This window comes from Marmota flaviventris, chromosome 6 (assembly GCF_047511675.1).
Source record: "Marmota flaviventris isolate mMarFla1 chromosome 6, mMarFla1.hap1, whole genome shotgun sequence".
Classification (NCBI taxonomy): domain Eukaryota; kingdom Metazoa; phylum Chordata; class Mammalia; order Rodentia; family Sciuridae; genus Marmota; species Marmota flaviventris.
In genome coordinates this window covers 151,217,108-151,361,286 of record NC_092503.1, presented here as the reverse complement: position 1 = coordinate 151,361,286, position 144,179 = coordinate 151,217,108, and the positions used below count along the sequence as shown (strand labels likewise).

The 144,179-nt window shown below is 43.2% G+C and overlaps 1 protein-coding gene, 1 long non-coding RNA gene and 1 pseudogene across 3 annotated transcripts; 1 reads left to right on the top strand and 2 right to left on the bottom strand.

Moving 5' to 3' along the window:
- Window positions 1-17,138: 17,138 nt before the first annotated feature.
- Window positions 17,139-18,239, bottom strand: LOC114084653 (F-actin-capping protein subunit alpha-1-like; annotated as a pseudogene).
- Window positions 18,240-52,597: 34,358 nt separating this feature from the next.
- On the bottom strand, window positions 52,598-136,099 carry Rnf144b (ring finger protein 144B). 2 transcript variants are annotated; one of them, XM_071613718.1, is made up of 8 exons: window positions 135,824-136,098; window positions 124,958-125,158; window positions 94,552-94,656; window positions 83,036-83,096; window positions 62,534-62,738; window positions 60,744-60,888; window positions 57,459-57,548; window positions 52,598-56,300 (listed from the first exon to the last, which is right to left on the bottom strand). In XM_071613718.1, the coding sequence occupies exons 2-8, from the start codon at window positions 125,120-125,122 to the stop codon at window positions 56,160-56,162; spliced, it is 912 nt and encodes a 303-aa protein (XP_071469819.1). In that variant the 5' UTR covers window positions 125,123-125,158; window positions 135,824-136,098; the 3' UTR covers window positions 52,598-56,159. The 2 variants fall into 2 exon arrangements, with proteins under 2 accessions (XP_071469819.1, XP_071469820.1); XM_071613719.1 differs by lacking the exon at window positions 94,552-94,656 and having other exon boundaries at window positions 135,824-136,099.
- A 9-nt stretch (window positions 136,100-136,108) lies between these two features.
- Window positions 136,109-140,604, top strand: LOC139706078 (uncharacterized). Its single transcript, XR_011707794.1, has 3 exons — window positions 136,109-137,247; window positions 137,783-137,878; window positions 139,175-140,604. It is a non-coding gene; the product is annotated as an uncharacterized lncRNA (long non-coding RNA).
- The last annotated feature ends 3,575 nt before the right edge of the window (window positions 140,605-144,179 follow it).

Here is a 144,179-nt window from a genome sequence, read left to right as displayed (position 1 = left end):
ATTTCAAAGTTGGGTGCAGAATTGTGCTTTCCCGTGTCTGTCACTAATGACTTGCAGCTGTTGCTAATCTGTGCCTCTGATTTCCTTTGATTACTATGTGTATTGATGCCTGTGGTAAATAGGCATCTGCCAGGTGCCAGCACAATCAGGGGAAAAATATAAAAAGTTCCCTGTTTCAAATTCAATGTGACATTGTGCAAGTTGAGAGGCAGCCATTTAACTATTCAGAGGAAACAGCTTCCTGGGGCACCTCCGGCCTCCTGGCCAGGGACATCCCTCCCGTTCCCCCTTCGTCCTCCTCCCCAGGGATACGTTCTTAAGATTGTTTTCAGCCACGAGAAAAGCATTTCCAAACCGTGTGACATCCATGGAGAGAAGGATCAAAGATGGGCCGTTATGACCCAAGTTTCCAGAGAGCAGGAGTTTCACCTCTTGGCCGATTTAAGTGCGATAGGACCTCACCTGTCCCACCAAGTTCCCCAAAAAATTTTCCACCATGACCATCTCTGTTTTTCTCTCTGGGGAACACAGCTTATTCAAGAGGGGTCCTGGGCAGTATCACCTTCTCCTTCAGGAGAAACAGAAGATTAGCTGGAAGGAAACAGAAAGAGAGGCTTTACCCGGAAAGATGCAGAAGAGATCAACCAAACCCCGGACCTTCCCAGGAGCACCTTTCTTGAGGGGCAGGTGGTGGGAGGCATCTTGGGAAAGCTGTGGGCACGGGAGAGTTTGACCCTCTCTTCCTCTCATGCAGCAATCTTGGAGCTCAAATGGAAGAAGAGAGCTCTGGAGACGCAGGTGGGGCTCCCAGGACAGGTCCCTCCACCCTCTGTACTATGCAAGGGGACTGAGCCCCTCGGCAGGTACCGCTCTTCTCTTTCGGTTACAGGAATCACTCTGCTTTCACCAGCACCTTTTCCACCTGTGCAGCACGAAGGCACCGACACTTCACTTCTGCCACACTTTGTTGGGTTTATCCTGTTTTTGTTTTAAAAAGAGAATCTTCAGATGTGGATGTCCACTTTGTATCTCACCATTTCTAATAAATAGAGCGAGAGGCAGATCTGCTGTGGTATTAGCAGCTGGCTTGCAAACCTGAGCGCATCAAGGCAGGGACCAAAGAATAAAAGCTGGTTAAAAGAGACCTAGAAAGTTGGAGTCAAGTGCCTGAGATCTCAGGATATGTCGACATTCAGTGGATCGCTTGAACATTATAAAACTCTGAGATGAAAATGAGGGTCTGCTGGATTTTATAGTCCCCCTTGGGCAATCTTAAAACCTGTACTATAGCTGCAACGCTGATCAACAAGGAGAGCTCAGGAATATTTAGCCATTTTGCATCGAACCAGAACAAAGTGACCACTGTAGACATTTAGCCTCTGTAGCTTCTAACATCAATCAGTAAGACAGTATGCCCCAACAGCAGATAAAAGCAGTTAGAACAAACATAAAAGAACTGCATATCTAAGACAGAAGAAAAAATTATAAGACTTTAGTAAGTGCTCCTTAGCTCAGTGATTAAGAGAAACAGACCCATCATAGGAGTCATCTGGGTATTGATTGTAGGATTCAGAAGGAAAACCTGAGTCAACCAAAATGCAAAATTAAGAATAAAGAGATATAGCAAAACCGTGAGTCAACATCCTTGGAAAGAGAGAGCACAAGTTGAGTATTCCTTATCTGAAATGCTAGGGACTAGAAATGTTTGGATTTTGGAAGATTTACATATACATGATGAGATAGCTTCAGGATGGGAATGAAGTCTAAGCACATGATTCATTTGTGTTTCATCTACCCTTTAGACACATAGCCTGAAGTTTGTTTCATACCATATTCTGAGCGCACCTGCATTTCCACTTTGACCTGTCACACAAGGTCAGGGGTGCAATTTCCCACCGTGGCACTGTATCAGCACCCACAGAATCAAATAGTCCAAAACTCTTTTGCTACACTGTGTTATTATTTTAAAATGATGGTAAAATTAATTCCTAGGCCCCAAATAGAAGCAAGTTAGCATCTAAAATGATCCTGATAGATGGAAGAGGGAGGGAGATTTACCAGGATGCAGATCTTTCTACCCACGGGACCAGTTTAAGGTACAGATGGCAAAGAGATTGGACTCCACTTCTTCCCTTTTAATCACAGACTCCCAGATTATGCAAAGGAATCATTCTACTCATTGATATCAGAAAAGAGGTAGAATGAAAGGAGGCATACAGTAGATAATTATCCAGAAAAGAGGAAAAGGCTAGCGAGGGCCACATCTATTCGTGTCCATCCCCACAGCCACCTCCCATCACCTCCACAACGAGATCTCAGGAGCAACCTCAGGACAACACACTCTGGGGGCCTCACAGACAAACTCCGGGCAGAGAAATCTTAGTTTCCCAGGACCTGGATGTAACCCCCTGTCATAAGCAGTAATCTTCGTGGCCAGCTTGAAATCGCTGTCAACACTTCTGCCCACAGTGTATTCCAGAAAGGCTTGTCCAAGTAGACTCCCTGCTGGAACCCTGTCCAGAGCCTGGATCTGGCTCCGGCATTGAGGCCGAGTTAGAATCCTGCTCTGGTGACGAGAGCAAATTGTGGAGAAATGAAGGAGGCAGAGGTCTTCTGTCCAGCAAGTCCCCAGGCCCACCCTCCATAAAACTCCAGCCCAGTGACTTAGAGGAATCCAATAAACCGCAAAAGAACCCAATTAAATGTGCCCTGGGAGTTGTCACCCCAGGCATGACTTTGGCCATGAGAGGGTAAGAACCTGTCCAACGCTCAGTGTTACACTTGAACCTTTGCTTCAGACCATGGACCTCGTTCCCAAAGTGTGACCAGGGGAGTGACCACTGTGAGCTGCTCTGCAGCATATAAAATAAAATAATTTAAACACACAAAGAACTTTGAAAAAATGCTAAATATCACAGGGCCCCTTGAAAACACATGCATGAATCTGAGGCCCTGCAGTTCAATAAGGTGTAACATCATTTAATCTAGAATTTTCTAAACTTCTTTGGCAATAAACTCCTTTACCCATGCAGCTAATATTAGTACTCCAGAAAGTTTTTGGACACATTATTTTAATATTAGAATTCATTTTTCTATTTAAAAATAGGACATTTCATCACTTGGAAATTGGCAGATGTAGGGTATACTTCAATGACAGATTATCATCTATATAATTTATTTGGTCCATAAACTCGTCATAATATTCAATTAATAAACCTTGGCAAAAATCAAGATGCAACAAAAATTACTGTTCTATTGAAACCCTGTGGTATGATAAGATAATCAGTGGTCTGTATGTCCTAATTGCTTGTTTTGTGTTTTGTAAAATATTGTGTTAATGAAAATGAGCAATGTTATGATTTTTAACAAAGAATGTGAACTCAGGAAAACTCTGTGTTTCATAATAACATTCATCCTCTCTGCTCCAACTCCAAAATCTCTATACAGTAGTTAGTCAAATGAATTTCAAGAATAATTTCTAAGCTGGGCACAGTGGCATAGGCCTATAATCCCAGGAGGCTGAGGCAGGAGGATCATGAGTTCAAAGCCAGCCTCAGTAAGGTGCTAAGCAACTCAGTGAGACCCTGTCTCTAAATAAAATTCAAAATAGGGCTGGGGGTGTGGCCCAGTGGTTGAATGTCCCTGAGTTCAATCCCCAGTACAAAATAATAATAATAATAATAATAATAATAATAATTTCCATACGAAAGCATCCAATACAGTCTGAGGTCCTGCACACTGAAGTTTGATAAATTCGGCAGAGGAGACAAAGACCACTCCACTAACCAGGACTCATGCTCTGCCCAGTCTAAGGAATCAGAGGGGGCTGGCACTTCCTTAGAGCGGGACTATCAGAAAAGGCTTCCCGAGGAGGTCGGCACTTGAGCAGACCACTGACCAGTGCACTGATCATCAATAGCAGAAAAGAGGGAAGGAACAGTGTCGCAGGTCTAGAGGGAAACGTTGGGAAGGGAAAGAGACCAGTTGCCTTCAGATTATTCAGGGTCTTGAATACCAAGCAGGACATTTGAAATGTAAAAATAAATTCAGTCAACAATGAAGGGCCAGCGAAGACTTGGGAAGAGAAGCATCCCTTAAAGATCTACACCTGGGTGCAGGGCGTGCCACCGGTAAGGAGCATTGGTTCCCAGAATGGGGTCCCCAGGCTGCCGCAGTACCGAGGAACATGTTAGAAAAGCACATTCCCAGTCGGCCCCACCTCAGACCTGCTGAATCAGAAGCTCTGGAAGTGAGCCCAGAAATCTGCATTTTAACTTGCGTCCGGGGAATTCTGCCACATGCTCAGGTTGGGGAATGAGATACATGGTCATTTTAATCATCCTGATGACCTGCAATGAAAAGTTAATCTGGGTGAAATGATCATAGCAAGAAGGTTAGGGATAGAATAGATGGGAATAAAAGCTGCTCATTTTAACAAGAGATCAGCGATCTGAAGGATAAAGATTATCTAAGGGATGCAGATTATCCCATCTCTTTAAATTCTGTCCCCAAATTTTCCAGAGAGCTGACCGTTTCCCCATCCCATCCCCCTTTTTTCCATTTTATAAGAAATAAAGTGAAAGTACAACTGAATGACTTCTGATAACTAGATCAGGGAAGGAGGACCTGAGAGGGTGGAGGAATAGGAAGGATGTCAAGTACCTCCCCAGGGTTACCCTCAGAGGTAGGCCATTTAAAGATGACTTTGGCAAAGAGATGGGTAAGCAAAGCAGGAGGACACACACAGTTGGAGAAACAGATCCATGCGTTAGTTTTTACTTATTTATGCCGCTATCTAAGGGAGATTTTTTAAATCTTCAAAAAATCTGCAATGTACAGTAAGGAAAGACAGTAAACTTTTAAAGAAATAAAGAAAGAAAACAACAAGACCAGAGAAAAATAAGGGTCGATAGATAAGATGAAGCTATGGGTGAGCCGCAGAGGGCCCCAGGTTTAGCTTGAAGCTTTCTCATAATCACAACCCCCAAAAGTCAGAGTCCCCGAGCAGAGCCGATGGGTGAGTCAGGAAAAGCCCATTTCTCCTCCTCACTGAAACCCGGGAGAAGCTGCCACTCTGGACTATCAAAGAGATTCGTGAAGTAGGAAACCATGTTCTCAACATTGCGCTTTGGGATAAATAATTTGGCTTGATAACGTCACAGCCAGCTGTGCTTGCCCTTCGAACAAGGCAATGAATATTCCTGCAGGAAGTTGGGAGTGTGAATCTGAAGCTCAGAAAGTCAAGACTGAGACTGTAAATGAACTTGGAATTTTCTCACATGAAAGAGACGCCCTGGGTGTCGATGAGAACATAAAAGAAAGAGAACTGAAAAGGTCCCCTTGCTGTAAAGGCTCACGCTGAACTGCCTAAATAAATACGTCATGTTGTCACCAAGTTTGTGTATTAATAGGTCTCAAAGATGAATTAGCATTTAATTGAAAAGATAAAAATGTTTCTCTCTTGGGAAAAAAAGTAAATTCATTAAATTTTACCTTCAAACAGATGAATGATTAGCCTTCTAAAAGATCCAACCCTAATTGGGAGTTCATAACCAACTTGAATCTAATGTATGAAATATGATATGTCAATAGCTTTATAATGTTTTGAACAACCAATAAAAAAAAATAAAAAATAAAAGATCCAACCCTGAATGTGAACACTGATTTTTATTGACTAGAAATTGCCCCTAGTAAAATTAATTTATAAAGTTTCACTTATCACTAGATTTTCAGAATGCTTCTTTTGCATTAGGTGTGGCAAACATATTTTAAGAACCATAATCCCAAAAATGCATCAGAAAACATTTTCTCATATATATATATATATATATATATATATATATATATATATATATATTACCAACAAACTCTGGATAGATTAGCTATTCTGTTATGTCGTGAAACAGTTGAACTTTCTGATACAGCTATGTCAAAAAAGCAAATAAATTCCAAAGATCAACGCATAAGTAAGAATTGTTTTGGTTGCAATTATCAGAAACTGACTGAGTTTTTTAATTATACACACACACACACACACACACACATTCACTCACGTGTACACACACACACAATTCGCCCTCTGTATCCCTGCGTTTTTGCATCCATAAATTCAACCAACCATGAATCAAACATAGTCAGGAAAAAATTGGGTCTGTACTGAACAGGTATAGACTTTTTCCTTTGTCATTATTCCCTGAACAATGTAGTGTCCCAGTTACTCACATAGCATTTACATTGTACCAGGTATTATAAGTCATCTAGAGACGAGTTCAAGTGTACAGTTGGTGTCCCATTACATATAATGAGCATCTGCACATTTGGGTGTCTGCGGGGAGGAGGGCTGGAACCAGTATCAAGGGACAACTCCATGTACCTACACTTATCTATGATTGAAATGAAATGTTAAGTAACTTGCAGATGAAAGAAAATATTGAGGGGTCAGGCCACGAGATGGGACAGCAGGATCTGTGGAACAGACTGCTGGGGGCTGTGGCCTCAGGATGAGCCAGCCTCCAGGTCCTCTCTCCTGTGTCAGAGGAATCACACTCCTGGCCTGGCTCAGGGAGCACCACCTCACAAGTCCATCTCTTGGCTAGAGAGGAGCGGGGACCCTCGTGAAGGGCCCCTCCTGGGTTATATGCAGCCTTCTTTAAAGAGACTTCAGAGTCCTGCTGTGGGAAAGATATTGGGCAGGAAGAACACAGCGGGGAATGTCGGCCACACGTGAGGAGCCAGCATTTCTCCTAGAGCAAAACCAATCGTGGACTTCAGCCACTGACTTGTCACATAATCTCCACCAGAAATCGGAGCCTGTTCACATTCACTCCCTTACGTACCTGGAGAGGCTCGGAACTTGCTCTAGGTTATCATCCATTTAGTAGGTCTCCTCCTGGGATCAGGAGGACTTTATTGTTTAATCAATCAGAATAGAATAGGAACATTTTGTCTCGTTCTTACATTTCATAAAAATTAAAACAAAAATAGAAGGGACGGAGAGTATTGCTGCCCTTGCAGCAATGTTGTATTAAAATATTAATGCAACCTTCGACAATGTTTAATGGAAAATTAAGTCCAAATGGCAGGAAGTCCCGTCTCAGTGCCTTCTGTCCTTTTAGACCAACCACTGTTTTGAATTCTGAGTATTATAATTTAGAAAGGGTACTGCAAATTAAGAGAAGCCTCAGCAAATATGACAGGATAGCAAGGAGCCCGTCAGAATATCAATGATGGAAAATGGGAACATTCACACTTACAAAAGAGGACTTGGGAAGTCAGTGACAGCAGTCTTAAAGGGTACCGTGCTGAGCCACAAAGAAAACTGAACCTGCTCACCAAACACTTGGAATCCAGTTCCCTCTTTTTTCCTATTGAGTTGTGTGATCACAAGCAAGTTGCCTGCTTCTCTGGGTCTCAGGCCTTCACGGTATGAAAGGAGGTACTGAGGACCACAGCAGGGAGCGTCAATCAGACCAAGGTTCAAATGCCACCTTCACTACATAGTGGTTTCACGGTTTGGATCTGAGCCTCCGTGAAGCAGAGGTAGGTAAAGATGAAATCTCCCTCAGAACTTACCGTGAGAATCAAATTTGAATAATGTAAACAAGACATCTGGTAGGGTGCCGACACACAGCTGATAACAAAAAATCCAGAGGGGCAGGAGCTGTGGCTCAGCGGTAGAGCGTTCATCTTGCATGTGTGGGGGGCCCTGGGTTTGATCCTCAGCACCACATAAATAAAATAAAGGTATTGTGTCCACCTACAACTAAAATAAAATATTTTTTAAAATGTAGCGTCTACAATGACCAACAAATGTAAGTATAATTAGTCAATATCATAATTCCAGGAAATATTGGAGTGCCATTATGAGAAAGAGATACAGTTTCTGGTAGAGCTACAGGACCAGTGGGTAAAAGCTGCACGTAAGCAGATTTTTTTTCAATCACTGAAGAAAGAACTTGCTAATAATGAGAACTAGCAAGAGAAAAAAGCTACCTAGTGAAGGAGCCAGGCTCCCAACTGGAAATGTTCAACAAGGACAAGATGACTATCAGGAGAGGATACTACAGCACAACTTCTGTATTTTGAATGAGGAACAAGTAAGGTCCCTTCCTAATCTTGAGTGTCTGTGGCTTTCGGCTGAGTGCAATCATAGTTTGTAATACTAATGTACCACTGCCCTCTAGTGTATAACCTGAAAAAATAAAATCCCTGAATCAAAAACAGAAACGAAAGGAAGGAAATTGCACGAGAAGCTTGCAAAATTCATTTTACTGGCCAAAAGTTCTAGCACCCAATCATCCTTCAATAGAACTTTTTCATTTTCAAGTGAGGAAACTGAGGAACAGAAAGAGAAAGGATTATCCCAAAGCCGCACAGCTACAGAGCTCAGAGTGGGGCTAGAATCTCAGATCTTGGACCACTAGCTCTCAGGTCAGTGTTCCTCCAGGACACAGACCCGGGTCACCCCTGGGTGTCCTCGCTCCCCTGAGCCCAGAGTGTGTGGATCTGGCCAGGAGCAAACTGCAAAAGTTTCTCTGAGTACCAGGAGCGTCCTCAATCACAAGTTCAAACCCTTACAACCATTTTGCTGAAAAAAACCACAATGGTTAATGAGGCCTTGTTGACAAGAACAGGCCGTTATCAGCTAATGACCACTTGGGCCACAGCAGGGAGGCCAGCCTACAATTAGGTCTGCAGCATGTACAAACAGAAAGGGACTCTCCTTATAATTAATTCTGATCCTTTAGTCCAATTGTTCATTAGGAAAAAAAATAAAATAAAACAAACCACTGATCCCACCCACGAAGGCCTAAAACCTGTACCCTGGTCTGAGATGCTGGGCTCTGGGGCTCTTTCCCTGGTCAAAGCGTCTGTCTCTGAAAGAGCGCTTCAGCATTTTCCTTACAATGTTCTGCATGGAGGGAAATTGTTTTCTCATCTTAGAGATTTTTTTTTAATCATGACACATAAGATGGTGTATTAAAAATAAACTAAATTTTAGCAAAGTCTCTTTAAGTATTAAAACATAGCTAGGTATTCAATACAAGAATGCATGTAAGCATGAGCTTTTCCAACCAGAAGGGGGCAGCATGCTCACTTGCAAGGCAGGGTGATGAGGTTGTGGGTTCTGGAACCAGGCGACCAGCCAGGACAGCGTGGCTAGCTGATGCCCTTGAGGCTGCAGACAAGAATCTGAACTCTTTACCGAAGGTGATTGTGATTAGATAAAAGGTCCTAGCAGATACAAAAAAAAAGAAGTGAGCCGAGAAATCCAAGGCTCCTCCTTCACCCTCCCTGGAGTAGCAGGTCTTCCTCCTCTTGCTTGCAGAAGACGTCTTACAGGAAGGACCTGCCTAGGAAAAGCCTTGGGTTGCTGAGGAAAGACACAGGCACAGGATGAGCAGGTCAGGCAGTAAGAAGAGGCAGGGGGGGGCAGGGCTCTCAGGTTCCTGTCCACGCGCCACCTGATCTGCGCCCCTATTGCTGCTTGCTCAGCCCATAGCTCTACCCTGTGCGGGAAGTCACCTCACCAGCAGGCCTGCTTCCACATGTCGTGGATTCCCGTCGGGTTACCCATCCTCGTGCACCTTTCAGTCTGTTTCTCTGCTGGTCTCTCTTCTCCGTCTGTTTCAAAGCCGTCTTAGGTTTTCTCTGCACTTAATGTTCAACTGCAGGCCCTTAAATTGTCCTGTCCTCCTTTCTGGGTAGTAGAAAGGGAAAGCGTCGTGAAGAATACATAACTGAAAAGGAAAAACTTACAATTTAGTTGTAAAAAAAAGCTTACAATTTAGTTGTGGAGAAAAGACTCCAACTTCACTCAAACAACGTGATCAGTAGAGGCTGATACAGATACAGATCTGTTCAGATAGAGATCTGACGAAGTCCTAGATGGCCTTGGGGGCCCTGAGTTTCTGCAGCTTGGAGGATGTTTCCCCAGGTCACATTGTCAGGGTCCAGAGTTTGTCCCCCTGAACTTGCACAGGAGCTTAGTCCCCAAAGTCTTATGGCATTAAGAGGGTGGGAACTTAATCTGACTGAAAGTGAGACCTTTGGGAAGTGATTAGATTAGATTAGATCATGAGTGTGGTGCCCTCATGATTGAATCCTTTTGTCTATAAGAAGGAGAGAAATAACAAAGAGAGATACAGATGATACAGCCAAGGGTAGCCCTCACCCTTGCTGTTTGGACTCCCAGCATCCAAATCGGCTTTAAATCCATAAACTTCTTTTCTTTATAAAGTAGCCTGCTTGAGGTGTTTCATTATAGTAAGAAAAAGTTGACTAATACAACTGACTTTACCAGACCAGAATATTGCACCTAGTAATTACCTAATAGAATATTTGTGATTTGACTTAAGATGAAATGTTAACTAAGTCTTGAAAAATCATTATCCTAAGGTCTTCAGTTCTCCCACCCACTTGACAATGAGCCTTATTCTAAAACAAGGATGCATCTTTTAATCAACAATATCTGAGCATATGCCGTACATTATCTGGCAGAGCTTTGTCTTTCTTATTGATATAATAAAAGAATAGTATAGCTTACCACTGATGACTTCTTTGAGTTATACAACACAGTATTTATTGCACATTTAGAATATTCTAGGCTGCTATTCTAGGTAAAGAAGATATGTGAAGTTTCCCTCTTGTGGAACTTGCATTGTGCAGAGGAAAATGGATGGTAAACAAAATTAGCAGATATGTGACACACAAAAGCAAGGTGCTGTAGTAGAGATAGAATGAGATCCCAGTCTAACATACAGGAAATAAGAAGTATTTGGAAGATTTTTTTTAAAAATCTTACATAAGGAGAAATTAAAATTTGGAAGAAATTTTCCTCCACTATACTACGGGCTCCTTGAAAACACTTTTTAAAAGGGCCACATATGCAACTTTATAGCAAAAGCTAAAAATACAGAATGGATTAGATGATTGAGTCTAAGGGTCAACAAACTAGTGCTGTACAGAGCCAGACAGTCAGGGTGTCAGCTTTGCACATCGAAATAGGGTCTGACACAAATACTCACCTCAGCCATAGTAGCACAAAAGCAGCACCGACCCTGCAGAGACAAGGAGCAGGACCGTGTTCCAATAAAACTTTATTTATAAAGACAGGTTGCCAACCCCTGAACTGGACAGTTGGTCCTCAAGGCACTGAGAGCTCCTGCCACTCTGGAATTCCTGGACTCTCGGATCTGAAGCTGGAGACCCGTCTATCTATAACCACAAACATCATCCATGGGATCCACAAAATTTTAGGAAGGCTAAAAACAAATGAGCCAGATAGAGGGAGCAGCAGCGTGTCTGGTGTAGTCAGTGGAAATTGACCCATTTACTAGCACTTGCTCAGTGACCCAGAAATTCACTCCATCCCAAGCTGGCATGGGATTTTCCAGATAGACCTGGGGAATCTTTCACTACAGTGAGAAGCCTTTTCACAGCCACAGGTTGGACGTGGGCAGGTGATTGGTGAGGCTTGGTCCACTGAGGTCCATTACACAGCTGGGTGCAGTGTGTGTCTGCACCTGCTCAAGCCTTCGTATGTACGTATCCCATATTAATTATAAACCCCATAAAAGCAAGTTAAAAACAAATTAGGCCCTGCCATCCCATGCCTGTCCCAGCCCTCCCTTGGTGGCTCCTCATTTCTAAGAGGTCATCTACAGAGGATTTGGGGCAGGGTTGCTTCCTAATTAGGGAGGGGCTCATTATGCTCCATTGATTAGTGCTGCTACCACCAAAAGCAGTCGTTAGTACAGAGTATTAGTGAATAATTAATAAGGGTTGATTTGTCAGGTTCCCTCACTCACAAGGCAGAGCAGACAACCGCCACCTTCCACAAGGACCCCAGAGTGTGACAAGGACAGTGACAGGTAAAGTCAAGTCAAGGCGGTGACCCTCATCTTTCTGAGTGGGTTGAAAGACAGCAGTCTATGGCCAACCAGTACACCTTCTGAGCACCACGCTTTCCAAGGATGTCTGGCTTGTCGCCTCAGAACCATGGGAAGGAGAGAGCCAGCAGCATGGCTCCTCACTGTGGGAGCTTGTCTCCAAAGCACAGAAACACTGACCCTGCGGGTGGGATGCCTACCACACCACAGGACACGGGGCTCACCGCCTGCCTACCTGGAGATCCCCGTCCACATTTTCCAGTGTTGTTTTGTGAGTCGTCATTGCTTCCAACACAGTGCAACAGCCATTTGGCCTTCCACCACCTTTTGCTTCGCTTGGTCTTCATCCCTGTCAATCACAGCTTGATTGATCAGAATCTGCATGTCATGCATCACTAGCCTCCCGCTAGTGAGATCTCAGCATGTTCAAGAGGCATAACCAAACTAATCCCCAAATCCAATCCATGATCATCTGTCTCCTAGGATGCTCCTATCTCCACACCTGTGAGCCCTGTCGGAATAGAACCCACACCAACAGCTTGTACTGGAGAGAACGCAATATAAAGCATAATTAATTAGAAATAAGACTAAGAAGGCATAGTCTGTAGAATATTTTAGTACTGAGCAGAATACAAGGACCGAATCTGCAAGGGGACCTTCTCCCCAAGGCTGAGATCTAGCCCTTGGAGGAGAAGGGAGGGTGCTGGGTGCTGGGTGAAGTGGAAGGCCACTGGTACACGCTGGGGCCAGAGCTGGCCCACAGGCAGTAGTAGCCCAAGGCCAGCCAGCAAGGAGGTAGGGGTCAGGGCTGGTCAGCAGAAGATCCCCCTGGGGTGCCAACAAGCCAAGTGTGGAGAGCAGGAACCAGCCCAATGGCATAGAAGTTCCCCAGTTTGCCCCAAACCAGAGCCTTTCCATAGCTGGTCAGCCAGAGGCAGAGACAGGCACATAGAAAACCACCAGCCAGGGGCTCAGCAAAGCTTGCTGGAGGTCAGTGCCATTTCTAACACCACTGGCAGCCGCTCTGCAAAAATCAAAAGGGAAAAAATATTCATCCATTAAGAGGAATGAGATTCTATGTTTCGAAGCATCCTGGAGGACATTAGATGAGGTGAAATCAGCCAGGCACAGAAAGACAACGGGCAGATGTTCTTACTCACATGTGGAAATCCAAAAGTGGATCTCCAAGAAATGGAGAATAGAATAGTGGTTACCAGAGCAGGTGACTATGGCTGACCACCAATAATTGAATATTTATAATTAACTAGTATTAAGAACATTCTCAACACAAAGAAACACTGTGTGGAGTGACAGGCACGCAAGTGTCCTGCTCTAGTCGTTGCACGTTGTGTTCATGACCTTAAATGTCACACTGTGCCCCATAAATATGTGAAATCGCTGTGAGTCCATTCAAAGAAAAGTAGATTTTAAAACATTCAAACATTTGAAGGGAGAAATCACAGCAGACAGAGCATAAAGAGAAGCCCCTTCCTCCTCCAGATGCATCCTATGTCCTCTCCTGAAAAACTCAGTGTTGTGCCAGCGAGGTGAGGAGAGACCTTGCAGGGTCTGGCTCCAACGTCCCAAAGCAGGAAACAAGGGTGGTGTGGTGCAGAGTCACTGAACCAATACCTTGCACTGGAGCACTCTTCTGTTAGTAACTACATAAATGTCTATGATCCACCTTTAATGTTTTAAACTCTGTGATCCTGGGATTGGATGGCTTGCAGCATGTGTGGCTCCCCCTTTACCTGGGCAGCCCCAGAAAACAACGTCATCCCTGCGAACCACGGACCCGCCACGTTGTCCAGGCACTGAGCTTACCTCCAGGCAGCGGAGAAGTCCAGGCTACACAGACCGACGGGACCTCCCGTCCTCTGAACAGAAGTTTAAAAATCACCTGTTGCTCTGGACTTTCAGTTACTAGGGCTTCAATGTGAAATTTTTTTTCTCTTTCCTTCTTCATCTTCTTCCACCCCTTAATAACATGCACGTTATTTGCTTTTCTTCACCTTGGGTTTTTTAAATAATTTATAATGTCCAGCGTTGCCCAGGAGGTGGGGAAGCAGGTACTCCACTACATTTTAGGAGCTGATGTATGTTGGAGAACGATTTGAAAATATGTTGAAATTATAGCGATGGGGGCCCTTCAACCAGCATTGCTACTCCTAGGAATTTGGCCTTCAAAAGCACCTTTATAGTAGACAGGTTTATTCGTGAGAAGGTATAGATAACATAAATTCCCTTTGGTACCAGGATAATTAGAGAAATCACGGCCTATTCACACACTGGAAAACTATTCAGCCCTGGAGCACAGTGACCTACATAGATGGGCTCATATCAAAGGGTGTTCAAGACCTAAAGCTAAGTAAAAAGGCAGGTTGCAAAATAGTGTTATTCCTCATAATATGAATAAGGACAATAATCACAGTAATCACAGCAACAACAATACAATACAATATGTTCAAGGAAAAGAAAAGATCCAGAAAAATATCACAAATGGCTGAACGTGGTCACCTTGGGGAATGGGAGTATGAAGGATTACTACTTTTATATTATTTATTAAATAAGTTCATATGTATAATTCTAAACAGATTAACATATGTTCCGAACTACATAAGATTAAGTAAAACAAAAATAAAATATCGTAATATAACATACGCAGTATCATATTAATACTACACTCACACCAAAAACAAACGGGGAGGGTTTGTTGTCTCTCATCTTTCTTTGCCTCTTTTGAATGACCATTTTGAATCTCACTAGAAATCCTGAAATACCTTTTCAGCTTTCCAACAGAATGACCTTGAAAGCATTAAGCTTTGCACACCTACACCTCACCTATGAAAGGTGGCACTCTGAGGAACTGTGAGAGGTGATCGGTTTATGGTCCTGAGCTATTGGCCACTCTTCTGCTTCAGAGTCCTTTGGGAAATGTGGCAAAAGCACCCCCCCTTGTTCTCACTCAAATCGTCTTTCACAAAAGGTACATTCCAGCATCCCAGCTCTGTGCGCCTATGGGCCACCCAGAAGCTGACATCTGATCCAGAGCTGGAGGGGGCCGGCCACGCCCTGTTTTCTTTTGCATCTGCTGGAAAAGATTGCCCGGAACAGCCCAAGTCCACTGAAGGAATCCTGCACTTCCAGATGGCATGGTTGACCTACACTGTGGAATGTAGAGTGGCCTTGATTTTAAGAATGCTGTTGACATTGTTCACTGCTGTTCAGTCTGCTGGAGGCAAAAGAGCAATTTATCTCAATACCAGAAGAAGTTTTATTTCTAAACAGTTGAGGTTTTTGTTCTTCTTATTTCACTTTACCCTGACACCATTTCTGTAGGTGAAGACATTTCTATATTGAGCGTGTTAGCTCTTCTCACTGTGACCACAATATCTGACAAGGGCAAGTTAGGGGAGGTGAAGTTCATTTGGGCTCACAGTTCTAGAAGCTCAGTCCATGGTGGGCGAATCCATTGTTCAGGCCCCAGTTGAGGAAAGACATCATGGCGGAAGGGGGTGGTGGAGGAGCACTCTCTACTCACTGCATCCGGGAAGCTGCAGGTGCCCACTTCCAGGCCAAGCCCCCAGTGACCCACCTCCTCCAGCCACGCCCCACCTCCTGTGGTTGACTCAGTCCATTCACACTAGGACAGACGGTGAGGTTACAGCTCTCACAATCCAATCACTTGCCCTCAGGAACATCCCAGCCTTAACGCAGGGGCACAGGGGGTCACCTTGAATCCATACCGTAACACTGAGTTAAGAAAACTCAGAGCCACTTTCATAAATCGGAGGTGCCTCCCATGATTTCAAAGAACCAGAGGTGCACATTGCGTCCTCCCACCTGTGCCTTGCTGTCCTGTTCTTTTCCGTCAGCTTGCATTCCTGGTGACCTTAGGAGCTAGAAGAGGCAGGACAGTTGGCCCAGACCCACACCTGGGAGCACATCTCCGAGTAGACCATACCTGAAGTTCTCAGGCACAGTGGGTATTGTGTCTCTGCAGAAGCAGCTCTGTCACCTCCACCTGGCACTACTCCTGGTCCATGTGCTAGGAAGACTGTCAGGGAGCTGGGGTTGCCTTTTGTAGGAGCACAATGTTTTGTTTTGTTTGTTTTTGCTGTTATTTTGGGGGATCCTGGGGATAGAACCCACTGAGCTACTTCCCCATTCTCTTTTATTTTGAGATGATGGGGCCTCACTAAGTTGCTGAGGCTGGCTTTGAACTCGCCATTCTCCTGCCTCAGCCTCCCAAATCTCTGGGATTGTGAGCATGCGCCATAGCAGCTGGCTCAATTCTTTTTTTTTTTTTTTTAACAATAATATGGCTATTTCATCTATGCAGGTAGAGAAGGTGTGGCACCCACTCCAAAGCCAAGGGAAGACCCTGAGCTACGAGAAAGATCCTTGGAGCAGAGGACTCACAGGGGAGTGGTGAGTGCCAGGGAGGAGGAGAGGAAGGCGTCTGAGAACCAACGTGCCCCCCAGGAGACCCCCAAGAATCCAGGCAGAGGCATGGTGCAGGTGGAGAGGAGAGCTTAGGAAGTGTGAAGCTCAAAAGGAACAGGAGTGAGCCTTGGGGCATCCACTTATGACCCTGTTGGTAGCCAAAGCTGAAGATTCACGGAACTAGGCTGAGACCGGCTTCAGCCAGGAGAGAAAGGGCCGGGCGCAGCAGGTTGCAAAGCTTAAAAACACTTCACATTGAATTCCTACCCGACCGTGGAGACTCAGCTCTAACCCAGTCTTTATTTCTTTACTTATAAGGGATCTGTTAGATTTTTGTGAGACGCCTTCTAATAACAAGGAATATAAATCAAAAGTATTTCTTTTAAACTTCTTAACATGACTCTGTGCTAAATTGGGGTAGGGAGGGGTGGGGAGCGGTGCCTCTGTGAGATCGTGATCTGGTGGTTCACAGCAATGCTGCGGCGACCTGCCTGCCTTTCAAATGCCATTTTTCCCTTGCCCAGATTTTCCTGAGCACCTGTGGCCAGTGCACGTGGCAAGCTTCAAGGCATGACTCAAATCAGATTCCAGAAAGTGTGATGCTCTGAGGTTATTGATACCCTTTGACCCAGAAATTTTCTTTCTAGAAATGAATTGGTTGTTGGTAGATCAGTCAAAAGCACTGAAGTACCAGAAGTGCTTTGGAGCACAGGGTAAAAGTACGGAGCATATTATCTGTCTAAATCAGTAACAGGACTTCATGGCTAGGAAAATTTTCTAAAGAGTAAAATGACTCCAGAATAGATGGATCTCTCTTCAACACTAAGTATAGCAGAATTAACAAAAAGGAGAAAAAAAAAAAGATTTGCAAGTAGATATAGTGATAACAGAAAAATATAAGGCAAAGAACACAAAAAGATGAAGTCAATGCTATAGGTTCAACAGTATTTCATGAGGCTAAAAAAAATCTGTTAACTTTGAAAGCCCTAGCAAAATATCACTCTTGTTTATCAATCACTTATTTATCATTTGACCACATGTTGAATCCTTTTCTTTCTACATACTGAAGAATCCTACAGTCAGCCTTTAAACATTCTGCATTTCTTTGCCAATCTTGTAGCTGAGTATCTTGTTCCAGTCGATTTTGGTGCGGGTAACTGGAAGCTGCCTGCGGAAGGCCTTAAATATGGTGTCTGACATTGTTTAGTCGTTTTCACTAATTGCAGTCTGATATTCATTTTCTGCACTCTCTATGATTTTAATAAACTCCTTGGCAGTTTGGACTAAATCTTGTACATCTTTAAGACTAACCAACTGAACATTGCCATCTTCATAATAGTGAACCTGAATCTCGAGCATTCCAACCACCTGGGCGGTAGGTGATGTAATAGTGAACTTCCACTCTGATCTCCAACGACCATTCCAGAAGTTTTTAGGCTGAAACTGGAGGCTTTCAATACATGCAATAATAGTCTGTTGCCCATCTATAGTTTTAGCATAAACAGTACAGATGCCGTTGGAATAATGATCTTTCACATAGGCTCTTAAAGCACTGTCACAGGATTCTCTCCAAGACTTCAAACCTCCTCTGGTTGAGGGTCACTTGCTTCTTTCTGTAAGTGATCAAACTTAGAGGAAATTTTGTTTCTTGGATCTAAAAATCGGCTATTACCCAGGTCACCATGCTCTGTAATTAAGACCTGATCTTCATATCCTTCTATCTTCCGTGTTACACTGGGCAACTGCATGTGCTGCTCCTTCCCTGAGGAGATTGTCATTGTTAAGTAGTAGCCGGATATCATTGAATACTTCATTAAACTCCCCTGGGGGTGCATGAGTGATGAATTTAGCAGCTATGCATAGCTTCTCCTCACCCGACACCCGATCCTCGAAGTGGGCCATCTTGGGCTGCTCTGAATCTGCTTCTTTTATCTTTCACACGTTCAACACATATTTAATGAGCACCCAGTAGGCACCGTACTCTGACTCAGGAAGTGAGTACGAAATGAAGGCGAGAGAAATTCTTCCTCTTGCGGAGCGTGCAGGCTGGTGCAGGCAGGGAGAGGGTGGCGTGCGCACAGGCGCGTGTGTGCTACAAGGAGATCCACACCCAAGTCGGCCAACAGATGATAAAGAAAAAGGCTGTAAATGGATAAAAATTTACAGGTAGACATAAAGAGATTTTGAAAAATAGAGATCTAGAGATGAGAGATGATAGAGGAGAAGAATTGGGAATAAGTGCAATGACAGGGCAGGGGAGCGAAGAGGTGGTTTTGGGAGAGCTGGGAGAGGGGGGTGGAAATTTACATCAGTTGGCAAGGAATGCTTGGCTCACGCAGCGACCCTCCTTGGAGACCTCAGTGTTTATTTCACATGAGGCCTCATACCAGGAGCGGGTGCAATGCGGGCCCTGAGAAACGCCCCATGCCTTCCTTGACTGCTCTTGGAGTGCACTGGCACAGTAATTTCATCCTGCCAGACTTTGCACAACACACAACAGCAGGAGTTTCTCTGGGAGCCAACTCCGAGCCTGGGATCCTCTGCAGGAAACAGCTTTCCTGAGCAGCGCTGTCGGGGCAGCAGCATCAGGCGGAGGGGCTTGCTGACTTCGGGGTGACTGAGGCTCTGGAGCCAGGACGGCCCTACAGGGGCCAGCAGGACAGATCCTCGAACTCTTGCATCGAGTCACTGGATGCTGGTTGTCCCCAAACCTGGAGTGGCTGCTCGCTTCCCAGGGGAGTGACGACAGGGAAGAGCTAGGATGTGTACCTGACCGCCAACGCTGCCGGCTACTGCGGACAAGAGTGCCTGGACAGAGGGAGCGGCCACCACATTGCCTTTGTCTCAAGTCAGAGCTGCCTGGTTTTTGGTGCAAAGCCGTCTCCACTCATTGTCAATCACACTGTGAGCGAGTTACCTAATGTCCCCGTGCCTGGTCTCCTTGAATGTGAAGTTAGACAATAGTGCTATTTCCTATGGTGGTCCTGGATATTAGATGAATTGGCATATGTAAAAATGCACGTAGCTTATCATGGTGGGCATCCAACAAATTATAGGTAGGATATGAATTTTATTTTTGCTCTCAGAACACCACGTATACATTTTACTGTTTCTACCTAACCAAAGAGTTGGGATTATTCACCAAAGGTGTCCTTGTGCACACGCTGCCCACCCACCCTTTCTCCCAGTGTGTGTGGCTTAGATGATGCAGCCCCACTCTTCCTGCTCCAGGCTGGGCATGTGACTCAGGCCTGGCCAATCAGAGCAGCATATTCCACCGCAGATCTTGGAATAACCATCTGAACTGGACTGAGTCAATGAAACCTTTACTTGGGGCTTCTGCTGGACTATCATAAAAGTATGTTCTTTCCCCCCTGAAAATCCTACAATTCTAAGGATCACATAAAGATTCTGAAGTGCCAAGGAATCCTCTTTTCTAAAATTTGTAGAGAACACACCTAAAAATAAATCCAACCCCAAAGAAACAGAGCCACTATAGGAGGCAGATTCTGAAGGACTGTGATTGAGTTCCTGCTGTGCCTGAAACCCACCTCCTAGGTTTGACGGTAACATGAATCAAGAAATTCCTTGTTTGAGCTGAATTTGGACTGGGTTTTCTCTATGGCAACAGTTGCAGGGACCAGCACAGCCCAGCCAGCCAACACTTCACTCTGACCTCTGGGGAAGTGAGGGTAGCCCTGGAGAATCGGAGACTGTGATCCTGATATAAAGAGAGTGGCCAGATAACAGCCAACCACAACCACAGCCCAGCACAGCCCATCAGGGATAACCACTAACATGACGTGATGAGAGGGCACTTCACCTCTGAGGTCTTCCTCCCCCAAACCCATAACCACAGGCTAACCAGGAGAAAAATATCCAATTTCAGAAGAGGGGAAGTCCACAGAATACCTACTCATACTCTCCAAAAGCGTCAAGGTCATCAAAAACCAGGAGAGTCTAAGCAGTCACAGCTGACAAGAGTCTAAGGAGACATGGTGACGAAGTGGATAAGTATACAGTTGGTCATGCATCGCTTGAGGACAGAGTCACATTCTGAGAAATGCGTCACTGGGAGAGTCTGGGCCGATGCAAACATCACAGAGTGTCCTTCACAACAGGGGCTATGAGGTCACTGGGAGCTAGGATCTTGTAGGGCTACAGTCAATTGCTTACCAAAGCGTGGTTATGCTGCACACGATCGTATTAAGAAAAGCTAAGAAAACTGGAATTTTAAAAAGAGGTTTTGTTTTGGTTTCATTTGTTCTTTTTTTTAAGGGCGAGAAGGTGGAGACTTCCACCTTCCCTTCCTGTGAGTCTTTGCTCTGAGAGTTGGGGGCCTAATGACCAAGGCATAACTCCCTCCACTCTAGAAATGTGAGCTAGTTTGCATCTCTTTGGATTCCATCCCTCAGGACAAAGCCTCTTCCATTCACTCCAGCACTCAGGGCCCTTGGTTAGGTACTGAGGCTCGGTGCTGTCCACTACCCCTTACACTCAAGCAGTTTGCAAACTGAGGAGGAGTGGACAAGAAGGTGGGACCCTCCTCGTGGTCATGACTTTCAGAGGCTTCGCCTTCCGAGCAGTTATCCTCAGGGCTAAGTCATGCTTGGCCGGGAGGATCCTATGCTTCAGTAAGCTCAGCCATCACAGGGCAGAGCAGGAGGTGGAAATGAAGGTAGCCCTGGAGAATCAAAGACTGTTATCCTGGTATAAAGAGAGTGGCCAGAGAACAGCCAACTGCAACCAGAGGCTCTGAAACATCCAAGCCCAAAGTCCCTAGATTTTTTTTTAAATCCTTAGATTTTTTTTAGAATTTTAGTTTTCAATTACTACGAGCTCCAGCGGAATCCAAAACTACACCCCATAATTAAGTGTATTAGTATTGTCAAAGCCAACAATAATATTCACCCTAAGTGGGATAAACAACGAGTTAGAACAGTCTCGTGAACTCCAGTTCAGTTTCACCACAAATGAGTTTTGGTGCCAGATTTACAATAAAGTTAATGGTTTTCAGAGTTTCTGTGATATTGGAATTTGGGATCAGAGAGTCTACATCTGGTTATTATCCTTTCAGCTTCGACCCCAAAAGAAAATCAGTAGAGGTTGAGCATCTCCAGTCTGGAAATCCAAAGTCCAAAATGCTCCCAAATCTGAGACTTTTGAAGACTGGCACAGGCCACAGTGAAAAACTCCATACCTGACCTCTCTGGCAGTCAAAACCCTGCACTAAAATATTGCACTAAAAATATCGTGTAAAGTTACCTTTGAGCTACGTGTAGAAGGAATATGCGAAGCACACATGAATCTCAACGTGTATTTGCAAATATTCCAAAATTGGAAAAAAAAAATTGAAACCTGAAACATTTCAGAGAAGGGATACTGAGCCTGTGGAATCTCCTCCTCCATCCCCAGCCTCCCAGAGCTGTGTTTGCCTCCCTTCTTAAGCGTGAAGATCACCCCTTAGTGTTCCCTTCAAACTTCCCTCAGCCACATCATAATGTGGGGGAAGCCAGGGCTTGGCCTGGGTTGGCTGCTGTCCACTACCCCTGTAGTTCCCTGACCTCACCCCTGTGTCACTCAATGGTTCTCAGCCTTGAGCTCACATCAGTCACCTGGCTGATGAACCCCACCCCAGAAGTTCTGATTCAGGAGTCTGGCTGGGGCAGGGACTGAAATCTGCATTTCTAGCAAGTTCTCAAGTGCTGCCCACCTACTGTTGCCAGGACCACACTCTCAGGGCCCACTGCATGACATCTCACACTGAAATGAAATCAATAAACACTCAAATGCATTTTTAATCTCTATGAAGATTATCTCCCAATGACCCTGTGTGTATTTGATGACTCACAGCTGCCTGCTGCTTCCACACAGAGATGGAAAGCCAGTTGGGTATGTGCCCTGCCGTGAAAGGCTCAGTTGCCATGGAATTTTATGGGATGCCACCCTGGGATGCCCAGGTTAGGGCCCTCACTGGTATAAGAATCAAAACAACAACAACTTTAAAGGAAATTAGGAAGGAAGACTGAATTTTGATTTTAAATAAAATTCCTGAATTGATATTCCTTTCCCAACCCACTGTAATATGTTTGAAGGTGGGTAGCAAAAAACCTTTGCAAATGATTTTTAAGTCATTAAACATGCAAAGTGCTAATCTCCTTTTAAAATGCATGTCAGTCAAGTCAGTCAACACAGAAACCCCCGTGGATGCAGTTGACTTTTTTTTTTTTTTTTTTTTTTAGAGAGAGAGAGAGAGACAGAGAGAATTTTTTTAATATTTATTTTTTAGTTTTCGGCGGACACAACATCTTTGTTGGTATATGGTGCTGAGGATCGAACCCCGGCCGCACACATGCCAGGCGAGCGCGCTACCGCTTGAGCCACATCCCCAGCCCCATGAGTTGATTTCTTCATTTTGCTACTTTCTTACCAAGCATCTACTTACAGCCCAGGATATCTTCTCTGCACACATGAACATATTTATTCCCAATTCTATTACTTCCATCTTCATCTTCAGATCTCACCTGTGAAGCCCAGGAAAATCTCTCCTTACTCCTGCTTGTTTCCATTTTGGCAGGAGAACTGGCCAGTTCTCTGGTAAACACAAGCTAGTATAGATCCACTCATAGGAAAGCTACATGTTTTTAGATTGAATTAGAGTCAGGAATTAATGCAATTAACTTAAATTGTAGTCCTTCAAGATTTACAGAAGTCTCTTCTTTATGTTGCATTTCCTAAAACATCTTAGTGATAACTAAAAATAGATTTTTATTGGATGTTTTATAATTTTGAATATTCTATCAGTGTTCTTATTTACTTCCATTACACAGTTTGTTATTTTATCTACATGGTGGATTTAACTGATTTTGGAGGGTTGATCTGTAAACCTAGTCATGATTTATAATTTTGTAAACAAAGAACATGTATTTTTGCATCAGTAAAGACTTAACAATCTTTTTATAATTTTGTAAACAAAGAACACGTATTTTTGCATCAGTAAAGACTTAACAATCTTTTGGTTTCTTTGTGTTGTGTTTGTTTGCTTTTGTTTACTTGTTTGGTTCTGGGGCTTGATTTTGATTTTGGGAGGTGCTAACTAAGCACATGTTATGCCCTTGAGGTATACCACCCACCCCAGCCAATCCATTTCTAAGGCAGGACTAAATGTGCTTCTGAAATCCTCAAACATATGGCATGTATTTAACAAGAGAAATCCTAAATAAACATGTCCTAGCTAACTTACAGATTATCAATTGAACTGTGTAGTAATTAATTTACTTTGCAAAAAGTTTCTTTGCTTTTCAAAAGAATCAACTATAGTTTCCTTTAAGCAGTCACATGGAAAAGCATTTTTCTACTCACACAGATGTTGCTAAAAGTAAGCATAAAAATAAAATAGGAATAAAAGGGGAAACATCATTACTCTCATTTGGAGCTGCAGACTCTGCCTCACTGGACTGCAGCCCATGTCCCAGCAGGAAGGCCCACAAGGCATGCCCTCCTGTGTGGCTGCGTCATGGAACCCAGCAGAGGGTACCCTCTCCATAGTCAACACAGCGGCCAGGTGAAACCCAGCGTTGGGGAGGTTGGGGAGGCCTGAAGGGATGCCAAGAGCAAGAATAATCTATCCAAGGACAAACTACTGTTTCCAAATATCCCTTGCACAGCTCATGCTTAGAGGCAAGAGAGGGATCTCAGGAATCTGCCCAGTGGAAGTTGTCCTAAAATCAGGACCCCTTCCTCCAGTTCCTCAACTCGCCTTCCTGTCTCTGGTCCCCATTCTGGAAGTTAAGGAGGAGGCCCACAAAAAGGTTTCCTAACCTTCTCCAGTTTATGCCACGAAGGAGCTCATCTCTCCATATTGCAGAACAAAACCCAGCCCTTGCCTCTAGGAAAGGACCAGGTTGGTATTTGGCCCTAGAGGATGTATGTCCCTGGACCCAGGCTGCCTGCATCTGTGGAAATAAGAGAAGAACCCCACCACTGACCGGCCACCAGAGAAGACTGCTGGGCAGGGCCGGTCTCCTGTTCCTCCGCCAGGTGCCACCGTGCCTGAAACTGTGTTGGGCGGAAAGGACATTTATTGGCCCTACTGTGTGGTAGGTGTTGTCTAGATGAATGGCATTAGCCAAGCTGTCCCTGTGCTCTAGTGGCCTGGGGTCAGCGGAGGGGTCCTTCCTTTGGGGGCTTTATGGCCCTCCGCACCCGCAGCTACTTAGGGGCATAATCAGTAACTCCGCGCTCTGGGTTTGTACGCCAGCTCTTGCCTCCCAGTCCTAAAGGATCTGTGGGAGAAGGTGGTTTGCAAAGAAAATCCTCAGCCCCCCACCGAATAAGTACAACCACCCGCAGACCCCGGTTAGTGAAAAACGGCTCCACGCTAAAACCTCGCTTGGCACAAGCGTCGCCCCCAGCGCAGCGTCACCTGCCGGCACTCGGATGAGACGCTAGGTGGCGCCCGTCTGCCGCACGGGGCGAGGGCGGGCGCTGTGCGGCTCCGGGGCGCCCTTCCCCTGGTGCCTCAGCTCACGCTCGCTGCCTCCAGGATGCCCTCGTGGGTGACGTCTTCCTCCAGACCGCAGAAGTCAAGATAAACGATATTCCGACAGGCGACGCCGCCGTCGTCGGGCTCAGCAGTCTGATCTTGGGGCTCCAGAAGCTTCCTGCCCTCCCGCGCCCTCCGGTGGGTTCTCCGCACCTGCTCGCCCTCCCCTGGCTCCTGAAACGGATGGGGGAGGCTTCTGTGACTTAGTGACAGGGGACTTTTGTGACTTGTGACAGGTGACTTAGTCATTGCCGGGAGCACAGGTTTCCCGGGGCAGCGGGAGGTGCTCTGTCCGGGAATGCGGGTGCTGGGCCACCAAGGGAACCGAAGCCCGTCCCGTGTCACATCCCAGAGCTGCGCCTCCCAGGTCCCCAGTGGCTGCGCCTCCCAGGTCCCCGGTTAACAAACCACCCCTGGCCCCATCCCGGGCAGACGCCCAGGGCTCTCTTGCCTGTCCTCCCAGCAAAAGCCCAGCGACACCGAGACCTGGGCCAGGCGGGGGTCCCTGCAGCCCCTCTTCCTCTACACCCTGGTTTCACCTCCCGTGCCATCACTCCTCCCAGGCTCTGCATCTGGTTCAGGAAGCAACAGGAGTGAGAGACACTGAAGTTGCCATCCCTGCGGAAGCGTCTGTATTTGTAAACGGTGGGGAAAGAACAGTGTTCGGTCCAAAGGACAGTATCGGTCAGGTTTGAGTCGCCATGGGAGGGAGGTTTTGAAGTGGCCATCTCCTAGCCAGAAAAGTCACCCCTTAGGCCTTAACATGAGGCCTCATGCACGTGACCCCACTCTGTGAAATGGATCCACTTTGCTCTTTGCTCCCCTTCTCACCCCTCAGCAAACACACTTCTACATTTCCTTAGTGGTGCAGTTGGTCCCCTCCCAAGACACCTACAGGCTCAACAGGATCCAAGCTAACTACCGTGCAAGGACCAGAACCTACTAGCACTTTAGTTCCCTCCTGCTTCTTTAGAAGTAATTGACAGTGTTTCGATTCAGCAGGTAGAAGCAGGGCCACGGTGTGCAGCCGATGGCCTGTGGTCCTGTTTCCCAGCAGTCTAAGGGCTGTTCCCTGCTGACACTAAGTGCCATCTGAAAGCTGTGGGAGAAAAACAGCATGGTACCACCAGGGAGACACCACCGTACCCCACCCCACCCACCCCCAACCCTGTGCAGGCCACAGACTGCCCGGGAGACCTCAGGAGGGTCATCTCTACAGCCAGCATTGGGACCTTGCTAGTGGGAGTCAGAAGACAAAGTTCAACCCCAGCCCCCCAATACTGCTCTCTCTTGGTGTCCTTAAATGCTTATCACAAATTGCCCCCCGAGCTGAAAGAGTCTCTGAATAACCTTTCCATATCCCAGGTTCGACCTTGGATCTGGAACACCTTGGAAAACCTTGAGATCGGGGAGGAAAGGAGGGCTCCAAGAAGCAGATCAGAGCCTAGAACCATGTTCTTGATTCCAGATTCCCCACTCCTCCTTGAAGCTCTGTGGCAAGGTGTGTTCTAGGTTGTGCGAGAAGAGCTACCACACACTCCTAGGTTTTGACAGAAATTCTCTATTGTGACTTAACAGTGCATCTGCCAACACTGATTTGTCCCATAGACTGCTCTTATAGGACAGAGTCACCAGGAGATTTTAAAGGGCAGCCTTGGGCCTAGAGGGCTTGGGAGGACACAGCCTCACTCAGGGTACCACAGGGTACCAGGACATTACATACAGCTGTGTGTGCGAGTCCCATTTATATAATCTGAAGTCTCCAAGCCTAACAGAGGTCACCTTCTGCTGCTACCTACCACTAGTGTGTGCACCATCTCCCAGTACCTAGGGCATGCCGGAGGCCTGTCCCCCTGGTCGGTCCCACTTCGGGTTTCTCAGTCGTCCTTCCTGAGTGCTTCCTGCAGGTGCTCTTTCTCCATCCTGCGCTCACCTCTTCTTTTCAACACCCAAAGTGACATAATCACCACTGCTTCATGGAGGAACTCAGGCCTAGTAGAAGAGACCTGCAGCTCCGGAGTCAAAACTTACCATTGAGTTTCAGGCATCATTGTTCTTGAAGTTTCTCAGTCCCGATCCAGAATATCCCCACTGGCTCCCTTCTTTTCCTTGTCCTCAACAATTTTTATGTGGTGGTATCCAATTAGACTTTTCTCCCCATGCCCCTGCCCCCCACCCTTTTTTTTCAGTGCTTGCACATGCTGGGCACACGTTCTACCCCTGAGCTACATCCCTGACCCCCACCAGACTTTCTACTGTGCTTCTTTCTCATAGACCCAGGGTCCTCACCACCTTTCCGCCAAGCTACAACCCAAGAAAGCATACTTCCCTCTGTGTACTGTGCAAAGCAAGCTGTCACTGCCGGATCCATCTTCTCCCTTAGATCATTCCAGGAGGTATGACCTTTGTACCAAAATGGCCTATTCAGTGTTTTCCTGAACCAAAAAAAATTCTATTACCCTTAATGTCTAACAGAAGATTCGAGGTCACTACCTTTCTTTGACTTGTCACAGACTAAGTTTATGACTGTGATCTCCCCCCAACCTGCGTGAGTGTGTGTGTGTGTGTGTGTGTGTGTGTGTGTGCACACACGCACCTGTTATTAGAGGCAGGAAATCAGCAGCTGTGATGTGGAAGAGTGGTTTGCACACTAAGCAAACAGAGCCTTGGGAAGGGAGAGGCAGCTCTAGATGAGAGGAAGCAGCCTGAGCGTATTAGCGATTCCCAAGTGGCAGCCGAGAAAGGGCTGATTTGTGCACCACAAGTGCCATGGTTGAGCACTGTGGCCTCAGAGTGTGCCAAGGCCAGATTCTTTTAAGGAATCCTAAGGTTTTCCTTTGAACAATCAACAATATTCTCCAGGAGCCCTCTGTGACCTCCCCTGATGAGAGGTCCTGGGACCGAGGGATCCATGCTCCGCATCAGGTCTGCAGGACCAGAGGCAGCACTGAGCGCTAGCAACACACCTGCCTTCAAGATAGGAGATAAAAGAACTATTTGGGCAGGATGACTTCATAATACCCTCACCCCCAAATTGCCAAGTCTCTCTAAGCAGTTTCTGGTAGCAGAAGCAAAGCTGCCTCCTGCTAGTGATCTTCAGGGCGTTAACTAGCAAAGCCAGTGAGTGACTCGGGCTCTATCAGCATCCAGCGCCCTGCTTGGCAGATGACACAACAATCAGAATAATTTTAGGAACAGAGATGATCTAGAATTTTGGAGCCAAAAAAGAATCCAAGACATCTAATTCATCACCTTATGACCCTGATAAGGAAACAGGGACCCAAAGGGTAGACATCATCCCCTGTCATTCGCTCTTGACTTGGTGGCACAGTTGAGGGTACATGGTCTCCCGACGTCCTGTCGAAGGAGCTTCTGTGAATGCAAATCCACTTCTCTCTTTCTCCCTCTTGGCAACCCTCCTCTCCCACCATGCATCACAATGCTAAGGACAGCCTCTCTTTACACACTTGCTCATGGAAGCTGTTTAAAGAAGGGCAATGTTGCAGGCTGACCCCAGCGTGAGTTCATGGCATAATGCAGAGTCTGAACAAAACACAGGCTGGGTTTTGTTGACTTAAGAGATTTTTATCCCAGCACATTTTCTAAGCTTTATTTATCACCTCTAGATCTGCTCCCAGCTCTTCTAAAGATGTGAAATCTATGCCAACCCAGCCTACTAAACCATGAGGTTATCAAACTCTCAGCATTTTGCTAAAATGCCAGACAATTCTCAAAGGAAGCCTGTCTCAACCACAAAAAAAAAAAAAAAAAAAAAAAAAAAAAAAGATTTTTCAAGCTTAGGCATGGTAAACAGAACCACAAATTGTATAAGCGTCAGGAAACCCTGATATAGGCTCAGGTTTTCTTTGCTGACTGGTGAAAGATACTACCCACTGGGTCTTGCTTTCCTCACCCAAAATCAAAAAGGTTGAACTAGCTGCTCCAAAGGTCCTTCCATCCACCAGCGTCTGTGATCCTGTGTGATCACATCGATATCCTCCGGGATACCCAGGTGGTGAGATTGGTTCATCCAGAAGGGATAGACAGGCTGTCATGGGCCTCCTTGGCAAATGACTCGAAGAAAATATTGTTAAGGAAAAATTGATGTTGAAGAAATGGGGTTACCCAGCTGAGATTTTCCCAGTTACCTGCCTTACTTGGAGGAAGAACCTCAGAGCTCAGTGGCCAATGGGCTATTCTTGAAGTCACAGGGTTCTGTCTCGATAGCCCAAGCTCCTCTGTGCCAGCACCACACCAAGGGCCTCTCCTGAGTCTGACTCAGAGGTCACTCACCCTGTCCAAACCCCACATTGTTTCCCTTGAAATATTATCTGCAAACGTTGAACTGCAGCCCAGCCCTGCTTATCTTAAATGAACGTACCAAGCCTCAGTCCTCCTGATCCAGAGGCAGAAACACAAGCCAAACTACTCCCTGCTACTTTATGTCTTCCTGAGCAAGGAAGAAGAGGCAGAGGTGAAGGTCAAGTAGGAGGAAGATGACATGGTGTGCTGGTCAGCTTCCGCTACTGTAACAAACACCTGACAGAATCAACTTGGAAAGAGAAGAGGTTCGACTCACAGTTTTGGAGGTCTTAGGCTATTATTGGTTGGCCCCATGGCTTTTGGGCCTGTGTCAGGAGAGCACACGCTTCTCACATACACGTCTCCGGGAGGCTTGAGTCCCCTGCACATGAATTGGGGCATGGCACTAGGGCAGCCTTCTGATCTAAAAGTCAGAGCCTCCATTTCAGATATGACAAAGGTGTCGAGAGAGAAGTGTGGCCCTGAAGGCTGAACCATGGGAGAGGATCTGAGATGCCTTCTCCCTGCACAGGGCTCCAGGGCACTGAGGGAGTGGAGGTCCCCTGTGCTTCATACTGTCCCCTTGCATCATTTACCTTGAGCATACCGAGTGTTCGTCTCCCCCCAAGTCCCTGAGTTGAAGCCTGAGGCCCCACTGTGGCGCTCTTTGGGAGCAGGGTCCTGTGGAAAGTTTAGATGGGATCATGAGCATGAGGTCCCCGTGATGGGGCTCGTGCCCTCGTTCGGAGAGGAAGAGAGACCAGAGCTCTCTCCTAGAGGCCAGGTGAACACAGAGCGAGGCAACAGCGTCCTGTTAGCCCAGAGAAGAGGCTCAGAATGAAGCCTGCTCAGCTGAGGCCTTGCTCTTGGACTTCCCCACCTCCACAACTGGGAGAAATAAATCCCTGTTGTTTCAGCCATCTTGTTATGGCAGACCAAGTGGGAAAAGACGCAGAGATGCAGACGTCAGGGGCCTTGAGTGGAGTTCCTTACCAAGTCAAGAGGCAGGTGCTGAAGTGCCCAGGATGTCCTGAGCCCCCAAGTTCAATCAGCACCACAAAGAAGTTCAAATAAATCTCAAGGGCCCCAAGTTACTGAGTTTTTCGGACAAACAGTCCCCTGCTGCTTCCTCATGCCTCTCTCTGATTTTCAACATGGACATTTCTCGATGGTCCATGAGGTGGGTCTGGGTTTCTCTGACCAGCCTAATCCTTTGGCTTTTCTCTCATGACCGACAGTCATCACTTAGCACCAGACTACCTGCCATTGTAGAATGGTCACTTGTTTTTCACTTCTCTTCTCCCTGAAGATCAAGTATAAGCACACAAGGTGCAGAGAACCTATCTCATGTGTTCCAGCCTCCACAAAAGCCTGGCAAATACTTGTATCTAACAGGGAATCAATAAATATATGATTCATTGATCAAATAAGGAGCACCAATTTTTGTGGCCAGGTGAAGAGCAGCAGTTGGTTACAGTCCCCATTCTGGTCTGGGAGAGGCCGCCATCTTTCCCAGCCAGAACAGGGCGTTTGCTCAGCTGCATGTCCGATGGCAATCAGTACTCATGTCTGTCCAGCGCTCCAGAGCACACAAACTGGCTTCAAAAAGACTGTTCTGCAGGGTTCATCCCACAAGTCTGGGGAGCATGATCTTTAGATAATGAAGTGGAACCATAACCCATCTCATCCAACAACCATGTGGATGGCAACAGAGACCACCAACCCTAGCAGAAGTTTCAGTGGACAAAGTAAAAGAATGCTGCTTTCAAAGCTCTGTTTACTCGAGGGAGGAATCATAAAGAAAACCTCTACGCCTGATCTGGACCAAGGGCAAATTTTTACAAAGCAGATATGATCAGCTTCCTCAAATTCAAGTCTATAACCACCTCCCCATTAGAGCCAGGCTGGGGCCCTCCGTCAGTGGGAAGGTGCAGACTATGCCTGGGGTATAACCCTACACACAGCAGAGTGTCAGGCTCTTGGTGAATCATCTAGTGTGAACCCAATGGCCCTTATGGGAAAAAAAGGTCATTAAAAGGTACTATTGGGTCCTTAGCCAGTGGGGTATACACAAAGGGAGAGAAGTTGTCCAAAGCTACAAATAAATCCCCCAATTTATTGCACCCCAAGCATGCTTCCACTGGGCAGATCACCTCAACTTGCAAGGTTGGGGCCAGCACTCTTTTCATTGAACCAATAAAAAATGATGTCAATAGAAGTTTAGGGTACTTACCACTTAATACCTGTTAAGAATTGCTTCCTAAAAACTTTTGAAATTTTATGTATAAATCTGTGCCAGGTCTTCCTATAAAATGTATTTCTTACTACTTTTGGGGTCACAAAAATTTTAAAAAGTTTTGTCCCAGCAGCAGCAAGGGGGCTGGGGTCAGGGTAGTACTGTTCGTACCTTCCCCCTTCCTGGTATCAGCACAATGAAGAACAGCAGTGTTTGTTTACTGATGGGGTGGCACCGGCCCAGGAGCAGCTGAGCAGGTGGAGCGAACCCTGCGTTCTGGTCTGTGAATCATAGCTACCTCATGGCTAAGTCAGTGAGCCTGGGGCGAGTTACTTAACCTCTCAGAGTTTCGATCCCCTCATCATTAGATAGGAATACCACCTATTTCATTCAGGATATCTGCAAGATTACTAAGATATTGCCTAAAAGGTACCTAGTGTGGTACCCAGTGAATAAAGTGATTCCATAAATACAACTTCCTGCCACATCCACCCTCCCTACCCCCTGCCACGCCTTCTCTAAGCTCTGGAAGATCATCTCTGCCTTTCGCTACAGCTTTTTGGAGGAGTTTTGTTGATCCTATCAATGCAAAGCACCAACCAAGTCAATTCTAAAAGCACAGACTCAAAATGAGCTGAGTGTATAACTTACTCAAATTGACAGAAATGCAGGTCTTAAAATATCTGAAATAAAAGCCCATGATGACTTTTCTTCATCATGGCTTACACATAACTGCAGATGCAGAAAAATGCTTTGATAGGTGAACGGTCTCAACCTTTGGCATCTCTGAAAAGCATCAGTTTTGTATTTTAAGCAATATAAACAATGTCTGTACCAGACTGCACATTCCTGCGATCAGGGGGTTTCCACAGTGCCCAGGAAGGACTCAATAAATATTAACCAAGGAGAGACAGAGCAAGAAAAAAATCCAATCTTCTCCTCTGATGGCTGAGTCATTTAACTGCATTTCCTTCCAGGCCCGTCTATTCCCTCGGTCACCACCTTCTGTGGCTCTTCCTCCCCTCGCTGTCCACCCCTGGTCAGAACACTTCCTCTTGTCTTTCTGTCTTGTTCCTACCTTTCCTGGAGCACTTGCAGAGTCTGACCTGTGTAAGGACTACTTTGAAAGAAGCCTGTCCTGCCCTACTGACCCTGGGCACTGGAGAGCCTGGACTGTGTCTTTGGGATCACCTACCCCTGCACCTCCATCCCTACCACACCGCAGGGCCCATGGTGAACAGACAGCAGAGGGGACTGGATTGGGTGGTGACAAATTCTTAACCACTTCCTTTGCTCCTTTTTACCTAAAGCCCAGTGCACGGGTCTCTTTCTTTGCCATAATATCAGGAAAGGGCATTTTGATGGACAGGAAAGAAGCAGATTGATCCAGACCCATGTGAAAACTGTCTTCTCTGCCATTAACTGTTCCAGACCTCTCTGGGCCACACCCATCCGCCTGCCTGAGGCTGCGCTGCCTGTCCAACTGTGTCTGGGGACTGGCTTTACCTGAAAAGTAACTCGCCCTGGCTGAGGCCGTCTGAAGCTTCCTGGATCTCGAAGGAGAACTACAGGATGCTGCATTTCAACTTCGGATCCTTTTTACCACCATCTCTAAGCATTTCGAAACTAAAGAACCTATCTACTGTCCAATACCCAAACCTAGAAATAAGTTCTGTACAACAGCGCAGGGACTGGAGTTCACCATAAACTGTTATAGGCATTGTAAATAGCGACAAGAGAGGAGCTCAAGACATCCACCTCCAAAAACAAAACTGGTGATGAGGAGATGGAGATGCCGATTGTCCTGATCTAATCAGCGCATATTGTTGGCATGTATTGAATGTATACAGCGAGCCCCATAAATGTACAATTATTTTGTGTCAATCGAAAATAGTTACAAATGTTTAAGGAAATGGAAAGTTAACCATTCTTATTTGATCATTACATACTGTGGACATGTATTGGATTATCACATGGTGTCCCATAAATATGCAGAATTAAAAAATAACCTATATGCCCTTATTTTTTAAATCGTCTGTTCAGTTCACCTCCCACCCACTCAGGTCTTTGAAGGCCCATTGAGCTGAGACCCTGCAGAGGGGGACCATGTCCACCCTTCCCTGGTCACCCTCAGGCTGAACCAGCAGCTACGACTGTTCCCTACTTAATACAGGATGGGAAGCAGTGCCAGGAGCCCTTTGGCAATATTCCTGACATATGTTCCCACGGCTAGAACAATGGAGAAGCGCCTTCCAGTTCTCTTTACCACCCCCCTACCACCCCCCCACCCTGGCGGGTTTGGCAAATCCTCTTTGTGGGACCTAGCTGAGACACAGAGGGACATGGTGCCCTGTGCCCTCAGGGCCAAGATGCCTAAGGCATTGGCATATTATGACACCCCCGCTTCCCCGCCAGGATTCTTGCAAAAGCAAAAGACAGGCATCTTCTCCCCTCCAGGGCTGTTTCAGAATATCTCCCATTAGCCAGAGAAGCAAAAGGAAATTAGACGGAGAAGACAGTGTCCCTCCAATATGGTTTCCACCCAGTGGATTGGAAAAGGCTGGGTAGCCCAGGGGCTCTGTGGGTCCAGCTGAATTCCATCAGGCCAGGGTTCACCCGTCTCCTCAGAGGCAATGGGACCCAGGGTGTAAACTAGTTACAGACCTTTGCATAGACTCCACCCTGACTTGAGCAACTGGGACACTGTCTGGGGACTGTCACTTCTATTTGTCTTTTCCTCATCCACGCATCTTGAAAAGTGCAGAAGATTCAGCAGCAGACTCCATGTATATGGCTCAAAAGCAAACTCAGGGGTCTGTCTGTGTGTCCATCAGGCTGAGGGACGAACGTGCTGCTGAAGCCCTCAGTCCTCCTGGCTGCCTGGCTTCTCGCCAGGTCCGGGTTTACTCCACTCAACAGCTCCTCTACTCCTTCCCCTCTCCTCCCCTCCCACCGCTCTCAGGTCTTTACTATTGGATCAGGTTCATTACCTCCCCCAATCTCCTCCCCCTAAAGCATTCGGCAAAATTTTTCTGATATTTACTTCTGATATCATCACCTCCTTGATCAAAATTTTCCCGCCATACATCATTCCTCCCAGAGCTCACAGCTGACTCCCTTGAGTGACCTCAGGACTTGGTCCTTCTCTACCTGAGTGCCCAACCCCTCCCAAGCGGAAATGCCAGGCCCTGGCACACCTCCAAGGCGCTGCTCTCCCTAGACTGAGCCTACCCTCTTGCTTGTTCTGGGTTTTCAGAACTACCAAATCTTCATTTGACTTGCTAACTTCATCCTGCTTCCTCATCTCCACGGAGAGAGGTTGAGAAAGACTCAGTCCAATTTCTGTGCATGTGTGGCACTGGAGACAGAATCCAGGGCTCACACATGCTCAGCAGGTGCGGGACCATGGACCTAACTCCCCAACCCTCGCCATTCTCATCTCTGCTCGGTTCTCCCATCAGTCAATGTCAGCCTCAGTTTGAAGAAGAGTTCATTTTCCGTACTCCACCATCCCCAAGCCAGAAAACCTTCAAGGTCCTCCAGCAAGGTATTCAAGTGGCAGAGAGAACAAGAGTAACTGGGTCCTCTGTCACTTTAAGTGAAGCCTACTCTACAGCTAGACTTTTCCTTTTTCTCATCAGTTAACAAATTTCCTGTATTGTTTGAATTGGTTTTCTGATGCAACAGAGAACCTTATCTGCTTTTTTTTTTTTTTGATACTAGAGATTGAACCCAAGGTCTCCCATATGCTAGGCAAGTGCTCCACCACGCCCCTTTTTTGCTTTATTTTAAGATAGTGTCTTACTAAATTGCTGATGCTGGCCTTGAACTTGCAATCCTCCTCCTTGAGTCTCCCACCAGGAGCATGTGCACTGTATCCAGCCAGAGAACCTTATCTGGCACAAGATATATTGATATCATTGTCTTTGAAAGAAGCAGCTTCCCCTAGAATAAGTGATAAAGTCATTTAAACCAAGGAAGCTCAGTAAACACAGCATGGAATAGAATCAGTAAGTTTGAATTCTACGTAGAAATCTGCCTGTGACTTCTTGGGGCCCAAGTTTTTCACTTTCTTCTATGTATAAATTGAGTCTATTCCAACTTGATTCTTCATTTATAACATAGTTTGTTGTTGTTGTTTTGTAATATTCTGGAAGTGCTTTGCTATTACTGTAGATATGCATTCAGTCATTTAAAAACATACTGAAGGGGGTGGGGTTGTAGCTCAGTAACAGAGCACTTGTCTCCAATGTGTAAGGCACTGGGTTCGATCCTTAGTACCACATAAAGATTAATAAATAAAACGAAGGTATTGTGCCCATCTACAGCTAAAACAACAACAACAAAATTTTTTTAAACATACTGAACACCTACTATGTGCTTGGCTATAGGTGTCATACACATGGAAAAACACAGCACATCTCTAGGCTAGGGTATGTCAAGCTGCACACTCACAGGCCAAATCAAATCTGGCCCTCAATAAAATAAAGTTTTATTGGAACTAAAACCACACCCATTCATTTACACATTGCCTGTGTCTGCTTTCATAGGACACAGCAAAGCAGAGTAGGTTCCACAGAGACCATGTGGCCCAAAAAGGCCTAAAATATTCATTATTTAACATTTAAGAAAAGGTGTGCCAACCTCTGCTCTAAGCCATGCACACTACAGCTGAAAGTTCTGGTAAGAATAAACCTCCCTTCTCTGAAGGGTGGGGCTCCAGCGGGCTCCACCAACTTTGGTGTAAAGCCATCCAAATATCAAAGTACATCCTTCGAAAATAGGCACGGGTAGAAAGAACAAAATCAAATGTAAATTCAAATAAATGCATTGTGAATTTCTAGAATTCATTGGTACCACAAGTGGGTACCAATGAATCATTGTCCCCAAGAATCATTGTCCAGATCCTCTTTGAAAGATGGGCAAACCCCACCCCCCACCCCCACTGGTGTCAATGACAATCCAAGGGCAGACACTGTGCCTGGAACAAAGAGGTGAGGTTTGTTTCTCTTCTTTTCTCAATCCCTTCCCCCATGCAGGTTACTTCCCAGAGCACAGCTCGATTTCAAGAAACCAGAGCCCAGGGGTAAGATTTTAAAACAAGCCCATTTCTGAATATTAATGCAAAGATTGACTTCTAGAAATGAGGTCCCCTGTCGTTTTCCTCTGGTGACTCTCAGGTAAGCTTCTAGTGTGAATAGATTGCGATGTATTCAGGTCCGTTCCCATTGTGCACTCAAGGTTTCCCTGACTCCCTTGATGGCACCGGAGGAATTAACACTATAGTCACTAACATTATTGTTCAGTGCCCTACAAACAGCACAGACTATTGGAGCCCACAGAGCCTGCTAGCATTCACACACTTACAGTGAGCACGCTACAGAAGCAGTAAAAACATCTAACACAGTTGTGTAACCAAAAGCTCGGTCCCTGTCCCCAATGCCAATCAATGCCAATTTAATAATGAGGACACGGTTTTTGAGAAAATGGAAAAAGAAGGTTTATTGAAACACAGGGGACTGTGATTGTGACTCTCCCCATTTGGAGGGTCAGGGGGCGGGGTTTAAAGGAAGTCTTCCAGGTTTACCTTGCAGGTGTGCTCTGGTAGGGGGCCCCAGGGCACCCTGGTGGTGTGTTAGGATTCACTTGTTAATTTGGGAGGTATTCACTTCCAGATCCTCAGCAGGCATCTCCTTCCTATGGCGGGTGTGTTCCAGAGCAATTAACTAGGGGAAGAAAAAAATAACACTGTCTCCCTAATCTTGTTAGGGAGGGTGAGGGGGATAAATGAGAAAAAAACAGTTTTTTTTTTCTTTAAATAAGCCTTAGAGCAATGGGGGCTATATTCAGAAGGTGAGGGACCCCTGTTCCAGTGGCAGGTACAGAACTGTTTTCCATAAATGGGGCTTTCTGTTCTTTTCTTTCTTCCTTCTCTACCCAAGCACAAGTCCCAGCTGGAACCAGAGAATCCAACCTCCTAACACTCAGAGTCTCTCCTATGTGAAAAAGAAAACAAAAATTGAGATGAGAAGAGATATGATTGTGTTGGGGAATTTCTCCTCTCATTTACCTCAAAGCCCCAGCCCAGGATGAAAGAGGAGAGTAGGTTTCCATTTCTAAATGAATGGAATGCAAGAGGCCTCGGTCAGTAGTAGCCACTACTGAAAACTTGGCCACTGGGACTTTTTCTGAGTCTCTCTGACACATTTGGATCTAACTGGCACGCCGCTTTAGAGAAGCCAAAAAACACACTGTCATACATGGCACAGATCAAAGCAGAGGCAAACTGGTAGCAGCCGCGGGCTTTGATTGCCATAATTGGGCAGGCAGGTCTGGGAAGATTTTCAGAGGCAGGTAAATGCTTACCAAACGTGTTCAGAGAAAACCTCTAGAAGACTCTGATTTACCTGGTTTGGATCCAAAACATGAACAAACAAGAAAAGGCATTCAGGGCAGCTGGCAGGTTGGGCGGTCAGAGAGACCACTTATTTCCATTTTGCCTCCAAGTAAATTGAAAATTAATTAATATTCTCTTTGGGTTTCCGTGCAATGAGTGACTTGGGCTTTTTAGTAAGAGATAAATGTCCCAGGACTCAGCTCAGACATGTTAACTGCACCTGAAAACACATTTAAATCCATTATTTTTAGGAGAGAATGAAATTTGTCCCTTTATTAACCATCAAAAAGCATACTTCTAATTCCAACTTTACATAGAAATAGTTATGAACCAGAATGTAAATAAGTTTTCCTGTGGAACACGGTTAATCTTTTTAGTGTTATAGCTTCCTAAAAATTATGGACCTTCTCCCCAGAAAAAAAAAATACATACAGAATACAACTTTGCATGCATTTTTAATATAGACAGACTTCCTGTGGACCTCACATAGACCCCCTTCGAACTCTACTTCCTGTGTTCAAGATTCCTTTATTAAACCTGTTAAATGAAAGGATAACGCCCTTAACCAAATACAGTTTACCTCCATAGGTCTGCCATTACTTTACATAACTTTATGCCAGCCTATATAGCCAAGTGCCCACTAGTACAAGGACCTCCAGCTCACTAAAAATGACCAGTTCACCTAATATCCCCCAACTCTCAGACCCCTTTGGAATATCTGCTATACAGAACCAGGAAGACCACAGCCCAAATCCTTAACTAATCCTAACATGAAATAATAAAAAGAAGATAGTGGATAGCATTCAAATATGAACATCATTCATTCACTCAAATATTTATTAAACATCTATTATGCACATTACCAGCTGAAAAAGGCAGCTGTGATATCTGCCTCCACAGACCTCAACCCAGGTTCCAATCTGGGCCCCGTACTTGCCATCAAGTTATCAGAACTTTGGGAGATTCAGTTGTCTCATAAAAAATGATAATGTATACCTTGCAATGGAGATCAATATTGTTTTAAATGACAACGCCAAAGTCCACAGTGGACATCCAAATATTATCCCTTAGTAGCAGTAATGAAGCCAGATTTAAAATTAGGCAGTCAGTGTAGTTAGGTCAATCGGGTCTAATATTGAGTGAGATCTAAAATGGAGGCCATGCTGACAATGAATTTCAGGAAAAGCTGAGCAACTCTCTCGGAATGTTAATGAAGCCCAGGAAACAGCCCCCAACAGATTTGGAGATAGCCCATCCCAGAGAAATGTTAATGAACAGCAAACTGGACTCGGAAATGCCCAGATTACTTCTTTGGCCCACCTGTGTCCCAACCCTTCCCACCTACATTCCATCACCAAAAACTATAAAAAGGGGAACACATTCGCCCTTCAACGGATTCCACCTCTTGGGTCCCCTTCTTCCTCCGGGAGAAGTCTTTTCTGCTGTCCTTTAATAAACTTCTGATTTCCACTCTGACCTTGCCTCAGCGTGCTTCTCTGGTGTTATTCTTCAACATTGGGGAAGCAAGGACTCCTCACCGGCCAACAGCGGTAACAGTATTAGTACCAGTACTATGGGGGGAAAATAGGGTTCTGAGGCAAGCAGGAGTGGTTTTTGTTTTGTTTTGTTTTTTGGTACCGGAGATTGAACTCAGGGGCACTTGACAACTGAGCCACATCCCCAGCCCTATTTTGTATTTTATTTAGAGACAGGGTCTCACTGAGTTGCTTAGTGCCTCGCTGTTGCTGAGGCTGGCGTTGAACTCACCATCCTCCTGCCTCAGCCTCCCAAGCACCTGGGACTACAGGCGTGCACCCCTGTGCTCAGCAAGCATGAGTTATTGAGATGACATATTACTTGTAAAAGATCTCATGAAATCCCTATTCTTGCCTGGTACGTGTACCCATTATGGGAGAATTCCATGGACACTGGAAAGAATGCCAAGGGACGGTCTGGTTTCTCTTCTAAGGTGCTGCCAGCCTTGACTGGGGTTTCTAGAATGTGCCTTCATGGTTAGCCATTGGTGGCTGTTGCGTTGCTCCTTGACAGTGATGGTTCTTTGTGCACACCACTGTTTCTTCATAAGGGCTACCATTCTCCCTCTTTCAAAACATCAATGTCTCGGCCCCTGTTTGTTAAAAGGAAGTCTGCGGCAGTCTGGCTGGGCACAATTCAGGAGCCACTTGTCAAAAGAAACAAACTTTATTTTTAGAACACACACGCCACACCACACAGCTCCTCAGGAAAAAACCCTCAGAGCCCAACTGCCACCACTGGCTTCCCACAAGCCTCTCAACCCCCACCCCCCCACTCCTCCTGCTCTTGAGGCCGATTGGCTGGGTCCCCAGAGGAGCCAATCAGTTGGCAGCTAGAAGTTTGTTGGGGCCGCTGTGAGCCAATCATCAGCTGGCAGCTGGAAGTTTGCTGGGGCCCCTTGGGCTGTGGCTCTCAACAGAAGTCCCATTTTGTAAAGCTGTGAGCTGCAGATTCTGGGCCTCCATCTTCAGGCACTGAATCCTCCACATCACACCAAAGCCTTCAACCCAAAAGTAACTCCAACACATCTCACCTGCCCAACCTCACCAAATCAAGAACCAGAAAGCCCATAGAGCCCAAAGACCCGAGAGCCACCTGCCAGGAAATAAAAAATCTCTTGAAGACAGGACGTTTGTCTGATACCAATATCATGCCAGGCATCCGCTGAGAAGAGTTCTGTTCTGGGACACTCAGGGGGTTTGGAACTAATTCCAACTGCCAGCCCACAGAGATCCCCAGCTCTGTGGACTGTGAGACGATCATGGCTACAGCACTTTCCGAGAAGGCAGGGACCAGAGAAATAATGAGGACAGAGCTGCCGTGGAAGGATTCCGTGGGAGGTTAGACCAGCTCCCCAAGGAACCCCAAATCTAGGATTTGTAAATGGAAAACCACAAAATCCCATTGTTCTACCAAAGGCAGAGAAAGAGCACCTTGAAGTCAGACATGTTTCGGAATCTTCGTGCTCAAGGAAAATGCTGCAGTGGAAATATCAAAAGCTCTCTATGTAAGCGGGACCGGTGACCCACACCAGGAGGCCAAGGCAGGAGGATTAAAAGTCAGAGACCAGCTTCAGCCACTTAGCAAGATCTTGTCTCAAATTATAAAATAAAAGGGCTGGGGATGTAGCTCGGTGGAAAAGCACCGCTAGGTACAAAAAAAAAAAAATTCTATACAAACATTGCAAAATCAATAGATGATCTGAACTCAAGGAATGAATATTGAATATGATGTGAATTTTCAAAGAGATGATCCGATCCACCACAGAGAAAGAGCCACGAAAATGAAGAAATAAAACCCCTGATGGACAGGTGCCACGGAGCAGAGTGGCCACGGCACACACACACGTACAAAGGCACAGGGGCGATGGCAGGGGTTAACTGGACAGCACGGGAGGCGGGGAGTGAGGCCGGGACCTGAGGCCGGGGCCTGGCTGAAGGGCACAGAAGGCAGGCGCCCTCTCCGCCTCCCCTCTTCCCTCGCAGACGCTGAATGGGGGCAAAAATAAATAATCTTCCAAAGAAAGTCACGAAAAGGGAAGATCAAGGTCAATTAGCAAGAGCACTGTCACCTTACAGGGGAAATCATGGCCTTGAGAGGCTGCAGCTCGAGGACCCATTCATTCCCTGGTGGCTCAGCTCGAGGAGAAGCTGCGGGTTAAGGAAAACAGCCCAGTCCCCAGGGTGGCCGACTGTTCAATTCCCTCATCCTAAAAATGAACCACAACCCAAGACGTCAACATCTGAGAGAAGCCTGCAACGTCCAAAGAGAGAACCTGTGCAGAGCTATTTAAAAAAATCAAGAACTCTAGTCGGCATCCTTGGAGAGATTGCAGGTGGCTTTTGTAACAGGGTGTTGTGGAGAGGAGAGACATCAGAGGATGCTTTTGGAGACTAGGACAGGATGATGGCTCAGACACTCAGGTCAATAGAGGGTGAGAAAGGCCCCAGAAGAGGTGTCGGGGACAGAGCTGGAAGACTCGGGAGACAATGGGGAGGGTCCACTCAGAGGGCTCAAGCTTCCACCAAAGTCTCAGAAAAGGAACATGGAGGGGGAATAACAGAAGGAAACTGTCCAGGACCTAAAAAGGAAATACGTCTTCAAATTGAAATACTTGGGGGGACTCCTGGCTGTACCTGTGAAAGGTAACAAGAGAGAAAAAGAAATCTCCGGAAAACCAACCAGGCACCGAGAAATACAGAATCAGAGTGTTTAGATGTCCCGGGAAAGTAACTCACAACCCAGAACTAGGCCACACTCTCAATTCAATGTGAGAGAAGATCCCCCAAAACTCAAACAAGCAAAAACTCAGAAAATGTGCCCCCCCAACACATTTTAGTTGAGAAATTGCTTGGGCAAAGATAGGGGATAGGCAGAGGGAAAGAAGGTGTGGAGCCGGGAAGGTCCACCCAGCCAGGAGCAGGAGAGCACCTTGAAATGTGTTGATGATGATCTTCAAAAGAACAACATTTAATGAGCAATTACTGTGTCCCAGAGGCTGAAATTAGAAGCAGCCCATTCCCACTTTACAGACAGGAAAAGCTCAAGGAGGTTACATAACTTACACAGAGAGTGACAGGCAGGTCCAAGTCAGGAGGACGTGGCTCTAGGGACAGAGTTCTTGGCTACAACTGAAAGGAAGGCACAAGAGGCTTCCTGAATGCTCCTGCCCTCACACGTGCACAGCCAACACGGTTATCAACGTAGCGCACCAGAGTGCTGCGTTTATGACAATTCAAAGTCCACGGGCCACATCACAGCTCCTCTTTGATGATCCTCATGCTGTGGGGCTGGACAAATGCAGGATCATATCACTCCGCCCTTACAGTGCCCTGCAGAGCATTTTCGCAGCCCTGTTGGTAATAACAAAACACCACCAACCACAAACCTTTAGTGAGCATTTACTATGCACAAAACACTGATACTCCCTATTGTTCTTTTTTGCAAAAAAAAAAAAAAAAAGTCAAAGTATGATTAACTGATAGTTGTATGAACTAAAATAAGGAAAGGATGGGACAGGAGGTAGAAGGAAGGACAGGGATGCTAACAGCTATGTTTGGGGGAGTCAAGGGATACGTCTTCTATAATCCATGGAAAGACCAGAAAGGAACGAAAGGAACAAGGGGACATCATTGGGAGGAGGAGGAGGGGAGGGCAGGGGAGGGACTGCAGGGGGGAGCTCAGTTCACAGGACTAACGGCTGCCAATCAAGTGACGCTGTGCTGATACCAAAATGAATTTCCCCATCAAGAAGGTGCACCTGCGTGCTATTTAGACCTACAGAGGAACCACTAGATGAACTCGGAGCCCAAACGATAAAGTGGGTTTCCTGAGCCTCAACGACAGAGAGGACAGGTCTCGCATGATTCCAGTAAGCATGTTCTCCTAAGAAAGTTGGACCCTTAAAAAGAAAGAAAACCTTGCTTATCAATCCTATTGGGTGATTCTACTTTATCATCCAAATTCATACTAACAGAATCTATTAACAACATGTTATAATGCAGATCTCATTTTGATTGAAATAACTTTAAACCACATAATATGAGATACTAGAAATACAGAGAAATTGATAAAATGGGGAGCCTAGGGGTAGATAAACAACTTTCTAAGAAAAAAATACCTTCTTTCCATGCAGATAAAGTGATACACAAAGATAGAATAGAATGAGCGTTAATAAGCAACATTTATTTTTTATCTATCAAAATTTATACCCCTCAGAGAAAATACTTATGAAATATTTTCTGTTTTTCTCTACGAATAAGTTTTCAGTAAATTCTCCAAAGTAAAGCTTATACAAACAATGTGACCCAAGGCAAAAACAAATAAATTTTGAAATCTGTCATATTTTTAAAGAAAAAAAAATATGCTTGGAAACCAAAGCTTGTGTAACCAAAACTATTTATTGAGTAAAAATAGACACGAATACAATGATTGCCTATTTTGTAGAAAATACAGACATGACATTATTTATTAAAATTTACAGGAGGCTAACAAAGTTATATTGGAAGGAGATGTTATAGTTTTAAATGCTTTTATTTATTTATTCATTTATTTTTGGTTCCAGGGATTGCACTTGGGACACTCAACCACTGAGCCACATCCCCAGCCCTATTTTGTAGTTTATTTAGAGACAGGGTCTCACTGAGCTGCTTAGTGCTTGGCTCTTGCTGAGGCTGACATTGAACTGGCAGTCCTCCTGTCTCAGCCTCCCAAGCCACTAGATTTCAGGTGTGCGCCACTGTGCCTGGCTTCAAATGCTTTTATAATTAAACGAGGAATAATGAAAATAAGTGATGCGTACAACCCAAGTGGGGGGGGGAGCAATTTTTAAAAAACTGTAAAAAGTAGAAGGAAAAACTTTAATAAATATCAATTTCAAATTAATGAATTAGAAAACAAAAATCATTTCAAAAGCTCATTGTTTGAAAAGGCTAAGAAATAAGCACATATCTGGCTATTAAAAAATAACTTAAAGGAAACCAGATCAGAACCTCTTTTTGGCAGGACGCAGTGGCACATGTCTGTAATCCCAGCAGCACGGGAGGCTGAGACAGGAGGACCACAGGTTCAAAGCCAGGCAGCAAGGTGCTAAGCAACTCAGTGAGACCCTGTCTCTAAATAAAATACAAAGGAGGGCTGGGGATGTGGCTCAGTGGTCGAGTGCCCCTGAGTTCAATATCTTGTACCCTCCCCCCAAAAAGCCTCCTTTTGAGATGGGGGGTTGTTTTTCATTATAAAAGAGTTCTCCACAGGACTCAGCTCTTGACATGTTGGAACTCTGGGTACAACAGATGCATTGATGGAATTGGTAGAGGAACATTTGCAGATACCAACATCTATGGAGCAAAGAGGTAGTGCCCCACTTGCCCAGGAGTGGCTTCTCCTTCTTAAGTATCAACTGGTCTGAACCCAACTCCAGGGGCTGAGCTCTCCTCCTAGAGTTGGTGAGTGCGAAGACCATGTTGGTTTCTGATCATAAACTGGCTTCCCTTTCCCTTTTTTCTTTTCTCCTCCCTCCCTCCTGATGGTATTGATTAACCAAGGCCATTCTGGGCGGGATGCAGTGTTCCTAGGCTCTTGCCCTTGGTCCTATCAAGCAGGGCTCCATCAGCTACCCCGTCAGATACACAAATGGGTGCCATGGGCCAGGGCAAAAGAATATTCTACTAAGGATGGCCTCGTCACCAATGAGCTCAGGATGGTGCCAGCTTCAGTCCTTCCCGCCCAAGAAGGGAGTTCATAACATCAGACGGCACCTGTTCATCCTCTGAAGGGACAGCATGGCGGCTCAGAGGAAAGACACACCTCACGTATTGTCCCAGGGAATTCCTTTGCAAGTCAGTGAAAACAACAAGGGCCATTTTCAGAACCTGCTCCATTTCCTGTCTTTGTGCAGCTAGTTCTATATTTCAGTGCCCCTGGTTCTTCCCAGAAGAGGAGAAAGCAGTTGGGTTGAAACCATTTCTCGAACACAAATGAGTTCATTAATATAAGAACCTCTCCTCCGACCCCTGCCTTCATAATTAACTGAAATCACAAAACCAAGTACAAATCCGTCTCCCACTCAGGTCTTATTCTCTCAGCTGCTCCTTCATCATGTCCTGTGAGCAATTTTATTTATTCCCTGCTCTGTTCCAAAAATGGTTTCAGGGTGAGTCCTATGAGTAAGCCTCATCTTATCAAAACCCATTCTAAGCTGGCTTGGATTAAGATGGACAGCTATTGTGTGGAGGTTTTAAGATTCAACGATACAGTCAAGTGCTCGAGGAAGAAAACAATATCACGGAAAACTTCTTAAAGCAGAACTTCTGTGGATGATAGAATTACCCCAATGCAAAATGCTTTGGGTTTGTTGTTTTATTTGTCTTGTATAAAATTTTTCTTTTCTTTCCTTTTCCTTTTTTTTTTCTTTTGCATTTCCTGTGGACACTCCTCTGTAGACACTTGTCCTCTGGACCGAGTCCCCATTAAAAGATGCAGTAGTACCTTAATTAGCCACGCTACTGGCAGTCTTCCCCCTTACAACTTAGCTGACACACTGCTGTCAGATCAACTGCTAAAATGTGGCTTTCATATATCACCTCCCAAGCTCGGAACCCTTAAATGAATCTCCATTACAAAAACAAAACAAAACACCAACTCAGCACCCTGGCACTTAAGGCTGCCTCTTGCTTCATCCCTCACTCTCCTCCGCCCCACAGTGCTCTGTTCTGGTTTATTTCAGCTAAATGTGCATCAGTCACAAGCCACCTTCCTCTTATATCTCTTCTATGATGCCTTTGCTGATCACAGTCCTAATAATCGTCCAAGGACTTGATGCAGTACTGCCTCCCTAAAGAAAAGTCCGCCCTCCTCTTCATTCCATCTATGCCCCTCACCTGTCTGTGCCACCTGTCTATGCCACCACTGACCAGGCAGGACCCACACAGTCACTCACCTCTCAGTAGTCCTTTCTCCAAACCTGACTGCTCCTCTCGGCAGCTAAATGCCACCCATCTGCGACTATAAAGAAGGTGCTCTGTGTGCTAAACAGGTGCATGGCCACCTTGAGGACGCACCTTCTCGGCCAGCCATAGCCTTCCGCCTCTCAAACACATGCCTGTGGACCCATGGCTGCACCAGGCTGGGAGGATACCAGGTTGAAGATGAAACATCTTTACAAAGTTGCTTTTACTTCAGTAACTTAGAATATCATCTTTAAAATGAAATAAAAGAAGCAGATTGTCACTTTCAAATGAATTTAAAAAAAACAATGAAATTGAAAGCTAAGACGGGAGATGTCGAACCAGTAGCTATCCCTGAGCCATCATGGGACAATGCTTGCGGGTCATCTTTTGTCCCTTCTGGTGATAAATACAAGTTCTTACTCCCATTGAGGACATTTTTGTGGCAATGTTTGGGAAATACCTTATAGATCATGAGGAATGAGGAAAAGACACAATCATTTCCATTTTCTCATCCTTTCATTTTAAGTTGCAATCAATACACATTTCTGTTTTCATCAAAGCGGTAACAAATTAAACCTGAAGATTTTCTTTCAGGTCTTGGTTTTACTTGCTTGGTTATGAAACATTTGTAGCATTAGCTATTAACATGAAGCATGGGCCTCTAGTATGACTACTCTTAAAACAACTCTGCTGTTAAAAAGCCTAAGTGGGAACACTTTGTCGCCAGTGAGTACACTCATCTCTGGGCGCAGTTTATTATAGGTTTCAAGCAATATCCCAAAATAAGCCCTTGTCAATTCAAAAATCAAGATGTTTCCAAAAGCATTCTTTTTGTATTTAACTCTTATTTCTTTTTTAAAAAATATTTATTTTTTAGGTGTAGATGGACACAACACAATGCCTGAGGATCGAACCCGGGTCCCGCCCGTGCTAAACGAGCGCTCTGCCGCTGAGCCACAGTCCCAGCCCCTTAACTCTTATTTCTTAACTCAGTGTTTTTGAAATCCAAAATTCATTTTGTATTCTATTTTTGAATGTGAAATTTATTTATGCCTGAATAAAAATTTCTTTGATTCTGAATATATGTGCCTATACATCCACCAGTGCCGCAGTCTGGCTGGGCACACAATCACGAGCCACCACACAGCTTGTAGATTCAAACAGCAACTCTTTATTCCCGAACTCACACCAGCCGTCTACAATCACGTTCTGGGGAAATCCACGTTCTCTGCCCAAATCCACCTCCACTGGGCTTCTGTCTCCCGCAAAATACTGTCTGAATCCCGTGAGAACTCAAGGGGAACTCAGGCAGCAGGATACGCCCTATTCCCAGCAGGAATAACCTTAAACCTGGAATCTAAACCGGGAACGCCCTAAACCCGGATTATAAACTGGGAACACCCTAAACCGGGATCTGCCCTGGTCCTTGAGCAAGGTCACCTACATGCAATGTCACTGCAAAATGTCCTATTTCCACGAGTCCTTCCACTAAGCAACATGGGGTATGCTGGCAAGGAAATTGTCATACCTACTTGGCTAATGGCTCCCAGCACACCAGCCTCTCTTCCACTGATTCACAGGCACGCACACATACTCTTGTACATACACACATTTTGTACCTATATTATATATATGTGTGTATATGTGTGTGTGTGTATACATATATATATATATATGCTGTTCATTAACACATGTACATATGTACCATAAATTTAATTCAGTTCCAGAATATTCAATGTATATTGGAAATATAGAGAAAAGGTGATCAGTCACAAGCAACTGAGACTGAATAGTCTGTGATGTGTTCCAAATAAGAACACTGAGGTCTGGTATTTTTAATGCAGTTACTAGCAGAAACATATCTTAGAAATTTCCCAAACAACTTTTGTTGGTCTTTTCAGCCCCCATGAGCTGTGGACAAACCATGAAGTTCAACCATTGTTCTTTGAATTTGTTCATTTTAAGTAAATTGGTAATATATTTCACCTGCTTCTGGAGTTATTCGTGATTTAGTTCCTTGTTTAATAAGGAGAATTTCCCTTGTGCTACCACCTGCTTCCATGCATATGGTGGGGCTCACAGTGGGGACTGGAGAGTTTTGGGGTCCATCTTAGTCAAAATGTTAGATTCGTACTGAACCTAGATAATAATTCCTAATTTTCTAGATGAAGAAACTGAAGTCAAGAGAAATTGTAAATTGTCCAAGGCTACAAAGGACGAGCGAAGTTTTCGCCCTTCATTCCCCCTATTGTCTATTTCAAATCAGAAAAATGGCTCTTCTGGCTCAAAACATCTGAAGTACCTGTCCAGAGTTTATATTTCTGCCCTGGCGGACAAGGGGGAAAGAGGTGATGACCTTGACTTTGGGCCAAGGCAGTGACTGATTAACCCAAATCTGTCTACTTTATTGGTGGGATTGAGTGGAAAGGCCGTCCTGCACCTTGGAGGGTCAGCTTGGGAAAGGACTTGTCCTTCCTGAATCCAGCACCAGATTCTAACCAGTCCTGAGTCTTCTAAAGTTTTGTTAGGAAGATGCAACCAGGTTTTCTAAATCCATTTGGGAAAATCCATCCCACGTAAAGACAAAAAGACGAAGCAGACTTCCCAGGGCTGCTGACGCCTTGGCTGCTCCAGCGACTTTAAATCAAAAGTTCCTTGTCGGACGTCAGGTTCTTCCCTGAGTTTGTGGCTTTTGTCAAGCTGATTCTGTCAACTGTGAGGACTGTGTGCCTTCACAGGGCAGGGAAACTCTTAAAATGCCTTTAGAAAACAAGAAAAGTAAGTGTGCTCTCCTAGCCATCGAAAAATGTGAAATGTTGAAGGTCAGGGGTGTGTCAGAAGAGGAAGTCACTTGGTGAGCCTGGCGGGCCTGAAGATGGGGTGGCCGCGTGGACGCGGAAGAACTGAATTCTCCCAATGTGAGCTGAGAGAGGACCCAAGGCCTTGAGGAGACCATGGCCCCAGGCAACACCTTGATCTTAAACTCCAGGATCTTGCTCAGGGAGACTCCCAGCAGAGATCCCAGTTACACCCAGCAGATTCCTGACCTAGAGAAATTGAAATCAACAATGGCACTGTTTTAAGTTGATTTTAAAAATTTTAAACAATACTAAGAGGTCCTGGACTGGTTTTTGCAAGATGTAAGGTCAAATTCTAGCTTTGGCACCGACCTGCTCTATGACCTTGTGCCACATCACCTAAGCCCTGAGTCTTGTCTCCCATCTGTGAATTAGGGGCAGGGGCAGGTATATTAATATCTACCTTCTAGAGTAACCGGAAGAACAAAAGGAGACATGTTTGAAAGTACTTTGCACAGCACGAGGCACTGTGTAAATGCAAGCTTTCACAACAAATAAACTTTCCCTCCAAAGATCATTGTGTTGATATCAATTCTATATTTTCCCACATATCTGCTTCATTTTAATCAAGCATAAAATTAGAGAGCTTTATTTTGTGAAATATTTCTTTGTGAAAAAGTGACATAAAGGAATTTTTTTAAACTATAAAGACAAAACATTTACTTGAGGGTGTTGTACCTCCCTCCACGAACATTCTTAAGCTTGAACAGTATTTCAAGCCTCCAGTTTCCACCTCTCATCTCCTCTGGGGACACTGGCTAGAAACTCGCCACACTGGCAGCCACATGTCCACACAACACAATGGCTCCCACTCCTCTCATCTCCCTAACAAACACTTGGACACACTTTGACACTCGGGATTTCATCCAAACCTCCCGACTTGACCTGAAGGAGGGATGAAATCTCACTATGCAAAATGACTGGACCGCACCCCAGCCCAGACCAGAGCCAGGCCTGGATCAGAAACCAGCCCACTGCAAGTCTGGGCATCTGCTTCCAACTGTGCATCACCTGGAGTGGCAGAGAACAGGGAGGTCAGAAGACAACCCTGCACCTTGTTCTGTACCTGAGGTGATGCCAGATTTACCAGCCCTCTCCCAACACCTGTTCACGTGCCGCTGTGGTGCTGAAGTCCCAGGACCAGGCTGGAACTCAGGGTACACAAGGCAGGGCTGTGTGTGGATTTTTAAATTTATTTGCTTTTTAGGTAAACATATTGGCCTGGGTTCAAAATGTAAGCACTGGCTAATCCAGAGTCAGAAGTCTCATAATTTACTTCCAGAAAACCAAAATTAGATACCTGCACCAGGCCCTGGGTTCAATCCTCAGTACCAGGAAGGGGCATGGGGGAAGAAAGTCCATCTGTCCATTTTATTCAAACATGTCCAATAGTATCAATGTTAACCACCTGTCCACTCAGCCCCAAGAGAAAATACACCACTTCAAACCATGCCAGGTCATTAAGGAAGTACAAGATAAATGTCTAATATGAGTCTGATTTCCTCCTCATCAAAAAGCCTGGATTTTGGCTTTAGCATTCTAAAAAGACAAAAGAGAATAAATGGGATCCTGATAAAATTGAGAGTCACAAAGGCAGAAAATGGAATTCAAAGCACAGCTTGTTCACACACATCATAAATGCATCCAGCAAGTTCATTATCCAGAGCCCCATCTCTAGCTTTCAAAACAGTCCTTTGATTTATTTAATGATAGGCCACAAGTACACGTTTGAGTCCAAATGGAGAAGTTACTAAGACAGGCTTTGGACCTGGTCGACAATGGCTTTGAGTCTGGATTGGAAACATCAAAAGGCACCGTGGGAACACACTTCACTGGGGAAAGATGGGCACGTTGCCTTCTGAAGTTCACGGATTCGCCGGCTGTTGTGCTTCTGATATTGGGAAGTCAGACGCGCAGGGCCTTGTTATTTCTCTAGTGAATCATCCTCATCCCCTAGCTGAGCCACAGGGGTGATGGGGGTGGTCCTCAGGGGGTCCTGTCTGCCCTGGCATACTGTCACACACCCCGAAGCACACATTCTCAATGATGATTTGAAATAGAAAGGATTCCTACCTATACCTCCATTGGGGCAGATAATTGAGGGGGGTGTTCATTCCCTCAGAACTCACAGACCTGTGTGTGGAGACAGGCTTGACATTACTGATGTAGGTGATGGACACTGAAGTGCTTTCTAGGGGTCCTCTGCTCTTCTGGCTGCCCCCCCCACCCCCATCAGCAGTATGACCCTTGGCAAAACGTTAACCCCTGAACCATCGCTTTCTCTGTGCAATGGATCTAACATCTGCTTCATTATCTGACAGGATTATTCTCAAAAATTCTTTAAATAGTTTATACAAAAATATATAAATAAAACATTATAATTGCTATTTACAAATTATTTGAAGAAATGCATTTCTTTCTCATGCTGTAGAGTTGGATATAATCTTTAGGGTCTACAGAAAAAAACAGATTTATTATCTAACAAATTAAAATAATTGAATTACAGAAAAACCTAATTATAATTCTCCTCCAGCTTCACTAGATTCATAATTTACATCGCAATGAGTTTGCTGGTTAGGGCATTGATTAAAAATCACTGCTATATAAAATAGTTCATTCAATATTTCTTTGGGAATGCAAATTCAGGCTCGGCAAACAGCACGCTTTGAAAATGAAATACTGTTGACATTCTAGGAGATGATTAAGAAAATTAAGAAACCATAACCCAAAAGTGTTTTTTATACGATCTTATTGATTTCTCCAAAACAATGACAATGAAATCTGAATTACGGGTCAACTGTAGACCCTTGAGCTCAGGTACCCTTTTAGGGCACTCTTCTATCCAATGAAAAGGCAATAACTCCAGCACAGTGAGCTTTCAGTTTGAGAGAAACACAAGTTCTAGCTGTTCCCCAGCTGCTGGCACTCAACCCAAGACCAGGTCTGCCTTGAATACTGATCCCAGGGAAGTGGCCCTCCCACACCCATGTAAGTCCTTCCTTTAAAACTCTTAACAAGGAAACACAGGCTTCTGACAGGCTTTTGGAAGGATGGAACTCACCTTGACCTCAGTCCCACCCTGATTTATTCGTAAGACCAGTGACTTTGACACCAGGCAGCATTTTATTTTGAATCAGAATGATTAAAGACATAACACTCTTAGTTCTCTTTCTAAATAATGATCAATTCCTGTGCACTGGAAGTGTGGGACCCCTTCCTGTGCACTGGAAGTGTGGGACTTGTCTGCAACAAGTGAAGCCATTACACTCGCCTCCCTTTCTTTTAAGCAGCAAAGTGGCGAGACTCATTTCCGTGGATGGGGTTGCACATTCTGGTACTTCTTGCAAATTCTGATCCTAGGTTTGACAGTGATTTGGTTGGTTCTCAGAGGATAAAACTGAACGTCTAGAATCATCCAGCACAACACAGGTTAACACACTTGATTTCCTGCTCACATTTATTGGGGTCAGAGAAACTAAAACAGTTATTTTCCTCCCAAAGAACTGGAAAAATATAATACAATTTTTAAAGCACATAACAAACTTTCTGGGTCTTGAATCGACAGGAGATATAATAGCCTAGAGGTATCAATTCTGGCGGCTTTATCAAATGTCAGTCACCTAAGGCATTTCTGAAATTGTCCTTAAAGCTGCACACAGACTTATTCTACGCACATAAAGGCATCTATTCATGAACAGAAAGAGAGATCCTACAGGTGCACTGAGTAGGGAAGGATAAGGAAATACATATTTAGATTCTGAATAATTTTCAGAGAAAACTTAGGGTTCCCAGTGATTTACATTGAAATAAACACACGTAGATTTTCAAACCTGGATAGATAAGATTTGTGTGATGCAGGCTCCAAGAAAACTCACACTGCGAATTATTTGTTTTTCAAAGGCTGCTTTCAAAGTACAGATTTCAAGTCCAAAGCAAATACCCGGGGCATGAACAAATAGGATGCCTAAGATTCTAACACTGGCTTTCAGTCAGCTTTCCTCCTCCTCCCTACCCAATAACATGAAAAAAAATTCCTAGAAGGGGCAACAACAGCTAGATGGTGTGTCGTAATAGCTGGTGGCATTTCTGGATGGTGGCTTATTACACCAGATTGCAATTTGGTGGAGGATTTTTGAATTCTATTTCAAATGGACCGCACTACTCCAAACACAAGGAGATCTTTGTCACAACATCCAAACATCTTATGTAGATGCAGGCGTTTTTCCTAAAACAGAATCACCAGGGTAAGTAAGACAGAGCTGAAAGAAGCAGGGGACAAGCTGTATATACTCTGTCCTGGCCGATTACCAGACAGGAAAGCATCAGCTTCCCATACCAAGGCCATCAGCTCTCTCCTGTGTAAACGAGGTCTCTGGCTTGGCTTGCTCTGTGCCCTTGGTCGTACCAGAGACACGTGTGGGTTCAAACTACCCACCTGTTCCTGTGGATTCTGACGACTCACAGGCATTTTCAGTCACCATTTTTTTTCAGGCACTTTACAACATTAAAAAATATTAAATCCATTTATTTAAAATCAGTTTAACAAACACCCCCCCACCCCACCCCCCCTTCCCTAGCCCTGGCAGAGGAAAAAAAAAAGTAGCTAATTATGTTATAAAATGTCTGTGAGAAGATAAATCCCTTTAATTTTGCCAAGGAAATAGCATAGACATTTTCTTCTACCTTTACTACAAATTCATAAGAACACAGCACTCGGGTTACTTGAAATCTGCCCCTGTTTGGAGAATCTCTGTGAACCAAGCTCAGAGAGGTTACTAACAGAGGTGTGCATTGCCACAACTGGTACAAACTTGGTACAACTTGGTACAAAAATCCAGTTTCAGTTGGGTTCCTATGATCCCCTGAGCAGTTACAAATGCCCTTTACCTATAATGAGGAAGTAGTCTATGTGTAAAACAAAGCAAATAACTATTCAAATATATGTACATTTATATTTATAACAACATGAGATACACTGATGGAGTTTTTTTTTTTTTTTTTCCTGAAGTATTAAAAGATTCAAAGTCACTATTGAGAAATTTCTGATTAATGATTAAAAATTATTTGGGGTGGCTGCCATTCAAAAGTTTTCCCAGAGTTCAAACTATAAATGAAAAAGTACAAGACAAATGATCAAACCCCATGTAAATGCATATGCAAACATGATACAACGGAACCCACTATTCTGTATAATTAGTATACACTAATAAAAAAGGACATGACCCATGAATGTGCTCTATGTATATCAGATATCAATATGTATGTGTGACTTAAAATTCCTTAAATATACACATCCCCACTTAGGATACATTCCATCACATAGAAAAAGCATCAACTTTAATTAGGGGTCCAGGATAGCAGCAATTTAATAATCTAGTTACCTCAGAAAATCTGACGGGCCCTGATTTTTCCCAGTGTGGCGTCCCTGGCTTTGGGGAGAGGTCTCAGTTAACATTTAGCACAGCTCTTGTGAACCACCAGGCTGCGCTGCTGATGGCAATAATATAATCCTGTCACTGGAGAGAATGTTTTTGTCTTTCAAGGCCCATTTATGCAAGTCTGACTAATGGTGTAATGGGAAAAGTAAGTCACAATGAGGTGATATAAATCTCTTTCAGATATATAATAGCGTTCCCATTTTGTTTCTTACATATCTTGTTGTTGTCTTATCGGTGCCTTATACATACAGAAAGTATTCAGATGTCTTCACAGCTGCAGATAGAGAAATACTAAATTATTCAGAGAAGAGAGCTGCTCTGAATCGTTGGAAAATAGGTAAATCTCTTGGTTATCAATGCATGTTTTTATAGACATGGTATGATTTGAACTGAGTACTGTGTTAAAAAAGAGTCGTCTTTCTGGGTCTATCCCCTTGGGTAAGTCATGAACTTGCAACCCACATGTACATCTATATACTGTGCAAAAATTCTTTAGGTTGATGGATAATGAGCCATTTTAGTTCTAGGACGAGAGAATGGCTTTTAGGGAAATATTTGTTTCTACTATTTAGCATATAATGTGTGCCCAGTGGATAGAAATTCCAGATAGCCTGCAAGCCACAGGGCTTCTAGGGGGACATATGGACTCTGTCGTGTACTTTCAGACCCAAGCCCAGATCTGTTGGGTGTGTGAACACAGAGCCCAGGGAAGGTCCTTGTCATCTGTGATGAATGTTCTGAGCCTCTACCACTCTACCCCTATTTCATATGAACCAATCCCTCAGACCACAGCTACTGGCTGTGAGAGACAAGCTGGTCACCTTAGAAAAGTAACATTTGCCAAAGGAGAGACACTAAATTAGACCGTGTTGTTTTTCGGGCTGCAACCCTTTCACTGGGAAGGGCCAACTCCCTCTGCACAGCAGTCTCCACTGCTTGAAGCTGAGATCACACGAAGAGAAACCCATTGTGTTTCTGCCAAGTCACTGTGGGAACATTGGGAACAGCACACCCAGTAACGGGCAGAGGCACAACTATCAGCTGCTCAGATAAGCAGCCTGCTTTGTAGCTCTTAGGAGAATCTCTCACACGCAGTCTGAGCCTTCCCCTCCTACAACGGGTTTCCCCATTTCTCATGGTGCTCAAATCAAACAGAGCAGACTCTTCTTCTCAGTTAGCATGAATGTTGCCAACCGCGACAACACGTTTATTATATTAAACGTTCGCTCAGCCTCCTTGGATTTGGCTGGAAGATGAACAGTCCAGTGGGATCGTCCAGATGATAAAATGGTTTGTTAGTTCCTCCCGAGCAACCCCAAAGCTCCCCACATGCTCCGCGGGCACAGCCTGGGGCGGCGGCGGCAGCTCTGGTTACACTGGAACACTTGCACCCAGGACTCAGCCTCTTCTGATGCCGAGGCTGGAAGGCAAGTTCAAAGTCTGGACGCAGAGGCACTTCCAAAGTTTGGCGAGGGGAAGGAGGCAAGATCACTAAGTGGGGCTTTAGCGCTGTGCTGTCTCAGGTAACCCAGACGATTGTGGCACGTGCACGCAGAGATCTTCTTAGGTTGTAGACGGGTCGTGCTTTTTCTTCTTGCCCCGACAGGACTTGCAGACACAGCAGATTATGCATGGGGAGGCCAGAAGTAGCAGTGGTGACGTCACCAGGGCGATGATGCCCAATCCCACCAGAATTCCCACCACCTGGGAGTTTAAAAGAAAGCTGACGTCAGCACTTAAGTTTTCTTACGTGTGTAGTTATTCCAACTGCACCATTTCCTATGGACTGAAAGCTCGTGTCCCCCCAACTCCAAATTTGCACATTGATACTCTAATCCCCAGGGTGATAATACTTGGTGATGGGGCTTCTGGGTGTCAATTAGGTGGAACTCTCATGATGGGATCAGTGTCCTTATAAGAAGAGAGACCACAGAACTTGCTTCTTCTTATCTCCCTCTCTGTGTGTGTCATGTGAGGACATGGCAAGAATGTGGCCATCTGTGAGTCAGGAAGAGAACCCTCACCAGAATCTGACCATGTTGGCACCCAGAGCTTAGACTTCCCAGACTCCAAAACTGTGAGAAGTAAATTTTTGTTGTTTAAGTCACCCAGCCTATGAACATTTGTTATAGTAGCTTAAGACTAAGACATCATCTCAGGCACAAGAGATAGTTACATTTATGGGAACTTCAGCCAGTGTTCAGCAATGGTCTGAGCTGGACATAAACTAAAAAGATAAAATGGACCAAGTCCAGGGGGAGGACAAACCCTTGAGTACTAACCAGAGTTCACTGCAAGCTCAACAGATCTGTGAACTATAGGCATCAGCTTGTTCTCTACCTGAGTTTCCCCAATGGTCTCAGAGTGGAGTTGATAATGATCAGCAGGATACTAGCATCAACTCCACCAAAAGGAGCAAAGGCTTTGATAAATATAAAAACTATGAAAATGAACCATGGCTTCCTTGGAACCTCCACTGAACACACGGTGGCCTGCACAGAAGGACCTAAGTCCTAGCAGGGCGAGCACGACTTTAGAGCGCGGCCTTTGATAGCTAATGTGCCCACAGGGTCTTAGGAAGGACCTCTCCCGTGTTCCAGAACATCCACCCGTGTTCTGTAGGGCTCTGGGACTGTGGGGCTCTCTGGTGCCTCGGCCCCTTCACGTGTCCTCATGGAGCCTGTCTGGCTCATGAATTATCCTCAGGCAGCTGCCCCCACCTTGGCCTCTCCCTGCCCCAGAACCCCCCAGCCCCTCCCAGGCCAGCATGGGTAAGGAAGGAATAGCGTAGGGGACAAAGAGGCCGGCCCCCTAAGCCTTCACCAGCCTGGTTTCTGTCACATCCTTTCAAGGTCAGACTACCTGTGTGCGGTTCCACATCACTGAGGCTCTCGAGTGGCCCAGCTTATTCCTGCATGGTCCTTTGTCATAGTGTCTGAGGAAAATGTCATTCTGGAAAACAAAGGGAGAGGTTTCAGGAACATGCAGTTCAAATTGAGAGAGAGGAGGACATCAACCACACCAGTCACCGGGTGACATGAAGACCCTCCTCTAGGAACTCCCAGCCTGCCATCTTTCACTCATCAAGGTAGTTTTATAAAGCACCCAGTGAAAGAGATCGTGGTCAATGAGACTCTCGATTGGCTCTACAAAAAAAGTGGGATGACTTGGTCAATGACCTTAGGAAGGTCATCGAGAGCATTAGCAGAGGCAGAGATGGAATGGAAGGGCCAGGATTGAGGCAGCTCAAAGGACGCTGCCCCAAACCAGGAGAGGGAAATGCCCTGGAGAATGCCAGACGGAGAAGAGGTTTCAACTAGAGGGGGCAGCAGGAGACACAGCCACAGACAAGGGGTTGAAGAAGACATGAAATCTGATAATGCAGAGATGCTTCGGGGGAAGGACGATAATCATGGTTTGCACACGATGCTGAACTTGCAGACAGGGGAGACATCCGGGTAGTACTGTCCAAAGGGCAGCTCAGTCCAGAGATCTGGCTTGGGCGGGGGGACCTGGGCATCTGAGTCCATGGGGTGAAAGGAATCACGGATGTGAATGAGTGTGCCCAGGGAGAGCACCACTGAGAGCAAGATGCTGCCGATCACACCCTTAACAATGGATCAAGGAAGAGCCTGGAAGGGGACCAGAACTCGGCCAGAAGAGGAGGAGGGAGCCAGTGGGGATGGTAGCTGCAGCGGAGGCGGCCTAGGTATTGAACGTGCAATCTGAAGTCTCCACTGGGCTCTACCAAGAAGAAGTCACTCAAAACCCTGGAAAGAACCCAATCAGTGTGTGGGCACGGCAATGTGAGCACACTGCCCTGCACACTGCCCTGCACACTGCCCTGCCTGGGGTGAGTACAGGCCAGCAGCAAGGGGCGACCAGGCTGGAGAGAAGCAGAGGGCAGGCTAGAGGAAAGTCTGGTTTGACATGGCGCAGGGTGGCACAGGTGGACATGGAAGGAGTAGAGAGAGGAAGTTCAAGCCCCAGCATAGAGGAGAGATAACCAAAGGGGGGAGTCTCTGAGGCCACCCATGGAAACAGGATTCCCAAGCACACTGTTATCATTTCAGCCAGGCGCAGTGCCAGACGCCTGCAATCTCAGCAGCTGGAAAGGCTGAGGCAGGAGGAGCGTGAGTTCAAAGCCAGCCTCAGCAGCAGCGAGGCACTAAGCAGCTCAGTGAGACTCTGTCTCCAAATAAAATACAAAGTAGGGCTGGGAAGGTGGCTCAGTGGTCAATGCCCCTGAGTTCAATCCCTGGAGCAACACCCTCTCACCCTCGAAAAAAATAACATTTCAGCCTCTGAAACTGCAGGGATGAAGGTCAAGGCAGGAAAAAACTCAGTGCCTGCCCCAGTTCACTCAAAATCTCTGGGGCAGACAGACTCAGTGCCCCTTCTCCCGGCCCCAGCCTCTCAAGGTTCACACACACAGACATCAACACCGTCATGTGACCCAGGGGAGTTGCCTGGAGAAAACAGTTACCGACAAGCCAATGCCTTGGGCCAAAACAGAGCAAATGGATCTCAGAACACCGTGGCAAAAAAGACGATTCAACACTTAAAATCTGTGTGCTCAGCCATTTAACATCTGTCCCATTTCATCTCGAGGACCAGCGGCATCGTGACAGAACACAGTGTTCTCCACACATCCCACAGCGTCTCTCGGCCTCGGGACAGAGATCCGGAGCACACATTTAGTTCCTGAGAGTCTTGACTCCTGAAGAGAGTCTCCTGGGCCCAGCCGCCTTGGGGACTGAACCCAGCCACACTGTGGCTAAACACCCACACACTGCGGCCCTCTTACCTGCACTCTCACTCACAGAGAGAAATTGCCTGTTGAATTAAAGCAAACCAAGCAACAAAACCGAGAGCTGAGAAAAGAATGGCCACCCAGCCATGACGGAGGCTTGAATTGATTTGGTCTCATATTATAGGTCCAAACTGCCCACGGAGGGAAAATCTACAGACATTCTGTGCTGCCCCAACTCTAAAAGACTAGAATCAGAGTAAGACTGTCAACTCTGAGGTGACCAGGCACCTTGGCACAAGGCTGAAGGCACTGCAGCTGGAGCCGAGAAGACAGGCCACATGAATGGCAAGAGGAAACCGTGACGAGGCAAGTCCCCAGAGCCAGAAAGGAACACGGACAAAACACCACCAATACTGCTGCCGCGCCGCTGAACAAGAGCCAGTTAAGAGGTGCCATTGATCTGGACTCTTGTTTTCCTTGAATTCAGACAGAGGAAAATAATCTAATTATAGAAGACAGAACAAGTGTCCCCAAAGACACCCATAGCCTGAGCCACAGAATCTGTGAATATGTTATCGTAAATGGCTAACAGGCCTCGGCAAGTATGATTGAATCAAGGACCTTGAGGTGGAGGAGAGGATCCAGAATAATACAAATGAGCCCAATCTAATCACACAGGTCTTCAAAGGCAGAGAATCGTCCAGCTGTGGTCAGAGGGCACAGCAACTATGGAATGAGGAGCAGAGAGATGTGCTGTTACTGGCTTTGAAGATGGAGAAAGGGGATCATCGCCTTGCAATGTAGGCATCCTCTAGAAGGTAGAAAGGGAAAGGAAACGATTCTCCTCTGCAACCTTGATTATAACCCAGTAAGATCTGAGTTGGACTTCTTATGTACAGAAATACAAAATAATGCACTTGTGTTGTCCTGAGCCACAAAATTTATGGTGATTTGTTACAACAGCAATACAAAACTGATACACTAATAGGCCCCCACAAACTAGAGTGGGAAAATGGTCAGAAAGCAAGAAAGAAATGCCGCTAAAACAGAAGCTTTTTTTTAAAAAGCTACGGAAGCTAAAGAAAGGGTTTACAGTAGTCTCAGGTAGGAGGGGAGTGGCTGGTAGAGCTCAAAGGTGGAGTGCCTGCCTGGCATACACAAGGGCCTGGGTTTGATCCCCAGCACAGCCAAACAAAACAAAACAAAACAAAAAAAGGAAGAAGAAGAAAAACAATGTGGCAGGCTCAGGAAGTCTCATTAAGAAAAATAAAGACCTTTTTCAGGACAACATAGGCTCCACATTCAACCTTTTTAAAGGAGCAGCTGTGGACAGAGGCTGTGGTGCAGGTACAGTGCAGGGAAGACCACACGAGCCTCTTCAGATGGAAACTTACGTCCAGGTTCTGCAGACAGTACCAGCAAAACGTGTGTTTGCAGTTCTTGCACATCATCTGGGCACAGCCTTCGTTGCGTTCGATATAAACTCGGCACACTGGGCACTGCTTAATGGGGGCTTCTGCATCTGTCCCAAAGAGGGCCCTAGAAACAAAATAGAGGGAAAGTTGGATTCAGCTGATGGTCATCGACTGATTTCCCAGCTCTCCAGATGGTCAGGAAGGAGCTCTCAGTTACCTGTGCTTAAAATCCACTTTCAAAAAAAAAAAAAAAAAAATGGTGGGGATAAAAATAGGAGAAACAGATTATTAGTTGTTCAGATAACTCAAAATAAGAAAGAATATTTACTTTGGCTTTCGGTCAATTATATAATTACACTTTCCACAGCTGATTTAACTCATTGCTTTGTCAAATTAATATTTCATTTCCTGAGTGCACTGAATAATAAATTGGAGGAGTGAGCTACAGCAGAGAGAAACTGGCTCAGGGTCCAAATGGGGCGTGCGTTGTCCATCTAGTGATCTGCTCATTCGATAAATGGAGGAGAGGGGTTCTGTAAAATATTAGATGAATAGGCCAGTACAGGCTCACAGCCTAAAGGGGCACAGAAAACAAGAAGTGGGACCAACTGGTGGGAGGGAGGGGCCAGAGCTCCAGGTTACATTTTGGCTCTTGTTTTTCAAGACCACCTCCCTGCCCAGGGGCATCTCGGTCACAGAGTGCTGCCCACTCTATGACCAGATTTGGTACAGGCAAGAGCCTTACATAGGGGTGTGGGGGACGGTCTCTATTTTTATACCTGTTTTGCTAGTGGGGAAAGAGATTCAGGAAGAGTGTCTGTGTAAGGACACTCAGATGCCAAGTGACACTGTCAGAACTCATGTCATCCTCTCCTGCAGTTCTTCACGTTGCCTGGGAGGCCAGGGCCCTGAATCTGGATAAGGAGCTGGTGCCTGCTGTGTGTGTAGGTCTATTTTCCCCTCGTCTGGTCTGAGATTTGAGCACAGCTGCACCTCCAGGCAGCATTACCCTTCCTGAAGACTGGTCTGCACACTCGGAGGGCCCAGGGTGACAATGCCAACCGGCCCAGAACACTGGCATTTTGTTCTTGCCAATGCAGAGCAGCCACAGCCTCAAGCAAAGCAAAGATCCAACATAAAGGTCTCTCACTCAGGATCCTGCTGCTGCCACAAAAAACCTTCCAAACGAAAAGGTGCTGATTTCACAGCTTCTCATCATAACAAAATCTTAATCTCGGCTCCATCTTTTCAGAGAATAAAGTGCTAGGAGAAGCTCTCTTCCTATATTTCCCAAGAATTCAGGACTGTTACTGTATTGCTGGGCTCTCTCTGCTCTGATTGGCACACCTCAGGAGCTGGTGATTTCATCAGGTAAGAAAATAATCTGTCTCATTCTGCACATAGAAAGAACAAGCTACCCCAACGAGCAGGCAGATGTGGGACCCAAGCAGATGGTTGTGGACAAGTCACACCTTCTACCGAGAACCCTGGAGCACGGAGCCTCTCTACCCAAGAGAAAGCTAAATTCATACAAGCTCTAGTTTCACCATATCTGGAAGATTCTTTTGGGTCAAGTAACTAAAATCCCTTTTAGAAATGCTTTTGTCATTATTCTGTTACCGATTTACCAACTCTGACACACTGCTCAGGGATATTGTATAAGAAAATAACAAGTCTCTGAATACCATTATGATCACCCCTTCTCCCAGGGAACCCATATTGGGTGTCCGAGAACACCCCTGAGTAATCTCAGACAGTCCCTTCCTTACCCGTGCTCGGATGGCAGGACGATGGGATGGCTGTCTCTGCAGGAGACCCCGGCGTGCCACGCATCCTTGCAACATGAGCAGAATTTCAGGTGGCAGGAAGGGCATTCCACCAGCACTGGCTGTCCTGGGTCACTTGCTGCAACAGGGCACACTGTCTGACAGTCTGCAACAGGACACCACGTTCGGTGGGGGTCCAGGTGAACTTCTAAAACATAAAGAAAGAAACACCTGTTTCTTCTGCCTGTCCCTGATCCAAGCTGGAGGCTTTCTGCCTTTCACTTACCCTCTTTTATACACCCACAGAAGTATAATAGAACCAAAGGGGACGACTTCTATGGTTAGTCTTCATAATGGGTCTAAACTTACCAGCCACGAGGTTGCCCACGTTTCTCAAGGTAGGTACTGATGGAATAGGGTACCACTGCCTTTACTAACAAATCAAGGGTCTTCTCTCTAATCAGTGTTTGTAACCCTAGAGTATTTCTTCCCTCATCTGCTGCGGCCTAGCCAGGAAGTCAGGTTTCCTGTCAGTGGGCCTTCTGCTGTTCTACCAACGTGCTCGTAGGGGACAATGTGGAAAGGACCCACGGGTTCCAGGAAGCAAGGACTTTTACAGACAATAGATGGTAGCCAATCCTATAACACTGGCTAGGAATGGTACCCTATTCCATAGGAGAGAAGATGGGTGGGAAGTGAACAACCATCCATTGAGTGTCTACAAAACTTGCTAAGTTTCTCCTTTCTTTCAATCATGGACTCCACGTTCTCTTTGTATGGTACGACCTTTCAGGAAACAGACCATGCGGAAAATGAGGCCACTTTGAGGGACAGCACAGCCCTTTTTCCTCTGAACCAACACCTTTTGGTAAACATCAAACTGATGAGATTCTAGTTTAAACCTCCTAAGGCTTGTGATTTCTAGAAATTTGTATACATGAGGCAAAGAAATCCAAAGGGTGGTGCAGAAAGAAAATGAAGGCATTAAAATTTTAAGTAGGAGTTTAGTTTTTAAAGTTAGTAATTTCACAAATTCAGCATTGGGGAAGACGGTAAATGTGAAATGTTCCAATAAACATTGCCTCCATTGATGTCTTACCTAGAAAATGAAATAATTCAATCTATCGTTGTTATTACAAGTTTTCATTTCAAAATATCATCCTTAAATATAGAGTTTCATCTGATCATTCTGGGGGATGGTACTGGTGAATGATGAACCCTTGACACAAATATCATCAGAAGGAGGGATCCCACTATTCAAAGACTCTCAGACTCCAAGAGAGACGGACCCTCTAATACCCCCAAACTTTAGGAAACCAAGGGAGGAGTGACATACATGGGATCCAAGGTCATGGCCTTTGCTTCCAAACTGTTCTATAATTGCTTTACTGACACTAAGCCCAAGGAGCTGAAGGCTGGAGTGGGACCTAGAAGTAAGGACCTCCACATCGCAGATCTACTCATCATTCATCAAAGGTTTTGTTTATTTGTTTTGTTTGGTGTTTGTAGTGCTAAGAATTGAACCCAGGGTCTCGCCACGTATACTAGGCAAGTGCTTTACCACCGAGTAACATCCCAGCCCTGTCAGAAGTCTGTTAAAATCCAGTGGAAAAGAAGGGAAAAAGGAAAGTTGAGACATGGACAGACTGACACAGGACGTCAGGACGGATGGCACCTCTAGCGATCACTTCAACAGATGCAAGGGTGCGGTTCAGCCTGGGAACGCCAATCAATGATAGTTACCAGGCAGAGGTTCCCCTGGCTGCTCTCAGCCTAGCATTCAGGTACCCAGGGTGGCACAAGACAAGCACAGACAATAAAGGGGCCATCACAGACTTTGATGAGTTGCCATGAAGGACGTTAAGAACAGCTGGTGCACACAGTCCCATGCAAAGCAAGGGAGACCCAGAGCCATAGAAAACAGTGATCTTCTGTATTTTTCCCCTGACAACGATACATAAAGGTCTGTGCAAAGGCGGGTAGAGGGTGGGGGAAGGGGAACACGAGAGGCTTCCTCACGGAGTCGTGCGACACTTAATGGCAGGGAGACACCCTGAGGTGCATTTTTAAAAAAAATGTTTTGGTACTGGTACATAGAGTGAAAAAATAAGATAAATCAATATGACAATACAGAAAGACCTCTAAGATACATTTAGTGAAAACAAAGCAGACTGCAGAATATAAATGAGCCATATTGACAAAATATGTATATAGTGAAATATTTTCATAAGAATGTTGAAGAAATATATTAGCAGTTACCCTCAAATAAAGGTCAGGAATACAGAGAAGAGGTAATCCTTTACTCTGTTTATTAACTTGAAAAAATATTAAAGATACTAACATTACTTATATACTTTTGAAAAACTGATTTTATATAACTATTTTCAATACGGCATATGGGCAATGAACTCATAAATAATTCTGGAATTCAGCTATCCCCTAGGAATATATCTACCTTTTTTTTTTTTGGTGGTACTGGGGATTGACCCCAGGGACTTGTGCATGCAAGGCAAGCACTCTAACAACTGAGCGAGCTATATCCCCAGCCCTGTATTACCTTTTATAACAAGAATTTCCCCTGTGTCTCACATTCTTCTCCACACACACAATTCTTATTCTGTGCTTTTCCTCTTCACTAAAAAGCCCCTTTCTTCTTTATCAAGTGTTCAATTTGTTCTTAAAGAACCTACTTCTATTATGCGCTGCCTTAATTTGGGGTCACAGATCCGCATCTTGTTAATTGCTTTTCTCTAGTCACTTCACGGAGATAGCTTTTCTCTCTTTAGTTAGTAGGCAAGAGCTGTTTCTTATTTTATTTGTGGGCTCCAGTTGCTGACATGGTAATGGACTGCTACCTATTGATTTAAAGCAGTAACTTCTGGTGGTTTTAAGAGCATGGACATACTCTGTGCAAACGCCTGGCTATAACATTACACTCACATCATCCTGAATTGCCTCGCAGTAGGACTTATTTTTCCACTCCCCCCTAGTGCTCTCATCCAGGATGTCCATAGCACACTGCAGCTGCCCAACAGCAGTCCTGGTGTTAGGAGTATGCTACGACGTGTCGTGGACCATGGACTTCTACCCACTTTGACTAGGGCTCTCACATTTGGAAAGACACCAACTTTAGCAAAACATGAAACATTACATGAAGCACTTCAACACGAAACCTCTTTATCCCTCTGCCCTGCTTCCTTTGCTCCAATGCGTGGACGGGATCCAAGACTTAGTCCCAGGTTCTCCCACGTTTTCCTTACAGGACTCACACCATCACTGGGCTCAACTCTCACTTTAACTTGGATCATTCCAAATGCCTTCTTCAGGCATGACCTCTTGTGATTATATGACTGAAAACTGACGTGCCTCGTTTTCACTGTTCCTTCAACAAATGGCTGATTGAAAAACCTGGACATACGAAATAGAAAAACAGCGACTTCCCTCCTGAAACATTTCACAGTATGAAAAGGGAAAGAGCTGTTCAAAACACGTACAATGTCAAAAAGAAAAAGAAAAGGAAGAAAGAAAAAAAAAGAAAAGGGAAACAAGTGATTCAAATACATGACAGTGCATCCCACAAGAAGATAACAAAAATGAAATTATTAACAAGTATCTGTGAGCAGCTCCGGGGTGGGAGATAAGGACTATTTCATAGTTATGTACAGGAAATCTTTAATCCAAGTATCCACAATGAAATTTCCCCATTTCATCAACTTTAAAATCAGAGAGTGCGATGAGTCCCTCTTAATCACTGAACGAAGCAGATGGCGCAAGCCTAGGTGGAGCACAGAGACTGGCTGCCTTATCTAAAGCACCACCGAAACAGAGATTAAAAAACAAAGGCCCTGAGGAAAGCAGTTGCAGGCGGCAGGCCAGCGTAGGGGCGGTACAAAGGGAGAGGGTAACCTCTCCACACAGAGGAAACAGAGCGAGGACACCAGCTGTCCCCTCCTGAAGAAGGCTCCAGGTGGCTCACAGAGGCCACCCGCGGCTCTCCCCAACTCCACCTTCAGTCACAGCACAGCACACTGGCAGCTTGAGGTCCGCTGCAGTGGCAGCATTTACACCCTAGGAAGTGGCACGTACGACAACTCAGAGCTGGCTTTCCCCCTCCTAGAAAGTCTGTCTACCACGGAACACAGGCCAAATTAAGAGCAAACACAATGTAAAACCTAGACCCAGCACAGAACAGCACGGCACACAGAGGGAAAGTGAAGAGCAGAACACACAGCCCAAAAGGACGAGGAGCCCCAGAAGGGACGGAGACAGTTCTTTTAGCTATGTTTGCTGACCACCACTTCTATTTCCTGACCATCCTGCAAATAGACAGCAGCATGTACCTAAAGTAAAACCCACATGCCTACACATCTCCTAAAGAGCAGACTACTTCTGGTCTCATATCCCAACCCATTATTAACTGCTTCTAGTACATCCGTCTGGAGTCTTGGACTCAGCAACGCTCCATTGAAGTGCTCGGTGGAGTACAGGCTGTTCCTCCCACAGAGTCAGAGAGGGGCGAAAAGAGGTGCTTCTGGCTGGGAGAGCGGCACACTCCTACGCATGTGTGAAGCCCTGGGTTCCACGCCCAGTATCAAAAAGAGAGAGAGAGTGAGACACAGAGAGAGAGGTTCCTGGATCTCCCTACCAGGCTCTCAAGTACCCTCCAACCCACCAATTAGATGAGACACACTCTACACTCCTCCTGTCAACCGCAGAGGATCAACACCGTCCTGCTTCTACAGAGGGTCAGGGGAGAAGACAAAGACCAGTTATCTATGAATTCAAAGTAATCACTGCTCTGAGAGCCCCCTCCCACCATGAAGCCCACTTTTTAAATGAATATGAAAGAAAAGCCTGCCAGTTGGAATCTGGCGGGTCACGGCTGCCCACCCACCCAGCGCAGCACCCTTGGGCACCGTGCAGTAGCACGTGCTATGGGAGGTTTGCTTCTGGGCAAAGTCCTTGCTTTCTCATATGGGTGCCTGAGCTTCTCCTGTGGCTTTTAAACACCGCTCTGGTTACGCAGAACATTCAGGCCAAAGGAGTTGTAGCATCTCTTTGTGATAAGCCATTAAAAGTAGAGTAAATATCCCGGGGAAACACTAATCTGGTCAAATTCCTGGAAGTCCTCCTAGCTGAGTAAGTTAGGAGGAGTGGATACTCAAAGGAGTAAATGACTCAATTTCTCTTCCTGGAATATAGGGACAGGACTAAAGAGATTTATTCCTTGCAACTGAATAGCCACACACAGGTCTTTTGGGAGAAGGAGCATTTTGAAGAAAAGGTACACTGTGTCTCTGGGCCTGAGGGCACAAAGAACACTTACATAATTTGTTTTTCTACCTGCCTTCTCTACTGTTGATTCATGGCAGAGACCCCTCAGCTGGAATGTACACTTTCTACTCTTTCAATTGGGGAATTGCTAATTTGATTAGAATTGCCGGAGAGAAATCTTTGAGATTGTCACATCTGTGACAGCCAGATGACACTGAGTCAACAGTACTGCTTTTGAAGCTTATTTATAACTGCACATTTTTAGCAGCCACATTTAAGCCTATAGATTAGAACCACAAATAAGCAACTGATCTGATAGATATACAAACTTCATCCAAATAAAGCAAAAGTAGAGATTTGCCCATGTAATACAGCAGTCTGGTTTCACAAAAGCAAAACAAATTAAAAAATTCCAGAGTGGAAACAGACCTTGGTTTTCATTGCACTCAGCCAGGGCTATCACAAAGAAGAGAAAGCGTGGTTTTACCACTTCCAAGAGCAACCATTTAACCCAGGATGTCCCTTATATAAAACAGGAGAGTCAAGATTAAAGACACTGTCTATCACATACTGAACACAGTGCCCAGCATATAGCAGTGAAATTCTTCCCATTTTTTTCCCTAATCTTCAACTTTAATGTGATTTTAAACCCTTTGAAAGGGGACCCACAAATCTATATTCTTTCTCATGGTGCTTTTTTCAAACAAGGGGTTGAGGAATCAATTGAGCTGAAAGTAGCAATTTTTTAAAAATGAAAGGTTAGAAAAGAAAGCACATTTTGCATCAATAAGTTTTGTCGGTTCTATGTTGGGGCATGTATGTGCACTGGTTTCCAGGTACAGCAGTGCCTCGGTATCCTGGGTTGGTTCCTGGAATACCCTTCCCCTGCCAGATACCAAAATCTACAGGTGTTCAAGTCCCATATATTAAAATAGCAGAGCGTTTGCAAAGATCCTAGGTACATCTTCCCATGTACCTTAAGTCATCCCCAGATTACATCATAAAACATCCCCAGGTTGCTTACAATGCTTGATACTATGAAATGCTACATAAATAACTGATATACTGTATTAATTAGAAAATGATGAAAAGGAAAACAGGTCTCCACACATTCAATACAGACACAATTTTTTAAAAATATGTTTTCAATCCAGGGCTGGTTGAATCTGCAGAGGTAGAACCCAGAGATAGAGAGGACCAAGAAGAAAATCTATTTCTTTTTCTGGGTTACAGATACTTTGAAAAAGCACAGCAACTTGCACAGAGTTGGGGCTCTAGGAACACCTGGTGGGAGGTTTCTGAACTTCTGTGACTTGGGAGGTATTTTGTAAAGACCAAGTCCAATGTCCCCAGGTTTACCCTACTTTCCTATTACATAAAGCTCCTCCTCTTACCCACACTCGCGATCCACTCTCCTACTGCCCCACGCCCGCCTTCTTTCCACTGCCCTCCTGAGAGAGAAGAGAACTCTGTCTGCCCCTAGCAAGCCCAACCCTGCATCCTGCACCCAGCTCCACCCCTCTGCACCTTAAGGACCTGGCTCCTGCAGCTTTCCTCCCTCCTGTACCAACCCTCTCTGCTGGATCAGCGATTCTCTAAACAACAAAACACCCCTTCAAAGAGCTATCCACTGGCCCTTCTCATCTCATAACATGGTAAGCCCTCTCCAAGCAGGTTCTTCCCCACCTCCTACCTCCAAAACCTCCAGTGCCCCTGACACCACTTCTTCATCCACACTGTGTTCCCCAACAAGCTCAGCGTTATGGCTATCAACCTGACCTCTGTGCTGACGACTCCAAAATTTATGTTGCTAGTCCTAACCTCTCCACTTCCCCTCCACCCTCTCTCTCTACTAGGGAAAGCTTGGGACAGGTCTACCTTCAAAATATACTCCAAAGTGGGGGCTGGGGTGGCTCAGTGGTAGAGTGCTTGCCTAGCATGTGTGAGGCACTGGGTTTGATTCTCAGTACTGCATATAAATAAATAAAGGTCCAGTGGCAACTAAAAATACTTTATAAATAAATTTATGTATACACACATATGTATATATATATATATATATATATATATTCAGACCTTAGTTTTCACTGCACACACACATATGTATATATATATTCCAAAGTGGACAATGTTCAGTGCCTCCTCTTGTGAGGAGTCGAGCTGTTCCCCTCTAGGGGCCTTTGCATTTACTCTGCATCTGCCTGAGAGGTAACTCCCACGGGTGGTCATGTGGCTTATGCACTTCAAAACAAGTCTCCACTCAGATATCACCTCCTCAGAGAGGTGTCCCATAAAATCCTATCTAAAATATCCTACCCACCCATCTCCTTCCCTTGACCTTTCTTTATTTATATAAGTGGTACATATTATTTATTATCTAGCCCCTGCCCATGCACATCAGAATCCTTTAGGGCAAGAAATATTATGTTGCTAATCACTGTTTCCACCTCGTCTGGGACAGGGCTTCTTAACAGCAGCAGCACTGGCAGAGAATTCTTAGTGGCAGAGGACATCCTTGTATTAGATGGACCCCTGACCTCAATCCACCAGATGCCAGCAGCATTCCACTCCCCATCATAAGAAGCAAAATGTCTTCAGATGTTACTAAATGCCCTGCATAAGACAAATGCAGCCCTAGCTGAGAACCTCTGACTTAGCCAGATGCCTGGGACACTATTTCCTGAATAAATGATGAAGCACTATAAGAGAAGTGTAAGAAATAGGATCATAGAGCAATTCCCTGTGGTAACCAAAGGTAACGGCAGCTTGGACATCAAGGTTCCAAGCTGTTTAGTCCTGCAGACAGATGTTTCTGGAAAACAGAGGCATCACCCAGGGAGAGAGGGGCCACTCTTGGAGAAGAGCCTCCCCAAAGGAACAGGAACCCGGAATACTCCACACCTATATTCCATAGAAAAGGAATCTGGGCATGGCAAGGTACCTGTCCTTCAGATACCCTATAGCTCAGCTAAAAGCAAAAGTCAACAGAAAGTAAAAGAGCTTTTTTTCTTTTAAATTTTTATTTTAATTCCAACATGCCATTAAGAGCATATTTGCTTGATATATACTTAATCATCCCTCTGCATACTGAGCTGTTGGTTCCAGGACCTCTGCAGATAACAAAATTGTGCTCAAGTCCCTTATATAAAATGGCATAGTACTGCATACACCCTATGAATTCCCTGCCACATACTTTAAGTTATCTCCAGATTACTTATAACCCCTAACACAAAGTAAATGCTATGTAAGTTGTCGTTACACTGTGTCATTTAGGAAATAATGATAAGAAGACAAGTCTGTATGGGATAAGTCTCTTAGAAAATATTTTCAATCCACAGTAGGTTGGATCCCTGGGTGTGGAGCGCACGCATGCAGAGGGGCCTACATCATCTCCTGCAGCAGAGCATATGCAAGCTTGAGGCCTAGAGGCCAGATTAGTGACAAAGAAAAAAGTGTGGCTTTGGCAGCCCTGGCCTCTGGCTGGACTGCCGGGGACTTAAGCCAAAAAGGAGCAAACTGACAGATACCAGGTGGTGGTCAAACCACTGTCACCGAGGAAGACCTGCAGCTTCCTCCTCTCTCCTGACCAATGACCTGACAGGGATGTGACATTAAGAGAGCCCAGGGGAGAAGTTCTTTACTATTCGGCCACTCAATTCTACCTGCTGGCTTTTAGCCTAGGAAACACGATAATTATGTAAACCAAATGCACAATGATCCCAACAGCTGAAGATTTAGCCTCTTCCTCCTTCTAATTTTTAACCCAAAGTTAGAAGAAAGTGAACTGATACATATTCAATTAATTTCTTCTGCATCTGCAGTGATGAAAACATCATGGAGCTTTGAGAGGGGGAGAAATTTTTAAAAATCCAGAAAATGAGAATCCAGATACCTGAAAAGCAGCTCCCCAAAACAGTGACCCTTGAAATTTTAATGTGAACCATGATTTAGAAGCGATTAACTGTGACATAATTATATCAGAGACAGACAAATTCACAGACTTGAACTGCAGTTTACTTATAGAAAGGAGAATTGATTACTGAGGTAAAGACCCAGGGCTATTTGATCTTAAGACTGTGCTTATTCATGTAAATTATGCAAAAGGCTGGAGATGCTATTTAAAACTGTTTTCTACTTCTGTGTTCTGACAATTATCGGGAAACAGAAACATTCTGGGAGATTAAAACTGTCAGGGGACTAACAACCATGTCTGACCCAAATGATTGTTTTCAATTTTCAAAAACTGAATCCAAGACCCTTGGTTTTCCCAGCCGGCACAAATAACTTTAGACACATGCAATATGCTTTTATTTTTATTCTGTTGTCTATTCTCTCAACTAACAAAAGAGATTTTCCTCTCATCCTCCACCATCATGAGTTTTGCCAAAAAAGACAACACATGAATTTTTATTATTGTGGAAAACACCATACACCCAAGCTAATTTAATTATCAGTTGAAATCAATCAAACTGTTTTAACTTTTATGATCCACTGCATTTTTAATTATGCCAAAGTTATCTGTTATCTCAAAGAACAAAGGTCTTCTGCAGATAGTTAAAATGCAATTAAACTAAACTGATCAAAATTAACATCTGCTATAGTAAATATATTCCAACAGTGGTGACCATCATCAGAGGTCTCAAGATAGTTGCTCTCAAGATATTTGAAAAGAACCACAGATTTTCAAACTTGGAAACATTTTTTTAAAATTTTTATTCTTTTGTTGTAGTTGGACAAAATACCTTTATTTTACTCACTTATTTTTATATGGTGCTGAGGATGGAACCCAGGGCCTCACATGAACTAGGTGAGTGCTCTACCACTGAGCCACAACTCCAGCCGTCCCCCTCCAAACAAACTTTAATGTTATCTAGTCTACCACTGTTGTAGTAAGGCCTTCAAGAAATTAGGCGTTTGTATAACTCAGGTTTAGTGAGTGAGCATATGATCAGATAGTGCTTGTTTTTACACCTAGAATACCACTGTCTATGCAAAAAAAAAAAAAAAAATCCCATTATTAAATAAGCTTTAACTTCTATCACTAAAAGGAACTTTTTCTTTTAAAGTGGCCATGTTAGATGCCTATCTCAGCAAGTCATGACACTCTTGCAAGTGGTTAGAGATGGTGGGATTCATGCTTAAAGAGAGGTTAACTCGCCTTAAAGAAAACTGGTAAGACAGGTGATTTATGGAATCGTTACTCATTGTCAAGTTTCCTCACAACCCTAGAATTCAGGGCACTGAGGATAAAAACATGCTAAAAAAGGTAACAGAAGGAGTGACATTATTGTGCTATATGCTCAGTCCAAAGTGTAGCCTGGATTCTGGAAAATGCTTTCTTAGTTCAGTGTGAAAAACTGGGAAAGATATCTGGTAGCAATAATCATGAATAAAATTTGGTTTGGCTATGAGGTATGCCCCCAGAAAAGCTCCTAGGCAATGGGTCAATGTTCAGAGGTGAAGAGATTAGAGCATGATAGCTATGACTTAATCACTGGATTAATCCATTTGATGGGTTAATAATTTCAATGGATTACTGTGTGGTAACTGTAGGCAGGGGAGACATGGTTGCAGGAAGTAGGTCAGTGGAGACGTGCCCTTGGGATTATCTTTTGTCCCTGCTTTTCCCCGCCCTTGCCATGAGCTGACAGCTTTCCTGTGTTACACCCTTCCACAATGTCCTGCTTCACCTCAGCCAGGCAATGGAGTCGGCCTACCATGAACTGAACCTCTGAAGCCATGATCCCCAAATAACCTTGTCCTCCTCTAAGTTGTTCTTGTCATGTATTTTGGTCACGCCAATGAAAAGCTGACTAACACAAATAATAAAAAATAATAACAACTAATGGCAATAATAATTTACTGCATCCTGTGACAGACCAATTTATTTTCTTCAACAACCCTAGGATAGTTCCACATTATCCCCAATATCAGAAGATAGAAATCCACACAGGGAGGAGCAAACTCAACACATGCCTCTCCTTCAAGTCATGTTTAAAAACTGCACCCTACCTGCTGGGAGTGTCTGTCTGGAGAATGCCTTCCTTTTCAGAAGGAAGCTGAAATATTGAGAGGGTGCCGGTTTAGATTTAAAACCAATCAACAAGAAAGAACCAGCTGACACCTAAAGCTGAGGAGAAAGTGTTATCGTCTGAAAGCACAGAGCCGTATAGGAAGGAAGCTCTGTACTGAGTCACCCGTTTACCACAAAAGACCAGAAGTGTGGGATCAACACACACACACACACACACACACACACACACACACACAGCTGCTAGGAACGGGCTTGTGAATACAGACTATGAAAAGGAAGGTGACTAATGAGAGATGGGAGGTGTGAGCACATAAAACTGGCAGATGATAAAGTCATTAAGTTTCACAGTCTTAAAAAGAGGAAAAAAAACACTAAAAAGGAACCAAACAACCGCTTAGGGAGTTCTGATGAGATAAACCCTAGTGATCAGATACAAAAGACGGGGAGGAAGATTTCACCAACGATAAATACAAAAGGGTGGATGGAACTGGAAAAGCAACATCATAAATAGGAAAACTCAAAATGAAGGCTTGCAGAGAATGCATTGAACAGGAGGGCTTTCTAAAAAGATGGACCCATAGCTTCCAGAAGCTTCTGGAACTGTGCCTGGCACAGGACAGAGTACACAAATAAGCACCGATTGAATGCATGAGTGCATATGGTGGGATTAATAAATAACAACAGGAAAACACATTCCTGTTTTGCTTCATTTCTTTATGAAGGAGAACAATACGGCACTCCATCCTGTTTACAGTGCTCCTGCTCACTCTATGGGAGTACAACAGATGTCCAAGGACAGACACCTTGACTTATTGAGTAACTAAAGCAACTTGTAGTTACATAAAGCTAAACAAGGTTCTCCAAAATAAGAGAGTGCATATGAACTATATATGGATAATCTTTTTTTTTTTTTATTGGTCCTGGGAATTGAACCCACTGTCTTGTGCCTGTTAGGCAAGCACTCTATCACCCAAGCTTTTTTAAATTTTATTTTGAGACAGGGTCTCCCTGGCCTCCTGGGGATCCTCCTCTTGTGATCCCCCTGCCTTAGTCTCCCAGGTAGCTGGGATTATGGGTGTTTGCCAGCATGTTCAGCTTAGAGATTAATAATCTTCACCCAATTTGCTAAAGGCTGGGGGGGGGAAACTACTTTTTAAAAAGCGCATTCTATAAACAAGAGAAAAACACAATTCTAACGTTAATCAATAGGCATGTGCTTTGAGAACCAAAGAAAACAGTGATGGTTAACACATGCAGAAATTACCATCCTCTGTCCTTTGTTAATATTGAAAGACTGACACAGAAAGGGAAGCGGTAGCCAATGGAAAACTTGCAGTTGAATGGAAAATGAAGAGAACAACCAACTAACGTCAATGGGTGTTTCTCTGTTTTATGTAAGCAGTGGTGGAATTTTTCCTGAAAAAGTTCTTCTTTTCCTATTCAATATACTTTTTCTCCATGGAGACTTACATAAAGACAAAGACATAAAAGACAAGTTAATCAAACACGTAACAGAGCAGAGAAAAATATACACATGGGACAACAAACCAATAATGAGAAAAGAACTTGGTTGGCAACAGGAGGTGAACAAAACTAAGAATAATTTTTAAAACTAAGAAATAGGACTTCATTTAATCTGATTTTACATTTTTCCACAGTAATAATTTCAACAATTCTGCCTCACACAGCCAATGAAACTTGAGATTTGAGAACCAAAGAAAATACTGATTAACCATCAATTGTATATTTAATGCACCCCAAGATCCCCTTAGAAACAATTCTATGATATCTGCTGAGAGCCATAGCCAAGTAGGAATGACGCATGGCAATTTCCTTGTCAGCCTACCCAATGTAGCTTAGAGGAAGGACTCTCCATTGTGGAAATGGGCTTGCCTTGGACCCAGGTCATTTGCAGTGACATTGCATGAATGTTTGAGAAAGGTGACCCTGCTCAAGGACCAGGGCGGATCCGGGTTTAGGGCGGATCAGGGTTTAGGGCGGATCCGGGTTTAGGGCCGTTCCAGGTTTAAGGTGATTCCTGCTGGGAATAGGGCGTATCCTGCTGCCTTAGGCGCCCGCCCGTTGAGTTCTCGAGGGATTCGGAGAGTATTTGGGATGCAGAGCCGAGTGGAGGTGGGATTGCCCCAGAATGTGCGTGCAGAGTGCCGGTGAGAGGTAGGGAATAAAGACTTGCTGTTTGAATCTACAAGGCTGTGAGTGGCTCATGATTTTGTGCCCAGCCAGACTGCAGCAGATATCTTCATGAAATAGACCATAAAGTTACCCAGCTGATAAAGGGTTTGATTTTATATCCTGCTACTTTGCTGAATTCATTTATTAGTTCTGGAAGTCTTCTGGTAGAATTTTTTTGAGCTTCTAAATATAGAATCATGTCAACAGTAATAGTTTGAGTTCTTTTTTTCCTATACATATCCCTTTAATTTCTTTCATCTGTCTGATTGCTCTGACTAGAATTTCAAGGACTATGTTAAATAGAAATGGTGAAAGAGGGCATCCCTGTCTTGTTCCAGTTTTTGGAGGGAATGCTTCCAATTTTTCTCCATTTAGAATGATGTTGGCCTTGGGCTTAGCATTGATAGCTTTTACATTGTTGATGTATGATCCAACTATTCCTAGTTTTTCTAGTGTTTTGAACATGAAGAGGTGCTGTATTTTATCAAATGCTTTTTCAGCATTTATTAAGATAATCATATGATTCTTGTATTTAAGTCTATTGATGTGATATATTACATTAATTGATTCCTGTATGTTGAACCAACCTTGTGTCCCTGGGATGAACCCCACTTGATCACGGTGCACTATCTTTTTAAAAATGTTTTTATATGTGATTGGCCTGGATTTTATTGAGAATTTTTGCATCTATGTCCATCAGGTATATTGGTCTGAAGTTTTCTTTCTTTGATGTGTCTTTGTCTAGTTTTAGTATCAGCGTGATGCTCGCCTCATAGAATGAGTTTGGAAGGATTCTCTCCTTTTCTACTTCATGGAATAATTTGGTGTAAAATCATTGGTGTTAAATGAATTCAGCAAAGTATCAGGATATAAAATCAATACCCATAAATCAAATGCATTTCTATACAAAAGTGATAAATTCACTGAAAAAGAAATTATGAAAATTTCCCTATTCAAAATAGCCTCAAAAAATATAAAGTACTTGGGAATCAACCTAACAAAAGAGGTGAAAGATGTCTACAATGAAAACTATAGAACACTACAGAAGAAAACTGAAGAAGAACTTAGAAGATGGAAAGATCTCCCATGTTCTTGGAATAGACAGACTTAATATTGTCAAAATGGCCATACTAACAAAACTGTTACACAGATTTAATGCAATTCCTATTAAAATCTCAATGACACTCTTTATAGAACTAGAAAAAACAACCACAAAATTCATTTGGAAAAATAAGAGAACCTGAATAGCCAAAGCAATTCTTGGCAAGAAAAGTGAAGCAGGAGGCCTCACAATACCAGACCTTAAACTATACTATAGAGCAATAGTAACAAAAACAGCATGGTATTGAAAGCAAAATAGACATGTAGACCGTGGTACAGACTAGAGGTTCACAAAAAAGAGACAAACCCACATAAATATAGTTATCTCATACTAGACAAAGGCGCCAAAAACATACAATGGAGAAAGGATAGCTTTTTCAACTAATGGTGCTGGGAAAACTGGAAATCCATATGTAGCAAAATGAAATTAAACCTCTATTTCTCATCATGCACAAAACTCAACTCAAAGTGGATCAAGGACCTAGGAATTAAATCAAAGGCCCTGCACCAAATAGAAGAAAAAGTAGGCCCAAATCTTCCGTATGTTGGATTAGGCCTCGACTTCATTAACAAGACTCCTAAAGTGCAAGAAATAAAATTAAGAATCAATAAATGAAATGGATTCAAATTAAAAAGCTTCTTCTCAGCAAAAGAAACAATCATTGAGGTGAAGAGAGAGCATACAGTATGGGAGCAAATTTTTACCACACATACATCAGATAGAGCACTAATCTCTAGGATATATAAAGAACTCAAAAAGCTTAACACCCTAAAATAAATAAATAAATAAATGGGCTAAGGAATTGAACAGACACTTCTCAGAAGAAAATATATAAGCAATCAACAAATATATGAAAAAGTGTTCAATATCTTTAGTAATTAGAGAAATGCAAATCAAAACTACTCTAAGATGTCATCTCACTCCAGTCAGAATGTCAGCTATCAAGAATACAAGCAATAATAAATGTTGGAGAGGATGTGAGAAAAAGAGTATACTCATATGTTGCTGGTGGGACTGCAAATTGGTGCAAACATTTTGGAAAGCAGTATGGAGATTCCTTGGAAAACTTGGAATGAAACCAATATTTGAACCAGCTATCCCACTCCTTGATCCATACCCCAAAGTCTTAAAATTAGCATATTATAGTGACATAGCCACACCAATGTTTATAGCAGCTGAACTCACAATAGCTAAATTGTGGAACCAATCTAGATGCCCATCAATAGATGAATGAATAAAGAAATTGTGGTATATATACACAATGTAATATTACTCACCATTAAAAGAGAATAAAATCATGACATTTGCAGGTAGATGGATGGAGTTGGAGAATATTAGGCTAATCAAAGTAAGCGAAACCCAAAAAACTAAAGGCCAAATGTTTTCTCTGATTAGTGGATGCTGATCTATGATGGAGTGGGGTGCAAGGGAAGAATGGAGGAACTTTGGATTGGGCAAAGGATAGGGTGGGGAGAGGTTATGAGGGTAGGAAAGATGGTGGAATGAGATGGACATCATTACCCTAGGTACATATATGATTGCACAAATGGTGCATCTCTACACTGTGTACAACCAGAGAATTAAAATGTTGTGCTCCAATTGTGTACGATGAATTGAAATGTATTTTGTTGTCATGTACAACTAAGTAGAACAAATAAAAATAAATAAATAAAATGCAATACCTCAAAAAAAGGGGAGGGGGGTTGAATTGGAGATTGACAGGAAATCTATTAGGTAAAAGTTAGGTATATAATTTAGATAAAGATTATCCCATCAAGTGAATTTCATATGTAGCTGTTCATTATATTAAACGTATTCTTACTTGGAATTCCTATTTTCCAATAGTAATTATTTGTAATGGGTGATAATGAATTATTACGTGTTTACAAAATGACTTCTAAAATCATCTAAGAGTACAATGTTTCTGGGTCTCAATTTCCTTTTATTATAAAATGAAGTGTTGAGTCAAATTTTCCATACTTTAATACTTTAAAATAGCACGCTTATATTAAAGTTATATTTGTATGGTTTTACAGTTTGGTAGTTCCTCAAAAACTAAACACAGAATTACCATATAATTCAACATTTTCATTCCTAGGTAATACCCAAAAGATTTGAAAATAGGAACTAGAGCAGATACTTATCCACCAATGTTTATAATAGTATGATTCACAATAGCCAAAGGTAGAAATAACTCCATTGTCTATCAATGAATAAATGGATAAACAAAATGTGGTATAAACATACAATAGAATATTAATTCAGCCATAGACCTATGGGACAGCTTCATCCATTAAACCTACAATTCATTCTTGTTTCGATTTCATGTGCAACAACATTCTGTTTCCTGGCTTCCCACTGAATCTTTATAGAGTAAAAATGTAACTATCATGCTGGCTGAACTTCAAACCATCTAGTTTAAGATATTTTTTTGTAAATTCAGCTTTAATGTATCAGCTATATGAGTTACGTAATCCACCCACCAGAGATCAGGAAACCAGATGAGGAAACTAAGGTGTAGAAGTAATTTTAAGTACCCTGCCCGTAAGCAGAGAAGCTGATGAGCAACTGTATTCAGGTCTTAGCCAGTATTTTTTAAATCAATCAAAACTTTACACTCTTCAGTGAGAACAAACCACAGAAAGTTTTAATTCCAGGTATTCTTAGAGTTTGTCTAATTACAAAAAAAGGCATCTGAGCTAATAAACAAGTCCCCTCATATGTAAACAATCAGGAATAAGGCCTGCTGTGGACTGCTGAGGCAGTGGGTGGTCGTGGGAGAGGAGAGCGACTGCTACAAACAGACCACACCAGGTCCCAGAGACAACTGAGAGGCTGCAAAGTCCCGTCTCACCACGAAGGAGCAGCCAGAAAATCCAGCCCAACTCTAGCCCTTCTGCATGTAGGAGCCCTCACATCATGGAGAGGTAGGACAGGTAAGGCTCGATGCCCAAGGAATTTTCAGGAAGAAGGCTTATTGACTGCAGGGTCCAGAGGAGTTATCGCCTAAAAGTTCGCTGGACCACAAGTCTGGAAATTCTTTGAACTTTATACCTAGTAGGAGGAGGGGTTTGAAGGTTTACATGACAAGGGCTTTTTGTTCCATTTTTTAGACTACACAGAAGAGATATTTTTTCTTTATTTTGCAAACCTGGCATTTATAAAAAAGAGGAAGCTATAAACCTGTTATGCTTTAGATGTGCTGTCCCCTAAAAGCTCACGTGTGAGCCGATGCAAGAAGGTTTGGAAGAGAAGTGATTGGACTATAGCCTTGATCTAATCAGTGAATCAATCCCTGATGGGGCTCAGTGGTAACTGTGGGCAGGTGGGTGTGGCTGGAGGAAGTGGTTCACTGGGGGCGTGACTGTGGGGTATATATTTTGTACCTGGAGGGTCTCTCTCTCTCTCTGCTTTCTGCTCATGATATGTGCTCCACCACATTCTTCCGCCATGATGTTTTGCCTCACCTCAAGCCCTGAAGAATGGAGCCAGCCTTCTATGGACTCAGACCTCTGAAACCATGAGCCCCTATAAACATTTCCTCCTTACAGTTGTTCTGGGTGGGTTCTTTATTCACAGCAGCGAAAAAGCTGACTAAAACAAAAACAAACCACAATGCCCTCTGTAGAAGTTTTTGCTGATATCCTGTATAAAAATCTTTCTGACAGGAAGAGAAGATCAATTGTGTGGGGGGTGGAGGCTGGAGAAGCTTATATGTTGCAAATACGACAGGGGGGTCTCTGATGGTAGGTGCTTCAGTGGCACCTACCACCCCCCACAGTCATCCACAGAACAAGCAAGTGGGAGAGTAGTAGGGCACACATTTGAGGACCTTATGATCCTCAACTGTCATACCCAAAAAGTAAGTATCTGGGGTAACAATGCTCAATCTGATCAGAACGTGTGGGGGTACAAACTACACCCAGTGGTAATTGCTCCGGTGAGCTCAGAATCCACATAGACCCATGGGACAGCTTAGTCCCTTAAACCTTCAATTTATTCTTGTTTGGATTTCATGTGCAACAAAGTTCTGTTTCCTGGCTTCCCACTGACTCTTTACAGTAACAATGTACCTGCCATGCTGGCTGAACTTCAAACAATCTAGTTTAATATATTTTTTTTGTAAATTCAGCTTTAATGTATCAGCTATATGAGTTAAGTGATCCACCCACAGAGATACATCTGTTATTAGCTTGCTAAAAATAAATAAATAAATAAATAACCCAGTGTTCTCAGTCCCTAAGACCAAGCCAGATCTTGGTCCAAGGCAGTGAATGCCATCTTCCCAGTATCCCCTGCAAGTCTTCCTTCAATAGCCCTCTTCACACTGTCTGGTTTTCTTTCTCCTCCTCCTGCAAGAATTATCTTCCATGTATAAATATACCGTAATGAATTCCACCTTTATACGTATCTGTAAAGCACCAATTAAAAATAAAAAAATAAAGGAGTTGAAGGAAGACCAGCAGAATAGAAGAAAGGGAACAGGAGGAGGGAGGAAGGGGAAAGTGGAGTGGAGTGAATTCCATGCATGGACGATTCTGTCCAAATGAACCCAACTATTGCATAGAACTATAATGCACTAGTAAAGCATAAAAAGAATTACCTGCAAGATAGTTATAAAAATTGAATGAGATAAAAGTAATTGTGTTGATCAAACCAATTGCAAATGACAGATACATGTACATTTTCCCCCACCCCCATCTCTAGATTTTATTAATACTGATTAAAAAGTTAGAATCAGAAAACTTCTATTCATACTAGATTACAGAAATTTTTTTATATACTCTGTGAAACCATACCAGTCCTGTGAGTGCTGAGAGAAACAATTTTTCTCCAAATTCTCAGATACTAAAAAATAGGCCCTTGGGCTGGGGATGTGGCTCAAGTGGTAGCGCGCTCGCCTGGCATGCGAGCGGCCCAGGTTTGATCCTCAGCACCACATACCAACAAAGATGTTGTGTCTGCCGATACCTAAAAATAAATATTAAAATTCTCTCTCTCTCTCTCTTAAAAAAAAAAAAAAATAGGCCCTTTAGTTCAAGACTATTTTAGGGTGTAGCAAAGGGAATGGGCTCCTAAAAAATACCTATCAGAGGCCAAAAGGAGCAAAAATAGAATTCGTACCAATAAAATGAGGCCATATAAGTAAAAAAAAACCCTGTATAAATTACCCCAGACCCAAATATATGAAAGAAAATTAGTCCAATATTGTAAATTGCGTTAGGAAGACACAACCAAACTCTCTCAGTTTCACTATGATTACAAAAGTAGTATCAAAAGAATAACCAATGACTGTTATAAGGAGCGATAAAAATGTTTGGGCTGGCGGGCGTGGTGGTACACACCTGTATTCCAGCAGCTCAGGAGGCTAAGGCAGGAGGATTGAAAATTCAAGATCAGCCTCAACAATTTAGTGAGGCCCTAAGCAACTTCTGAGACCCTGTCTCAAAATAAAATATACAAATGGGCTGGAAATGTAGCTCCATGGTTAAGCCCCGCCCCGACCCCCATTCAATCCTTGGTACCAAAAAAAAAAACAAGGTCTGGGCTGACTAGTGTTCTGAAGTGATCTCTGAGAGCAGGAAACTGGTGATACAATCCATCTTGAGAGTTGCTTCACTTGTATTACCACTGTTATGAAATGATTCAACTTTTGCAACACCTTTCTCACATAAGCCAAATTGAAAATACAAAACAACCAACATACAGAAAGTTCTATTTTCTGCTCATCTGCATTTGTTCTCCCCTGACTGTGGCTGAGAGTTGAGATTTTATGTTGCAATTACAGTTTTCTCCTTTTGGAGCTGTTGGCAGCTTTAATCTTCCACAGTGGAGGGCGTTAAAAAAAAACGACACAATGGAAAGCTACATTCCCCATCAGGATAAGGAGAAGAATGCATACCTCGTTCAAATTTTAACCTCTGATAAAGCTGAAACTGATCCACAGGTACCAAACAGGCAATCTGAAAACAGAGATATGGGAGAGGTGAGATTGAATCACTGCAGGCCCTGGAGTTAGCAGCCATTTATGATTTCTCTTCCTGGCTTTGCCTACGATTTTCTCCCTGTACCAGTGTTTGCAAACTTCTTTTTCTCGACACTGTTCACGCAGAAACACCTGCAGCAATTCTCAAATAATCCTCGTCTCCTAGCACAGCTAGGACACACTGTCAAGGCTTCAATTATGAAATGAACTAGCAGCATAACTAAGAGCAGACAACCAAAATTTATTTGGACTTCCCAAATTATTTGTCTATATATATGAATGATGCTGCTTTCTTTCTACATTCAGTTACAAAAATTCAAAAAGATTATAGTTTTAGACCAGTGGTGCTGAGGAAACGGGAGGGGGAGGGGAAGGGGAAGGTACTGGGGGAAGGAAATGGATCCAACCATGTTATGTACATGTATGAGTACATCACAGTGAATCCCCACCATTATGTAGAACCATAATGTACCTTTAAAAAAAAAAAAATACTGGTTCTAGCTTTGGACCCTTAAAAGCTAAGGTCAGGTTGACAGTGCCTCAGGAATTATAAAAACAGCATTTGTCACCTAGGAAACAGTATCTTCCAAACAACAACAAAAAATTATTCCTGACAAAAATCACTCATGGAGCCCTTAGTCACCACACACTGACATCCCAGACCCTGGAGACAAAGAAATGCCTAAGGTACTGCTTATGGCTAGACGTCTATTTCCATTTCAGATGTACAGTGAATCAAAGGTTTACCAGTGAACAATGATTCATACCTAACCAAGTGACATTTCAGATTAATTATTTTAAATTGTATTTCAAAGGCCTATGCAGGAAAAGCTAACCACTCTTAGAGTGGCATTCTAAAAATATTAATTCCATTGACGTCAAGATACAAGTATACTAACGTTTCTTAAAAGATTTATAGCTGAGAAAATAAAAGAATTTGCTATTAGCCTTCCAGACATCAGCAATACAGGACAGTCTTGACGATTCCTCTAAATTATACACAAATATATACATACACATACACATGCACATATACACACATACATGCCATGTATGCACACACATTTTTATAAGTGTTTTTGATATAAAATGTATCTGGATGGAAATTCTTTCAACTAACTAAAGGAAGTCAGCTTTGAGAAAACCAGAATAAGATAATGCAGCTAAAATTACATCTAAAAACATATAATACATTTAGAAATGTATTAGAAATCTAATCATTCCCCTCACAAAAATAATTTCAATTTGTTTATTTTGCAAATGAACAAACTAAGTTTTTAATTAAAACGTGTGAAGAACCACAACTCAGTTCTATCTCCACTATTCCAAGTGAAGTAGGGTAAAACAAATTTAATTAATTATGAACATTTTTTTTCTAATTTTTCTTTCTCCAACTGGGGACAAAGTATGGTATATTCCCATTTGGTACCTTAAACAAACACTCCTTAGTAATTCTTGTAAAAATGTTAGGGTGAATTTTATGTGATATCTATTTTGTCACAGTTCTTTTTAATTGGACTTTCATTATGTTGAAAACCACCTTTGTTCATTTGTTATAATACCACCCAAAAATCCTTCCTGAAAGATGAAAGTTCTCAAATAAAACTTGGAATTGGAGATAGAAGGTGCAGTAAGTGAAATGGCAGGAGACACTAAAGAATTGGAGTCCACTTTCTGACTTTGTCATTGATCTTTGTATAAAGAACCAATTGCTACTGACTTTAACTTTTGTACCACGTTGTTTTGAGGATGATATCATCTGGGTCCAAGAGACCTCTGTCACATTCCATGATCAACAAGCCTCAGCTATTTGAAGCCATTGATTCTATAGACAGTCCTATTCCCCACTCACCTCCATTTAAAGTAGTTTGTGAACTAGTAAAGAACTTCCTTAAGTCCTTCAAAGTCAACCCCTAAAAATTTTCATTTTTCAATGATGAGCAACTTAGATAACAGTTGGGTCAAATGCAGTTTATGAGACACAGGCAAATTGAAGATATTTTATATAGTTTGACTGTGAGGTGTCCCCCAAAGGCTCATGTGTGAGACAATACAAGAAGGTTTAGAGGAGAGAGCATTGGTCTATGACAGTCTTAACCCTATTAGTGAATTAATCAACTCATGGGACTGAGTGGTAGCTGAAGGCAGATAAGGTATGGCTGGAGGAAGTGGGCCATTGGGGGTGTGCCTTTGGGGTACATATTTTGTATCTGGCAAGTGGAGACCTTGCTCTGCTTCCTGATCATCACATGAGCCGCTTCCCTCTGCTCCACTGTTCCGCCATGATGTTCTGCTGACCTAGAGCCCCGAGGAATGGAGCCAGCTCTCTATGGGCTGAGACCTCTGAAACTGTAAGCCTTCAAATAAACTTTTCCTCCTCCACAATTGTTCTTGTTGGATTATTTAGTCACAGCAGTGAAAAAGCTAACTAAAAAAATGTTTCAGACACAAATGAAATGCCAATGAGAAAAACAATAGAAATTAATGCAGTAAAAAAATCACCAACAGTAGGAATGGATGTTTACAAACATAAATTTCATCAAAGTTCTTATTACTGCCAATGGGAAAGTCATACATCTTTAATTTTTTGGCCTCTTCCTCTACTTTGGATCTCCTTTATTATTTCCTAACTCAAAGGTTCATATGGAATAAAACCTTAATAAGGTAAATCAAATTTTCCATTACAATCTGTGATCATGAAAAGTTATTTCTACCATGGCTCACTATTTCATCCTTTGGGAATAATGGTAATGCCCAGAACACACCCTTCTCTCTGTTGTGTAAACTTGCATCTTCTCCATAGCTAGGTGATGGTCTGCTATGGGCAAAGCACTGCATGATGCCTGGCCATGCCAAAGAGACAGGGGTTGTGCTTAAGGAACTGAAATTGCCCACACACAGGATGGAGAAAGAATTTATACCGGGATCTTGTCATCAGTTGGATTTTTCAGATTAGGACTAATTTTCTAAAATACTTCTATCACACTTGTGGCTTTAGATAAGGAAAAGCTGGAGCTATTTAAAGATAGCAGATGATGCAAAGTATTGAATTCATAGTTCCACTGCCATTTGAAGCTATTGTTCAAAGTCTCCATTTCTACAATTATAAGGTTGAAATAACCCTATTAGAATGATATTGAAGACTCAATCGGGCTGCAGGTAAAGGGTTAGAATCAATTTTTTGAGGGTATTCACAAATACCCTCAAAAAATCAGACTAGATAAGACTAGAGAATAATAAATAAGATAATAATAAATAAGATTACAAAGAAGTGTCTTGTAGGAATGGAGATATAGCTCGATTGGTAGAGTGCTTGGCTTGCACGCAAAAAGGCCCTGAGTTCAATCCCCGGCACCACCAAAAAAAAAAAAAGTGTCTTATAGTATACCCTTATCCTGTCTCTACCAACAAAGAAAGACCAAATCATCCAAAATCACACTAGAACATCTTTTTTTTTTAACTTTTTATTTTGAAATAATTTTAGATTCATAAAAAGTTGCAAAATTTGTAGAGTACCTAAATGTCATTCCAACTTCCCCTAGAGAGCACACCTTATATAACCATACCTACGGAAATAATAAAATTTACATTGATATGTACAATTAAATCATCAGCAGGCCCAGTAACGTCTTTTTTCAGTCCAGGATCCAATCCTTGTACCTAGGTGCAGTATCTCCCTTGCCTTCTGTGACACCTCCTTAGTTTATGAAGATCTGACATGTCCGAAAAGCCCAGGTCAGTTATTTGTATGATATTCTTCCATTTGGACTTGTCTGATGCTTTCTCATGATTAAAGGAGTTGTGTATTTTTACAAGAATGCCAAGTATGATCTTGGAGCCATCAGGAGGCACATGAGGACATGGTTCAGGACTGTGATGTCAACATCCTAACTAGGTTGAGGCCAGGTTTCTCCACCCTTTGTAATTCATAAGTATCCTGTAGGGGGTGTTTTAACTTAAGATCTTTAAGATACAAGGACAGAGATGGAGATAGTTTATTACTTATAGGTCCTGGGTGGTGGGGGACACAAGCATGATGGGAAGATACACACAGAGGACAGGGAGAGAGAGGGACCCATGGGAAGACACCTTCACTGGGGCCAGGGCATTATCAAAACAGGTTTCACATGAAGAGTTTTGACTGGTGGATTTAAAGAAAGCAGGCAGAGCTGGGTGCAGTGGTGCACCACTATGGCTATTCAAATAGGCTGCATCTAGCTGTCCCACAGGGAGGTGGTTATCAGGAGGAAGCTGTATACAGGAGATTTCTGGAAGGACCACATTGAGGAACTGAGAGGAGATGTAGAGCTAGAATCCTATTGTGTCAGGGTGACTAAGCCTTCTTTCTGGTATGAGAAAGTCCAACTTGTATTCACAATGGATGCTAAGGCAACAAGAAATTATAATAATAATTTACTGCGGGGGGGATACTTGATTCAAATTCTGTTTCTCATCACAAGTTCACCCGCTAATTTTAGTTTCTAGTGGCAATTTATTCTTCCCCCAAAATGTTAATGTAATATTTGCTTAATGATGATTTTTCAGTTTCCACCATTCATTCAATATTTGGTGATTAGAATTCTGCTGTTGGGTTAGATAGGAGCAAAAAAGTCTGGTATGCTATGGCACCAGTTAAAAATAAATTTAACTTATTGGAATGGAATCACCATTTGACCCAGATATCCCACTCCTTGGTTTATACCCAAAGGACTTAAAAACATCATCCTACAGGGACACAGCCACATCAATGTTTATAGCAGCGCAATTCACAATAGCTAAACTATGGAACTAACCTAGATGCCCTTCAGTAGATGAATGGATAGGAAAACTTTGGTATACATATACAATGGAACATTACTCAGCATTAAAAGAGAATAAAATCATGACATTTGCAGGTAAATGGATGAAGTTGGAGAATATAATGCTAAGTGAAGCAAGCCAATCCCCCCAAACCAAAGACCGAATGTTTTCTTTGATATGAGGATGCAGACTCATAGTGGCAATGGTGGGGGACATGGGAGGAATAGAGTAACTTTAGATAGGGCAAAGGGGAGAGAGGGGAAGGGAGGGGGCAAAGGGGTAGGAATGATGGTGGAATGAGTTAGACATCATTACCCTAGGTCATATATGAAGACATGAATGCTGTGAAAATACCTTGTGTACAATCAGTGACTTGAACAATTGTGCTCTATATGTGTAATATGAAATGAATTGCATTCTGCCATCATGTGGAACAAATTAGAATAAATAAATAATTTAATAATAAATAAAATTTAACTTATCAATTTTAAAAGATTCCACTGTAGGAAAAGCTGTCTCTTCTCCGTTTATTTGCTTGTTCATTTTTAAGTCACTATATGCTTTACTGATACTTATTTTATTCAGTGGATTCTAATCCATTACTAACCAGACCTGTATTTTAGCAGAAGTAACAAAGAGAAGTATCTTCTGAGCTATCAAGAGACCACTTCCCTCAGATCAACTACTAAAAGGTCTTAATTTGATTTAAAATTATTTTTGCTACTCTTTTGAAATTTGTGCTGATATAACTGTTAAACAAATTTCTCTCCCTTATCCAAGTGTAGAAAACATTTCACCTTCTCATCATGATCCTAGAAATTCTTCCAAAAAGAAAAAAAAAAAACTTTAATTCAAAGATAAAATAACTTCAGATTCATTTTAATTAAACAAGGGCAATACTATCAGGACAGTAACAACAAAAAGCTTCTAACTGCCTGTATTCTTTGTTGGTGGGGGTTTTTTGTTCTGTTTTGTTTAAATTTTCCTGGTAAAAATTGACCTGGGGACATTTTATTAAACACCCAGTCTCTACTTGGCTGAGTTTCTGCTTCTTCATTCCACTCAGAGCAGACCATAATCTGTGGAGACAGTGTAGGTCTGCACAGGTGTGTGTGTGTGTGTGTGTGTGTGCTGTAACCACTAGATATACGCTGACTGGTATCTCTAACAGCTGCAACTGGGAAGAAATGAGAAGCAAGACACACCCTTCCTTATTAGTGTTATTAACTACAACCATAACCTCTGAATGAACACCACCTACTGCAACACACACACACACACACACACACACACACACACACACATATGAAAAGAAGAGGGAGGGAAAGGGGGACAGACAGTGGAGCCTGCTCTCCTCAGGTGCAGTGGAGCTGAAAGCAGTGCATGACCCCAGAAGAAATGTATGTTGCTTTTTAGGGGTGGACACCAATTCTCAGTTAAGGGGATGAAATGATTAAAACAGAAGTTAGGGATAGGCTAGGGAAACACTGCTCACCAGAGTATGTAAAGTCAAGACAGAAGGTAAAAGAAGCCAAGATGTTCCTTAGGTTTGGCCCTTTAAATTATTCTTCTGCTACAGTTGCTTTTAAAAGGTGGAAAACAAAACAAAAAAACACCAAGTTGAACGTAGACCATGATAAAGGTGCATCTGGGGACTTGCCTTAGACGCCAGCGTCTAACACACTAGGGCAGAAACTAGGAATATGTCCTATCTCAACCCAGGAAATAAAAACTGTTCCTCCTAACATAGAAGAAAAACGGCACATTCACCAGAATAAAACTCACCTAATACTAGAAATGAGACCATGATTGGAAAGAGGGTGCCAAGCCCACTGCGGAGGGAAAGACAGGAGAGAACTGGAGTCCAGGGCCAGGGATCGGCATAGCCCCCTGCTGCTTCATATGGTCAGCAGAAGCCCCGAGTATCACGTCACCCAGCATCACTGGTCCCCACCACCTCCTGCTCTCCCCCTCCACTCACCTACGGGACACACTGTAGCTCCACGGGACACACTCAGCCTGTCCTGCTGAGTGTTCCTATAGAGTATCTGCCTTTAGTTTTCGAAGAATCTTAGAAACCTTATTCTCCACTTACATGCAGTTTTAAATACATCTCAAAATGGAGTCTTACATATGTTCTTGAAAATATTTAGCTGGGATTCTCAACAAATGTCCCTGAACTCTGGTTTGGCAGATTCCTTTGTCTCCTGCCACCCCCAAAGTTGAACTTTTCTTTGGCCGACATGTCTCACGACATGCCATAAAGGTTATTCTAGACAAACTCGATTCCTTCCTACATTCAGATCCTCAAACCACAGTAACAGGAATATTCTCGCTCACCTGGCTCCTCCCCGGCCCCTGCTCCAGCTTCCCACCATGATAACAGGAGGAAGGAGAACCAAAGGTGGCTAGCCAGGGCAGGCCATGCTGGGGGTCTTGCGGGGACACTTGGATCCTGTAACCCTCGCAGCCTTTTCAGTCACCCTAAATAAATGTGCATTCTAAGAAAAAACTACTTATTTTGCAAATGTAGCTTCCAGTTCCTTAGCTCTCCACTCCTCCCCCTCCTCGGGCCTCCAGAGTGCCACCTTCTAAATCCCTTTCTATAGAAATCCTAAGCCTGTTCTTGGCAAGGGCAGCTGTCTCCACCCTTCCTCGGGTGCAGGCGGTTGGCGGGAGCAGTAAAAGGCAGGCTGGTTGCTCAGGGCCCCAGGACTTGGAGGGGGATTGGTGAGCGAGAAGCTCTTCCTGCCCTCCAGGCCAGCTGGCAGTTGGAAGGAGTTCAATTTCTCAGGCCACAGAACGGTAGGCACCATTCAGACAGGTTAAGTACTCGCCACTCTGACTTCACACCACCCAGGCTCTCCAGCAAGACAGGGTGTGCTACTTGCATGACACAGTAAGGAAACTGCTCAAATCGGATGCTGCCTTTTTTTAACAGGGCTGCTAACTTCAAGCAAGAGCTCTGCTTGAAGTACTGCTATCAGAACAGACAATCTGTGTCCTGCCTTCAAAATTCCATGTTGGACAAGGTTCTTGGATGAAGTACATTGGAAAAGCCCTGCAGAGCAACAGCTGAAAATACCCGATGATGCAATGAAGGAAAGTTTTACTTTTCTCTGGCTCCCACAGGGTTCACCTCTGGCCACAAGTCGTCCTGAGTCACTATCTCTCAGCAGCTTGCAGGACATGGAGAGGGAAGGCATGGCGAGGAAGCTGCCATTTTCTACTGTTTCCTGCATGATCAGGGTTTGAACTGGACATTAAATGCTTCACTAGTAGGCTTACTCCTGAGAGAGAAATACGAAGACGCAGAGCCAATTTGGAAGGCAGGCACAGGGATTAAAGCCAAGGAGGGTAACTAGACCTGGGCAGGAAAGCGTGCAGAGCAAAGAGCTTCAATTCCTAGTGTCCTTTCAAGGTGGAGAGATGTCACACTTAAGCACCTTTTATAAGACAATGAATAATGAGGAATCATATACCATAATATAAATGGCAGACAAGACAAAGGGAACCTGCTTTACGCAGAAATATTTTTAACCAGCAAAGTCTATGTGTTGCCTGTATAAAATAAACATGTTTTGTTTTGTTTTTAAGTGGAGGGAAGTAGTAGTCATGGAGACTAAACTCAGTCATCCATCATATGAATGAGCCCCATTGTGATGTACTCAAAAATGCATAGGTTAGAGGTATGCTTTATCATAATGACTCATGAGTCTTGAAGTCAAGCAAATTAGAAAGAAGGTAGCACCATCCAGCTCACCTGTGTAGGGTATTTTTTTTTTTTTTAAAGAGAAGAGAGAGAATTTTTTAATATTTATTTTTCAGTTTTCGGTGGACACAACATCTTTATTTTATTTTTATGTGGTGCTGAGGCTCAAACCCAGTGCCCCACGCATGCCAGGCTAGCGCGCTAACCGCTTGAGCCACATCCCCAGCCCTGTGTGGGGTACTTTTATATGTGTGGTATTTACTTTCAAAGGAGTCCATGTAAGCTAATAAAGCTACTCAGATCTCCACTATTATCCTCTGTTCAATTCTCAATTCACAGTGAAAACACTCCCCATCACCACCACACCAATTTATCACTCTGGGCAAAAAAAAAAAGTAGCAAATTGGTAAAGAACATTCGACAATTGTACAGGGATGCTCATTTCTGACCAGGCTCTTAGCAGGACCAGTGAGAATAGAAATGGCTTGCTGATGCCCTGGAGTGTCTTATTACTCATCTAATGAGAAAAACACTTTGAAGAATTTAAAATTAGTTTAGTTTGGAATATGATTTTGTTCTTTTGTTTTTCAAATAATTTTTAAGAGTCATTATGGGTTTGTTTGGTTTTAACACAGCCTAAAAGCAAAATTGCTTTTAGAGTAAAACTGAATAAAAAGAAGTATAAACAGGAAAGTGTGAGTGACAATGTACACAGTGGGAAAAGGACACAGAGAACAAAGGGGAAGGGGATTTAAAGAGAAAATGTCTATTCAAAGAAAATCAGAAGAGTCGACTCTGTTCTAGAGAACTGTGGAAAGCACAGCTTGCCTTCACCCACTCATCTGGACACATTAGCCCTGACTCCCAATATCGAAAGTGTCAAAGGTCAGTGCTTACCATCCGAGGAGAGTCTAGGACATCACTATGCAACTAAGCCCCCTCTGCGGTGACAAAAGTGTTCAATTCTATTCAATGCTATGCTGTCCCATGACGCAGCCATGAGCCACAGAGGCTACTGAGCACTTAACCAGTTACGGACTAGCCCAGTAGAAGAACTGAGTTTTTAACTTTGTTTAATTTTAACTAAAGTTAAATAGCCACAGGTGGCTAGGGACTACTGGTTTTGACAGCACAGACCTATGATTGATCTCATAGGCTTGTTTTGAAACTTCACCAAACTACTCATTTACCTTTAATAGATCTTACGCACAGGAATTAGGTAAGTGTGATACCAGATCCAGCTCTTGCTGTGTGCCCCATCTCTCCTGTTTCACTTTAACTATCTGACGTTATCTGTTTAGCATCTTTATGCTAATCAGAAGCTCCACCAGGACAGTGCCAGGCCTGCCCGTCCTCACTCCATCCACGCTTGGCATCCGGCCCACACACGGCACACTCTCCATTAACACTTGTGACCTGTCAGACCCCAGAGAAGCAAAGCAGAAAGGAAGTTCTGTCGTGCTCGGATTATGCATGGACAGGAGTTCCCAGATACTTGAGTCTCATTTTAAGGGCAATTCTAAATTACAAAGATCAACAGTGTTCTTGGTAGTTAGCCTAAATTTCCCTCACATTAATTTCCTCCTATTCATTACCCACACAAAAGTAAACACTAGTCCTCATGGAAGGATTTACATGTTCAAAATTAACTTTTTATCAAAACTTTATTATTTCATTATTTTCTTAAAATGAATCACTTCTAAATCATTATGGATTCTTTTTATGCTTCCCTGAAAAATAATTTTAACTCACTTGTAGCACTCAGCTAATACAGTTCAGAAGCTAAACACAGAATAACCCCTGTGTTAGGTTAGAAATTGTCTATACCATCTTCCTGACTACTTTGCTTACAAAACAAAGACGATCTATAAGTAAAAGCACCCACATTCATAAAACATGTATATATACATACAGACATCCTTCACATGAACACATTTACATCTGCGCACAGACATACACACTATTGGCCTTCTAATTATCAGGTCCTTTATTTCCTACACCTAGTTCTACTCTTAAAGCCATGCCATCACTGTGGTCAAAAAGAACTGGATTGGAATTCTAGCTCTTCTACTTTCTAGATAGGCATTTTTTGGTAAATTACTTAAGCCCCCTGGACCTCAGCTTCTGTATCTAAAAAAAAAAAAAAAAAAAAAAAAAATCCAATTCCATGAGGTCTGTTGAGACAATTAAATATACACTGACCACAAAAGTAACCAGGAGAGTGCTAGGTGCAAAGCAGGTGTCTGTTTACTGAATGGACATTCATCGGCTTCTTGAACCCCTTTCAGAGGCTGACAAACTCCCTAAGAATGGGCGAGAGTTCCTTATGTTCCAGTCTAAGGTGAACAGGGACCAAAGATTAAAAGGCAGATCTAAGGGCAGGCTGAGATCAGAAATTGAACAAACAACAGAATGAGATAAATCACCATCTTAGGAAAACGAGGTAACTCATTGTAAAAGAAAGACATTTCTGATGCCTGATACAGAATGATTAAAAGGCCTCTCTCTGCTCTTTGGAAAGAGTTCAACTCAAGTTACCATTGTAGAATCAAAATAGTTTATATATTCCGTAACCATGGCTAATCTATGGTCTACGAGTCCTTAAAGTATTTGAGATCACAAGACCACTCGTGATTCAGCCTCCACACCTCACGTTTGGTCAGTCTGATCTCTAGTGCCTTCACCTATTTTAGAACTTTTTCAACACACAAGACAGCAGACATAAATATAGACCTGAGCTACATAGCAGCTTTAACAGTTTGTATAAGGAATCCAACAGTATGTAGCAATAAAGTCCTCCTTTAAAAATCAACCTCTGTATTTCATTGCTAGCCTCCCTAGTAGGGAGGTGGGTGGAGTCAAGATCCTAACAAATCACGTCAACAGGAAAGAAGGGAAGGTTGCGGCAGACGCCCCATACCTCAGCTTCCTGCAGGGTCCCATGGTTTAGGCACAACATGTCAGGGCAAGTGATGGGAGACCCACATCCTTCTCGGATTGCCAGCTGCATGTACTGTTTCAGGCACTGGAGTTGAAAAGAAAAAAGACAGCAGTTACCCCCCATTCCAGTAGCACCAAGGCTGCATGACAGACCCACCAGTGGCTCTTCCTTAATTGGCTGTTCTGGGTTCTTGTACTCAGGAAACGTAAGTTACCACAAGTGTGAATACTAAGAGCCATCACTGTGGAAAGAATGCAGAGATAGGCAGTTAATTATGCATGATTTCATCCTGAGTTTATTCAAGTCAAGGGCTTGCTTATTCAAGAATGCTCCCACATCTCATCCACCATCAGCTGGGAGGAGAAGAAACACTTGTGCACACACGGCAAAGGCTTTCTTCTTATTTTATTTTTTAACTTGTGTGACTTCCGAATTCCATTTTTATCTAGAGGCCCCCTCCTCAAGTTGAATGGAATTCTGTGACCCTGCCTTAAGCTACTGTAGCAGAATCAAAGTAAGACTAAGGCCATGACACATCTAGGAACGTGCTTAACAAGAATAGACAGTGTCGACTTGAGAAAGTCAGGGGGATTTCTGTTGAATGGAGACAGCAAAGAATTTGGGGAAATGAGAACCACACCTAACTGAGGCCTTGGTGGAGAATTGACAGAGGGGGATTGAGTAGAAAAAAAGACAGTGGCAAACTGAAGAAGGAAGAAACTGAATTTTAAAAAAGAAACCCCAGAGGAAAAGAGGGAGACCTCAAGCACAGACTGCTACTCCCCGTTGCTTCTTGTGCCTGGACCTTGGGCTGTTGGGGAAGACATGAGACTGACCAGGAATGTAGGAGAACCGACATTGTCACGGAGACCTCCAGCATCTCCTCTCTGCCTCCCAAGCCAGCCTCACATCCCACAAGAAACTGGAGGCCTTAGAGTAGTCCCCTTCTATCCAAGGGCTCCACACATTCCAACTCAACTAAACTTGGTCAAAAATATCCAGAAAAAAAAAAAAAGTTATGTTGTTGCTGACATGTATTAAACAAGTTAGAACTTTGATGTTTGGGATTGTTTGGATATATACACAGATCTCTTACTCTTGTCATTATTCCCTAAACAATACAGTATAACAACTATTTATGCAATATTTACATTATATATTCATAGGATGTGTGTATGTTATAAGCAAATACTGTGTCATTTTGTATAAGGGACTTGAGTATCTGTGGCTTTTGATATCCACAGAAAGTCCTGGAACCAAACCCTGCAGATACTGAGGGGCCATATAGTTCCGGCAAATAAAATTAGGAAATCTGAAAACTGGCTCCTCACTTTCTACCTATTTGCTCAAGATTGATGAGCCTTTTTCTATTTGCAAGACAAAAAACAAAAAAAAAAAAAGTCCATCTCAAATGTTCGAGGAGTGCATTGCCCAAAAAATACATAAGCTCGTCAATAAAGTCATGACTCTTACAAAATGATCTGTTTTTCCAATTTATACATTTCTGTGTCAGCCTGCTAGGTTAAAATTTTTTTCCATGCACCATTCAGTAAATCATTACATGAAAGTCTATGCTCAGAATATTTCTGACATGATGGTGACATCTATGCCTTTCATTGACCTTTTCATTCATTTTCTCCATCTGAAAAGTAAAACCAGCATCACTATCATATTATTTTTAAAAAATATGTATTCCTCTGAAGTGACTCTACAGGTCCTGGTGAATCAGCAACCATGGCCAACCTTTAAGGCAGACTTGTTTTCCTGCCAGTGGTTAACGGCCCCCTTCTCCAAGGAGTTGATTTTTTTCTATCACAGCAAAAACTAGAAAATAACCTCACTGTCTAACACAGAACACTGAAATGAATTTTGGTAAAGGGGATGGGGCAGAATCATGAAAAACATTTTCAAATGGTGTTTAAAGGCCTGGGGAAACATCTATGATTTAGTACAGAGAATAAGCGATACCTGGGAGCAGGGGTAGTCTTCAGTCGCTTTTCCCTTGTGACTGACCTCAATAGAGACACTAGATTTTTCACTTTCACTTTCTTCTTCAAGAGAAGGGTAAACAATTGCTTGCTGTAAGATTCACTGTGCCAAGCATGCTCTCCGGCTCCAGGAACAGTGGGATCAGCCAGCAAGGCAACAGGAGGGAGAACTGCATTGGGCAAGGAAACCCCAGAGGGACAGGAAAGGGGCTCCCAAAAGGAGTGATCCCAAGGGACAAATACGTCAGTGATGTGAAGCCGGCCCGCTCGCTCTGCTCCTAGGGCCTCTGGCCTCCCATCAGCCCAGTGAGTTCCGGAGCCACTGCCCAGCCTCATCCCAACTGCACTTACAGAAACTGCGGGAAACAGACTGCAAAACAATGCCATCTCCAGGCTCAGGGAAAGGCAGGTGAGGAAAACAGTAAGCGGTGCCATGAAGTTCAGACCCTTCTAGCTGGGGTTCAGAGCCAGGAGACCACAGGAAAACGACTCTGCCTTTGACCCAGACCTACATCCCTTAAATCTTTAAAATGAGAACAATAATACCTGTTACAATTACCTCTCAGGGTTTAAAACACTCCCCCACCACCACCACACACACATACTCACCCCTGAAATTTTATCTATCAAGCCCCTTCTAAATTTACAAACTGCAGAATATTAGGTCATTTTTTTTACTGTCTTCACTTGAACTTAGACTTTCTATCAAAAACATTGTGGGGAACTGTTAATCCTCTGGCCTTCTGAGCTATCCTTTCTCTACTCCCTGCAGGGAGCCAGTTAAACCACTTAGGATGGAGCTGCAGGGACAGAACAGAGGTTCACATCAGAACTCCCCACACACCCCTAGGCAAGCTTCTCCTTAGAACTATTTTGGTCTATAAAATAGTTGAGTGTCAAATAGGAACCAGAGACACCATGTAAGTCTTCATAAACCAAATATAGATATAAAAAAGGTAAAATCATTTAAACTTATACTGCAAATTTGTAAAGTTGAAATATAAACCTCCCCAAGAGCTTATAATGGAGGTTTCATTTGCTAATGCAATGTTCTTAGGTACACTGCAGATCGTGATTCATCGACCTAATGAATTTTGAAGCTTCCCACAAGCACACTCTTGGCTGCAAATAACACTGTGTGACCTATGATTTTAGGAGAGAAATTGGGGCTTAAACACTGACTACAGGGTTTAAATACATATCCTCTGGTTTTTATTCTAAGAAACACTTGTTCAAGATAGAGATCTGCAAGTGCACGATGTTCAGTAATCTTCATGCACAGGCACTTGACATGCCATCACGGCATGCATTTGGAAAACATTTAGTCCCAGTCATTGTGTCTCCCTGAATTTTCAAGTATCCCAGGTTCACTGTGTGTCTTCCATTTGCTTGCACTGAAAACCTTAGTCTCAAACCCTCCCTCTCCTCGTCCATACCTCTGACTAATAAAGCACAGAAGAACTGAAAACACTTGAAAGAAGCCCTATGCATGTCACACAAACCAAGCAGGTAATTGGCTACCAATTGTGGAGAAAAAACTGGTGTCTAGCCTGTAAGTAAAGGTAGGGAAACAGAAAAAGAAATTCCCATCAATCATATTGTTTAGACTGCATTTCATTAAACAATAACATTATGCAGATATCTAAAACACAATTTTTTTTTTAACAGCTAACAAACTCCAAGGGAAATGTTTCAAACAATAGATTTCAAAAATCCAGATAACCCAAGAAAGAAACAACTTTTTCTTTTGAAAAGACAACATTTTACTTAAATGTACTTTAAAGACCAGAAGGGTCACATGTAATAACAAAGATTCTTCATGACCCTCAAGGATGTAGATACCCAACAACTGTTGATTCAGATGCCTCCTGTGGAATTCCTCAGTGGAATTTTTCAAGTTTCTTCTAGAGCCATTTTGAGGGGTGATAGTTTCCAGTGTATCATGGCCTTCTTCATAAGCTATTCTTAGGTATTATGGTGGGCTTGGTAAATGGTCACAAAGTTAGGACAAAGCTTCTATGTTCCCACCCCAGAATAAACATGGGGTGGGGAGATATATATACACACACACACACACACACACACACACATTAATTTGCTCCACTGTTCCTCATTCTCTATCCCTAGATTATTCCTTTCTTAAGATTAAAAAAAAAAAAAAGTATTACAATGAACAGTGAATGGAAATGGGTGCCAACAATTGCCTCTACATGTTGGGCAAGATGTCAACCTCTCTGGCTACAATGCTCCTAGTTTACATTATGGGACAACCACCTGCCTTGCCTGCTCACAGGGAAATGGGGAGTCCCCCATGAACGTGCATACATGAAAATACTCTGAAAAGCGAAAGAGATCTGCAAAGACAACACGATTGGAGGATGCAATCGATGCTTCTGAAAGGTAGACAGGCAGGCCAGCAGAAACGAAGGTCCTCAGACACACAGAACCCTGGGAGATTGGCCCAGGAGAGCAAGCAGGGCAGGTGAGAACAGGTTTTGTTGGAGGGTGGGGGCTCAGAAAGGAGGTAATGGTGCTAACGGTTGTCAGTTTAAGTGGTCCCTGCAACAGGGTCTTGGCAGCTTCTGGATGCAGAATCCTGAGGTCAAAGGACTGGCAGACCTCCTGAATTGAGGCCGAGTTGGTGAACTGCTACTTTCTTAGTGTCTCATGACTAACTCAGCAGAGACGGGGAGGGAAGGTGATGAGAGAAAGAACCTGTAGGCCCAAACCCATACCGACTTTGAACATCTGTCTTGCTTTTTATCATTCCCGGTACAATGTGTACATTAAAGTAGATGTTCCAAGAAAATGCAGATGGACATTTCTCTGCCCCAGTACATAATTTCTTCACAGTACCTCCAGTGTGTTCTACAGAACATCTCAGATTGAGGCCAATCAGTAGTCTGTTTATTCCAGTTGGAATTATAATCGTCACACATGATCCCAGAACAAAGCCTTCTTTGTGGGATACTGTTGAGTTCAATTATTGGTACAACTCATGATGGCATTTCTCCCAATTCAAACGTCTATTAACACGCCAAAAGCAAGTCAACAATGTATAGCTAAGCAGGAAGCTGTTACCAGGTTTAGTCTGATCCTGGAACTTTCTCAGAGACCTTGGATTTTAACCAGAATGATATTATTGATGAAGATCAACTTCCTCATCCTAAGTGTTTACCAACCATATGGGACATCAAGGGGTAGATAGGAAAACTTGGCACCAAATCACTAAAAAGAAGCCCTAAATCAAACAAGGAGCCATAAATACTTTTAAAGCGAGACCTTTGTTTTCTAGTTCTCGTCTGTCAGCTTCTCTCAGACCAGAAATCTTCCCTGCCTCACCCCATAGTCTGGTAGGACACCCAGCCCATATGCTCTCCTAGCACCCTGAGCCCAGCTAGTACTGAACTTTTCAAATTGGGTACAAGAATGTATTTGGGGGAGTTCATGAGCTCTTCATAGCAAGATTTCCTCATTTGGATTTCTCAACAATCTTGTGAAAGCATCTCTGGACGATCTCAGGAAACTCCCTACGTTCACCCACAAAGCTCACACCTGTGTTTGTGGTGCCTGCTCAGCGAGGTAGGAATGCTTTCACTGTCACAAGCAGGTGAAGAAAGGGTGGAAGAATCCAGACCCCGTGATGGCCATACAAGTCAGGACGGCTAGGGATGCAGAGAAAAGTGCTAGGGTCACTGAATTACCAGGACTCACTGGAACACCCCCAAACGCAGAGCCTACCTGTAAACAGTGATTTGGCTGAAGCAAAACATCGCCCATCACATTAATGCGCTTGAGTTTCACTGGTCTATAATTTTAGTCAACATTCAGTCTGTACATGCATTCTGGCATTCTGGTTACTTAAGATGTACACCTAAATGGGTTTATACCTTGTATTTATGTTTGTGTAAGTTTTTTTTTTTTTTAAGAGAGAGAGAGAGAGAGAGAGAGAGAAGAGAGAATTTTTTTAATATTTATTTTTCAGTTTTCAGCGGACACAACATCTGTATTTTATTTTTATGTGGTGCTGAGGATCGAACCCAGTGCCCCGCACATGCCAGGCGAATTTGTTACCGCTTGAGCCACATCCCCAGCCCATGTGTAAGTTTTAATAAGACTCTAATAAAACTAATTTTAAAATAGCTCAGTATTGGGGTTCTAATTATTTTACTCTTCAAAAGGAAGCCACATAAACCCATCAAAAGGAGGGCAGGCATGGTGATTTTCAATGGCCAAGGGGTTGGTGGCACTGTACTTCCATTGAGGACATGTCGGGATATCAGGTTCTACAGGGGGTTTCCTAAATTGTACAGCACCCCCGCCCAACTCCCCAGAAGATGTGGTTTCTCCCCCTATTTACCCGCCTTCCCAGGCCACCTTAGTGACAGCAGATGTTAGCCACTGAAGTATGTTGCACCTGTGAGCAGCACAGCCTTAGCACCTGCGTTGCAAGGACCGTGAACCTGCCTGTCTCTCAAACAGCCCAGGAGTTCCTCCAGGTCTGGATCACATCCACCCCTCCTCGTGTCCCTGGAAGCACCTATCACACGATCTGGTGCTAGATAGACTCTCGGGCTTCTGAAGGAGCTGGAAGCCTGAATCTACTACTTACCAGCTTCGGGGCGAGACTCCTTCGGCCCCATCAATGAAAAACTACGCCCACCCTGGTATGCATCTCCCAACCTCCTTCCTTAATGCGTATGGAGCCCACTAGTCTCTAGTTCCCATTCCCTCCTGATTATCCACCTTCTCCCCTATGTTTTGGATGTTTTTCTACCTATCAGGTCCTTCTTCTGCAATTAAACATACTCAAAAATATCCTAATCAAAGAAAAATAATAGAAAACAGCTCTGTCTACTGCCCATCTGGGTGGACACTGCCTTCTACCTCCCTCTCCTTTTCACAGCTTAAATGAGCTGTCTGTCCTTCACCAACCCCGTCCCAATTCCTCCAGAGCTACCGCTTCACTGAAATGGCTGTCTAACGTCATCAGAGACCTGCATGTCACCGAACCCAGTCCATGGGTTCTCCCTTCCTGACCCCAGCAGCATCAGGCAGAGTTACCCCTCCCACCTCTGGAAACCTTCTCTTCCTTGTGTTCGGGACTCCACTTGCTCTTGACTGTGGCTCTTCCTCTTACACATTCCTTCTCCCATCTCTCCCATTTTCTTCCATTCAATTTTTATTTGCTAGAACTTTATTTCCCCAAGATGGGTCACAGGAACTTCAAACTCAACAAACACAAAGCTGAATTCATGATCTGCCCCCTCAATCTGGGCCTCGTCTCCTGTTTTGACCTCTCTGAATGGCCTTCCATCCACCTAGCCTCATGACCCGGGAGCCAGCTGGGGCCCCCTCCCTTCTCTCTTACCCTCTTCCCAGCCAGTGCCACTGGAGAGCTCACCCACTGACTTCACAGAGCTTTGGACACTCTATCCAACCAACCTGCTGCCCCAATCCTCAGTTTTCTTCAACTCAGGAAAGACTAACATCAACTGCCAAGGAGCTTAGCAAAAAGAAAAAATCATCCTCGATTCCCCTTTTCCTCAAACGCCACAACCAAAATATGTCCCCAGTCCGGTCACTTGCCACTATCTGACTGCACCTCGAGTCAGCCAGAGTGATTTTCATACATTTTTAAAAACATAAATCATACTTTTTACTTCCTGCCCCAAGCCCTCTAAGGAAAGCACATCTTTTGGGGGTCACCTCTCAAACTCTCCGCCGCGGCCTACGGGGTCCTGTTTGTCTTAACTCAGCCCTGCTCGGCCTGCTCTCCACCACTGTCCCTCCTAACCTGGGCTTTCTCCTAACTCTTCAGCAGGCCAGGCGAGCCCCTGTCACGAGGCCCTGCTGGCACTTCCACTTCCCCTCCTGGAAGGCTCTTCCTCCAGATGGCTCACACTCTGTGGAGCTCCCTGACCTTGCCAGAGATCCTTTCCCGCTGACAAGTCCGGCCCTTCCTGCCCCGAAGGCCCCCGACCTGGCTTGTTGGTCTTCCTAGTGGTCACCACTAGCAATATTACTTACTGACACTTCTGGAATACGGAGAAGCCCCACTTCTGGAATACGGAGGAGGATGGGAACCCGTCGTCTCTTCTGCTCTTACCCTGGGCACTGCTTGGGCTTTTCTTGAGAAAGAAATTCTGCCTTCGGCTAAGAAATCACTGGGATAGATATTGGTTAAAACTGTGCTAATTTATTCTCCTGCCATGACTAGTTGTGAATGGTGACAGGAGCGTTCTAGAAACAAGGTTTTATTTTTTAAAAAATTATATACATGTAAAATTTTTATAAATAAATGAAAACACACACACACACACACAGAACCCTCAAGAAAAAGATTTAAGCCAGAGATGTTTTTATGGACAAGAAACATTGGAAATGATCAGGACACTATTGAGAAGGGTGACCTCAGGGGAAGGCCTGGGTGGGAGGAAGAGGGGTATGGCAAGAGGAAGGCAGTGGGATTTCAAAGATCCCACTCCCCTGCCTTGCTGTCCAATTGCCTGACAGTGGAGTCAAATCACTGGAGGACCCTGTGCAGATTCGCCCTTGGCAGATCTGGGACGGAGACTGAGATTCTGTCCTGCTCTTAAGTCCCCAGGTCCTGGGGCAGCTGGCGCAGAGATCATACTTGTGAGTGCTGATACCTGGGACAAAGGCCTTCCACAGCAGCCACTTAGGAGAATCACCTGGGGAGATTTTCAGGCTGCACCCCCGACTGATAAAACCACTCTCTCTAAGAGAAAGACGGAGGCCTTGGTCTTCACACAGCACGGGTTTACTGAGATCCGACTCACACACCCTGCAACTCACCACCTAAACTGCATGATTCAATACTTTCTAGTAATTTTTCATGGAGTGCGACTACCACTAGATTTGATTTTAGAACATTTTGTGATCCTAAAAGAAACTTGGTGCCCCTGAGCATTTACTCCCCATTCATCCTGCTAGAGCTTGGATGCTGAGTGCCCCCCAAAGACTCATGTGTTCTAGATCTTGGTCCCCAGGATGACACTATTGGGAGGTGGTTGGACCTATAGAAAGTAGAGCCTCGTGGGCGCACACCATTGTTGTTCAACCCTTTCCAGAGATATAAAGCATGGAACCATCTGATCTTGGACTAGAATAGTAAAAAAAAAAAAAAAAAAAAAAAAGTGAACTACTGGTGCATGCCTGTAATCCAGCACTCGGGAGGCTGAGGTAGGAGGATCATGAATTCAAAGCCAGCCTCAGCAACAGTGAGGAGCTAAGCAATTCAGTGAGACCTGGTCTATAAATAAAATACAAAAAGGACTGGGGATGTGGCTCAGTGGTCGAGTGCCCCTGAGTTTAATCCCCAGTACCCTCATCCCTGCAAAAAAAATCCGTGAGCTAAGTAACCGTTTTCTCTTTGTAAGTATTTGACTCAGGTAATTTATGATAGTAACAGAATGCTAACACCTGCCTCCCAGTCCTCTACACCTGATCCCTAGGCAAACATCAAACTAATTTCTATACCTATAAATTTGCCTTGTCTGAACACTTCCTATAAATTGAGGTCCATTGTGACTGGTTTCTTTCACTAAGTAGAATGTTTATAAAGTTCATACACAATAAACATAAACACTGTACTGATGCCTGCAGGCATCAGTACAGTGTTTATGTTTATTGTTGAACAGTATTCCATTATATGGATATAATGTTTATAAAATTCATACACATATTGCAGCAGGCATCAGTACTGCATTTATGCTTATTGTTGAACAGAATTTCATTGTATGAAGATGCTATATTTTATTTATCCATTCACCAGTTGATGGGCAATGGGTTATTTCCATTTTGGAACAATGATAAATAGTGCTGCTGTGAACAAGTTTTCGTGCAGACATGTTTTCATCTCCCCTGAGTGTCGCCTAGGAGCATTTGTGTTACTTGGTAACTCCAGGTCTGCTTACATTTTGGGGCAATGCCAGGCATTTTCCAAAGCAGCTGTACCATTTTACATTCCGACCACCTCGTATGAGGGTCACAATTTCTTCAAATCCTCATCAGCATTTGTTATTTTCTGATTTACTACAACCATCTTAATATGTGTGGTTTTGATTTGCATTTCCCTGTATTTGCTAATGATTCTGAGCACTTTTATGTGCCTATTGGTACTCTGCACATCTTTGGAGAAACATCTATGCAGTTATTTATTCCTTTGCCCATTTTTAACTGGTTATTTGTGGAGTTATTTTATTGAGTTACAAAAGTTCTTTACATATTCTACGTATGTCCTTTATAAGATGACTTGCATCATTGTTTTTACCATTCTGTAGGTTATCTTAACTTTCATGATGTCCGTAGAAGAATAAAGATTTTTAAATTTTGATGAAATTCAATTTATCTTTTTTTTTCTTTTGGTGTCATGTCTAAGAATATCTCACCTAATCTAACTATGACTTTTTTTTTCTATTTTCCTATATTTTCTTCTATAAGTTTTATGGTTTTAACTCTTATATTTAGGTCCATGGTCCATTGTGAGTTAATGTAGTTTTCTTTCCCCCTTGAATTGTCTTGGTAACCTTGTTGAAAACCAACTCACAATAAATGTGAGGATTTATTTCTGGACTCCCAATTCTATTTCATTAATCTATCATCATGACAGTATTACACTGTTTGGATTATTGTAGTTTCCATAGTAAGTTCTGAAATCAGAAATTGAGTTCTCCAACTTTGTTCTTCTTTTTCAAAATTGTTTTCACTACTTTTTAAAAATATTTATTCTTTTTAGTTTTAGGTGGACACCATATCTTTATTTTACATTTATGTGGTGCTGAGGATCAAACCCAGAGCCTCGTGCATGACAGGCGAGCGCTCTACCACTGAGCCACAACCCCAGCCCCTGTTTTCACTATTTTAAGTCCCTTAAATTTCATATAAAGCTTAAGATCAGCTTAAGTTTCTACAGACAGGTGGAATTTTTGAGTCTGTAGAACCATTTGGAAAATACTGCCATCTTAACAATATTAAGTCTCCCACTGCGTAAATTGGGAGTGTCTTTAATTTTCTTTCAATAATATTTTATAGTTTTTAGAACATAAGTTTTGCACTTTTTGTTAAATTCATTACTCTTTTATTCCCTTTGGTGCTATTATAACTGAAATGGCTTTTTAATTCCATTATCACATGAGTCTTTGCTGGTGTATGGAAATACTATTGTTTCTTGTATATTGATCTTATATTCTGCAACCTTGCTAAACTAGCATCAATATTTTTTAACTATTGAAGTGATTACATGTGCAACCAAGACTGAGAACCCTAGGTCAGAACCATCTATGCCTTCAATCCAATCAGAGAAGATACTTTTATGTCCATCATTAGCTGCTTATAAGTCATTTAATAATGGTAACCCACATGAACTCCAGAGAAAAGAAGGGGTCTTTTTCTAACCAAGATCCACCAAAAGAATATATGCATTCAGCTAGTTCCAGAAGAAAGTAAAGGACACTTAAGGGGGAAATTGTATATGCAAAATTTAAAACTCTGAAGAGTTTTTAAGTACTTGAACCCAAAATAGTGCTGTTACTTTTTCTGGAAAAGGGTACAAAGTTCCACCTGGCATAAGTTTGAGAACATTCAATACAGGAGATTAAAGCTGGGCTCCAATCAATAGTAACTCCAGTTCCCACCAAGCAAGAGTGATCAAATACTTCTATCCTGATCTCAAGTGATCATGAAACATCTTAATTAAGAAACACGCTGACAGAAGTAGCTCTGAGGAGAAATTCACTGGAAATGCTGCAGCCTGGTCCAGTCCTCACAATGAAGCAATTAAATCTGCTAAACTGGAAGAACATTCCAAGCAGAGCCGTGAACAGGCACTAGCAGTGGAGAGATCTGTTTCCAACGTGAGTCGTTCAATTACTTCTCCGCTGGCCTTGCTGAGGTTCTTCCTTGTGTCCCACCTGGGCGGGCCGCCTATCTTGAGAGGGAGACGACAATTCCCACACCAGTCCCTCAAAGAACCATCTGGGCCAGGTGCTGCCTTATGACACAGTGAATCCAGAACAGCAACCAATGGCTCCAAGAGAAAGAAAACACGGTGATTTGCCAAGTGCACATCCTTCCATTTCCTCCAGAGAAACATCAGGCCTCAGAACTGTAGGCCCCAGCTCGAGCCCGCTGGCCCTGCTCGGGCGGTGAGAATGAGCCCAGCCAAGGCAGATTGCACTAGTTCCTTGGTCTCCCTCCCCCTCCGTCTATCAGAGCACCTCTTAATAGCTCAGAATGCCCGGAGGTCCTGCCAGCACAGCAGGAAACAGAGCCAAATTAGAAAAGGGTCAAGAGATCCCTTCATCCATGATGTAAGCTTATGCAAGTTATGAATAAAATATGACCCTTCAACCCAATCTCGGCCCACACCTTGAGTACTTAGATTCTACTAGAGAATTCAGACTGAGTATTAAAACCAAGTCACATAAAGGACAGCAGGATAAATGGAAAGACAGATAGCCCATCAAGCAAGTAAAAAAGATAACATTAGACTCTGCTATGGTTTGAATGATGATGTCCCCTCTAAAATCATGTTTAGCCCTAATCCCCAATCCAACTGTATTAAGAGATGTCACTCTGGGAGGTGATTAAGTCATGAGGGCTGTACCCTCGTGAATGGCTTTAGCACTCTAATAAAAGGGCTTAAAGTTGAAAGGGATGCTCTCTGCCCTGCTTTGCAGTCCACCTTGGGAGGACAAAGTCTTCTCCACCTCTGAAAGTAAGCAGAGAGCAGCCCTCACCAGACACCAATCCTGCCGGCACCTTGATCTTGGGACTTCTCAGAACCTAGATCTGCAAGAATGAATTTCTGTTCTTTTGTAAATTTCCCAGTCTCTAGTATTTTGTTATAGCAACACAAACAGAATAAGACAGAATCTAAGAGGTGGTGGGTATATAGGTATTCATTGTAAAATTCTTTTGCCTTTTTCATATATTTGAAAAGTTTCACAACAAACTGTTATTCCATTTTTTGAAACTAAAAAGAAAAAGAAAAAGTTTGCACCAGTCATCAAATCTCAAATTTTAATGTTCCTTATAGCATAAATTGTATTCTAAATAAAATTATATTTTAGATAAAAGTCCAATATCTATTTCAATATGTAAACCAGAATTTGAATAAACTACAGTGAAATACTGTCTTACAGTGATACAGTAATCAAAACTAAAGGCAGTAATAATCATTAACAACTCTAAATTTTTGAAGTATTATACTGTATAAAAGAACAATGCTAAATCATCATTAAAGACCTCTTTCTCTTATAGAATATAACCTAAAAATTCAGCTTACAAAATAGGTCATATCTATGGCCCAGAAGTAATGCTGTTATAAGACAACATTGTCTCTCTACCTGGAATAATAGTTGGGATAGTTGGGAAACTAAGGACATCAGTTTAGGATACACCTGAGCCTTAGGCAAACTTCCTCTTTGGCTATAGTACAAAACAGAATCTATCAGATATAAGAAATGTGAACTCTGAAAAAGAGAAAAGGCTGAACAATGACTGGACAGGTTATTAGGAAGCTTATTGTATTCAAAATTCATTTTAAATAATTTTACTAAATTATTCCACAGCAAAATCCCAATGTCTAATTATAATTTGGATTGCATCAAAACTACAACTAAACTGAAAGTGATTTCTGTACATGTATGAATATGTCAAGATGAAATCAACTACTATGTATAGCCATAAAGCTCTAATTTAAAAAAAAAAATGCAACTATGCCTTATCCCTTACTTTATAATATTCATCCAAGGGTTTCTTCTGAAAAACTCATTTTTTAAAAACATTTTCTTGAAAGCAAGTTTCTAGAAATCAAAGGACTTTACATTTGGTGTTATTCTTTTTTTTTATTATTTTAATTGCCATAATTTGTAGCAGTCTTTTAGTAAATCGATCTGCCTACATATCTAAGGTTAGTTTTGACTTTGCTAAAACCTAACCTGGTTGCTAATCTAGAACTGCCACTTTCAAAATGTTTTGAGTGAGCACCATATTCTAGCATGTGAGGTCATCAAGGCAAAGGTCATAGGTCAAAGTCATCTGGCCAGATACTGCAGAAAGACCCGTCAGAGCTCACGGAAAAGACGAGCTAGGTACTCCACAGCACATGGCAATGGGAGACTGATGGGAGCTTTACCAACAAAGTGCTCTGCAAACGCCCGGTGCCAGTGTACCACCTGGAGGACCATCTGAGACACAGATTGCCGGGCCGCTCCCCAGAGCTTCCACTGCAGGGGGTCTAAGGTGGAGCTTAAGAACTTACCTAACTAACAGGTCACAGGTGCTGCTGGTGTGAGCTCTATGCTCTGAGAGCCAGTGACCTGGATCTACCATATTGACTACATGAGAGGCAGGAGAAGGGGGGATGAGGGGAACGAGAACGTCTGTCAACCTCCTGTGAGGCTACGGTGGGACTACAGTCTAGATGGGCTGGAGCGCTCCCCAGGGCCTGTGTTAAAGGCTTGTCCCCCAGCTTGGCACTACTGGGAGGTGGAGGGACATTTAGGACCCGGGGCCCAATGGGAGGCCTTCAGATCATGGGGTCATGCCCTTGAAGGGGATTGTGGGACTTCAGTCTCTTCCTCCTCCCCTCTCTTTTTGCTTCCTTGGCCACGAGGTGAGTGGATTTGCTCTTCCATGTGCTTCTGCCACTACCCAACTGCCTCAGCACAGGCCAATGAGACCCACCAATCATATGGAAACTTCTAGAACTGACAGCCAAAATAAGCCTTTTCTTTTCTAAGCTGATTATCTCAGGTATTTGTTACAGTGGAAGTAATATAGTGCACATCTGGAAAAAAAATCTCACTTAACCTTTATAGTAACTGGTGCTATCCCCACGTCTCATAAAGCAGTTGAGTGGGTAACTTATCCTCACTTCACAAGACTAATAAATTTAGGAGTTAAGATTTAAACCAAGGTCTAATTGAGACTGAGCCCTTGCTTTTTCTTCCCACTACATTATTAGTACTAAAAAAATGAGAAAATAGTGGAACCTTTATAACTTTAAAACACGATTATCTCTCTAAAGTTATCGATATCATAAAACATAAGATAATCAAAGACCAGTCACCATTTCATATTAAAACAACCTATAGCCAACACATGACTGCCTAGGAAAAGAGAAGTTACACCTATTTTTTTTCCCAATTGCAGAAATAGTCTCTATGCTTTGGAGTTACCCATGCATCAGTCACCTCAGCAGACAGGAATCATTGGAAACAAGCACGAGATTGAGGTCCTCTTGGGAACACAGTAACACCGAAACACCAGGTGTGTGTGTGCAGTGGGAGACACCAGTCTGGGGCTGCACCTTGACTCCAAACTCAACACCTGAAAATACATTCAGTGCCCTGGGAGCGTCTGATGTGTAAGCCAGACCTCTCCATCTCTCAGACTCAGTGTCCCCAAATAATGGGCCCAAAGTCACACAGGTGAGAGTTCTAGCACACTGTACAATCGCTTTCCTCGGCACCCGTGGCCACCACTGCATTGAAACTGTATACTCTCTGTCCTGTGGAAAGCCCCTTGAATTATATTTTTTTAATCAGTTATTCCTTATATCTACTTGTACTAAGCTTTCATGAATATTAAAATCACTAACCATCTGTCAGTTTTGCATTGTAGAGGGCATTCTGAAACTTTTGAAACTACAGGTATGATCATTAAAACCTAAAGTGAGGTGACACAAGCCTATAATCCCAGCAGCTCAGGCGGCTGAGGCAGGAGGGTTGAGAGTTCAAAGCCAGCTTTAGCAACTTATGGAGGCATATAGCAACTCAGCAAGACCCTGTCTCTAAACAAAATATTTAAAAAGAGCTGGGGATGTGGCTCAGTGATTAAATGCCCCTGGTGGAGTTCCATTCCCGGTACCAAAAAAAAAAAAAAAAACCTAATATGGGCCTTCATCCACTGTTCTTGCTAACAAGTAAAACCTAGGGAGCACATCCCAAGTGCCAGTCAGTACAGTTAGGTCTTTACACAGTGGTTCTTACTTCATCCAGACACTGTGAAAAGGAATTAAGAGCCCGGATCTTAGGCAAGGTACTTAACACTGCACTGATTTCCTTATCTGTAAACTGAAGGGTAAAAGCAAATGAAAAATAAAAATAAAAATCGCGCCCTTGCAGGATACCTCTGACAGGACCGGCATCCAGTGCCCGTGCTTTCTCTCCTTCCTTGACTTCACTTTTACAGGTGAATAAAGTGAAGTTCAAACAGACTGAGTAAACACTCGAGGTTCACGTGGTAAATAACCCATACACTTTTCAGAAGAGTCACACCAAAACCAACTACTACCCACTGGGTCTGGGAAATGAGTCCAAACCACGAGGCCCTCCTCAGTTAGCTCAAAGCTACCTATTTCTCTGTCTCACCTAACTCCAACAGGTATGTCACCTTTCTGAAATCCACACACAGGTCTTCCACAATCAATCTTTGATGAACTGAAATGTTCAGAAAATGGAAATTTAGAATTTAGTTAACTCACAATCTTTTTCAGCTTTAACTTACCTAAATTTTTAAAATTTCCCTTTCCACTTAGTAACATCTTGTCACTAAACACAAACACATTTTGTGACAAAGCACCTCCTCTACCTCAGAACCACTATTATAAATACCAATTCTTCACTGATTCATGTCTTGTCCATATATATTTTTTTAAGGTATAGCTCACTTTTTTTATAACTTGACCATATTGTAAAGACCAGGGTGTCAAATCAGCCCAAACTCTATTATTGGCCCTGAATAGACTGCACACATTTTTTAAAGATAGGTTCATGGGAGGAACTTATTTTCTTTCAACTACCTTCCTCTTTAAAAGAGGAAGCACGGGTGAAAAAGTGAGATGTGCTCTTTTCACATATAAGATTAGAGAAGGTGATAAGTTTGAAAATACCCAGCGAGTCAAAGGAAGGGGCTTTCCTATACTGTTGGAGGGACAGCTCAAGTGGTGCAGAAGTAGGGAAGGTCATTCAGCCCCACAGATTGATTTAAAATATTCATATCTTTCAAGGAGGCAAATCCACTTTTAAAACCTTATCCTAGGGAGAGAGATTTTCACATTTAATAAGTACATGAATTTTCATTTATAATAGTAAAAATTGAAAACAACCTTAAAAATCCATGATTAGTAGGGACTTAGTTAAATACATTTGACACAGTCACATCAGAGGACAGCATACAACATTTTAAAACATTCTGTATTCTTACACAGAAACATTCACTATACAATAAATGTAAGTTAACGCATCTCTAAAGATCTCGTTTCTCTGCTAAGTGATATGTACAAATACATCTCCAGAGGTGGATTTATATGATTTCCATGCAGGGAAAGAGCCTGGGGGTGGGTACAGGTGAACGATTCATACACTCCACACTTCTTGAAGCCCCATTGTATTATATTTATAATTAAAAACCGTTTTCCAATGTAAAAAGAAGAGAGCAAGGAAAGGAGATAGAAGAAAGAGAAACAGGCACCTGAGGTTTCACCATATTTCTAATTACATTCTCGACTCCCATCGGTGACATGAAATTGGTCACCAGAAGCTTTGCCTTAGCTGAAGCCCTGGTCTAGGGCTGAAAGCGATTCTGTGCTGGGGGCAGGAGGGAGAGAACTCAGGCAGGCAGCCTCTCCTGTGGATCCTTCTGTTGGGAGCCCTTTTCACACGCGTAGGCTTCCTAGTTCCAAAAAAGAAAGAGAGGAACTAAAATCCTTCATAAATTACTGCAAACTATCTAGTCAAGACTAGCTAGCATAGCTGTCAGGTGATGGCTCAGGCAGTCTGCCTGCCTCAAAGACTTCTAGAATGTGGCAATTAGGTGGATGATCTGCGTGAGCTGGCTGAGTAGACTTCAAACCATGCTTTTGCACAAATCCAAAAAACTGCTACACTAGTGAGCAGTTGCTACTGCATATCAGTTTCATGACTGTGAAAATAGGGGTCATTTCTTAATACCCAATCTGGTCATCATACGAACAAAATGAATTAAAGTAGTGTAAACAATGCCTTGCGCTGAATAAGTGTTCAACAAATGCTAGCTGCTATTGCCGTGACAATAATGACGACTAGTGATGTCTAACTGCCTTCCTGGGAGTTTGCTCTCAGTGAAACTCGATTCTAAGTGGAAAGGTAGGATGGACCCAGGTCAAATAACTAGAACATAAGGCAATGAGGATGGATAGCAATGAAATCTGTTTAATTCAATTTTAAATGCTAAAGAACTTCAGAGAAGGGATGGCCATCTTACCTTATCAGGAACCACGCTTGACATTTTCATCAACAAATCCTCCACCACCTAGTACCCTGCTTGTCAAAGTAAGTCTTTGTTGACTAACGGATGCAGGCGTGCCTTGGCCAGGCAGTGAAGATCATTAGAATCCAGCTGGTGGAGTAAAGAGAAAGGGAAGAGGAGTGTTCCAGAAAGACACAGTGGCATGAGTCACCTCCGATTAGGAGCTGGCAGCCAGTGATCGGGACAGGCACTGTGCGACGGCTAAGGGAGGGACTGAGAGCCAGCATGGGGACACGCAATGCAAACAGAAGCCCATACATCCTCGATGAGGGCAGCAGATCTGAACAGCAACCTTTTGAGAAATGTGACATTAGTAGAGTAGGCAGGAAAAAAGAGAAATCGGAGCCCCAGGCTCGTGCACACACCTTCCGACGTGGCCAACCACGGACTGCAGGAACCTCTCTGAGCCGTGCTGGCTCTTCTTCCCTGGAGCACCCTCCCCACCCAGGATCCCCAGCTCCAACCTCCAGCAACCTCCTGCTCACTTTTCGGTCTCAGCCCCTCAGGAAGCCTTTGCCGGCCTCCTTGGTTTACTTGGGTTGAGCTCCACCAGGCGTCTGCTGCCTTCTGCTCCAGTGGGCACAGTGCCTGGCACCGCAGCACCAGCGGATGGGCAGAATCTGGACTGGGACGGGAACAGGCTTGGAAGGAACTGGAAGTGGGGTCCAGCTTCAAAAGCACACATAGAAGGACTCTGGTGACCGAGTCGGGAGAAGTCCTCTCGTGCGCCCATTTGGGGCTGCTGTCTCTCGTGCTGTGCAGGTTTGGCCTGTCTACTCCATGAGGATATGCAGGCTGAAGACTGATGCTTGGGAGGAGGGTGCCTTAAAGAAGAGTCTCTATGATGTTGTTTATGGATCACCAACCCCCGAACTTTTTCATAACTTTGTGAAAAAGAAATAAAATTTTGTCCCGTATTAGAACTCTGCCCCCAACCCTATACCACGTGCTTTTCTCAGACAACACAGAAAAGCCCGAAGCACATGTTCAGCCCCTGATCAAAGTCAAGAATGTTGTGCAGCTGATGCTTATTTCAAAAGAACTCTGTCAATGCGGCTGGGGGGCATACAGTACCGTTTGTTAATACTCCACGGGCGAGGGTACATTCAAAGGGCTCCACCCAGGGGGGGGGAAGTATTTTCCTGTTTCTACAGAATTATACAAATAGGCTAACAAAGCAGGAGCACACCACACTCTAGGATTTCCCCCACACTTCATTAATGTAGAGGTAATGGGAAGAAAAAACCATGTGACAATCATGAGATGCTCATTTAAATAGAGAGAGAGAGAGAGAGAGAAAGAAAGAGAGAGATACGCCTTCCTGGGCTTGAGAGAGAGGAACTCTATCTGAGAAAAATAATAGCAAAGAGATTTATAGATTTGGGTCTTCAGTTGTCACAGTCTGGATCTGACACATCCCCCAAAGGCTCATGTGATGACAGCTTCATCATTAATACGATGTTCGGAGGTAGGGATTTGGGGGGGTGATTGGATCATGAGGGCTCTGACCTTATCACTGAATTAATCCACCTAAGGATTCACAACTGAATGCACTATTGAGAGGTGGTGAAACTGTAGAAGGTGGGACCTCGTTGGAGGGAGTGGGTCCTTGTGGTTGTGCTCTTGGGTACTTGTCCCCAGCTCCCTCTCAGTTCTCCCTCCCTCTGCCCACGTGTCTCTCAGCCACCACACACATACACCCTGATGTTCTGCCTCACCACAGGCCCAGAAACTATGCAGCTGACTGACCACAAACTGACACCATGAGCCAAAAATAAATCTTTCCTCCTTTAAGTTGATTTTTCTCAGGTATTTTGTCACAGCAACAAGAGGCTAACTAATACAGCTATATTCCCTAGAAATTGATTCTGAGGTGGAGGATTTCATGCTGAAGACTTACTGGGTGTACCTTCACCAAATGCCCATGAGTGAGAAAGGTAGGATTGGCAGAAGGTGATCTCCATATTTGCACTACAATTGTAGCCAGGACCTGAGTCAGGCCTATAAATCCAGCCAGGTGTCTTATGGGGAGAATAATCCTCCAAAGTTGCTGTTCATTAAACCAAGGTGGGTAAAACCTTTACATCTCTGCCATCAGTCATTGGTCTGCAGGCCAGTCCCTGGGAAATGGAGAAGGGGACACCACCTGGAAGAGGGATTTGGGAGACTATGACAGTTTTGTTTCTATCGCAAATGGAATAGGATCTTGCTCACTTGATTATGGGATCTAAATATAAAAGATAGGTGCACACTGAAACAAGAACTAGTAAGTTGGATCACGTACATCCCTCGGCAAACTGAAATCGTCCATAGGAGAATGATGTGGCTGGCTGCAGTAACTGAGGATTCTCAGATTAAAAAAGTAAGAACTGTGAGGAAAAAGTCTCCCGGGTTGTTTTAGCAATTTTCCAAATCAAGCTGTCATTTGAGGAAAGTCTGGAGAAATGACTTGCTCGGAGTTCTAGAGTAACAGAATTACAGCCAGCGCCAGGGGTGACTCACGGTCAGGACGAACCCAGCCTCTCTCCCTACTTCCCACAGCAGAACGGCGCTGAAGAGATTTTTGACAAGTCATCGAATCCTTGCTCCTAACAAAAAGATAACGGTTCCCATAGCACAAAGCCAGTGAGGGGAGTGAGAGTAACAGGAAAGAAGACATCAACCAGTGCTTTTCTAGGGAGCAAAACTAGCACAGGTGGGGTTTACCTAGAAACAGGTTTCCACTGAATGTGGGAGGAGTTCTAAATGAGTTAGCATCACCTAACAATCGAGTAGTCAGTGCTATGGTCTGTCCCTATCCCGGACGTTGTCAGTAACACTAAAACTTTAGAGCTGCACATGCTAGCTACAGTCCGGAGCTGTACTAAGTGCCTTATCCAGATTATCTACTGTGATATTCTCCATAATCTCATGAGATGATTTATTGTAATCCCCATAGCATATAAAAGAAAATGAAGATTTGGACAGCCCAAAGACCCTACCAGCCACCACCTGGGGGTCCAGGGCATCGGCATTTCTACCTTAGATTACTTATCTCAGTGCTTTCCCACTAGTCATCTTATTTTTGTCCTGGCACCTGGAATTTATTCTCCACACAGCAGCAACAGTGATTGTGATGGTAATGTTATATGTCCACCTGACAAAGACACAGGACTCCCAGATATTTAGTTAAACTTTATTTTCTGGAAGTTTTAGAATGAAATTGGCGTTTGAATCAGCAGATTTGGTAAAGCAGATTGCCCTCCCTAATGTGGATGGGCTGCAACCAATCAGGGCCTGCTCAGAACAAAAACATGGAAGAAGGGAGGGTTCACCCTCTGCCTGACTACTGAAGCTGGGAGGTCATGTCTTCTCCCGGCCTCTCACTGGGGTGCATAACATCATCTCTCCTGGTTGGACTTGGACTGGAACTTAAACCACCAATTCTCCCGAGCCTCTAGCTTGCAGACTGCAGATGGTGAGAGTAAGCCTCCCTACCTGCAGGGACCAATTCCTTGTAATAAATCTAAACATATGTGTGTAGCCTCCTATTGCTTCTTTCCCTTTGGAAAACTCCTACTGATACGCTGATCCATTTACAACACTGTCAGATCATGTCATTCTGTGAGTCAGAAGTCTCCAGAGACTTCTGTTCTCAAATCAGACTGAAGCCAAAATCTTGACCACAGCCTGCAAAGTCCTATAGGTTCTACGGTGCAGACCAGCCAAACAGCATCGCCTTCACTCCACCTCCCACTGACCACACGCATGTGCATGCACGCCCCTCCAGGCACACTGTCTCTACTGCATCAGAACACAACTCCACACTGCTTCCCTCTGCCTAAAATCCTTTCCCCCAGGTACTTACATGGTTGATCCTCATTTTCTTCAGGTCTCTGCTCAAATAATGCCTTATCAATGAGACGTCCTGACTGTCTAACATCAAGCAGAAACCCCAGCCCCAAAGCACTCACTGCCTCCCCCTCCTGCTTCATGTTCTGTGAGCACAGATCACCATCTGACTTCTGTATTAACTTATTAGTATTTGCATCATGCATTAAAAGTCACACCATTTTTAAAAATCTGGCCTTGATCGAATTGTGCATCATTATATTCCAACCATCAGAATGGTACAAGACACAGTAAAGATTTGTTGAATGAACAAAAACCAGGCAACTGAACTTGAGACCCATTCTTTTAAATACCTAATTATGGGTTACTAGCATCTAGTAAAAAGGACTTCCTTGATTGGGGGTGTGGTTAGGAACAAGAAGATCTAAGGTTCCTTCCAATTCTCGGACTGTGATGCTATGGTGAGGTCATCAGGACCTTGATAGTACAGTTTCCTCTTGCTGCTCTTGAATAAGCAAGGGGTGAGCTTAGGCGTGGATGAGATCACAGGTTCAGGAAGCCACTCCTCCCTGAGTCACCTAACCCATTTCTCATGCTGCTACTATTTGCTCTTATTCCTCAGATGACATCTGGTCCTGTAGCAGTTCCGTTGTCAATGGGAAAGCACAAAATCGAAACTGTCATTTCAAGTTGGTGACTTATCTGATAAATACAAAAGTTATTATGTCATATATATATATATGTATATATATATATGTGTGTGTGTGTGTGTGTGTGTGTGTGTATATATATATATATATATATATATATATATATATATATATACTTTTTTTTCTTTCAGTACTGGTGATTGAACCCACTTAACCACTGAGCCACAGCCCCAGTCCTTTTTGTTTTGAGACAGGGTCTTGCTAAATTGCTGAGGCTGGCTTTGAACTTTGATCCTCCTGCCTCCCTCTCCCAAACTGCTGGGATTACAAGTGTGTGCCACCATTCCTGGCTCATTAAAACTTTTAACAGATATAAACAACAGTGAGTGTACTGAAGTCATTTTACAAAGATAAATTCACTGATTTATTCTTGACCACTCAAAAGTTAGGGAAAACATAAATCTAACCTTGAAAGCTAATATATTATAAGCCAAAGACATACGGAATAGATGCTTTGAACAGGCAGAGTTTACTTCTCTTTTTCTTTCTTTTCTTTTTTTTTTTTTTTAGTTTGTTCTAATTAGTTAAACATGACAGTAGAAATGCGCGGCATGGCAATCTGAGAGCTGGAGGATTTCAAAGCTTCAGACTGGCAGGTCACATGGTCAGAAAAGGGGGTCAGAAAACAGCCTGGAATAAGATGCCTCGCTGTTTCTAGCAGTTCCAGAGAGTTCTCAATAAGAGACTCCTAATATTATTCCTGTCTAACTTATCAAGCCAACAAATGATTAAATTCTTCTTGGGGGTAAGTTCTCTTAAACAGACAGCAGCTTGGGACATTTTCCCATTTGAATGCTTTACATTCGTCAGAAATGTCCCTGTTGATTCACTTTTAAAGTGGTATTTGTTTTATTTTGTTCTTCCCGACCAACATTTTGGAACTTCAGTTTAAAACTCCAGATGTAAGCCACACTTTGGACAAACCCAGAAGAGAAATATTCCTTTTTCTTTCTCTCCCCACCCCCTCATCTCCTAATTGCTAGTCTGTGGGTGTCTCGGAATAGTTGTGAGGTTGAAATCACCTACATATAACCACCATTTTATAAAAGGCTAAAGAGGAAGCTAGTCAAATCTTTATAGGCTTTCCTTTCTCTAAACCATTGTGAAAAAGCAGCTGTTATACTTAGGAAGGAAAAGAAAAACAACAATGTCAACTTACTACGTGGGTTTGGCCCGCAGTTTGGCTAGAAGACTCCCTGGAATTCTCATTTGATGCTCCCTATCATCCCCCAAGATAGGCACTTTCAACTCCTCCCTCCCCCATCTCACTGGTGAGGACACTAAGAATTTAAAAAGCCAAAGAATTAAAGAACCCAAATCAAGCACCGCTGTTTAAATGGCAAAGCCTGAACTTGAGTTTGGGCTTCTTTCTATCTGTACTCTTAACCACTGTGCTATACTGCAAGGGAGGAAAGGAAGGAACGAGGAATATAGCATTCCTTTCTCCTGCCGCAGAGGTGAGAGAGAACCCAGAAAAGAAGCATAGCAGGCTCTTTGCTTCCTTTCCAAGTTACCAACCCAAGTCATACGTGCTGGTCCACACACGTACACACACACACGTGGTCCAAAGCTTCCCAACTGTAGATGTCTCAGGCCATCTGTGGGCTTTTCTTAAAGGTCACCCAACAAGCCCCTAGGGAAAGAAGGGCTTGGTCTAAAAAGTTTTATATTTCCTCTCACTTTTTAAACATTGGAAAATCCATTCGGCCGAGAGAAATGAATAGTAAAAGGAGCTCTAACTATCCAGAGCCAATAAAATGTAATGGAAAAAGGCAAGAATATGGCTGGACTTTATTTTCTTTTTGCTCAGCACATCCTGTCTGTAATCTGAAAGGTAAATAGGCCATGCCCAACATACCAGCTCTTTTCAGGTGAAATTATCTGGGTTATAAAAACAAGTAACAACTGTGTTTTCATTATTCCTTAATTCATGGCTGACAGAAATAGCATCCAAAATAAATCAGAGACAAATCTTGCCCATGAGAGATGAAACCCATGAATTTTCACTACTTTGATAGCTGACTTTTATGAACATTTTTTTTTCTTTCACTTGAATTAAAATTGTGTAATATTATCTGAAAGAGTGAGTTGCAAAAGTCAGAAAGTGAATTTTCATATTTGGATGATTTAAAACAAGAGACGATAAAAACAGAAACAGATGCTCTTTCATGTCATTAGTGGACTAACATCCCTGTGGACCTAACTTTCAGAACAGGACAGCTAATCATGCAGCACCTCTCTCTGCAACCCCAAAACACCAACTTCTTGGGCTCTTTAATGCTCCAAATGACCTATAACTTACATCACGCCAGTGAGAGTTATGCCTATTTTGTCGTATATATTAAATTTCTCTTACGTTATCCTTTCTTCTGTGTATTAAAGCTGAGAAGATAGTCTAACAGAAGCTATCTTCACACGCAGAATATCCTTTAACAAGAAACTAGATACATCAATAGTTTATTTGAACCACTGTCCATCACATTTCTTTCTCTGGATGCCCTTTAAATCAAGAATTGCCTATGAGACACATTATTATTGGTTCCTTTTAGTTACACATAACATTAGGGTTCATCTTGACACAATTATAAAAGCATGGAATAAAATTTTCTCTAATTCGGTCTCCAGTACTCCCCTTCCCCCCCCCTTTACCCTTCCCTTTACTCTAATGATCTTTCCACTATTTATTTATAGTTTTATTATTAATGTCTTCTGGATGTGCATGATGGTGAGATTCACTGAGGTAAATTCACATATGTACATGGGAAAGTTAGGTCAGATTAATTCCACTGTTCTTCCCTATACTGCCCCTTCTCCTCCCCCCAATCCCCTTCTATACTCCACTGATCTTTCTTCTATTTAGATGAAATCCCCCCACCCCTTTTTCTTTTCTTTCTTCTTTCCCCCACCCTTATTTTGGACTAACTTCCATATATCAGAGAAACAACTGACCTTTGACTTTCTTTTTTTTTATAATTTAGTTGAATATTTTCTAATGGCATTAAAGTTTTATATATAATAGTCTCCAGTTCCATCCATTTATTAGGAATTTCATTCTTCTTTATGACTAATATTAATTATTATTTTCTTTATCCATTCACCTGTTGAAAGGTACCCGGGTTGTTTCCATAGCTTGGCTATTGTGAATTTTGCTACTGTGAACATCAATATGGCTGCATCACTGTAGTATGTTGATTTTAGATCTTTTGGATATAACCAAGGAATGGGATAGCTGGGTGACGTGGTGGTTCCATTCCTAGGTTTTTTGTCTTTTGCATTTGGGACTGGGGATTGAAACGGGGGTGTTTAACCATTTAGCCACATCCCCAGCCCTATTTATTTATTTATTTTTATTTTGAGACAGGGTCTCATTAAGTTGCTTAATCAAGAATTGCCTATGAGACACATTATTATTGTGGACCTCATTAAGTTACTGAGGCTGGCTTTGAATTTGTGACCCTCCTGTCTCAGCCTCCCAAGTTGCTGGGACCATTCCTAGTTTTTCAAGGAATCTCCATACTGCTTTCCAGACTACAAATTTGTAGTCCCACCAACAATATATGAGCATACCTTTCCCCTACATTCTCTGAAACACTTATTATTTGTATTCTTTATAATTGCCATCCTGACTGGAGTGAGATGAAGTCTCAAGGTAGTTTTGATTTGCATTTCCCTAATTGCTAGAGATGTTGTACATTTTTTTCCATATATTTGTGAGCCTTTTGTATTTCTTCTTTTGAGAAGTGTCTATTTAGTTCTTTTGCCCATTTATTGATTGGATTATTTGATGGTGTGTGTGTGTGTGTGTGTGTGTGTGTGTGTGTGTGTGTGTTCTGCATATTAATGCCCTATCTGAGGAACAGGTTTTTGAGTTCTTTACCTATTCTGCATATTAATGCCCTATCTGAGGAACAGGTGGCAAAGATCTTCTCCCATTCTCTAGGCTCTCTCTGCACATTCTTAATTGTTACCTTTGCTGGGCAGAAGATTTTAGTTTGATGCTGTCCCACTTATTGACTTTTGGTTTTTTTTTTTTTTTTGTTGCGCTTTAGGAGTCTTGTTAAGGAAGTCAGTTCCTGTGCTAACATGCTGGAGTGCTGACCTTACATTTTCTTCCAACAATTGCAGAGTTTCCAGTACGATTCTTAGGCCTTTGATCACTTTGGGCTGACTTTCATGCACAGTGAGAAATATGGGTCAAGTTTCATTCTCCTATATGGACATCCGGGTTTTCCAGCAGCATCATTTCTCCAACATGTGCTTTAGGCACCTGTGTCTAGTATCAGATAATTGTACTTCTGTGGGTTTATCTCTGTGTCTTCTAGTCCATTGGCCTTCATATCTTTTTTGGCACCAGTGTTATGCTGTCTTTGTTACTAAAGCCCCATAGTATAATTTGAGGTCCTGTATTATTGAGGCCACCAGCATCACTGTTTTTGTTCAGAGTTGCTTTGGCTATTCTGGCTCTTTTATTTTTCCAAATGAATTTTAGAACGGCTTTTTCTAGTTCTATAAAGAATGTCATTGGTATTTTCATTGGGATAGCATTGATTTTGCATAATGCCTTTGGTAGTGTGGCCATTTTGATCATATTAATTCTGCCTATCCAAAAACATGGGAGGTCTTTTCATCTTCTAACACCTTCTTCGATTTCTTTATTCTTCAGTATTCTATGGTCTTCATCGTAGAGGGCCTTCACCTCTTTCATTAGATTAATTCCCGTGTGTGTGTGTGTGTGTGTGTGTGTGTGTATTTTTAAGGTTATTGTGAATGGGATAGTTTTTCTAATTTCTTTTTCAGCAGACTCATTGTTGGAGTATAAGAAAGTGATGTATGTTGATCTTACATCCTGTTACTTTTCTAAATTTGTTAATGGACTAGAAGTTACATGACATAATTTAAAGCAGTGTTCTTCAAAGCACCGGTTGTGGACAAGTCAGTAGGTGGCAAGGTGCAACAGAAGCCCTTCGTCAGAAGTTAAATGGGGGTGGCACTCCAGTGGCACAATTGATTCTCATAAGGTACTTATAAGAAGTTACACAGGGTCCCCCTGCTTTCCTTTCACCCTAAGTTCTCACAAAGCCTCCAAAGTACAACTATGCATTACTTTCCTCCAAGAAAAAACATGGCAGTTTCCAAACTAATCCAACTGTGGAATGTTTTATTAAAGAATCATCTTGGCCTCACAGAGCTGCCGGTCCATGGAACACAATGGGATGGAGAGAAGCCAGTTCTCCCTAAAGACAGGAAATGAGCGGGCGAACATGGACTAGTCAAGACAGGGCGCCACATCCACTCATTCTGCACTCCCAGAATGCAATGCCCCCCACAGCTGGAGCACTGTGAAGGGTCCTGGCACCTCTATTTTCCAACTGAGAAACAGGGAGGTTAATCATGTGCCCATTCACACAGATGAGTTAAGACAGAGCTAGAACTGGAGCACAGTGGCCTTAGAAGCAAAAAGAATTTAAGCTCCCAGCAGAACGGCCAGGGAGGCCTCTTAGGATGAACAGCCCAAAATAGAATGTTAAAAGACTTCATTAAATCCATGAAAACACAGCGGTACTCCACCAAATTTAGCAGGTAGACCATTACATTTGGCTATTCCTCAGGGGAAAGGGAGGGTGAGGGGAGTTCTTAGCAAAACCGGTAAAGCTGTATTTAAAATATGGTACACATAAGAAGTCTTTCCCAGTCAAAAACTGGGAGATGTCATCATCCTATTTAAAGTGGAAATTGGGAGAATGTAGCATATGAAAAAATGTTACAAATTTCTTTTCATCCTTGAAAACAAAAGATATGTGATATCTTTAATTTGAATGAAAATTTAAGTGTGGAGCTATTAGACACATTTTTAAATATTTTTGTGAAAAAGAAGAAATAAATCTATAACGAAAACAAAGTGTTAACATAGTATTTCAGACAAGTCTGATTCTAATCACAAATGTCCAGACACTAATGTGATCACACACACACAACTTCCTATTTTAGATCACTGGGTTAATAGGAGACCAGGGAAGATTAATGCCTTCAGGTATAAAAGTTCCTAAAGAGGGAGGGTACTGAAAGTATTAAGCCATTTGATTGTCTGCTTTTGGGCACTCCCTAACACTGAGGAGGGATGAATCTCGATGACAGAATAATCTAATTGTACTGACTCCTACTCCCAAATTGCTGAAGGAGAAATGAGAAGTAGTTGGGCTGCTTTTAATTAGGAACTAAAATCTATTGAAACATTAATGTGTCAGCGATGGTTATTTACAAATAAGAAGTATAACCTTTGCCTGGTATTCTTCACCCAATGCTGACGCACAAACTTTAATTCTGCCCTGAAACCTCACAGCAAAAACTCAATTCCATATCCTGCTTGCAAACACCAGTTACCCTCTGAGAAAATTTCCATCATGAATTCTCACCAAATGTTGCTTCTGACTCATTGTTTCAAGGATTAGCAAGGGTCAGAAACATGTGCGAGAAAGAGAAATAATAGTTTCTGAAGGACAGTAGTCCGAAACAAAGCAAGACCAAAGGAACCGGATGTTGCTCTAGATACTAGGTCATTTCCTCACTTCCTACAAAGCAACACACACAGGCAAGATAAGGAAGGAGAAGCAAAGTCAATACGAGTTTCGGTGAAGCCTGCTCCTGACCGCCCGACTGGAAACCACCACATGCCCTCAGACCACACACGCTTGCCAGACTCTACATTTTCCCTAAATCCTTTTTCGTCAATACTAGATAACTTACCTACTTATTATGATATTTGTTTGTTGTTTTTTGTATAACTTTCTTTGATAGGCTATAAGCTCCTAAGAACAAAGATCCATTCCAGGTTTTGTTTCTCTGATAAAATCCTGGCCCCTGAAATAGTTCCTGGGACACAGTTACTGTTCAACAGAACTGTGCTGAATGCATAAACAATGTAACAATATTTTCTGCTAGGAACTCAGCAGTCTGTCTCCTATCTTTATACCTTAACCAACTAACCTTCAAAGACACTTGTAATAAAGGTCACAGGCATTAATACCTGGTGTCACCCTAAAAGAGAGAAGCTCACCCCAGGAGATTTCTGGGGTTCTCTCCTGTGGAACAAGAAGATTCAGAATACCATAGAAAGAAAGGGAAGATGACAAAGTAAAACAATAATATATCATGTCTTTGTAGGAGGTGAGCAAGGCTATGAAAGAAAATTCAGTAAATTGCTACCTGATTCTCTATCATTCAAAACCTAGTGAGCTTCTTAGAGATATTAAGTGCTTTCTATTTTGTTACTTAACTAGAATCTTAAGAACAGACTGTACTTATTCAATCAATAATTAAATTTCATATACACATCATATTTACTAAAAAAACCATTAAACATTGGATTTACCATGTGAGCTGCTATTTGGAAAGTGAAGCAAATGTGACGTTGTTTTCCAAAGCAAGATCATATTGGAGCAAACTTTGGCTTCTCAAAGAGCCACAGAAATGTATCCTACTCTCACAGTTTTTCCCTTTGTCCTTTTTCTCATAATGAAAGCATCAAGGAAAGCTTACAGCTGTGCAAAAGATGCACTGGCACTCCTGGAGTGTGGTCATCTTGTCCAGAGGCTGTTCGCACAAGCAGAGCTTGCAAGTGACGAGGGGGGCCGGAGCGAGGTCTCCAGGTGTGGGATTTTCGGCAGTCATGGTGAGGTAGTGGAGCCTACCAACTGAGCCCATCAGCCTGTCTTCAGCCTTCTTCTGTCTCCTCAATCCCTGCAGAGAGGTCCAAAGCAGAAAATATTATATCCATGGATACCACTATTGTTTCACCAACACATGTGGGGACCAGCTGAGCACATCCTCAGCCTCCATGATCTCTAAGAGTACAGCTAATACATTTCTGAGAAGCCTGGGCTGGAGAGCTTGCTATCTTGGCAAGGTATTTATTCCTGGAGTCCTGAAATTTAAGCTGACCTCACCTCACTGTCCCAACTCACAGCATGCAAGCTGTGGGAATTAAAAGGCCACTGTGGCAGGGGCCTGGGGCGATGGTGGGCAAGGGCACGAAGTTTGAGCTGGACAGCATGAATAAGTTTTGGAGATCTACTGTACAGTCTGGGGATTATAGTTAACAATAATGTATCATATACTTTAAAATTGCTGAGTAGAATTAAATGTTCTTACTACAGAAAACATGTGAGGCAATGATATGTTAATTATCTTTTTTTTTAAATTTGTTTTTATGTGGTGCTGAGGATAGAACCTAGTGCCTCTCACATGCTAGGCAAGGGCTCTACCACTAAGCTACAACCCCAGCCCAACAAAATGCTAATGATCTTAATTCACTCATTTCACATGTACACACAGTATATCAGAATACCACACTGTCCACTACAAAGGGACCCCATTTATATTTGTCACATATAGCCTAATAAAGCTGGAGGGGAGGGAGGGAAGTGCCACCATTAGTAAACATGCCATTTAGGAGTTGCATCACTGTAACCAGTTCAACAGGTTCACAAAAACACTCAAAATAGGTGTTGCTCAAAAAAGTTAAAGAATTACCATAATATCCAGCAAGTTCACTTCTTGGTCTATACCCAAAAGGACAGAAAGCAGGGTCTCAAAGAGATATTTGTACATCTATTCTATTATTCACAACAGCCAAAAGGGAAAACCAACTCCAGTGTCCATCAATGGATAAGTGAACAAAATATAGTATTTACTTACAAAGAAATATTATTCTACCTTAAAAAGAGATGAAATTCTAAAACGCTATAATTTTATGGGTGAACCTTGAAGATATTATGCTAAGTGAAATAAACCAGTCAGAAAATGGTAAATACTTTCATTGCATTTAAAAGCCGTACCTAAAGTTGTCAAAGTCATTGAGACAAAAAAGTAACTGGAGTTACCAGGTGGTGAGAGGGGGAAATGAAGAATTATTGTTTAATGGGTGCAGAGTTTCTGCATGGGATGCTGAAAAGGTTCTAGAAGTGGATAGTGGTAATAGCTACACAACCCTTAAGGGATTTAGCACCACTGAATTTATATTTAAAATGGCTGAAATGTTAAGTTTTTATTATGATAAAGATGTTATGAACATTTGTACACCAAAAAAAGTTTTACAGATATTTTCAAAATGTTTAGAGCATCACTGTTCATTGTATGCCTTCACATATATTATTTCATTTAATCTCTTACAACCAGGATGATTATTTTATTCATTTTATAGATGAATTGAGACATTGAAAAGTTATCAGCCAAAGTTCTCAGAGCTTAATACATGGCAGAGCAACTGTGCCAATCAAGGCTGTCTGAAATATAAACATGTTTCTTGTCACATATGTAAGATTTTACTCCTTAGTTTGTGAGTTACATGCCCAGAGGCTGTGAAATCAAAGTTACAAAAAATGTAAAAACAAATATGTGGAGGTGTTTTGGTACTGGGAATGGAACCCAGAGCCTTGCACATGCTAAGCACATGCTCTACCACTGAGCTACACCCCCACCCCTGAAAATATGTTTATGACACAAAAACCTTTTATGTAGCAAAAACTCGTTTTGTTTTTGTTTTTTAAAAAAGGAATTCTAAGCATTTCAAAGGATGAAATGTGACCCATTCAATTGTGACCCAGTGAGATACAGGAAAGAAGACACATATTTCATTTCTTTTGAGCTATGAAAATCCAAAATGATTGTTCAAAAAAGAAACAATTTATTTTCCTGGTATAATAACATCAATTCCCTAATGTGATGGTTTTGAAACATTTTTCAATCAATGGAAATTTATAAAAACAAAAATCTTCACCAAACTACCACTGTATAATAGAGATTAAGTAGTGCTGGTTCACAGTAGGAGACCCAGGGCCAGTCCCCTCGACCCTCTCACAGCCTCTGTGGCGCCATTACACAGTCCTAAGACCACACCACACACAGTCAGAAAAACGGCACTTTGGGTTTTTCACTTTGGGCAAACTCAACAGTGAATGTTTTAAAAAAATGAATGACACATAGCAGGCATGTCATTTTTTAAAAAAGAATACTGAACAAGAAATCATTTCACCATTGATTCAAGCTCTTCACACAGTAAACAGGAGAATCCAAAGTCCTCCCAGTGAATTTCCCCATAGCTGTGAATAGTTACGGAGTTTCCTCTTGATCCCCATTTATGTCTTAAGATTCACCAGTCTCCTGTAACCCCAGCTATCTGGGAGGCTGGAGCAGGAGAATTTCCAAGTTCATTGCCAGCCTAAGCGACTTAGAGAGACCCTGTCTCAAAAGAAGAAGAAAAATATTATAAAGGAGACTGGCATGGTGGTGACCCCTATAATCCAGCGACCCAGGAGGCTGAGACAGGATGATGGCAAGTTCAAGGTCAGCCTCAGCAATTTATTTGTTTTTTTAAAAATATTTTTTTAGTTGTAGATGGACTCAATACCTTGATTTTATTTGTATGTGGTACTGAGGATCGAACCTGAGGTGGGTGCTCTACCACTGAGCTACAACCCCAGCCCAGCCTCAGCAATTTAGCAAGGCCCTACCCAATTTAGAAAGATCCTGTCTCAAAATAAAAAAATAAAAAGGCCTGGGGTTGTGGCTGATTACGTGATTAAGCAACCCTGGTTTCAATTCCTGGCACCAAAAAAAAAAAAAAGTTTTAAAAAGTTTTGAGGGTGTAGCTCAGTGGTGGAGCACCCCTGGGTTTAGTTCCCAGAACTGGGGGAAAAAATAAAAAAGTCCACCAGTCTCACCCTCACAACCCAAACTGCCTCATAAGTGACACAAAGCCCAGTGCGTGTGTCCACAGGAGCACTGAGGACACACTCCGAGCTTCACCTGCCCCTTTGCCCCTATCACCAGCCACACCTCCATGGAGCATGGGCAACTCACTCCCATTCCTCTCCATGTTTTCAGAAAAGTCTTCCAGAGATGCTAACTCACTCCCTGGTCTACTGGCTTGCTCCACTTGTTCTTCCTCATACCCCACATTTTTATCTAAGAAAGTGATTTGAATTACACACCTACCACTTGGATTTAAAAGGTAACAATTATAATTATTTTTACAGGTATTACAGATGTAACTGTGATTCTCATTGGGTGTTAAGAACCCCTTGGGTAAAGAATTTTGGCAGAGAATGTAGGGGCGTGTTGGAAAGAAGAGAAATCTGGCAGCTGCCTTTAGGTTTAAACTTTCTAAGACCGGTGGCAGTTTTCAGTGGCTTACATATCCCCAGCCATACAGCAGGACAGATTGGCCAGGCCACCTAAGAAAGGAAGCCGCTCAAACCATCTGATCTCACACTGAACTACCAGGAAAAGAGAACCGGCAACTCTACCTGCTCCAAGGGGGTCTTGCTCTATATAAAGTGTTCATCATATGAGAAGCAAGTGCCATCAGATAGGAAAAGAACAGGAAAGTCACTTTCCCCCTCACGTGTTTTCATTAGAATCATCAAAGAAAGGACGGCTTCAGAAGGCGTGCAGGAAGCACAGGATGGATAAGGAATTTTCATCTCTGCTGCCAGCCTGAAAAAGCAATCTGCTCCCCTAACGCAGAGGGTGAGGAACCAACGTTCAGGGTATTTTTAACTAGTGTAGTTTATGCCCGTTTTACTACCCAGAATCAAAACACTATCCCTTGGCACAAAAAAAGATAATGTAACTGGAAAGGACAGCGTTTTATCAGAATGCTAATCTAGTTATTTAGAAATATTTACACCATTCTGCAAAACCCTGAAAACTTGGATTAAACTCACAAAGCACAAACAGACTAAGAGAAATAGAAAAACCATTGGAATGAATCAACCAAACACTATTGATGTAAGAGAATGTATGCAAAACTCCACTGATCCATGCACAGGCCCTAATTCCAGACTATACTCTGAAAGTCTAAGGGTGACTTGAGAACAAGGAACAAGAAGGAATAGGAGACACCTGAATATTCTCAAATGTTTATATGCCCTTACAAGACCCTGAGTTGTCCTATGAAGTAGCTGGGAGAGCAGATGTGGATGCAGACCCTCGGAGGGGGCTGGCAGAGGGGAGGGATTCCAAGAAGGGTAGGTGGTGGGAGGTAAGGCTGAGGGCCACCTGTGTCACAGGGAGATTCTCAGGAAGTCAGTGCTCTAGTGGAAAAGGAAGAGGTAGCAATCCAAAGACCCATCACTGCCTTGTTGGGAAAAGTCTCCCAACTCCAGCTAAGAATGGCACTCCAGACAGCAGCTACCATGCAACACAATCTGAAAATTGGTACAGTAGCCCCTTTGTATCCTTGGGACATTAGTTCCAGGAACCCCTTCAGATGCCAAAATCCACAGATGCTCAACTTCCTTACGTGAAATAGCATAGTATTTGCACATAACCTCCAAGCATTCTCCCATGTAGTTTAAGTCATCTCTAGAGTACGTATCAATATGAGGGAAATGCTGTATAAGATGTTAATTGTTGAGAAAATAATTACAAGAAAAATATCTGTATGTGCTCAGTACAGACTCAATTTTTTTTCCTGAATATCTCTGATCCACAACTGGGTGCATCCTCAGATTGAACAGGTGCGGAACGTGCGGATACAGAGATCAAGTGTGCTACATTGACCTTGGCACTTCTACCCAATAGAGAGCTTTATTTAGCCACTGGTTCATGTTCTTAACAGAAGATATTGGGAACTGAAATGGTACTGGCTGTTAGTGAAGGGCTGACCAGCGTCAATCATTAGCCGTTTGCTGGAATTCTACCCAAATACATCCTGGAGTGCAAGGTGGACCCCTGGCTAGAAGCAGAAGCAAGACAAGAGGGTGATGAGGACAGAGCTTAGGATCAGGAACCCAGAGCAATGCTCCAACCAGCTCAGTGTCGTGAACACTGATTAAGTCTTTGGCCAGTGCTCCCGTCATTCAGGGACAAAAAGAACCAGTGCATATCAGCAAAATCAGAAAGCTCTCATGTGCCCCAGGAGCACAGGAACCAGTGGAGCACCAGCAGACTCGCTCCAGAGAAATGCATGCTCTGAATCCATGGAATGTTTGACAGAATAATGCTCAAGGCCAGTGCGTTGGTGGACATGCGCGGCCACACAGAGCATGCCCTGTCGTTATTTTAATAATAACATAGATCAGAAAATATTCTCTGACAGAAGCAATCCCAAGAAACACTTGGCTCATAGATGCGATGGAAATAAATATCCCCTACTCAGGACGTGTGAGGTGGCAGCATCGTAAAGCATTGCTCCTCATGGTACCTTGCGAGGTAGGATGGGGAACTTCGGTCCCTCCCCGTTTCACAGCTTCATTTGGAGGTGAAAAGGCATTTCAGTCCACAACTCCTGTTTAGCATCTTCCTCTCAAGATTCCAGGATGACAATGAGATCATAACTTTGTAACCTGCAGGCCATTATCTTCTAAATATGGAACTGATCTGCAAATACAGCTAAGCATCCCCTGAGGACAGGGACATGTCACTGTGTGAATATGGCAGAGTGCACTGCAGATGGCAGAAGCCAACTCTTGTGATGTGACCATCAGACACGGTGAACAGAAGGCATGAGAAGCTGTGGCCAGGTGACACTGCTTCACAGTGGACTTTGTTTTTATAATAAGTAAAAGTAACCTTCCAGTACCAATGAAAAGCATGATATAGTAAATACGTAAACCAATAACGTAGTTGTGTATATCAAGTATTACATATTGCACATAATTTCATGTTATTGTCTTTGTACACCTGGCAGTGCCGTAGAGTGTTTACGCCAGGATCACCACAAACATGTGAGGAATGTCTTCTACCACCAGATGGCTGTGACATCACTAGGTGACAAGAACTTTTTAGCTCCACTGGAATCTGTGGGACCACCATCATATATGTGGTCCGCCATTGGTTGAGGCGTTATATGGCACATGACTGGGTATCCTCTTTAACCATTTTTTTGGGGGCAGGGGTAATACCAAGAATTAAACTGGAGGCACTCAACCACTGAGCCACATCTCAGCCCTATTTTGTATTTTATTTAGAGACAGGGTCTCACTGAGTTGCTTAGAGCCTCGCTTTTGCTGAGGCTGGCTCTGAACTCACAATCCCCCCTGCCTCGGCACCCCCAGCTGCTGGGATTACAGGCGTGCGTCACCGTGCCCGGCCTCATTAACCATTTTTGTGGGTGGAAAGAGCAAGGAGGAGCACATTCAATACCAACAAGAATTGTTTTCTAAAGTATCTCTTTGCTGTTTAAAAGTATGTCACAAACAAGATTCTTGACTACTGTTTTAATGAGATCTAATTTTAAAGTTTTTTCCTACAAAATAGCTATGGAGGGAGATTTGAGAACATGGCCAACAGAGCACATGACTCTTTCTTTGACTCTTCTTGGCATGTTCTCATTACACTACAGGGTAAGGCCCAAGAGGTGGCAATCCATTCCGACTCTGCTAACAATACAAACTTATCAAAGAAGGTAGGAGTGAATGGGAGACAGGGACAGGCTCCAGATTTGGGGCACTGCAACTTCACACCGTCCTGGAAGCTCCCTCCTGAACACCACCCGGCCCTGCCCACTCTTTTTTAATCAGTGGTTCCCCTGCCTCCCACACCTATTTACACAGCCCTGCTGAATACTTTTCTTCCCCTGCCTGGCAGAACAACAAAGCTCCCAAGCAGGAAGGAAGGCCGCTGACTGGCAGGTCAGACAATGAGGCAATGAGCAGATCAAGGAGAAGTGGTATCCAGAAAGCCCCACAGAGCAAGATTCTCATTTCTTGGGTCAGGATATGAACATCTAAATCAAAAATTGTTCTGCAAATGTATAAAAGCCTGACTAAATAGTACCCTTCCTATAAAGGCTGAAAACTTCATATAGAATTTTTAGTTAGAAATGAGTTTAAAACCAATTTGGAAGCGGAGTCTCCTCCCTCCCATGCTGAGCAAGGTCTGGGGTGTTTATTTGCAATGTCTTTGCCAAATAAGGTTCTTGTAGCTGGAACCCAGAGTGCAGGAAACAAAGTCAACCCACAAAGAACCAAATTCCACATGTCAGGTGGTAGGGATGGAAAGGTGATTAAGCCCAGTCCCTACGTACAAAGGGGAAACTAGTTGGGGAGGTTGTCAACAGATGATTTCAAATAGCCACAGAGAAGAATCCGTGGGTTTATGGTTTCAGCCACAAGCCCATCAAAGAGAAATGAGTTATCTTATTCTGTCTTCCAAGAAAAACAACAGGTTGACTAAGGGATAGGACTCAAACTCACAACTTCAAAGAGATTAGTGAGGTCTGGGTCTCGAAATACGCTTTTTAAAAAATATTTCTTTTTAGTTGTAGACAGACACAATACCTTTATTTATTTATTATTTACTTACTTACTTATTTTTAGATGGTGCTGAAGATCGAACCCAATGCCTCACACGTGCTAGGCAAGTTCTCTACCACTGAGCCACAATCCCAGCCCTCAAAACAGCTCTTAATTGATACTCAAGCCATGCCATCAAAAGTCTCTCTTGCTATGAATAAGGGAATTGTGTTTCACTTAAGTTGTGTTTCCTATCAAGAAAGGGAGCCTATCCCAGACGGGAACTTTCTTGTTCCAGGTTGGAAAAGCATTGGTCACCTTTACTCTCTACAATGTGTCATTTTCCATTTTTAAATAACTAGTACAGTATGATACATTGGGTTAAGAAGTGCTCAACAACCAAGTATGTAGCAAATGCCAAGTTACTACAAATAAAATATTTCTCCAAAGCCTCCTCTATATGCTTAAAGGTCGAAAAATAAAATTGAGACATTAACTAACTGAACTTAGGTGCTGTTATTGCCTCTTGGAGTTACTTAAGGCTCAAATGACATCAGAGAAACATTACCCAAACAAACCAAAAACAACAACAAAACCACACACAGAGGAAAAACACATGATCAGGATGAAAAACATCAAAGTAGTTTTCACACTCTGGTAAAACAACCTGAATTAAGAATGACCACCCAAGTCCAAAGCCACTGCCAAGATTATCAGAATCTTTACAGACAAGAGACCACAATTCACACCCTTTAGGTCCCCAGCATCCAGCATAGTGCCTGGCAAACAGTCGTCACCCAACAGTAGAGTGTTGCTTGTACATGGAGGAGAAGAAATATTCAAGACCTGGTTCTCACCTGTACTCACTTTCAATAATTCAAAACTTAAAATATTGATAAACAAAGGTATAACTAAGGAGCTTCTATAAGGTAATGCAGAAATCCCTGAAAAAAATGTCTGGTATTCTGAAGCAATCACTGCAAATACCCACTCCCCAAAGTGGAAAGCATGATTGAGTGGCAGCTTGGCCCCTTTCCCACATTCCAAATAATCAGTTGCACAAAGTAGGTTCAGTCCCAAAACTGTTTGGACTTTGTTCTTCCAGTCAACATCTGGGTTCAACCTGATTCCTGACCTCTACCTCCAACTGGAGACTGCAAACACGAAGAACCTCACTCAACAAGAAAGTAATGTCACATCAAGGGCAGGGGAAACACAGAAGCCACTCTGCAGAGATAGAAATGTTCTAAACACCTGAAATATTGAAACAACCTTTTAAGAAGGAAAGTTGAATACCTTTTCTGATGAAAAGTACTCATAATTTTGGAGAGAAAGATGTCTTCTGGGAAGCTAGATGGTCTTACTAGGTAGATAAAACAAACTTTTTCTTTCTAGAAAGAGTATACTTTTCTCTTTGCTGTAGAATATGGCTGCAAAAACCTGGTTCATAATCTGAGACCCAAAAGCTGATTATTTTTACAAGACAGGTCTTAAACTGACCTAGTTTAGAAACCTGAATGCCTTTAAATCGCAAGTGAACTGAAACCATTCATGAGAATGGAGCTTTTGAATGCTGAGAATGTTCTTCAGGGCTCAGCACAAAGATATTTGGCATAATGACTGTAAATATTTGTAAAACTCTGGGTAAATTGACAGTGTCTGACCACACTCAGACCTTCCTTCCAGCGCAGTAGTACAAGAGCAAGTTATCTAGGGTGATTGGTTTGGAGCTCTTTTTTTTGGTTGAGTTTTTTGGTTTGTGTGAGATTAAAAGCCAAGCAACCCAATTCTGCCCTTTGACTTTTTTTTCATATTCACTATATATGTTTAATTTTCTTTTAAGCCATCAAGTTAGTCAGAGTACTTTTGAAACAGGCATTTTTCTAAGTTGATGCCCACCACAAAGAATAAAATACCCTGCCAAAGGCGTGGAAGGGCAGGGCAGACGTTAGGTGAAATCACAGCCTTGAATTTCATAATACAATTATCTCCAAGTAGCTTTGTGCATCTGCTAGAGATTTCTCTTTTTCTCTCCTTCTCCTCCTCCTCAAGATAGTTTTAGAAATACTTAAGGAACTGCTACCCATGAAAAGGACCAATGTTCAGAAGGAAGGGCACAGCAAGGAGGGGAGAGAGTCAGAGAGGAGTGAACCATTGAAGGGACCAGAGCCCAGGAAGCTCAGCAGCTCAGGGAAAGCTGCAGCAGATGCTTTAATTAGCCAGCAACTCAGTGAAGACCGGCTGGGTTCCTTTTGCCTCATCCACACCCTGAAAACTGAGTCATCACAAAGTTCATTTATTTTGCTTCTGGGTATAGACACCCCTAATCTCCTGCTTCAGAAATGTTAAATGCATTATCCTGTAATTCATACCTCTGGATGTTCAAATAAACACCCAGAAATGGCAAGCCAGAAGAATACTGATAGTCCTTATAAGGCTCCCCAGCCTATGTTTTGATAAGATATGTGGGACAGAAAGCAATAAGAAACTGACAGTCTATAGTGGAAACATTTATTCAGAGAGAGGAATTCACCCTGAGAAATCTGTATGTAAGAAGTGTATGCGTCAGGAGCAGATTCACAGCAGAATCCCTGAAACTAATGAGAAAAGCAAAAGGTACCCTGGAAGGGGTAAGCAAAAGATGCCTTTTTCCTGTTAAAACAGAAATCAGTTTCCTTTTAACTTAAACTTGAGGCTACCACAGAGTTTGATTCTGTTTTATACAATTGTCAGAATAACCACAGTGATGTCTGGCCAAGATTCCAGGATTAACCCAACACTGTATCCATAGCTCTGTGTGTCAACATATTGCCATGCATTTCCAAATAACAGAAGGTAGACATCCAAGATCCTGCCAACTTTTATTCTCCCCCAAAGATCCAGGGAGATTTGATCTAATCTTCAATTTTATGATACCTTTGTTACAAATGAAGCTAATGTATTTTCACCTTTACGAAGACATCTATTTTTAAAAGTTAACAGGTGTTTAAGGCATTCAGAATGCATGCAGTGCTGTATGGTTTCAGCACTAGAAACAGAAAATGAAGCCAAGCGCCAAGGTGTCACCGTTGCCTCGCTTCTCTCGCCCGTCTCGGTCCCTTTTCGTGGACTAACGCGGCTCCAGGCTTGCACCGCCTGCAGCCCCGGAGCCGCGCTCTGCACCTACCTGGCAGGAGGGCAGCGTCCCTCTGGCCGCAGCTCCTCAGCGGCGGGTCCTGCGCGCACCGCCAGCCCGAGCTGCGCGGCCGGCGCCGGGGAGGAGGAGCTCTTCCATTCCTCCCTGCCCTGGGCGCTCTGCGGCTGACAGCTCCTCACTTGGCAGGATCGCCAGCGATCGCGCGCCCGGACCTATCGGCGGGGAAGAGGAGGAGTCCCCGCGCGCCTCCCGGCCTGGCCGGCAGGGCGACGCTGGGGACCGTGCCGGGCTGCGGCGGCGCTGGGAGCCGCGTTTATTTATACAGGAAGCTCAGGCGCCGCACTTCCTACTTCCCATCTGGGTCGCACTTCAAGGCAGGTGATGGCTTAACCCTGTCCGAGCCCGGCTGCCGCGCCCGGCTCTCCGCTCTTGTCGCCGCCCGGGGGCCAGGACCTGGCGCGTTCGCCCGCCGGCCGCGGCAACCCCGAGCCCGTGGCGCACCGCAGTCCCGCGCCCTGCACCCGGCTCGCCCCGCCTCGGCGCTTGCGCCTCTCCCTCTGCGCACAACCGCACAGGCCACCTCCCCGGCTGCCCAGCTCCGGTCTCCCTCCTCCAGCGGCCCACGCCGGCCTTCCCACCTCCCTGTTTCCGTACAGCACCTCCCGAGCTCATCACAACAGCTGGCACCTGACCTGTCCTTTTGCGCATAACGACAGAATTAGAATGTGGGGACATCAAGGCAGCGAACAGTGCCAGCTCGCCTCCTAAACCGCAGGCACCGGCCTTGAGGAAGCAGTGGTCTGCGAGGGTGTCATGGAGGGGCTCTGTCAACAAGTTATTCAAGAAACACGTGGGAACTTAACCAGCTGTACCCTTAGGTAAAGCTGCCTTCCACGACGTGCCTTCCTCACTCCAAACTCTGGACATTTGTGTGACATACATGTGGGTGACACACCTCCTGGCTTTCCACACCCGCAAAGGTCACCACCTCAGGAACGTTGTAAGTTGGAACAGTCCTTCCTCCTTCATGGTGTCTTTTTGTGCTCACTCAGCAACCTCATTCTACTTTTGTAACCACTGTCAGGACACTTCTTCCTGAAAGGAACTCCCAAGTCTTAGGGGAAGGGATGTGCAGCGCAGTGACCCTGCACAGCAGGCGCTGCTCCAAAGGCCAGGAGCCACCTGCTTCTCAGCTCACGTGGAAGCAAACTTCCAGGTCAAAGCCAAGTGCTGAAGAACCCAGCTAACTACTGTGATGCTAGGACCTGCAGCAGCACCAGCCCACTGGAGCAGGAGAAGGAACAGAGGACTGGGCAGAGGAGAGGGCAGGAGAACACTCCCAAGCCCCCAGCCCCAGCAAGGAATGTCATCAAAGCATATTTGAGCCTGCAAAGTCCTTCGAGCTATTTTAATCCAAACACCTCATTTTAAAGACAAGAAAACTGATGCCCAGGGTGAGTTAAGTGGTTGGCCAAACCAGACCAGAGCTGACACAAGACCTAAATCTTTATTGCATGAGAAAAATTGCATATTAGTGAAAATCACCCCCAAAGGATATCTAATTTCCGATTTAGCAGTGGCTTAGGTTCTAGATAGCTTCCTCAAGAAATTCTCTTGCTATAGTAACCATTGTTGATGGACAGCAAACAGGAAAGATAAGGTCCCCCTAAGAGGCAGCTTACTCGTTAGTGTTGATGCACATCTTCTGAGCCTTGAACCAAAGTTCAACAGAGTCTACTTTTTAAATTACCACGCAATTAAGTCATCATCGCTTATCTGTAGAATAAAGGTACGAAGTGGCTGCCAATATGAATAAAAACATAGGTTTGACAGTAATCCCACTGGCTGTCATCACAAAAATTTTATATAATTGGATAACTTCACCACAAATTATTCCAACCATGAAAATTTATAAAAATTGCAGTCAGAATTTAATAAAACGAAATGAACACATCCAACACTGCAATATAATGCAAACAACTCTTTCAGATCTGCCTAAGACATCCACAATGTGACTGAATATCATTCCCTTGAGCACTTATTGATCTCCTCCAAGACAAGCTGCTAGTGGGGAGGCAGATACAGGTAAGTTAAACGTGGTCCCCATCCTCAAAGACTTCTCAATCCAAGGTAGGAATCAGACAAGTAAATCCATTATCAGAATGCTGTGAGGAGGGATGTGATGGATGGCCATAAGCTCCGAGTGCCACGGGAGCAGAGAAGAGTAAATAATGGAAGGGGGTTGATGAAAGGATCAAAGAAGGCTTCTAGGACAAGGTGACTGAAACCCGGTGTCCTTGGGCAGCTGAGTGGGGAAGGCAGACAGGGTGAAGCAGGCAGAGCAAATGGTTAGTGCAAAGTCTTAGACAGATTTAGGTACAGCTTTTCCTAGTTTAGGAAGAACAGTTGCATTCAGAATAGAAGAACAAAGACCTGAATGAATGCAGTGACAATTTTGGTTTGAAAAGGAACAATAGAGAATTCAGAAGCAGAATTGGTAAGATGTGGCATTAATTGGATATGACAGGAGAGAGAGAGAGAGAGAGAGAGAGAGAGAGAGAGAGAGAGAGAGAGAAAGAGCCCAGATTGCGACTTCACCAAGAGTGGGAGTTAAGGAGATGCAATGAGCAGGACGATGAGGCTTCACTTTACACCCTGCAGAATCTCAGGGGTCTCTGGAGCACAGGAGAATTCTCCAGCAGGCCACCAGAGAGAGATCTGGTGGAGTGCCTTATGGAAAGTGCCATCATTGAGGTGGTGGTCATGGATGAAATTACTTAGAGGATAAGTCACCCACAAAATGTAGCATCCTGTAGAGGGAAGCAGAGGCTTTGGACCTAGACAAACTCTACTGCCCACTGGTTATTATATAACCTTCAGTAAACTGTTAACATAAGCTCGTTTTTTTTCTTCTTCTTTAAAGTAAGAAGAATGGTTTTCATCTTATAGGTTATTGTTAAAGTATATGAGAGTTTGTAAAGTAGCTAGCACAGTCCAGATGGGATAGAAATACCTGTATTGTACAAGTATTGGAAGTGGGGCAAAAAATGTCACATCCTGGGGTTGTGCAGTACACAACCTGCTCAGCTGTACATTGTGGTCCTAGCCTGATACACAATAGAACTCAATCAATCATATTCTGTTGAGAGCCACAGTTTAGTCGGAATGAGGCCTGGCATTTTGCTAGAGGGAATGGTTGAAAGGTGACCCTGCTCTGGGAATAGGGCGGCTCTAGGATTAGGGCGGATCCTGCTAGGAATAGGGCAGCTCCAGGAGAACTCTCGAAAGGTCCCTTACAAACTTAAATTCTCTCTACGACTTAGGTAACTGATACTCTTCTTCTCCCACCTTCTCCTCCACCCCACCTTCCTCTTCCCACAGAAGAGTGAATCACCAGATCCTCATTGAACTCAGAGCTGGACGGAACTAACAAATACCATCTGAATAGATCAGAGAATCAGAAGTTAAGGCACAGAAGCCAGGGTTGGAGGACAGTAGGGAGGGGTCCAGAAACTGCTTGAGGCGGGGTTGCAGGTGCCAGGCGTTGGGGGAGCCCGTCTCATGTTATATGAGAAAAAAAATCCCCCTATGCTGAAAAAATCCACTTTCCTTCCAGATTTACTGCTAGTCACGGGAAGTCCTCCCTCCACAGCCTCCATAACATAGGTCTCAAGGGAGCAGGCTGCTGTTTTAATGTGTCTTCCAGGCACACGTCATAGTAGGGCCCTCATAAGGAGCACCTTGGGGACTTTTCCAGTGTAGCAACAACCACAAACTGCATGTGACAATGTTCACATTTCCAGCAAAATGGGGTCACAAAGAGAAGTCTGTCTTACAAACCAGGTTCCAGACGCAGATCCTCCTCAATTCCCTGGAGGTGAATCCTGTTCAGATCACATACAGGACGGCCTGCTCAAAGAAGCAGTCACCACCAGATGCAGTGTGTCTTTGCAAGGAGCGTTCTTCCAAGGGCCTCACAACAACTCCTGAACTCTGATTGTGCCCAACCACAGAACTATACTCACCTCATGAAAGCCACTATGTCCCTAGTTGCAAGTAATGATCTCATAAGGAGTGAAGAAAATAATTCACTGTCTAGGGCCTTCTCTAGTCAGACCACAGGCCTGAGGAGCCGTTTCTCTGCTCCTCGACTGTGGCACCTGGGGTATTCTAATGATTAATTCCTGTATCTCTTTCAGTCATCTTTGAAAAGGGTGTTGGGATTGTTTGGTTAGCTTTCTACTAACACCAGCCCCTCACTCACTGCTGTACCAAAGTTAACAGCCCTGGTGTCTACTAAACGTTTTCCTTTGGGCTCATTTAATCATATATCGTGCACACAGACACACACACACCCTCACGCACACACACAGCATCTTAGCTTAACTCTGTGAATCGCCTCTTCTTCTTCTTTGTCCAAATTTTGTTTTAAAATAGTTGATATTTTTCTCATCAGTTCATAAGAGTTCTTTGTAGCTTTTAGTTATTAACACTTTTCCTGCAATGTATTTTACAGATACTTTTTTCAGAAATAGCTGGTTTCTACTGATTTGTGTTACTTTTCCATGCAATGGTTTTTGATTACATAAGCAAGGATACAGGGTTTTCAATATGTTTTAAAAATATCCTTCAGGATACATTTCATAGTTAATAAATTTGAAATTGGTGACAGTTGACTCTTTTCTGTAGACCATAATAATTTTAATTAAGCAAATACTTTCTTCAGTACTCAAATACCTACCAGATTCAGGAAAAATTCCAAGTGAAATATAGTCTTCATTTTCCTGTTTTGATATTACAGTATGTAAAGTTATTTTCAAAAATATTATCTTTTGCTTATGATACATTTTCTTGAAGAAAAATTATGACAACGAAACTCATCAAACAAATTGTGTCTATTTATAGTTCTGGTTACTGTTTAACCAAATTTAGATACCTAGAAATCACAGGCCTTCTAACGTTCAGTATACTTTGAATTCTGCTAAAAATTATAAATATATCCTGTTAAAAACAGTAGTTTCATGAAAAGATTCTTACAAGTCCCAGTATTCCACGTACAATTATAAAACTTCCAAATGAAAGCCTGTGTGCTGTGTTTGAGTTCTTATTATCTAATCTGCTCAGGTTCTACATTGTATTTATAAGGATAAACTCTGGCTGGGAGTATAGCTCAGTTGGTAGAGTGCTTGCCTTGCATGCATAAGGCCATGGGTTCAATCCCCAGCACCAAAATGATGATCAGTAAGGATAAGTTCTAGTGCCCTCCTGTTTGCAAGCTTAATTTTCCATTAGTGCAATTTGTAAAATTTCAAAAGGTGACTATTTTGCCTACTTATCTTAATTAAAAATTTCCAACAAAATACAACCAAAACTTTCTTTGCAAAAAGAAAAAATCCATATTATAGTAGGCACAGACTTACACAGTAGCTCTTCAAAGATTCAAAACATTCCTAAAATCAGATTGATAATGGTCTGCAAAGAGGAAAAAACATGTATTACCTCCTGAAGGATGCTTTATATGCAACATTGGTTTTGTCACAAAAAAAATTGTAATTCAACTACTTAGCATATACAGAAAAATACTGATGAATTTTGGCAACTATTTTTATTGCAGTAGAATATTTCTATTGCAATGGGTTACATATATCATTTTCTGCTCCATGGATTTCTTTCATAAGCAATTCCATTGTTTATATTCTGACACAAAATACTTATTTGCATGTTCACAGAAAAAATAAATAATTTTCAGTGATTGCCTGAGGCTGGATGGAAAGGTGGGTGTTGACTGCAAAGGGACACCAGATCACATGCAGGGAAACAAAGTGTTCTACACTGCATGGTAGTGATGGTTACCCAGCTGCATAACCACTAACGCCCAACAAGCTATAAACTTAAAATGGGTGACATTTCTGATATGCAAATTTTACCTTCATGAAGCTGTTTAAAAAAATAAATTTTAGTTTTGATGATAAACTTTGAGACCAAATTTACATTCGAATTCACAGTGATATAAGTATTTAAACTGCAGTAGAATGATTTTTCTAAACACCTAACTTTGTTAAATTAGATGAAAATCAACCTTTCAAGTAATAAACCAGTCTTCTCTTTGAAGCATCTGGTAATCTTAGGGTAAAACAGCGTGATTTAAAACTGTATATAAATTGCTCTTCTACTAGTGGAGTTATCCACATTAACTTTAAATTCACTTTTTGCACATGCATAAGAAAACATAATACTGATGATGGGTGAAATGCATCTAGGAAAGTCATTTGTTCCAAATGAAGAGTCCTGCTTCCCAGAGTGAACAAAACATGTGACGACCCCTCCTGTGCCTGCATGTGTTGAATCTCTGTCTATGGACAAACTGTTCTTAAGATAATTACACACAGGGCCGGGGCTGGGGCTCATGGTGGAGCACTCACCTGGCACCAGTGAGGCACTGGGTTCGATCCCCAGCACCACATTTTTAAAAAATAAATAAATAAAGATATGGTGTTCAACTATCACTAAAATATATATTTAAAAAATAATTACACACTGAAGAACACACATTGATGCTGTTTCCATAGACTTATGAATTACATATTCACCACCTCCTTCTTTGAGAAACATGAATTTGGCATTTAATTTTTCATTTAAATTGCACTTTTTAAGCACATTCTCTCTGCGGAAAGGGATTACTCCAAAATAATTTCTAAAGTTATGAACCAGTAAATGAATAGTTACAGATTTAGGCCATTCAAAAATGGCAAAGGCACTGCCCCAAGAACATTCAGACTTCCCGCACTTTCAAATGACCTCAGCATGGTCAGCCTGGCAGTTTCCTCCTGTCCCATAGACTGGAATGGGTCTGTGGTCCTGGGCACCACAGTAGGAAGGCATTTCACTTTTCAGCAAGCACCTTGCATTTACAGAATGGTGTCAATTCACTTGCATTGGGAAAGAACTGGGGGAAAACCTGGGCTATTCTCATCGTCTTTCAAATTTAAGCACAAGAAAAATGCACATTTCCAAGAAATGCTCCCTGAAATGTCTCAGAGTGATGCGGGCAGCTAACGTGCCCTACCCTGCCACAGAAGAAATCACAGTAACAATTGCTCATGCTTCATTGTCTTATTGCAAAATGCATTCTGACTTGCAACTCTGGAACCATTACACCTCTAGGTAGAAAACAAGGCAATTAATAATTTTAATAGTCAGATGATTATATCATCTTGGAATTTAATCAAAACAAACTAAAGGCACATGATACTCCTAAATTATGCCCACCAAAAACCAGGTTTCAGTTGTTTAGTACAGCGTCCCGATTCCTCCTCATCATTAGCAACTTGGGCAAACCTGCTGCCCACCACGAACACGGAGGAAAGCCTTTGCCTGACATGTCAAGATGCCCTTGGCGGGATTCCCTGAAACTTTTGGGGAAGTGGAACCAGAACTATCTGAAATACAGGTAACTGCTGAAATGCACAGAGGCTGGAAGATTCTGTCCTCCCATCAGATCACCTTGATGGTCTGAGACTCACACAGGAAGCACGTCTGAGAGGGGAGGTCTTGCCTAAAACCACCAAGGAAAGTCCAGAGTCTTGGGAAAGAGTGGACATATCAACAACGGGACAATTGGAGGCAGAGACTTGTTTCTCAAAGTTTCTTGAGAAAGTTGAGGATCACAAAGTGGAGGCTTCCTCAGCTCTGGTGTGACTACAAAGCTGTTGAGTCCTCAGAGGGTGCCAGGCCTGGGGCCTGGGACTAAGCATTTTTTTAATCCACCACAAGTTCCCTTTTTTAAACTTAATTTTATTTTTTTAGTTGTTGATAGAATTTTATTTTTATTTATTTATATGCAGTGCTGAGAATCGAACCCAGTGCCTCACACATGCTAGGCAAGTGCTCTACCACTGAGCCACACCCCCAGGCCCCTTAGGGCATTTTATAGATATCATCTCCTTTGATCTTCATGAAGTCAGCATTAGAGAAAGTAATCTAGGCTTATCTACTTATGAATTATGAGTATCCCATCTTTAAATGGTTACCAACTGATGGACCAGGAACTCTTCATTAAAACACAGCTTCAGCTATAAAGTTGTCCCATGACATGAGACCTGGTTAATCACTTAGGTTAAACTGAGATTCCAGTATTTTTGTTTCTAAGTCAGGAATAATGTCCTTGAACCTTTTAAGATTTTAGTTTGTGATTTTAGCAAACATTTGTTTCATACAAAGACTGATATACCCATCCATTTCCTTTGAAGTAATTATTACATAAAAATAAATATTTAAGTTTTTCTAATCTAAGTTCTTCTAATCAATTCATGAGGATGAAATCCAGTCCCACACCTGGCTTTTTATACTATTGATCAGTGCAGTACAGAGGTAAATTCTGGCTAAT

Coding starts and splice junctions, on each gene's coding strand:
- Rnf144b (XM_071613718.1), bottom strand. CDS start 125,122: ATGGGCTCAGTTGGTAGGCTCCACTACCTCACCATGACTGCCGAAAAT. Junction 62,739..83,035: donor GAGGTTAAAATTTGAACGAG/GTATGCATTCTT, acceptor TTTATGTTTTAG/AAGTTCACCTGGACCCCCAC. Junction 57,549..60,743: donor ACTGTCTGCAGAACCTGGAC/GTAAGTTTCCAT, acceptor TTTGTTTTCCAG/AATGACATTTTCCTCAGACA.